This window comes from Schistocerca serialis, unplaced genomic scaffold (assembly GCF_023864345.2).
Source record: "Schistocerca serialis cubense isolate TAMUIC-IGC-003099 unplaced genomic scaffold, iqSchSeri2.2 HiC_scaffold_1406, whole genome shotgun sequence".
NCBI classification, from domain to species: Eukaryota; Metazoa; Arthropoda; class Insecta; order Orthoptera; family Acrididae; genus Schistocerca; species Schistocerca serialis.
The window spans coordinates 19,773-163,951 of NW_026047632.1; the positions used below are offsets into that span (position 1 = coordinate 19,773).

At 43.4% G+C, this 144,179-nt stretch overlaps 1 protein-coding gene across 1 annotated transcript; it reads right to left on the bottom strand.

Moving 5' to 3' along the window:
- Positions 1-9,931: 9,931 nt before the first annotated feature.
- On the bottom strand, positions 9,932-74,269 carry LOC126442774 (uncharacterized; the record flags this gene model as incomplete). The annotated part of the gene is made up of 6 exons (XM_050090804.1): positions 74,183-74,269; positions 60,159-60,338; positions 48,076-48,251; positions 44,747-44,911; positions 38,879-39,087; positions 9,932-11,127 (listed from the first exon to the last, which is right to left on the bottom strand). Coding segments are annotated over exons 1-6 (2,013 nt in total), but the record flags the coding sequence as incomplete, so codon positions are not given.
- Between the last annotated feature and the right edge of the window lie 69,910 nt (positions 74,270-144,179).

The following is a 144,179-nucleotide window of genomic DNA, read 5'->3' on the forward strand; positions in this document are numbered from 1 at the left end:
TTACATTACGACGGACATCCTCAGTTTCTACTATAACTTCACACTCACGATCTCATGGTAATCCTACATATACATGTTTTGAACCATAAGCTAACATGTATGTACTGGTAAATAGTAGCATTCTGAAATGAACTGATAATATGATAGAGCTGTACAGATGACCTCGAAATCCCAAGACTTAATGCAATAACATGAAAAAATTATATAGCACGACGACAGGGCAGTTAACACACTTTCTAAGCAGTGAAGACATAGTGAAAATGACACTGTGCCACGACTCTCGTCGGTAAGTACTATTTCAGTATCCACAGTCCAGTTCACTTCAGGATACAGAGACCAAGACCATGGGAGAAGAATAACTGATAAATCATATGTAATTACTTGATGAAATTATGACATACACCTCAGGATCCAGAAGACAGCCCCTGGGTAATTACATATCCTGATGATTAAGCATGCACATAATCGAATCAGCACGTGTGAGGATAAAGAGATCTCTGGAATTAGCATTAGATTTGATCATCATGTGACGTCACAGCAGCGGGCAGGACATGCAGCTGCCTCAAGCGTGCTGCAACATGTGACCCTGTTTCTGTTATCATAATACTGAGGCCGTTTAAACTGGAATATTTAGAAAGCGACATTGAATTGTCTGTAAATAGAACACTCACCCCATGCTTGAGATAAGCACATCAGCCTTCTCCACTGCTAATCCATTTCAAGATCCTCTACTGACGTCTGGGGAGATCGAATCCTGTCTGCATGAATGGGTCCCTGACTAGATGCTTGTTGACTATTGATGACGGACTCCACTGAATTTTCCGTAAATGGTTGACAATCAAAGAGGACACAACGAGGTTTTCTGCTGTGCATGATGAGGGTTTCCTTGATTTCAAGTGTTCATGTTCTGCCTGTGGAGCATCTCGATGACTGGCCAGCTGAGGATTCTTCAGAATGTTCTTCCAGACCTTTAGGAGAGCTGATTTCTTAGAGCTGGGGGTAGGATGATGCTGAGAACAGGAAGTCTTAGAGCGATTGTACTCTGAATACATTCCGTAACACCTGATTCAGTTGGACAGCTATCTTCTTAGTATGAGCACTATTGATCCTGGTCGAACAGTAATCTTCAGCAACAGAGCACCTATGATAGGGTTAGAGCTATGGATCTCAAAACACGAGCATTAGCTCCCCATAAGATACCACCAAATTTTTGAAGACTGTTCTTTGTCGTTTTGACTTTAGGTGCTACTTGTAAGTCAAGAGTTCTATCTAGCGCTGTTCCTATGTATTATGGTGTAATGCAGTACAACGAGACTTGGTCTCTGAATCTGTCTTCTAGTGTGCACTCTGACTGTCTTCTGCATAGATGTAATGTAGATACAATTATTTTCTGTGGATTTAGGTGGAGCCACTATTTCTTGATGTATACATCTAAGACTTCCATATCAGTGGCTAAAGAGGTTTCAGTATCAGAAACGTTGAGGCTCTGAGCCACCAAGCAAATGCCATCAGCATAAATAAATTTTTTTGAAGACTTTTGGTAAGCTGTGCATGTACAGACCAAAGTGGTAGTGGACTCAGAACAGGCATTTGAAGTAAACTATCATTTGGTTTACGTACCCTGCATCTGTCATTGTGAGAATGGATATGAAATGCTCTATTGCTTAGCATGTTGCTAAGTAACTCCTTAAATTTACGACACAATCGTGAATTTCTAAAGAAGTGCTTCTCACCAAGCAGTGTCGAGAACAGCTGACAGGGCCAAAAAGGCAGCTACACTTACTAATTTCTGCTCATACTCATTTTCGATATAAGTAACTAGAGAGAGTGTCTCTTCCTTAAATTACTTTCGCTTCTTAAGCTGGGCTAGCGCCTTTATTCTTAACGAAAGAGTGTGTTTCGATTGTTACTATATGTTGAGAGTTGCACTCTGTAACTTCGTTGGTGTAACCAATAGTCCATGGAAAATGTGGTTCATTAGTCAGCATGGTATGTTTTCATTATTTCTATTTGCTTATTTCTTTAATATCTGAAAACAGTTTACTATTCACATTCACCTGATAGGTACTTTCCAATTACTTACACAGTTCCAAGATATGCTATTAGATGATGGCGTTCAAGCCTACAGAATTCATAGCCACATTGTATTTACCATGACTGGCATATCATCACGCAATACTACGTAACTTTGTTAAATTTGGTTAAATCTAAGGCAATTCCCTGTTTATTGTTTCTTTTACAAGCTAACAATAGTTGATTGGCCACCAAAACGTGTAATGGATGGTAAAGCAATGTGTTTTTGCGATCAAGAAAATTAAAAGGTTTCGTAATTAAGTTTTAATGTTTTAGAAATACGTAAGATCACTTATCTGCAGCGCCTAATAAGTCAGGTCTTAATAAAATGTGGTTAATTTCAAGATCATTCGTCGACTACTTCAGAGTGACTTTGTTAAAAAATGTCTGTTTCTGAGTTGCTGATCCCAATTACAGTCACTGTTGACAGGGGAGAGGTGAAAATGAAAATATTTAAGTTTAGTACAAGCAGCAATGTGCCTTACCAAACGTGTTACTCTTTGAACGGAAATGCGCTTAATGATGTAGTGACGCTGTCCATCTTAAATCTGAGGCTCTTATTTGGTTTGGACACAGCGTGTAATCCTGGCGGATTGGAGGACGATGTTATTCTTACAGCTGAGTCCTGGCATTCGCCTTATGAGTGGGTTAAAACCTTCCTTTAAAAAAGCATCACCTGCGATTGTTTGACGATCGTTATGGCACTTTGTGTCCTGTTACATTGTACTAGTAGTCTTTAAGACTAATGCTTAGGAACTAATCTGTAGTATGATACGAAGGGATTTGTAACATAACTGTGTAAGTCAGAGGTAAGTGCCATGTTATATAGAAGAAACTGGAGTCCTTCTGAATGGTGTAGTGGTCTATGTCTTTGTATAGTCAATAGCATAGCTACATCATATTTAGAATTTCTGCTGTCATGACATCAGATAGGTTTGTTGTTTGCTAATGTAGTTATGTCAGATATATATCATACTGAAGGTAATATTACAGATAGGGAAGTGGTCATGGATGTAAATGAGGTGGGAGATGTAACTGTGCGAGATCAAATTTGACAGTGTTCTGAAACATCTAAGTCGAAACGAGGCCCGGGGAGTAAACAGTCTTGTGGCAGGATTACAGGCAGCCTCGGGAGAGCCGGCTATGGCGGAGCTCTCCCACCTGTTGTGCCCGGCGTATGAGACAGGCGAAGTACCCACAGACCTTAAGAAGAATTTAATGTTATCAGTTCCAAAGAAATCAGTTACTGGTAGGTGTGAAAATTACTAAACTATCGGTTTAATAACTGATCGTTGTAAAATACTAACACAGATTCTTTACAGAAGAATGAGAAAACTGGTAGACGCCGACCTCATGGAAGATAAGTTTGGATTCCCGAGAAACGTGGGAACATGCGAGGCGCAACTTGACCAAATGGAGGGGCGGTTGGTAGGACACGTTCCGAGACGTCGACAGGTAACCAATTTAATTTTGAAGTGAAGTGTGGGTGAAAATCGTAGAGGAAGACCGGGTGGTGAATACAGTAAGGAGATTGGGATGGATGTGGGCTGCAGTATGTACTTGGAGATGAAGAGGCCTGCATGTTATACAGTAGAATGGAGAGCTATTTTTAAAACAAGTCTTGACACTGAGGGGCGCAACAACATCTCTCTGTGTTATAACATCTTATTTTCCAGTTGGCGTATTTCTTCATTGTTTATAACTGACTGTCAGAGTACCTCTGAAGATAACGTGAGGAATGCATATTTATTCAAAGTAGGGGTAGTTGAAAATCACAGGTTGGCGATGAAGGATAGATTTCGTGGATCCACTGTATTTTAATCTACTCGACTTGCTTAGCGATGATTCCTGCTTGTTTGTGAAGGGGCTGACCTGCTCGTTAATTCTGCCACATGTCGGGCCCTGACAACAGTACGCAGTGTCATCTTTGTACAGGCCTCTTCTTTCGTTCCTCGATCTTTAGCGATGTCAACCGTGTTGTTGGTGTGTAGCAGTGGAGACGTGACTGTCCCACGTGACGTCACTGCGGCTGGCTTAATGCTTGTCGAATGGTGATCACCAAGCAGCGCTTGTACTCGTACTTACCTGTTTCCAGCAACGTTTTTAGTAAGCTGCACACTTTGGCATGGGAAGTTCAAAAGTAACGTTTCAAAGAGCAGCCCAGCATGCCACAACCAATGGAAGGCGCGTTCGCCGTCCACGAGAAAGCGTGCTGGCGTTGCCCCTGCCGTGTTGCGTTCAGCCTGCGTCGTTCTGCTGCTCAGTCCTGGGACCGGGTCACCTGTGCTGTGGTTGCCGCTGAACCCGGCTTGTTCTTGTGCGATTATATTGCTCTTCCTTGAATATTTTTAGTCTGTCTCGAAAGCTTTCCCTGTCACTGAGAGCACGGTAACCTATGATTTGGTGTTGTTTTTTGGTCTTTCGGGTTGGGAAATCATCTTGATTTTATCTTGCTTCTATTTTAGAGAGACTATTTTCAGTTTCATGGCCGCGATGATGAAACGTCTGATGTGTTTGAGGCAGGTGTCTTGTGAAAGGAGTGATTTATTTTGTTGTCTTCCAGTGCCTCCAGTCTCTGAGCTGCTTTCTTTCCATTTCATATTCGTCAATCTTATAAAGTAGTGGATGTTAAACGGTTGCATTCGGATTTTCGAGTATTATTTCTTCGTCGGTTTCATCGAATTTTGGATACCGTGGATGACCGTGAATGTTTTTCTAGCACTTTGAGGAACTTTTTTGAGGTCGTCAGTAATGAATGACATTCTCATCTGCTATTAAGGATGGCTGTTCGTAAATGGTGTGCTATGACCTGTTGGAAATATTTTCCAAAAACTACTGCTATTGTGGGACCTAATTCTTGTGATTACCTCGCGCATCATTTGGTGGGTTTCTCTTCTTATTAGGTAATTGAAAACGTTCAAGCCAATCGTAGCATATCCATTTGGTTAGTGCCGTATGGTCTGTAGACTTTCCCTACTGTTTAATTTTGTTTCTTATGTACGTCAGGAGTCTTTCTCTTTGTTATGTTATTTTCTTCTTAGGGTAGTTTTAGGTATAGTAGGCTGCATTGCTTCCACTTGTATTTGGTGATTACAATATGTTATAAGGAGTGGTTTGAATAGTTGATTCGTTAGGTCTTCTGTTAAAACGTATCAATCTGAATTTTTCGACTATCCGATTTCGTGAGTTTATGATCGTTTTAAGTTTTTTCCTAGTTTTTGTGGTTCACAGCATAATAAATGTGAGGTATTCGTTAGCTATGCAGTCGCCAAATTCAGTATAGCTTCAGAATCTGGGTAGCTATGTTGTACGTAGTATATGTTCTAAGATAGAAGTACCATAGTGATTGATAAAAGGCGGCGAGTCATTTCTGAGTCTTGCGTGAGTCAAAATGGCTACAACAAGTTTAATATATTTCTTGTTCAATTTTTCAGCAAATATCACAGATCTAGTACTGAGCCTCCTGTTCCTTTAGCTGGGCAAAATGAGAGTATATAACTAACGAGAACAGCTGGCAGTACCGCGGCAAGATACATCGTTGTGGTGTTTTATATGAAAGACTCTGAAGCATCTATCTCAGCTTCTACTACGGTCTGGTTTGCGTGACAGATACAGTTATCTAGATTGATTACCTGCTCATGGGGTACGTGCTGCGACTATAATACCAACTTCTTTTTCTCTTATTATGCCTTTAGGGAGTTTGTTTTTAGAGCAGAAACCCAGCGTGTTAATGCAGATAGTGGCAATATCTTTCTTAGGCTTGAATGTGAAAGTTAATTCTTGCTTCCTGGTGTCTCAGGCTAGGTTGGGCATAGGCCTCCTTGTCTATCAATATGGCGATATAGACGTGGATCCGTGTTCGCCAAAGAACGTAGTAGGAGCTTTTTAGAAACTGCTGTTATTATTTCCCTTCTTTCAAATATCATGTTGGGAGGGGCTGTAGTGAAGACTCAGAGTATGTTTTCCGTTTGATTGTTTTCGTGTCATTCTTGGACGAAGACCGTGATAGTTTCATCAATGCGCTTAATGTTTTCAGTTTTGTTTGCTGAGTTAGGCTGTTTTGGTCTTTCTTTGCGACTCTCATCACTATTAACGTTATCAGTGTTGCAGCTCCTGCATTTTGGTGTTTCTTGTTTTGGGTCTATTTTGCAATTAAAAATTGGATGTGCTCGACTCCGTTCTTCACATTTCTCTTTATATCGCAGCTTTTCGTGTCTTATTGGAAAGTGTTGCAATATGGACGTTGCTGTTATTGAGGAGGTAGTGTTTAAATAGTCCAACCTTGTGAGGTACACAGTGCATTCTGAAATGGTGAACAAGTGGCTTGTTAGTTGGTTCTTTGTAACTATAGATGACTGGAAGGAATAGCGGGGAATTTTGATTTAGTTTTCCGGTACCTTTAGGTCCCCTTCAGTTTTTTCGTTTGTTGTATCACGCTCAAAATTGGTTATCACAAAGGCGAGCGTAAGTCTGTGTTGTTTCTCTTCTGCTTAGTGTTTGGCGTGCAGTGTGATTTCTGTTACTGTTGCTTCAGATCGGTAAGTAACTCAAACTGTTCTCTTGGGTTTCGAAATCTGATGGGTGTGTTGTGATGTTGGCAGATTTTTTCGAATTTTTTTTTGTGAACGACTTGGTGGCCCAGGAAACTGTTTTAGTGCAGGTTACAACGATTTGGCGGTTTCTTTGCCACCTTCTTAGTTTATAGTTAATTGTAGGGTTTGCTAAAGTGCCATAAGTTGTGTTGGATGTGCTTTAATTCCATCTGCACCCAACCAGTTGTAAACCTTGTTCTTCGTGAGATGTATTTGGATGTGTGTAAACATTATGTAATTGGAGTATCGTGTTTGTGGCGGCTTTGCCTGTTTACGTCGGATTTATTGTCTGGGTTTTCGGCGTAGCGTTGCGTTTCTGGAGATCTGGTGGAGATAGAGTTCTCTACTTCAGTCTGGTGCGCTGAAAACTGTTGTTGCATATCGGAAACAGGACGATCCATAGTCCCCACGCCCTGCTTGAGAACGCTCGCAGTCAGCGTTGAGTTCTGTGCCTTTAGGCTCGGCAGATGCGAGTTGGTCGTCCCTGTCTCAGAGTGTGGCGGTTGTGCAGACTGCCGATCCCAAGTCTGAGTCGCTCTGACAATGCTGCATTTGGCGACAGTGGCGCGAGTTACGCATGATGCACTTTGCAGGGGACATCGTCTGAGTAACATGTGTGCTGTCGAACAACGTACATGTAACAACAGTTCAAGCAGTTTCGGCTGCGGGAATGCTTGTCTCCAGATATATCAGAGGAAAGCCCTTAATAGGTATATCGGTTGCAGAAGTTAATGCTTGATACCCCACGAGTCAAAGGGTTGTAACAGGTGATTCCCTGACCACCCATATCTGCTCGCTGGTTCGCCTTTTTGAAGACCAGAACGTGACAGCAGCGGCTGTAAGCAGCAGCAGGGAGTGACCAGTTGTGGGGCTTGCAGTCCTCTGCTGCTCCTGATTGGCTGAAAGGCCCACGTGTAGAAGGATTTCGTGGAGAGGCTCGGAGTTCGGGGAATCGAAAGCTGGCGGGTCGCGGGCTCCCTGGAGCGGAGTTCTGTGTCGCGACGCACAGTGTTCTCGAGTTTCCAAACGCTTTCTCGTTTGCGCGCATCGATTACCGGTTAAGAACTTTCCTGTCGTTATCTGCGGATGTTGAAATAGTAATTAGTGTGGGCGTTTACGGCGAATTGTAGCTCAGGGAAAACTCGGTGATGTTAGCGAAGTGGTAGTGGTCCTCCGACTCAGACTGACTTGGCTGGGGTAATTGGATAGCGATAATCTCAGTTTGTTATCCAAATTTGGGAGTAATGTTTTTTTTTAACCGTCTTCCTGTTGAGTTTGAACTGTGTATTTCGTACAGCCAGTCGAAAGTAATTTCCCGGGCTCGGCTGTGAATGTTCCCAGTACTGCGGTCGGAACTCGGGATCTTGCCTGGGGGTAAGTAGGTAGCATGAGGGCCGTTAACTACTGGCTTTCGAGCGATGAGGTTCGATACTTTCCAACGGGTCGAGGCTCGGCTGGCGACCACTGTGTCGGACCGACTTTACGCGTGTCCCGGTGGTGCAGGACGCTTGTCTGGGTGGGCCGCTAAGCACCCCCAGTGCGCCCCGTGTCGGCTCTGGCCACCACCACCTAAAGAGAAGGCCGCGGCGCGCTCTTGTGACGTCACGCAAAGCGGGCCAGGGTTGGCTTGGCGCTGCGCTGACAGAATCGAGGCGCACGGCCTGCAAATCTTCGTCAAACGGTTTTACAGAATGTGTTGAGCTGCCGGCGCCCCCCTGCGGCCAGGCGGGCTGCACCCGGCACCTGCCTCCCTCGTGGCGCTGCGGCCTCTGGTTCCACTGCGTCCAGCACGGAAATCGCGGTTAACACTGCGGGTGCCTGGTAAATGCAAAATTCACGAAAATCACTCCACGTAGTACTATTTATCACAGGATTTTCCGTTGGGCTGGGTACTAAATTCACACAGACACTCCTTTACTTTGCTCACTCAGGTTTTATTTGAACAAATGGGAGATCTTCTATTGATTACGAATCACAACAATTTCGGCGTACTGTGTGCTTCTAGTGAAGCTACTATGGCACATGTTTATCAGGACTCACAGTACTGGCACAAGTTTATCCTTCCACAGTACTGTTTCTGCAAATACGCCTTTAAGTAATGTTCTTCCTTGCTCAAGAGTGGCACATGGAACATTAACTTTTAACAAATGCCATAGTACCCTTACAAACCTCTAGCTTAACAAATCATCATCTTGTCTCACAAACCCAATAATGCTAATCTCATATAACTCTGCCATTCGACACTTTGCGTTCACTTCAAGCCACATTTCACACAACAAGTCATGTGTTACTTTATTACTATACCTGTTTGAGCCAGTCTATGTGATCGAACCACTAATAAGCTCAACAAACCCATTTACACTTTCATGCACACACCACTTCAGTCATTGGCCCCTCTCTTTTGATTTTATAAGTATCTGAATGTCTCTTGTCATGGTACTTGAATTACAAATCATGTAAAAGTACATCTTTCACACACATATGGAAAATTTCCTTGTTTCAGACATAATGTTATATACTAATATCATACATTATACATTAATAAAACCGACAAACTGCAAAGACAGATCCTCGACGGAAAACGGAGATAAAACGTCCTACGAACATGTGTCCAGAAATGCACCATCGTCATGGTAGATGACCCTGACGAACGGGAATTTCTCTGACAACATGCTGCGTTCTCCTTGTATATAACAGGCCGTGTGATTGACACAGCCTATTGTATACACGAAGCATTTCCCAACAATTTTAGTAAGTAGTCTCAGTGCATCAGAATAGGTAGACAGAGGCTACCACTCACAAATAAGCACACAGTTATAAATGAAGGAGACGTTAGGAAAGAGAAGTACTGGCTGTACGATATCAGATTTAATGACATTTAATATTGTCATACCAGGTAGAGTCCATTTTTATTTCTGGGTTTAATGCAGTGTAGTGTGGAGACAGTTATTTGCGAAAAATACTGAAGGAGGCTACAGCGAGGATTCTGAAAAGGGAGACTGTCCATTGTTTCTCCTGGCCAGATTCCTCTCGGCTGCCGAACACAGCTCTAGACCTGCAGGGATGCTGGTTGGGTCCCACCAAAGAAGTATCCTGTTCTTCAGTATGGGGAGCGTCGTTCCATTGCAAACGAAACAGACGAAGAGCACTGGTCCTTGCGCCATCGTAGCTAGATGTACATAGTACACTAACTGCGCTATTCCCTGAGCTTGGTGGAACCCAATTCTAATAATAATTCCTATTCCACTTAATATAACGGCCTTAACTGACATAAAAAGACATTCCTTCTTTGAGGCAAATTTCTTGTTATCAACAATTTCGAGTTGCCGCATGGAGCACCGATTACATAGGTACATGTATCCAATCAGTCCGAGACAAACCAAGTTGAATGCCACAGACACTGAAATCCCTGCAAGGACTACTATGCGACTGTGGATGAGGTAATATTTACTCGTCTTTTCCAAAGCAACAGCTGCCACACATACTATACTCCACGGTATAAACACACACAGCAGCTCACGACGGAATAACTGGCTTACTTCAGCAGGTAGTAGCTGGTTAGGAAGCCTGAGATGGCGAACACAAGAATACATGTGGTAGCAGAATGAGTTCAGCCAGATACAGCTGAGAAGTGTGAGGGCGCTGTCTATCAGCACTGCTGTAGGTAAGTCAGGGACGCCTGCCATACGATACACGACCTCAGAACACAGGATCTGGACTATGCACGTGATCTGAAACGACAAGAGTATCTTCCCAGGCAAGTTACGTAACTGGGGAAGATACATGTATACTCCGGCAGTCGAGAAACGGAAAATGATATTTATCAGTATAAATGAGATTTCTAAAGGCTTCAAGCTGTCAATTTTGAAATCCTTGTATCTCAAGGTAGCGTTGTTTAAACTGTTTCTGTAGTTCAGGGTTTCTTCTGTTAAGTTTTGATACAGTATGCGGATAGATTTAGTAAATCCAACTGGGAAACTTTGAAATGGGTAATAAAAGAGCGTACAATCATCAGAAGCATTAAAGGAGGAAAAATCGCGACACTTCAGCAACAGAATAGCTCTGGAAACAGAACAGATGGCGTCTGTAGCGTTCGACTGCAGACATGATTGATCATCAGGACTATCGAAATAGCAGCGAGCATCGTGTACGGACTGTATCATACTAAACGGGACGTCCTGACAAATGCCGTACGAGTTGACCGCCATCCAGGCCAGAAGACAGAGGTTGACGTTTATCCTCTGCGTGTAGGCCAGGTAGCTGGTGACAGGTATGTGGGGCGACCTCTGCACCACGTCGTCCCACAGCTGCTCGCGGCACTGCTCGCGCTGCTTCACGGCTTCCAGTGGCAGGTCTTCCAGCGGACACGTGGGGTGGTCCAGGGCGTTCACCAACAGCTGCACGCAGTCAGTGTTCATGGAGAGCGTATCGTGGCTTCTGTCCTCCAGCTGCCACTCCTCGTCTGCAAGAAAACGACAGCAAGTAGGTGGTGCCCGTACACTGCAGGCAGCTGAATCCAAAGTCTTCTCTGGATGAGGAGCCTGGGCGTTGTTTACCCACATTACCCAGGTTCAGTTACCCAGAACTATGTAAGGCGGCATGTCAACACAAAGTAAGAGTATTAACAAAGACAGATATCATGTTACTATGCGCGTCTATTTCATCTACAGGGTGTCCAAGAAGTCCCTGCATCGCTCTTGACGTAGTAAAAATAAGGAAGTAAATAGGTTTTATTGATAGTCCTGCACTGAAGATGTTAAAAAAACAATGTTGTCAGAATTATATTTTTGTTCCAGAACTGCGGTCTTTGAGTTCCGAATCCATGGACCAACAGTTATCTTGTAAAGGAGAGATTAGTGGAGGATTCGTGGGTGCATGAACATTCGCAGATAGGAAAAACTATGTAAGGTATGATGAGACCATTTGCCTCAGTCCCCCTCGTAAAGTAGCCATGCCTGATTGAGATAAATGTCCTGTATTTTTAGGCTGTCTCAAAGACAGACCACATATTGGAAGCAATAAAAAGTGACAGGAAACGTGTGTCACCCACTCTTAATCAGATGAGCAGTCACCAATGAAAATCATTTGCAGAAGAGCAGTTGGACTTCAAGCATCTTCTTCAACAATGCACGACCACTCTGAAAAAATATGAATACGAAAGGATTTAGGCCCATGTTTGTTACTGAATTATCTGACAATGGTGTGGAGCAACGATTTGTAACCTACTGTACTTCGTTGTGGCGACTTCTGCCATGTCTCGCTCAAGAATGTTATTTACCTATAAATGTCCCATATACCACTATTTGATGAGGAAAAAAATTTTTTTTTTGTCTAAGGAAAGTACCCATTATCAGCAAGAGTTGGAAAGGAACCTACCTCACATTATGTGGGCCAGAGTTGGAAAGGAACCTACCTCACCTTATGTGGGCCAGAGTTGGAAAGGAACCTACCTCACCTTATGTGGGCCATTGTGTGATCAGAATACCTGTTAGGACCACATTCTTTTGAAGCTTGCATGAATGGGAACTTCCAATTCTCTGTACAACAGAAGTTTTCAGTATCTCACCTCCATGACAAGGCAATCACGGATCTTGTGTGGTTGTAGAAGGAAGGAGCTTGAGTCTCATTTTGTTGTTCAGATGTGTGGGTTTCTTAATGAACAACTTATTCTCGGATTCTATTTGGTTCTGCAGCATTTAAAGCCACATTAAAATGGTTACCACGAAATCCCAACATTACCACCTCAACAACCTTTTGAAATCGTCATGACAAACTTTTGATCTTACCACGCAAATAACTGAATATGAAGAATAATAAAGCCTCATGTGGCTCAACGTTGAAAGATTAATGGAAAATTGACACAAGTGTTGAGGAAGTCTTTCTAAGCAGAATTACTAGGACGACCCGTAATAAAGCAAGGGGGACAGCGAGACACGTAGATATCTGAGGAAGTTGTGATCGCCCATACACTGATCCGTTGGATACGTATTTTTTTTATATCTAACTACGTCCATATAGAATCTACTCTTTTGACATAACTCCATAGGCGTCCTGTACAAAGAAATAGGATGCAGGCTGAATTCTCGTCTTTGTGATATTTCACTTTCCTCCGTGAACTTAGTGACCCCATCACGCAGCGTAAAAAAAAGTGATGGAGCATATTTGTCACCAGTTTGTGTCGTTAGCACGAGATTGTCGAGAAAAAGCACAACAAAATACAGTAACTGACGATTTTGGGAGTTCCTTTACCACAATGAACGATTTACTGTTAATACTCTGTTTGCATACATTCAAAAACACGCACAAAAATGTAATTACTTCGTCTGACTCGTACCTTGTGTAATGATAATAATGCAGCAATAAATGCAATTAGGACATATATGCCTCAGCTGCTGAGTGGATGAATGTGGGATTACAACTCCAGAGATTTGGGATTCAGGCATTGCTCCCGAGATTCCTTCTGTCACTTATCTCTTCTTTCACCTCTGACATTGATTTATGGAAATCGAAAATGTTGGAACTGTAGAATTGTTCAGATACCCAATAATTAACTGTGTCCCACAATTATTAACTGGGTGAGTTAGTTCAGAAGTAGGAAGACGGCGAGTGACCACAACCTGCAGTAGGACAATGGCTCGCGAAGCACTGTGGTGACCAAACCAGGCCTCAGCTTGATGACGGCTTTACCTACTGCATTCTGAGAAGTCCTGATGGTCGTTTTCCTCGAGCGCTATTCCTGTTCAGAGTACAAATCAAAGGAGAATGATACTGATATGCTACACATCATCCAATGTATACAGGGTGAGTCATCTAACGTTACCGATGGATATATTTCGTAAACCACATCAAATACTGACGAACCGATTCCACAGACCGAACGTGAGGAGAGGGGCTAGTGTAAGTGTTTAATACAAACCATACAAAAATGCACGGAAGTATGTTTTTTTACACAAACCTACGTTTTTTTAAATGGAGCCACGTTAGTTTTGTTAGCATATCTGAACATATAAACAAATACGTAATCAGTGCCGTTTGTTGCATAGTAAAATGTTAATTTCATCCGGAGATCATCATCAGTTATCTGCTATATTAGCAGGTCCTTTGCCTCTCCATTTTCTGCGATCCATTGCTTCCTTCTTAAGGCTGCTGTATGTTGTACCGTCCATCATGTCATCCAGTGTCAGGAATCTCTTCCTTCCTCGCTTTCTTTTCCCTTCTACGTAACCTTCTAAAACTGTTTTTATCAGTCCGTCATTCTTTCTTAATATATGCCCAATCCAATTTCTTTTTCTTCTCTTTATTACATCTAGTAGCTGTCTTTTCTCTCCCACTCTTCTCAGTACCTCTTCATTTTTTACTCTGTCCATCCAACTTATTCCTTCCATCTTCCGCCATGTCCAGATCTCAAAAGCCTCCAGCCTTTCTCTGTCTTTTTTCCTCATAGTCCATGTTTCAGCGCCATATAGAAGAACACTCCATACAAGACATTTTATGAGTCTCTTTCTGAGTTCTCTGTCCACACCGCTGCAGAAGATTCTCCTTTTCTTATAAAACGCCTCTTTTGCCATTGCTATCCTTGTTTTAATTTCTGTGGTGCACTTCCAGTCGGTGTCTATCCTGCTTCCAAGACTCTTAAAATTTTGCACCTGTTCTAGTTTTTCTCCATTCAGCACAATTTTTAGTTCCTTATTTCCTCCTATTGCCAATACTTTTGTTTTATTTGTGTTAATTTTCATTCCATATTTTTTTCCGTTAGTTGCAATGGTGTCCACCAAATCCTGTAATTCTTTTTCCCCTGTGGCTAGAAGGACCATGTCATCAGCAAATCTCAAGCACCCTACTCTTCTTCCTCCAATTTCTACTCCTTTGTCATCTAATGAGCATTGGTCAATCATATTTTCCAAGTACAGGTTGAAAAGAGTAGGTGATAAACAGCATCCTTGTCTTACTCCTTTCCCTAGTCTGATCCAGTTCGTACTTTCTCCTCTCACTTTAACTGAAACTTTTTGATTGAGGTACAATGAGTTTATAAGTCTTCTGGTTTTCCAGTCCACTCTCTTTTCCCTCATAATAGTCGCCAGCTTGTCCCAAACCACATTGTCAAATGCCTTTTCTAAATCAATGAAGCACATATATAGGTCTCTTCCTTTTTCAATAATCCTTTCTCCTAAGATTCGTAGGAGCCCTATTGCATCTCTGGTGCCCATATTCCGTCTAAAGCCAAACTGCTCCTCGCCGAGATTCTCCTCTATTACTTTTTCAAGTCTTTTATTAATTATTCTTAACATCACTTTGGCTGCATGTGAAATGAGGCTGATTGTCCTGTGCTCGCTGCATTTCTTGGTTCCTTGTTTTTTCGGCAATGGAATCATTACTGTTGTCAAAAAGTCCTCAGGCCATTCACCACTGTCATATATTTTATTACATAACCTCAATATTTCTCTTATTCCATTGTGGTTCAAGCATTTTAGTATTTCTCCCGGTATTGTATCTGTACCTACTGCTTTGCCATTTTTCATTGCAGCAATAGCAGACTTTACTTCTTCCATTATGATGGTCGGTCCTTTCTCTTCATCACTTACACTGTTGTGTGATTCAAGTTCCAGAGTTTCTGGTTTGCTATTTGTGTCATATAGCTCTTTTATATATTCTTCCCATCTCTGGAGGACATCGTCACGATCTTTATACACTACCTCTTCGTCTTTACTCAAAATTTCCATAGTAGCACTTCCTGCTCTGTTTTGTTCCCATGTCATATTCTTTACTCTGTTGTACAGTAAGTCGTATCTTCCTTTCCTGTCCAGTTCTTCAATTTCATCACATTCCTCTTTTAGCCATTTTTTCCTAGCCTGCTCTGTTTCTCTTCGCAGTTCGTTATTTAACCTTCGGTATATCTTTCTTGCATCTTCAGTGTTCTTGTTTTTCAATTTTCTTCTCTCCTCCATCTAGGAAATCATTTCTTGTGTGACCCATGGTTTTTTTGACCTTTTCCCTTTTACATATCCTATATTTTGCTGTCCTGCTTTAATGATACCTTCTTTCAGCATATTCCAGTACTCGTTGGCATTATCAGGTGCTTCTTTGTCTCGTAATGTGTTTAGAAAGTCCCGAGACAGCATTTCTGTAATTTGTTCTTTGTTGGACCTTATCTTCTCTAGATCCCATTTCTTCACCATTGTCGCCTTTTTCAGTTTTTTCATTCTTATTTCTATTGAAACGTCCCCTTTGAACAATTATGCACGGGACTGTGCTTAACCTGACACACAATGTTTTTAGCGCAACGCAATCTGACTTTCAAAATTCCCTACTAAAGAATGGCCCTGACTAACGTTAAACTATACCTTTCGCAAATCACTTACCTCACAAAAATCTCCGCTGCTCAAGCTACTGCAATACAGCGAGCGCCACTACTGCCAGCTAAATAAAAGATTCAAACTACTAAAGGCACTAACTACTGATAGGGATAGTTAGCAAATGAAAGATATTAATAGAGAACAAACAATGTATTTACCTTAATATCATCACAAGTCATAATATATATATCAGTTCATGACAAATTAGAAACCTCAGCCATCTCTCTCCCCACATCCACCACTGCTGGCGGCTCACCTCCAACTGCGCAACGCTACGCGCTGTTCACATCCAGCTGCCGCTGCCCAACACTACAATGGCAGACAACAATGCAAACTAGCCACAGACTGCACACAGCACAGCCAGTGATTTTCATATTGAGCGCTACGTAACGTTGCCAATAAGAAAACATAAACAGCCTACTTACATAGAGAAAACATAAACAGCCTACTTACATAGAGAAAACATAAACAGCCTACTTACATAGCCCCCATGCTCCCCACAAAAATTTTTACAAATTGGATTGGGCAGTGGCCAATACAGATTTGAAAAAAATTTTTCATAATTACAATAACAAAGAAATCAAATGCACACACTTATTGATACAATGTTGGTCAAAAGCTTAAATTTTCTCACCGTCCATAAAGACAGTCCACATTGTTCACCACAGTAAAACTGCCGTTTCTTTTCTCAAAGTCTGAGCAGTAAAAGACAATGCACACAGAAGTAGTGGATTTCCATGCAGTCTTGAAGAAGTAGTGTTGTCCTTCCAATGGAAAGACAGTGCTGACTCTTGATATGCATACAGGTAATGGGCCACAACAGAGCAAACCCACAGCAGAGTCATTCGAAGTTCTGACGAATATTGGTAGGTAGGTCATCACAGAGCAGACCCACTGTAGTCCTGGTAGAGATTACGGTATTGGTGGGCCACCAGAGGTGCAGACCCACTGCAGTCCTTGTAGAAATAATGGTATTGATGGATCATCAAAGATGTAGACCCACTGTAGTCCTTGCAGAGATAATGGTATTGGTGGGCCACCAGAGGTGCAGACCCACTGTAGTCCTTGTAGAAATGGCCAGCAGCCATCTGTTGCGACTGTGCAGGTGCGCAATCACCATCGAAGAGTCTTGTAGAGAATATAGCAAGTCCATAAACCACCACTTGTGCACTCACAAAGTTTTTTGGAATTGTCCTTAGAACGAGCAATGCTGTTATCCAGTCCTTTGCTGAGTTATTAACACACGTGCAAACACTAACAGTCCCTACTTCTCACATATTGTCCACATACTATGACCAACAGAAACGTGCGCAGTGAAAGGAATGCTTACAAGTTACTTAATTTGATGAATTGGTGTCAATTACAATATTATAACATGAGAATACAATTACAAAGGTACAAAATACATCATTAAAGAACATAACAATACAGATAACATTTGTAGTAAAACAGGCGTTACAAATGAATAGAAATAAACATATACATCAGTGTTACAAAAATAGTGACATAAGTACATACATAAAATAATGAGAATAGTTTTCGAAACATTAATTTCACACATGAACATTGAAACAGAACAGAATTGTAAACAACTTTACAAAGAAAATAACATATTATTAATGCAACTTATATTTGAGGATAACAGTATTCCTCCTCCTAGTGAATGTAGCTTAATATTAAAAGAAGAAAAAATTCTATGAAACTACACAGAGACAGGAAGAAAACAAATACACAAGGGTACACAAACACACAGTGGGATAACACCAATGGGAAAGGACAGGGTTCGTTTTCAGTGTAACATGTGGTACTGCAGTCCAACCCAAAACTTCATTCTATAGATCTTTCGTCTTATTTCAACCTTTGCTTCCACCAAAAAAATCTTATCCAAGCATGCTTTCTGTATTCTGTTCATATGTCTCTCAAAATAATTATTTCTGATTGTACAATACTCATTTGGGCCCAAATCCTTTTTATATAACTTCGCAATGCATTCTTTACCTGTTCTCCATAGTCAGTTTCTCATATAGTCTACCCCCTCTTAAGCTATCTTAAATCTACTGAGCTCAGATGCTAAACTAAGGGATGAGGCAATGCAGCAGCACGTAAAACAATTATTATAAACAGCAATGAAAAAAATGGAAAATTGCAAAGCAAGCTACAGTATAAATTAGCAAAAGTCAAATTCAATAACACTATGCCTGGCAAACAGCAGCAACTTATACCTAAACATGACATAGAGCAAGCAGAAAAAATATTACACTAAAAACAACAATGCAGATAAGGGAAATGTATATTCACATCTTAATGTCTATGTAAATTAAAGTGGTGCACCACAACAACTGATTGTAAAAAGAAATATTACCATGTACTTGAAAAGAAAATTATGTGTTACTGTTACTACTTCCTTCTTATTGTTCTTTCCTTTCCAAGTGCTCCTTTTTTTAAAGAATGTGGATCATAAAATAATTATTTAATAGATCTGTTGACAGAAAGTGTTCACATTAGCAAATGCATTTCATTTTATAAAAGCAGTGCTGCAACACAGCTGAAAAACAGGTATCAAATGAAATAAGCAACTATGAAAAGCAAAGCATAAAAATATCATTCAGTAGTCATGTGACATTTCATAAGTTAGTAGCTCTCAACTCTCGTAGAAAGACGCTTGTCGTAATCAGGTGTGCAGATGTACGAATATTTCCCATCAATTCATAAGCATTTCAGTAATTAGCACAAAGTGCGAGTAATCATATGTTTTCAAGTAACGAGGGTGTCGCATTAGCGATGAAAGGCACACCCTAATGGCTTGTTCTCCAGGTGTTTGACACGTCCCACGTCCCCTTTTTTTTTTCTACCTGTGCCGCTGAAAAGGGCTCGCAATAATGGCTTTTTCTCCAGGCGTCTGACACAGCTGGGTGCCCGCGACGCATTACGTGCAGGTGGTCACTTAACTGTCGTACGGAAATATTTACGACAGCAGTTTCTGCTACCGTGGCAGTCTATTTAACAATATTTCACAGGTCAAGAATTAGCGTTGCAAATCTGTAGAAACAAAATCCTATAAATATAAGTGTCCAAAAAAAGAATATTCGTCAGCATTGTGATACAGTCACACATTTCATAACTCTTAAAGTACGTTTCTTGGTTTCCAACATCCTTTTCATAAATCAGAGTCCCTAAACACTACTCATTATTCCTTACCTCATTATACATATACATATTCGTCGACACTTCTTCAATATTTCATCGTGAGAAATACATAGCATAATAAACATTCCTCAACAACATAATACACATCGTCGTCGTAATAATAACATCATAACACTTCAGTCAAATCTCAAAATCGTCGTAACTTCCTCCAATAATTTCTAAGCCTAAAATAATTCTCTGCTCATGTCAAAAGTGTCAGCTGCCTCAAACGTACTTTAAAAATCATGATCTCATACCAAATACATCATTCAAAGCTCTCATAGTATCACAATGATTCCGAAAAAATATGAACAGTTTACAAAGTACAGACAAAATACAGTTTCATAAGTTTGAAGTTATCCAACGGTGTAATTGCGTAAACATCTGTCACTGATGTAGTAAAAAACATGTTTATCTCTCAGTTAAATGATCAGATAGCTGTGTAATTTGTGTGTTAGAGAAATATGGTACCGATGTGTAAAGTTGTATAAGCAAATACCATATTAGCTAGGGCTCCTTGTGCTTGCCAAACACATGGTACACAAAGTAAGCGTGTACCCCCCTGAGGATCAATGTAATTATACCCTCAGGTGTTACAGATTACAGCAATGAAACGAAATGTATCACTGAAAACTTTCTTTGTAATTCAAAAACCTTTAAAATAAATGTTTTAAGTACAAAATTAATCACTGAAATGCGTGTCCTGTAGCGCTAAATGTGCATATTGTTGTAAGATAATCTCTGTGAAAGTGTCGTTATTTTCCTCCAAAAGCTAAGTTCTGCAGAAGCCAATGTACTTACCTCATGATAAACAAAAGTGAAATGCTTTGCGTAGAGATATCTTAGTTATTACGCTTATTGTTGTGATGATGAAAGTACTGTGCTGTAACGTATTGTTGTGCTATGGAAAAGGCTGTCTCCTTGTAGCTATACCACAAAAGTTACTAATAAAACATGTTTTGATTTCCAGAAGAATTCAGAAAACTGTGCAGATATAAAACAGATACACCGCAAAAGCAACATTGTAAATTGTCACTCATTAGTAGCGTCGTGATAAAAATCGTGTAGCTGTCACATAAACTAACCTCTGTGTCATCTGGTATCTCTCAGAAAGCACTTTAAATTCAGAATGTATTTTCAAATAAACCAAAATGTTGCATTAAAATCTCATTAGCAGTACTGGTAAATGTTCTAAGTATGTGAGCCTTATAGTCGTTACGTAATCGTGCAACAAACAAGCAAGAATGTACACACACAATAACACTGTGACGTCTGTTTACTATAACAATGCATTCGTCATTTCTGTTTAAATAAGTTCTCTTGGTTCTTGATTGGATATTTAACTTCAAACATTGTTGCATGGTAACAGTTTCTAAAGCATACTAGTAACGTGAAGTGAAACGTTTTATGGCAAAGACAAAGTTAAAAGGCAGATTATCTGTCAATAAATGGTTTTACATGAGAAATGTGGTGTAAACCTTTACTCTTCCTAGTACGCAGAGTTTCAACTTCAACGCAATTATCATGTGGTATACGTCGGATTCTGTAAGGTCCATTGTAAACTAGAAAGAATTTGTGACTCAAGTGTTTCTTCTTATGTGACAATGAATGAGCTTTAATGAGAACTTTCTGACCAATATACAATTTCTTTGCATTTGCTTTACCGTGTAGTTTTCTCCTTTTGTCTGCTGCAGATTTTATATTTTTAAGAGCCAAATCAATTATGTCTTTGTGTCGAAGTTTACGTGTATTCGGGAAAGGTACAAGCTCTCTGATTCTGTTCGGTGGTTCTTCATTCTTCAGTACAAGAGTAGGTGGTAAAGCAGTGGAGTCGTGAGGCATTTCATTCAGCACGTTTTGAAATAAGTGTAAATATCTGTCCCAATGCTGATGCTTTCTGTGACAATAAAGTCTGCAAAGCTTATTGATTTCTTTCATAATCCGTTCAGACGGGTTGCAATGTGGTGAGTACAACGAAATAAAAACAGGTTTGATTTTATGGTTGCGAAGCATGCGTGACCAAACAGCAGATCTGAATTGCGGTCCGTTATCTGAAATGACTTTACTAACGTGTCCAACTTCACGTAAGAAATTTTTAACAAAGGCGTTGGATACAGACCGTCCAGTGGCTTTACGTAACGGAGTGAAAGAAACAAATTTTGAAGTAAGTTCAACAGCGACTAAAACGTACGAAAATCCATTGGATGTTCTGACAAGCGGTCCCAAGAGATCAACAGCAGCAAATTCTTTTAATTTAGCAGGAATAATAGGAAACAACGGAGCACGATGTGAGACAGTAGATGGTTTCGCCTTTTGACAAAGTTTACAAATAGACAAGACTCTTCGAATTCGCTTTTCCATATTGTTAAAATAACAAGTCGTTCGAAGAATATGATAACATTTTCGTGGGCCAAAATGTGCGTAGCTGAAATGAATGTACCAAATGAGCTTATTAACAAAATCGTCTGGAATGCAAAGTACCCATAGCTTGTCATCAACAGTGCAGCGTTTGAAGAGTATGTTGTTTCTAACCAGGTAATAATGCCGAATCTGTGTGTGTGTCTTTTCATGCCATTTGTTCTTGATGTCTTTCCAAATCGGATCTTTATCTTGTTCATGAGCAATGTCCTTTAAAGATGTGGTGATGAAGTTTTCAAAGGCGACTTTCTGAATGTAAAGAATACTGAAATTTTTCTCGAGGTTGCCTTCTGTGGTACTTTTCTCAAGCCCAGCCGGTGCGCGTGACAGTGCGTCCGCAACAATGTTCTCCTTGCCGGGAATGTAGACTATTGTGAAGCGGAATTCTTGCAGAAACAATGCCCAACGTTTTAACCTGTCATGATTTAATTTTGAAGACATAAGAAATTGTAATGCACGATGATCACTGTATACTTTTACGTGCTTACCAGAAAGAAAGAAACGGAATTTGTTAAATGCCCAAACGATAGCTAAAGCTTCTAATTCAGTAACGGAATAATTTTTTTCAGATTTTGTTAGCACTCGGCTAGCAAAAGCAATGGTTTTCTGAACGGTAGTGTCATTTTCTATGGCTTCTTGAAATAAATGGGCACCAAGACCGACTTTAGAAGAATCCGTACTAAGGCAGAAATCTTGTGACAGATCAGGATGAGCTAGTATTGGCGCGTGAAGTAACGCTTCTTTCAAAGAATCGAATTCCAACTGTGCTTGTTCGTCCCAGTTCCAAATAGTATTTTTTCCAGTGAGAGAACAAAGTTTTGGTGTAACTAGAATTTGCATATTCAGAAAACGACGGTAAAAATTTACGAGACCTAGAAAACTGCGGACTTGTCTTTTTGTGGATGGAACTGGAATGGCTCTGATTGCTTCTAACTTTTCAGGATCCGGCTGAATGCCTTCAGAAGAAATAATATGTCCCAAAAACCTCACCTTTGACCTACCGAATTCAGACTTTTCCAAGTTAACTGTAATTCCAGATTCTGCAAAAATACGTAACAGACTGTTGAGGATGCGATTATGTTGTTCCCATGAAGCTTCCGCTATTAGAATATCGTCCACATATAAGGTGATGTGACGTTTTAAGAACTCAGGTAATATGGAATTTAGCCCGCGAATAAATGCTGCTGAAGAAATGTTCAAACCAAAGGGAAGTTTCCGAAACTGATAACAAACGCCGAAACAAAGGAAAGCTGTGTATTTTCTGCATTCTGGATGAAGTTCGATCTGATAAAAGCTGGATCTGAGATCAATGGAAGACAATACTTTTACACCATTAAAATTTTGAAGAAGTTCTTCCATCGTCTGCGGCCTGTCTGTTTCAGGAATAATGATAGTATTGATTTGTCTCGAATCTAAGACAAGTCTGATCGATCCATTTTTCTTTTCAACAACATGTAATGGATTGTTGTATGAGCTTACTGCAGGCTCAATAATGCCCTCGTCAAGCATAGATTGTATTTCTGTTCTAACACGGTCCCTATAATGTGCTGGAATTACATATGGTCTAACACAAAATTTAGTATGCTCACGAACACGAAATTGGTATTGAAATCCCTTGATTGTTCCTGTTTTATGAGTAAAAACTGTGGAATGTGCTTGTAAAATCTCAAAAAGGTCCTGCCTATCAGTGTCATTACAATTCTCAATTGTTTGAATTTTATTCTGAATTAACTTATTAATGTCAAATGCGCCATCGATATCATCCCTGTCAGTACTTGCAGAGTGATTGTTAGTGTCTAGTTCCGTAGAAAAGTCCGAACTGTTGTCTAACAGAAGGTAAAGCCGATTAATTTCCTCGTCATGGTTTGAGAGCCAGTCTTCAAATTTCAAAGCTATTGACTTACCTTCTTTCTCTAAACTTATTTCAGCATCGTGAAAGCTTAAGATTGCTTTGTATTCATTCAAAAAGTCTACTCCCAATATAATTTCCGTCGACAATAATGGAACAATAAGAAAGTTTATAGAGAAGCTGTGGCTTTGACAAAAGAATTCTAAATTGGTTTGCTGGCGTACATCTACACTTTTTCCAAAAATTGCACCTTGTAATTTGATCTTACGTAACGGAAGTGTGGGGCAATCGTTCGATTTGTTACATTTGCTAAAGGCTGTTTCACTAATTACTGAGATGGGACTGCCAGAGTCAAGTACTGCCGTAAATTTTACGTCATTTACTGTAATGTGAATCACAGGATATGCAATATTGTTATGTTTTATGTCGTGTTCCTGGAGTAAGATGTCCCTAATGTCTTCCATTTTTACGTAATTACTAGCTACGGCAGCTGCGTCGTTAGTGTCATAAGAACGTTTTGTGGCTGCCATCGGTGTGAGTCATTGCCTATTGTCTCTTTGTTGGCGCGCGTCGTTATTGGGATTTGGAGACCTAACTTCTACAAATTCACCGTGACGAGAGGGCCCTGCTCTGTTTGAATCCCGCCAGTTCTGATGCAGTTCAGGTCTATCGTTACGATCATATCGTCTGTCGTCATGTCGGTAGATGCCATAGTTTCTTTCTTGTCGGTCACGTGGTGGAGAATTTCTCCCTGAATCGAAACTGCGCGCTGGACCGTTGCGTCTAAAGTTATTCTGTCTCCCCTGATAATATTTATTTTGGTTCCCATATTGTCTGTTTCTCTGATTGTCTCTGTGATAGTCATTACCACGGAGAGGTGATCTTTCCCTGTAGTTATTACTACTCTGCCAACGGTTGTCATACGGGTGGTGTCTATTTTGGTCACGATTTGTGTTGTGAGAATAGCCTTGTCGTGTCCAGTTATTACTTCTTTCATCGCGGATTTGCGACGGATGTGACCTGTAATTGTTGTGTTCCTGGTTTCGCGTTCCGCGATTGTCAGTGTCAATTTCTAATTCTTGTAACAGTCCCTGAAAAGCGTCAATGTCGTCTTTGCAACGTCCTGCTAAAATAATATGTCGTAAATGTTCAGGTAATTTGATTAAGCAAATGCGGATGAGTTCTGAGGGGCTGTATGGGTTTGACAGGTACTGATTCTTGTGCAACATGTCTTCAAAATATTTCACAAGACTGGAGAATTCAGATTGTTCGAAATGTTTCATCATTATGATACCATGTTTTACCCGGTCTTGTGTGGCTTGAGACCAATATGCTGAGAGGAAGGCATGGTAAAATTCTCCTTCACTGTGGCAATCGTGAATGACCGATCGCATTCTTACAGCTGGTTCATTCTCTAAGTAGCCACACATAAATTCTAACCTGTGCTCCAATGCCCAGTTGGGAGGGAAACAATGAGAGAATTGATGGAGCCACGCTTGTGGATGAATGTCGTTGGCAGAATTCTTAAACGTTTTGAATTTACGTGTAGTAATGAACAGCTTATAGTCAAAATCATCATGCCGGCGAGTCGCATATCGGTCATTGTTAGGTCGTGTCGGCCGTTCCATCTCAAAATTCGGTGCACATTGCCCATTTCTTTCATAACTTCCGAAATGCCCTGTGTTATTATTTTGCGGCTTTTCCGTGTTTCTAAGTCCCTCTTCCCAAGTTGGGGCACGAGTATCCTCTGAAATACGTAATTCTTGTATTAACTGTGTCAGCTGATCTTGTACTTCCCGGATTTCTCTTTGGTGTTGCGTATTAATCTGATTCTGATTTTGTTTGAATTTCCTAATTTGTTCGCACTCTTCAGTGTCAGTGAAGGCTACAGGTCTTGTGTCATTCAGATCATCATCTACCTTTGTAGATAAGTTAGTGACCTGATCCGAAAGTTCGGCTACTTTCTCCGATAGTGAACACATTTCCTCAGTGTGTTTTTCTGAACCAAGTTTCAGAGTATCTACTGTGTCCTTTAAGTTTTCCTGAGTTTTTGCAAGTTGCGTAACTGAATCGGTAGATGCAACTGAGTCAATTTTAGCCCACAAGGTCTCATGATTTTCATGAACAATGGCTTGCAGTTCTTTTATGGCTGCTTCGTGATTCTGTAATGCATTTTCATGCCGCGAAAAAATAGGTTGAAAATGCTCACAAATTTGTGTTTTTACGTCATTACAGACTTTTTGACATTTCGATTCAATGTTATGTAACTCAGTGGTTAAATCTTCACGTGTTTGTTCAAGTGTAGTGTCTAACTTTTGAAGATTTTGTTCCATTGTGTCTAACTTTTGAAGCTTTTGCTGTGTTTGTCTCTGATTTTGTTCCATTGTGTCTAACTTTTTGAGATTTTGTTCCACTGTGTCTAACTTTTTAAGATTTTGTCCCATTTGTCTCTGATTTTGTTCCATTTGTTGCATTAATTGCAATAATAATGTATTAGTGTCTGGAATCTGTTTCTCTACGCTTTTCGGCAGTGCATTTGCACCGGCAACATTCACATTTTGACAAGCAGAAAATGCGTCTTGACTTATTTGAGAAAACGGTGATAACCCAAAACCTGAATCTACAGTATTTGCGAAATTGTGTCCTGTCATTTCGGATTCCTGAGGCGAGCTGTTGCCGACCGATCGATCGATAATGCTTCCCTCTTCACTAATTGTTTCACTGTCCGTGCCATTGTTTGCCGCCTGCTCCATTTCCCTATGAACAGTTACCAAATTACTACTTTGAATGTCTGTTAATTCATTACTCTGCGGCGCTAACACACTGCCTTCGTCTTCACTGTCATTTCTCAGTTTACTTTGGAGCCTAGTGTTACGTTTTTCACACGCCATAATTGTCACAATATTTCACACGATAACACAGAAAAACACAATTTGAAGAGCAAAAATAAGAGAACACATTAACATAACACTGAAAATAATATCTAGTTAATTACAGCTGCGAAATACTTGGTGCAAATCTACATGCATGCCACAACTGTTTTACTGTACAACAATGAAAGGCTACAACTACAAAGGAGATTCTCTCTACAATTACGCGCTAGCAATAAACAAAATCTACACTAATTACACAAACTACAAGAAAAAATCAGAAGATTCCAGTGAGGTATCCTAGGCTAAGGGTCGACATATGAAACGTCCCCTTTGAACAATTATGCACGGGACTGTGCTTAACCTGACACACAATGTTTTTAGCGCAACGCAATCTGACTTTCAAAATTCCCTACTAAAGAATGGCCCTGACTAACGTTAAACTATACCTTTCGCAAATCACTTACCTCACAAAAATCTCCGCTGCTCAAGCTACTGCAATACAGCGAGCGCCACTACTGCCAGCTAAATAAAAGATTCAAACTACTAAAGGCACTAACTACTGATAGGGATAGTTAGCAAATGAAAGATATTAATAGAGAACAAACAATGTATTTACCTTAATATCATCACAAGTCATAATATATATATCAGTTCATGACAAATTAGAAACCTCAGCCATCTCTCTCCCCACATCCACCACTGCTGGCGGCTCACCTCCAACTGCGCAACGCTACGCGCTGTTCACATCCAGCTGCCGCTGCCCAACACTACAATGGCAGACAACAATGCAAACTAGCCACAGACTGCACACAGCACAGCCAGTGATTTTCATATTGAGCGCTACGTAACGTTGCCAATAAGAAAACATAAACAGCCTACTTACATAGAGAAAACATAAACAGCCTACTTACATAGAGAAAACATAAACAGCCTACTTACACTATTTCTGCCATAAGTAAGTTGTGGTCACTATTAATATCTGCACCTGGTAATGTGTGCACCTTCTTGATTCCATTCCTGTATCTTTCTTCTACCAGTATAAAATCAATTTGGTTTCTATATTTATCCCCTGGTGATTTCCAAGTGTAGAGCCTCCTCTTATGGTTCTTGAACCATGTGTTTGCCACTATCAGCTGCCTTTCCCTGCAGAAGTCAATTAACCATTCACCTCTGTCATTTCTCTTTCCAAGACCATGACTGCCTACTATGTTTCCCTCTTTCCCTTCTCCCACAATGGCGTTCCAGTCTCCCATTACTATTTTGCAGCATTTTTTATTTTCGTCCATTATTCTCTCTATTACATTGTACGTTTCCTCTACAATTTGGTCATCATGTTCTGAAGTTGGCATATACACCTGGACAATCAGTAAATCTTTTTGTGCTCCTTTCAGCCTTACACCAATAACCCGGTCATTTGCATAGTCTACATATTCCACACATTTAGCCAATTCCTTTGTCATAATCATTCCTACACCATTAATTCCTTTTACTTCACCTCCTGAGTAGTAGAATACATATTCATCTGACTGCAACTCTCCATGTCCATTCCATCTTACTTCAGCAACTCCTACGAGGTCCATATGATTCTTTTCCATCTCTCTTTTAAGGTTTTCTAGTTTTCCTGCTTGTAGCAGAGTTCTGACATTCCAGGTACCAATTCTCGTTTTGATTTTTTGCCTCCTTTCAAGTTGTCCCCCCCGGAGATCCGAATGGGGGACTATTTTACCTCAGGACACTGATTTAACATGAGAGGAAGCCATTTTTTGTGCATAAAATGGAGACTGCACTATGCAGGGAAGATAATCTGCGGTGGTATTCCGTTGCCTTCCGCAGTTCTGGAGGCCGCCCCTAACATGGGATACAGACGCCTTTTGCAGCCGCCCGCTCCGGGTCAGACGCTGCATGAGAAGTATAGGTTGGAGAATGAAAGACCCCTAGCCCTCGAAACCTAATAGCGTCAGGGTCGGAAAAGAACAAGAGCTGGCCGAGGGTGGCCAGATAGGAAAGATAAGAGTGAGGAGCCTGGCATAAGTAAGTGGAAGCAATGCCAGGACTCAGCTCGGGGCCCCGTGGTCGCCAGCCACGTATCACTAGGTGTGACTCCCTGAGGAGATATTGTAACCTAAAGTTGACGCTTGAAACCTCCAACATTCAGTTGCGTCTTGTAACAAACACGGGCCACGGTCGGCGAGCAGCATCTGCAGGGACATGTTTCGATGACGACCGTGTTTACGAGTGTGGCTGTAGTGCACTGTTGTGGTTTGGTCTAGCTGTCGCAATGTCCGCATGTAGCGCTTGCTGCTATTGTTATTCTGCATTCGTCTCCGCACGCAGACCAACTGTAGTACACCGTGTTACCAGACGTCTGTGATAGTGTGGTGTTCTAGGAACTGTGACCATGGTGTATTCGAACTCTGAAAAGGCGGAGAGTGATACTCATCTATGGCGAGTGTCGACGAAATGCAGCTGAAGCTTGCAGGGTGTATGCAGAACGGTACCAGGACAGAGAGCATCCAACGTGCCGCACATTGCAAAACATCTACCGCCAACTGTATGCAACAGGTATGGTCGTAGCACGCAAACGGGTCCGTAACAGGCCCGTCACAGGAGAAGCGGGTGCAGTTGGTGTGTTAGCTGCTGTTGCCATAAACCCACACATGAGTACACGTGACATTGCGAGAGCCGGTGGACTGAGTCAAAGTAGTGTCATGCGCATACTGCATCGTCACCGCTTTCACCCGTTTCATTTGTCGCCACATCAGTAATTACATGGTGATGACTTTAATCATCGGGTGCAAATCTGTCAATGGGCATTAACAGAGAATGCGTTGCAGTTATACCTGTTTGCCGATGAAGCGGGTTTCACAAACCACGGGGCAGTGAATCTACGGAACATGCATTACTGGTCCGTGGACAATCCTCGCTGGCTCAGACAGGTAGAGCGACAGCGACTGTGGACTGTAAATGTATGGTGTGGAATCATTGGCGACCACCTTATTGGTCCTCACTTCATTGCAGGGGCCCAAACAGCTGCGACATACATCGCGTTTCTACAGAATGATCTGCCAACGTTGCTCGAAAATGTCCCTCTGGAAACGCGTCGACGTATGTGGTATCAGCATGATGGTGCACGTGCACATACCGCAATTAACACTAGGCTGACCCTTGACAGGATGTCCGACGGGCGTTTCATAGGACGTGGAAGACGCATAAATTGGCCAGCCCGTTCTCCTGATCTTACACCTCTGGACTTCTTTCTGTGGGGTACGTTAAAGGAGAATGTGTACCGTGATGTGCTTGCAACCCCAGAGGATATGAAACAACGTATTGTGGCAGCCTGCGGCGACATTACACCAGATGTACTGCGGCGTGTACGACATTCATTACGCCAGAGATTGCAATTGTGTGCAGCAAATGATGGCCACTACATTGAACATCTATTGGCCTGACATGTCGGGACACACTCTATTCCACTCCGTAATTGAAAACGGAAACCACGTGTGTACGTGTACCTCACCCCTCATTGTAATGTACATGTGCGTCAAAGACCAATAAAAAGGTGTTAGCATGTGGACGTAATGTGCTGTTCCAGGTCCACCACCGTTCCCTTTGGATCCCTACGTAATTCGGTGCTCTCCGATACACACGATCGAACAGCGTGGTACTCAAGCATCAACTTTAGGTTACAGTATCTCCGGATGTAATTAACATTTTACAATGCAACAAATTACGTATTTGTTTATATGTTCAGATGTGCTAACAAAATTAACGGGGTTCCATTTAAAAAAAAACGTAGGTTTGTGTTAATAAACATACTTCTGTGCATTTTTGTATGGTTTGTATTAACCAATTACACTAGCCCCTCTCCTCACGTTCGGTCTGTGGAATCGATTCGTCAGTATTTGATGTGGTTTACGAAATATATCCAGCGGTAATGTTAGGTGACTCACCCTGTATAGTTCATTGGCGTGTTGAGCGCAAATGTATACCCAGTAAGACGAATAAGTTCTGAAAGATTCTTATACACAGGCACATTCTGTGAAAGGCCGAATGCACGACTTTGTCGTAAACACTCCATTTTCTTTGTTATTCATTCCACTCCCACCACATTATCGTGTGGTGCGCAAGCTTCAGACACTTTGCTGCTCTTCAGCCTATCGAAGTTAGGCCAGTATAGCTTTTATGGGAGAATGAATAAAATGATAGGTTTCAAAAAAATAAAAGCCATAGCGTCTCTACATAAACACATGTACATTGAAGCTGATGATGGTGCTATGGTGAAGATAAGTCTCGTGCTTCTGGCAAGTCACTGGCAGTCAGTTCCCAATAACTACTACGAGGGTAATACAGTATGATGCAGGTGCCGGCCAGAAAGGGTGTATGTATTCAAGGTGTTGGAGTGGGCTGGGAAGTATGATTGACAAGTTGATGTGGGTAGAGGGAGGTGTGAGGGAGGGATGGCAGTGGTCAGAAGGCTGGAAGCGGGATCATCTACATATTGAAGAGGCGTAGACGCTAGGATTATAGCTGGTTGGAGGAGTAAGTGTCTACATACTATTCTGGAACAGGAAGAACCAGCCAGCTGAAGTTCCGCTCGAATAGGATATAGAAGGGTGGCAAGTGGAGGGCGCACCAGAAGCCTAGGTATCCAGAGGATAGGCGAGAAAAATTTCTTTTGTTCGCCACGTTTATGGAACGTTTACAATTTGTGACAAAGTCTGAGGAACTTCAGAAGAGAGGGCAATCTAATCAGCTGGTAGAGGTTGCGTCTGAGACGGCAAATATGATACAGAGTGCAAGGTGTTCTAAGACTGTAAGGAATGGTAAATTTTTGAGACTGCTGAGATCGAAGCTATATTGGCGAAAGTAACACTGGGGCCACTAAGGCTTTTGGAAAGACGAAGGAAGAAACAAGATCAGGGATTAACGTACTGTTGGTGAAACAGCTATTAGAGCATTACCCAGAATTGGGAAGAACGGGGAAGCAGGACAGCGGCGTCCATCCATAGGAACCGTCGTGTCATTCACCTTAAGCTGTGTAGGGACATCACAGAGAAACTAAATATGGTCGAAAACCAAGTTTGGAGCCAACAGCTTACCACAGCATCGCCTCGTTCAGTGGGTTTTACCCAAGTACAGAGGATGGCTGAGTGATGGAATCCCCACATTGTCGTGTTTCCTGTCTTCTTAATTTGAGTTTGTTGTAAGCTGGGGATGCGTGATTATTCCAAGATATGAGAAAGTGAGAGTCCTCTGCCCATGTCAGCACAGAGGAATGGAGCAGCAGGTCCACCGCCTTACTGCAAGCGCTTATCTTCCTCCACATAATTGGGCACTGTCCTTGCATTGTGAGAGAACTGTGACTCGGAGTTATCTGTTGAGTGTACATGACTGTAATGGATGCGTTAAGAGCTTAACATCCACATCTGACACACATGTTGTTGTGTCATGCTTTTAATAAATTTACAAGTAGATAGATGAAACAGTCAATGATCAGAACGCCTTATTGTTTGGAAAGCAATACACTTATCTTTAGCTCCTCGTGGCTGTGGCTGCGTGAGCACGTGTGGTATTAATTGGGGTCCAAATACACAGGAGCTGCTGAAAACACTGAGCGGCATTACAGTGCAAGTGTGCAGATGATGAGCACTGAACGTTTACTACAACTGTGCCAAATATGTGTCTGTTGTTGGCCCTCGACTCTCTGTACGTGCATGCTTGGCCTAGGCTTGACTGAGTGACGTTACGCCGACACTGCACTCTGAGGGCAGAAATTCGTCGCTTCTCTGCAGTCGTCATGGAACTTTGATATCCTCGTAGACAGAACAGAACTCAGGCTGGACTCTGGCAGAACTCGTACCAGGCACTGGCAGAACTGGAATTACTTGTCGTGTGTGGCGCCTCGAAGCTACAGGAGGAGTGGCTTACTACTTCTTTCTCATAGGCGGTGGCGATGCTGCTTAGGTGTACAGCATCTCTGCGGTGGTCGATTGACGATTTGCTGCAGGCGAGTATCGTCGACACCACATGTGTCACCTTCAACAGTGTCACAGGCGTCATCAGTGTATCATGATACACTGAGGAGAGGTAATGTAATGTAGAACACTGACACGAGGTCTGGTGATGAGAAACTTTATGCTTCAATTTCCCCTCCCATTACTGGGGATATACCAGCAATGCAAATTTCTTCCATCACCTGGATTCGAACCAGCTTACCTTTGAACAGAGTACCACCACACAGTCATGTTTATGTGTGTCATGGTGGAAGTTAGGGAGAGAGAAATGATTGGTGGTATTTACTGTAATAATTCCTTGGGTTTTTAACAAAAGTGTTTTTGATGTAGCAGAGGCTACACCAAGAGGTTAAGTTATCGAGGCACATGGAGATATGCTGTTGAGTAAGATTTAGAGTAACAAAAGAAGCATGGTGTGCCAGACAAGGAGCTATACAGGAAACATAATTCATTGGGACACCTGGCACTTGCCAGTTTCCTCCCAGAGATCCGAATGTGCGACTAGTGCGGAATATTTCGCCAATGAAGCAGTCATCATACCACTTTTCAATTATAGGCCACATGTCCTGTGGACAGATAGCAGTGGTTCCCATTACCTTCTGCATTCTCATGCCTTTGAGCACTGCTGACTCTTCAGGGTTTTAGGAGCAGGGGAAAAAGTGCCTTGAAGCTCTATCCGCCCATCCATCATTACTGATGATTTTTATTCTAAATTTAAGCAGCAGCGAGGTTCAAACCTGGGTTCCATGACGTTTTGATTAGTATAGGTGAGCTGTGGGATATAAACTTGCATACAGTATGATATCACACAAATTGACTATTTGTAGTGGGAAATAAGAGCATTCTTTCTTTCTTTTTTTTTTTAAGAAGGTCTAAAGTAATGGAGTCATGAGCAGCCTCTCATAAGAATTTCCTGAAATTGTAAGACGTCGTGGTCTCCTTCATTGCTTACATATTCCGCCCTCACAATCATATTCTGCACATCAAGACGCTTCATTCGAGCCCAAACTCGATAAGATAAAGTCAGTATTGTATGAATTCATGTAAACGATATGCAAATAACTAATAAATCGCAAGTGCGCACCGTGGTCGAAATACTCGAGGCTGGCGTACACACATACATTCCAGACACGCCGGTCACAGGAGCTTTTAGCTCGAGAGAGGCAACTGCACCCCAGGAGGCCGGTCCCAAGCTATCTACGTCGGCCAGTGACCGCCTGTAGAGCAGACAGCGTTAGCCCGAGTGAAAGGACGATCTCGTGTTCGGCTTAAAAGCAAATTCTGTGGTGTCACCGCCAGACACCACACTTGCTAGGTGGTAGCTTAAATCGGCCGCGGTCCATTTAGTGCATGTCGGACCCGCGTGTCGCCACTGTGTAATCGCAGACCTAGCGCCACCACCAAGGCAGGTCTCGTGATACGAGAGAGCACTCGCCCCAGTTGTACGAAAACCTAGCTACCGACCAGATGTACGAAGCCTTTTCTCTCTCATTAGCCGAGAGACAGAATAGCCATCAGCTAAGTTAATGGCTACGAACTAGCAAGGCGCCATTAGCCATACAGTGATTGTAATTAAAGTCTCCTGTGTATCGTCAAGATCGATGTACCACAATGATATTAAAGATAAGTATTAATACAGCTACGTACTTTTCTTAATAACATTAATTACGTAGCCTGTTCCAGTACTTCACGCCCGTCTGCGTTAGTCTAGCGTGCATTTTCAGCCATCTCAACTTCACGGTGTCGGCCCAGCTACCGACACAACAAATTCCGCTACATTGTGTGGGAGCGGTTAGCCTACGCATTCTTTACACATAGCACGCAGTTTCACAGGGAGACAGCAAACGCCAAACACCGATACTACAGATTTCCCGATTGGTCGCCTTAAACAAAACGTCATTCTCGCGTTTTAGAAGAGCAATTCTGATTGGCAGACGATATTTCTGACGCCTTGAGTTGAAGGAGTAATGGGAGAGATCGAAAGGTATACCGCTTCTCGTCTGGCGTGCAGAGGGGCCGTTCCATTGTCGCTCTTGGAGCGAGAACATGTAACGAGAGCGTGCGCGCTCGTACATGTACTCGAGAGAGCGAGGAACAAGTCTCTCCTCAGTACTTAACTGGGAGAGCACCTCTGTCGAGAGCGAATCGAAGTGCAACTGTATATTGAGTCCTTGCGATTAAGCATTGTTCACTGTGTTGGCCGCCACACTTATTATGTGGTGTGAATGGACAGAGTAATAGTTAAACGCCTGTGAGAGAATTTTTGAGTGGCATCGCGGTGGACTGGATATCTGACCGGTGTACCACGCCAATAGACTAGGGGCAAATAGGAGTCCTTGACTTCATCAAGGCGTAGGGAGAGTTTGATTGGCGAAGGTCAAGTTATAGAACGAGAGTTATCTTATTTGTCGGCAGCGAGCAGCGCAGACAGCAGTCATCACAGCTACAGCTCTTGCGACCCCCACATTTCTTCCACAACAGTACCCTTCACTGCATATCACACGTGACAGCCTCGACTGTACCTAGCAACATTCTAACTGATAAATATTCAAGTTGGGTAGGTGCTGCTCTCAGCCATTCTGCCAAGTCAATAACAATCTTAAACTTTGTATAGAAATTTAATTACCGAATCCTATCCTTAAGAGGTAACTTCACATTCTGAAAAGAACCTGCAAATAACGTGTTCAAATCATAACTAAAAGTGCTATGGTGATTTCTCAGAATTTTTGCAAAATAAATAATAATTTTAGTTACTTTCGTGTTTTTCTTACACTAACTAGCACTACTCCAGTACCCAAGTATCCCACTAGTTACGTAAGACATTTTGTGAATTTTTGTGTCATTTCCTTACAGTGGATGACTCCAGAAGGTATTTATTGCTGAAAGTTTTTTAGGCATTTCTCTTTGGAACGTCAAGACTGTCCGTCTGACTTCTATAGTAGTGTGGGGGTGGAAATTGCATCTTGCAGGGGCCAAAGGGTAAAGGGAACATCTCAGATTAATCTGTTGCGCAGAATGACAGAATAGCACCAACCCACACGCTCACAAAATGTGTGGCTTTATAGTCTTGTGTTGTAAATGCTATATTTAATTCGTTTTGTGGCATTATAGACAGGTATTTTAAACTGGGACCAAGAGATATGGTGGTCGTAATTGTGTGACACTGTATGTACCGAATTGTCGAACAGTCATTAGATACAGTGAGTATATCTTTAAGATATGAAGCACTGAGTCTGCCTTGTTGAGGTTGTTTGGTAACATGTGGTTGTTATGGATGAGAGGAGAATGAATCCTTTTTCAATAGATTGTTCAGTTTATGGAAAATGTGGCAGTGTTTTTGTTCATGTGTATCACCAATCCCAGGGTTTCTGATCTGCAGAATGAGGTGCTGGTATCAGGATATCTCACAAGCACCCATTGGCAGTACCATCTGATTGTATGTTGTAGCAATTATCTGTGCTTTGTAGAGTGTAGAATGACTGGGACTATGTTACGTTACTCTAACAATTTTCATTAAAGTATAGTTGTAGCATTGAGATAACATGTGAGTGATGAAGATCTCGTTGGAGCTGAGGGAATAGACATATGGATGGAACGCTATGCTGCTGCTTTGTCTTGATGTTTTATGTGGCGAAACAAGGTTAGGTATAGGTTTTAAGCTGATGTTTTGGTGTGGCTGAAGTTAAAGTTGGATTGCTTTTTGGAACAGGTGACTTGGATGTTAAAATGGAAGGTGACTGTGGCTGTTATCGTCATCTGTTGGACGATATGGGGACGTTGAAAGAGAGTGAATGTTGTGGAAAAACTGGATGTCTTTCATGTTGGGGTTGCGACACAAAAAACTGTTGAGATGATGACGGTGAGCTCGACTGATGGTGTAGAACACTGTGGATCTGAACTCAATATCTTTGATGGTGAGGATGCAATGCATGTAGTTGTTGGGATGCGGAATGTAAGTTTAGTGTCGTGAATAATGCGTTTACTTTATATTTATTAGATCATTCGAGTTGAGGCTGTGTAGATGATGCAGTTTTGCAAGGATTGTACATTTGGGCACAGTTAATATGGGAGGTTTAACGAACTTCCAGTATGCTGCAGTAGTTTGTGTCAGCAACTTCTGGTAATCAGTGAACGAAAAACCGTTCCAAGTTTTTGTTCGTTCGGTGAGTTATCTCTATGCACTGTAAATGTCCATTGCACGTTTTTGACATCTTCAGAAATGCCATTTTTGACTATGTTATGGTGATTTGAAAATTGGTCTTGCTCCGAAACAAATCATCGAATGAATAAAAAATAAAAATTTGCAACTTGGACTGGTCTTGTTTGTAACTGGGATAGGCCAGGTGGTTCTGCAATACTGGGTCAGATAGTCGTCACACTGGAAGTATTTGTGAGATCTGTAGGCTTGGATTTGCGATTTAGTTGATTTTACACAATGGCAGCGACAACAGATCAGGGCTCGGTTCTTGATACGTTGGTCTGTTGTGGGCAAGCATCTAGTTCTGCTGGACAGTGATGCGTAAAGAAGCCGGCAGAGAAGCGCCACGGTTTTAATAGTGGCGAGGGCAACTCTTTCAGACAGGGCCGTTGTAGCAGCCTGCTGGATGGTGCAAACCATTTCGAACATCGCCACGTGCTCAGAAGAGATTCGCACGACTTTATTCTTTCCCTCCCCCTCCCCCCCCCCCAATCTCGACCGAACTGCCACGACCTCTCCGATCTCTCTGGATTATCACGACCACTTTCCCCTGAAGATAAAATGGCTCTGAGCATGATGGGGCTTAACATCTGAGGTCATCAGTCCCCTAGAAGTTAGAACTACTTAAACCTAACTAACCTAAGGACATCACACACATCCATGCCCCAGGCAGGATTCGTACCTACGACCGTAGCGGTCACACGGTTGCAGACTGAAGCGCCTAGAACCGTACGGCCACACCGGTCGGCCCCTGAAGATATCTTCAATGTCGGGCTTAAAGTTAGCTTCCAGACAAACGGCTAGTGGTCCACAACTCTGTAAGGTCTTGTCGCTGCTCATTCTTTAATATCTTGTAGCGGCTCGTGATGAATTGAAACATCAACTACAGCTCACACGTTTGTTCTCGGTGTCCATAACAGTTTCAGTCATCATTATAGACATGCTGCAGAGTGCAGCTCAGTCTAGCAACAGATGGGGTAAGAGTCCGCTTGTTTAGTAACTTGCTAACAATGCGTATTTCCTTTTAGGTGCCAGTATTATTCTTGTGAGTGCCTGCAGTAAATTATCGGCGACAGCCGAAATTTTGGAAAGGCCTTTCTTCTCAGTATTACAGTTCCTGGTTCTACTATACGGATATTTTTGTGATAACTTACTTCCTTATCTGTTGTAACCCTTTTCGACCACCTTAGTTTCTTAATTAGTCAGCTTACTACCAATGAAAACCCTGCAACTCGTTTCATGTCTGGTGCACGATAGATAGATGATCGAGTAAGAGATAAAGCCCAGCAACGAGAGTAAAATAATAAATTTAAAAAAATATAGTGATTCGAACAAATAGAGTTGTTTAGCAGACAGATGCGATAGCTGTGTTTCCTCAGTCCTACTACAGTTCATAGTATTAACATTTCTAAGGATAATATAAACAGTGTATCTGATAAAATTAACTGTTCAATTACAAATCGAAATATTATTCGTCAAAGAAAATTAGTAAATACGAACAGTATCATGCCAGGATCATAGATGAGAAATGTAGAACACTACACAAGTTACAGTATTGACGAAACATTAGCTTGTCTGTAGCCGTTAAGTTGCAGAAACCATTCGCTATTTTTAAAACAAGCCTTAGACTGGGTCTCAAAAAAAACTACGTGTACACAATTTTAGAGCGTTTATAGAAGATAAGAAGGAACACTTTTTTATATGAGGCACGTGTCGCACACGTATGAAGGTCTTATCTGCACTGGCGTTCAGAGACGGTGTTCAAAGTGCTGTGGGATGGGCCCTGTTTTAGAGGTGTTGCGGGCCTCCTACGGGAGGGAGACGAGTTGTTCAGTGTACCAGACACTGGCAGACACCCCAGGTGAGGTGGTTGCCTGTTAGGCTGAGGCTGCAAACATTATTTGTGAGACACCCACTTGTTTCGAGTGTGTTGCGCAATCGTTAGCACCCAGCTGGCACTTGAGTAACGTCTCCAAAACATGACACCTGTGACATTTGTGTCACATAAAATTTGTTCTTTTTAATCTTCTCTAAACACTCCAAAATTTTGTCTACTTAGTCTTTTTTAGTCCCTGCATAATGAAGAAGTCAATAATACATCGAAATGAAGTAGTTAGCTTGTCATAGATCCAGACGGAGAGTTGCCGAGGAATCTAAACACTGACTTTGGAAAGAGCACCAGAGATTATCTTGCGTGGCATGCAAAATCACGCAAGAGCTAAAACTACAAATTCGGAAGGGTATTAGAATCTCATTCCTCGAACAACTGAACAGTTGTCAGCGCATAACCGTGAAGTGGCCGGGTCCCAGTATTAAACTTACCTACAATCTTGAAATCATCTTCGTAGACTGAATCGATGTACTCAGCTGTAGTGTACCAGGAGACACGATAAAGGGCGTACAGTTCGTCAGCGAGGCTGAACATTTGCGACGCCTCTGGCTGCCGCTCCTTGCACAGCGCACTGAAGTCGTCGTCAAAGGAGAGGCTCCACGGCTGATAGCGCAGCAGGCGTTCACTCAACAGCGGCAGCCTGTAGCACACAAGGTGCCAGGTTAAAAGTTAAAAACCAAGCATGTATAGTCTAGCAAGAACGTACAAGTATCGAAAAATGTGTGTGAAATTTTATGGGACTTAACTGCTAAGGCCATCAGTCCCTAAGCTTACACACTACTTAACCTACATTATCCTAAGGACACACACACGCACACACCCATGCCCGAGGGAGGGCTCGAATCTCCGCCGTGACCAGCCGCACAGCCCGACTGCAGCGCCCCTTGACCGCTCGGCTAATCCCGCGCGGCTAAAAGTATCCCGAGCGGATTTCCACTCAGCAGTGGATTAGAAACTTCCTGATAGATGAGTACTATGTACCAGACTGGGACAAAAACCTGGAACTTTTTCATTCTTTAAAGGATGCATAGTAACACAGCAAACAATCGCAAATCCATTGGTCTTTTTAGCATTTTAGCGCATCGAGATTTCATCTTTAGATTTCAGATCACTTGAGTGAGATACCGATTGTAACTATTTCTTGCAGATCATCCACTCCGTTCTGTGCTGCTATATCGTTTTAACTGGTTTCAGACACATCAAACAGCAGAGCTGCAGCGCTTGCCGCAGAATACCTCTTTTCTTTAAAGAAGAATTTCGTATGCATTGCAAGAGAGTGAACATGTGATATTTATGTTAAGGATATGAATGACTTGTTCAAATTTGTTATAGATGATTGTAGACGATGACATGTGGACACGTCTGTCATGAGCTGAAGCAAAATCGTCCTCATTACCGCTTGAAAATGGCTCAAAAGGCCGAAACTGCAATTGTAAAACAATTTCTAAAGTCAAATATGACGTCCTTAAAAAAATAGACATCGAGCTGGACAGGCAGGAACCGAGAGCCGCCGTCGCAGCCTTACTTCCGCCAGTGCCTCAGCCGCTGCCTTCCAGCCGTCACAGAAGCTCCCCTGCACGGCTGGCGGGACCAGCGCTCCCGGAAGGATGGGCACTGCAGTGACCAGAGGCCTCGGGAGTTGCTTCCTGGACGAATCGTCACTCTGCAGTGGAGAGTGCACGTAGCGGATCCGACACACGGCTCTGACCTGCCAGGGAGTTTCCTTTATGCTGTAGGTGATGTGACATCTGCGATAATTTTCCGTAAAGACTGTATGACACGGGAAGATGAGTTCAGTGGACAAACGTGAATGTACCGTCAAGCAGGTCCACTTATTCAGTCCCTTTCAGCTGATCCAACGGCTAAGGACAGCGCGATACGATGACTTAAACTATTTCAAATCCGTCTTTGCAAATACCAAACATTTGTTTTTATTTCACAATACGTGTTTTGTTTTACTCATTATCAGTTGTGCAATTTTTATAATGTTTCAGCTTACGTCCGGCAGTGTGCATCCCACCATCTCACACTGCTATGCTTGACGTGCGGAAGTACATGTTTGCTGACGTAATATTGCATAAAAATGTTTGCTTACTTGGCTCTGAAACATTCGCTCCGTCTCGCTTCGTGATTGGTTGGCGCGGGTCTCTAGTTTGGCAGTGAAAATTATCATACAGAAATTGTTGGCCGTAAAACTTTGTCCTAAGGTCAGTGTTCCGTACATCGATTCGATGCATATGTGTCAGGTACATGTTGTGATGAGAATGGAGCCCTCAGAATCGGGTATGAGACAATTTTTTTCCTGATTAATCTACAACTGCATTCCCTATAGCCCATCAACGATGGAAAGTTTCCATACTGCCAGATACAATGCAGGACAATCAGTACTCCCTGTACTCCTTGTAGTATGGTCCTTGGTTATCACTGTTACTTGACGACGACGTTGTCAATTAAAGCATGAAGCTGGATCATAATGAGTTCCGTGTGATGTCTGGGTCCCCAGTTTGACCGGAAAGCTGTCCCTCCCATAAGACAAGTGGTGCCATGGTGCTAAGGCTCGCAAATCATTTCCACGCTACGTACACCAGCACGCTGTTCTGCTTGGAGGTACAGTACCACACCGACTCCACTGACAAGCTGGGACTCAGAATCCGTGCTGTGATGAAACTCATCATTTCTACGCCACAGATGGAGGATGTACGTGCATACTGACAATGATCTGAATAAACATTATACGGAGATTTGGTTGGGGAAGAATTTCGGGAAAGGGCTGTTTTTAACGTAATGGAGCCTTCATTCCATAAGGCAGCGAAAGAACGGTTTTAAATGCAGCAAGGAAGTGAACAAACAATATCCACTGAAACAAGCTCTAAAGAAAATCTCGAAACTTCTGGACAGTTGCGAATGTACTACACTGCTATAATGATACAACACTGACTGCCATATTCAGTTTAGGAGCAAGTGCGTTGCAACACAAAGTGGCAAATCAACAGAGGACGCAATAAATACTCGCCACATAGAGCTGGAGTGTCGACAAGCGGGGCAGACCGATGCCACGGAAGGCAATCGTCGACAATTTGCGTGCAGAGAGAGGGTCAGTGTGCTATAGGCGGCTTTGGCCTGTAGTGCTGGAGCCATTACTGAAGGTACCATGCAAGTCCAGTAATGAAGTGGATTGGCGGAATTTAGAAATGACCGACTGTAAATGGCGATACGTGAACTACAGAAGAGACACGAAATGGTGCGCTGCCTGAACTAGGAGGGCGGTACCTAAGCTGCACCACTGCCGCTGGAGCTCTGTGACCCCCTCCCCTCTTGCATCACCGGTTTTCGACTTTGTACTGACATCCAACAGAAGGTAAACACGGTGGGTCGTATGAATAAACAAGACGAAGTTCTCTGGAGAAGATTCTCGGAGCAAAAGGACATCCTTTGAGAAAGCTCTTACGAGCAAAACATTCGAAGCCATAATCTCTGACGAGAGTGTTCCTTTTTCTCACTACCTCTGCTCCCTGCGGAGTTCTCGGTGTGTGTGGTCTGCCGTGTCCGGCACAGAAAGCACGCGCAGTGTCACGTGTCATTCAGCTCGCTCAAACGGGCGACATGTCTGGAACCGGCATCAGTGTGTTCAGGCAGAGTTGCACTACGTTTCATTTTGTTTATTTTATGTGTAGCAACAAATTATTGCCGGTCGCGGTGGTCTAGCGGTTCTAGGCGCTCAGTCTGGAACCGAGCGACCACTACGGTTGCAGGTTCGAATCCTGCCTCGGGCATGGATGTGTGTGATGTCCTTAGGTTAGTTAGGTTTAAGTAGTTTAAGTTCTAGGGGACTGATGATCATAGATGTTAAGTCCCATAGTGCTCAGAGCCATTAGCCAACAAATTATTGAGACAACTACGTACAGTTTACGAAAATGTACACTCCTGGAAATGGAAAAAAGAACACATTGACACCGGTGTGTCAGACCCACCATACTTGCTCCGGACACTGCGAGAGGGCTGTACAAGCAATGATCACACGCACGTCACAGCGGACACACCAGGAACCGCGGTGTTGGCCGTCGAATGGCGCTAGCTGCGCAGCATTTGTGCACCGCCGCCGTCAGTGTCAGCCAGTTTGCCGTGGCATACGGAGCTCCATCTCAGTCTTTAACACTGGTAGCATGCCGCGACAGCGTGGACGTGAACCGTATGTGCAGTTGACGGACTTTGAGCGAGGGCGTATAGTGGGCATGCGGGAGGCCGGGTGGACGTACCGCTGAATTGCTCAACACGTGGAGCGTGAGGTGTCCACAGTACATCGATATTGTCGCCAGTGGTCGGCGGAAGGTGCACGTGCCCGTCGACCTGGGACCGGACCGCAGCGACGCACGGATGCACGCCAAGACCGTAGGATCCTACGCAGTGCCGTAGGGGACCGCACCGCCACTTCCCAGCAAATATGGGACACTGTTGCTCCTGGGGTATCGGCGAGGACCATTCGCAACCGTCTCCATGAAGCTGGGCTACGGTCCCGCACACCGTTAGGCCGTCTTCCGCTCACGCCCCAACATCGTGCAGCCCGCCTCCAGTGGTGTCGCGACAGGCGTGAATGGAGGGACGAATGGAGACGTGTCGTCTTCAGCGATGAGAGTCGCTTCTGCCTTGGTGCTAATTATGGTCGTATGCGTGTTTGGCGCCGTGCAGGTGAGCGCCACAATCAGGACTGCATACGACCGAGGCACACAGGGCCAACACCGGGCATCATGGTGTGGGGAGCGATCTCCTACACTGGCCGTACACCACTGGTGATCGTCGAGGGGACACTGAATAGTGCACGGTACATCCAAACCGTCATCGAACCCATCGTTCTACCATTCCTAGACCGGCAAGGGAACTTGCTGTTCCAACAGGACAATGCACATCCGCATGTATCCCGTGCCCCCCAACGTGCTCTAGAAGGTGTAAGTCAACTACCCTGGCCAGCAAGATCTCCGGATCTGTCCCCCATTGAGCATGTTTGGGACTGGATGAAGCGTCGTCTCACGCGGTCTGCACGTCCAGCACGAACGCTGGTCCAACTGAGGCGCCAGGTGGAAATGGCATGGCAAGCCGTTCCACAGGACTACATCCAGCATCTCTACGATCGTCTCCATGGGAGAATAGCAGCCTGCATTGCTGCGAAAGGTGGATATACACTGTACTAGTGCCGACATTGTGCATGCTCTGTTGCCTGTGTCTATGTGCCTGTGGTTGTGTCAGTGTGATCATGTGATGTATCTGAGTCCAGGAATGTGTCAATAAAGTTTCCCCTTCCTGGGACAATGAATTCACGGTGTTCTTATTTCAATTTCCAGGAGTGTATTTACTTGCGATCTTACCGAATTTACAACATGTGGAAAACTTTTCAGTTATAGATGTTAGGTGAACACATTATGCGAACGAAATCTTAAAATTAAATGACACCAAATCGGAACTCTGTCACAGTTCTCCAACACGAGATAATTTTGGTTAAATACGGCGCACAACTGTCCGCTCGCGTGGCAAGCACGTAAGCGCCCCACCATGCGTTGCTTACGAGTAACAAGTCGCTAGGTGTGCAATAAACCAGTTATTAATTTTTCTGGTAACCCTACTTATTTCTAACATCACACTATATAAGACTTATGCTGTGAGAAGACATGAAGGTGAACGTCTCGAAACGTCAGCGACACGGTTGTTTGGTGTAGGCCTACAGCTAAATGTTCTGGTACGTCAGTCTGAAAACTTGGGTCTACTAAATAGCAATAAAAATGTTTCAATTTTCACTTCTTTTGAGAGGTAGTCCGCAGATAATGTTCTTATTGTCAAAGCGATACAAACTTCTACAGCTCCTCAATTTAGCACTTCGTTCGGCTATATATTTCTTTTTTTGCCTCCCAAGCAATATGAATTCTGCCATCATTGCCAAAAAGAAGGTAAAACTTAACTTACTCAGCCCGAAGAATGCTACAGATCTCGCATCAATATTTTCCGGTTGTGAGAAGCACCTCTAGTTTTGTTCACACGAAATCGGAGAACGTTCTTTGTTTTGAGCAACGTCCCTCACCCTTTTACTCGCGATGAGCACATTCTCAGCTGGAGTATATTCTCTGACTCGCTTTACTCATGTTAACCCCAAAATGTCCTCTCAATATTTCTAGTACGAAGGATATCCTCCGTTTTACTGACACGCCCCACTATACTTCGCCAGCACCTCAGCTCTCACCTGGACTCTCCCAGTGGTTCTTCGCCGATCATCTCCCACCCTTCGTCGTCGTCTTCACTGCTTCACCACTCACAGAGAGCCGTAGTCTGGCAGCTCCTTTGCCACTGCCTCCGTCAAATGCTCCACCACCGTCGCCGCCACCTGCGCCACCGTCGACTCCCTCTCCAGCAGCGTCGCTGCCTCTGTCGCCAACACCGTCGCCAGCCCCAAACCGCGGCCCGCCCCATCGCCCGCACCACTGCCGGAGCCAGAAGTTCCAACCACATCCACCACCACTGTAGTTTCGTCACCGCCGTCATAAACTCCTGTCAGTGACCTCATCTACACCCAACTGGGGCCACCTATTACACCACAACCATCATGCATGCACTCATAAGACCAAACAGATGAAATAGAATAGATAAAACCTCACGATTCCAAATGAAACCAAGCCAAAAATGATTTCACTAAATTTACGGACATGAAACCAATAATTCCTCTCAACTATCGTCCTTTGTGTCTACATCTACATACACAATCCGCAAGCCACCGTGCAGTGCGTGGCGGAGGGTACCCTGTTCCACAGCTAGTCGTTTCCTTTCCTGTTCCGCTCGCTGACAGAGCGAGGGACAGACGCCTGTCTATATGCCTCCTTTGGAGCCGTAATTCCTCGTATCTTGTCTTCGTGGTCCCTACCAGAAATGTATGCTGGCGTCATTAGGATCGTTCTGCAGCCAGGTTCTCTACACTGCTAACTCGCAACTACAAGCTCTCGCGACTCGCTACGTACGACAACTTTCTCGCAACTGAACTCTCGCGCGGTCAAGCGCAGACTAGCAACGATAAATAACTGTCTGGTCAGAGATTCTGTTGCCTCACAATCGCTGCTACTGAATACATACGCGCTTCAATCTCTACAAATCTTTCTGTCCTCATTTGCGCGTTCTCTTTTGAACCGAGAATGTAACAGCATTTCGTTCCTCAGCATTTTAGGAATTATGTTATTAAAGCACGATGAGTCTTTTCCGCCATTGATCCACTTAGTAGGCGCATACGTTTCCGGATCACGATTTACAGTCTCTTTAAACTTTAGCCATAATTCCTCTATGGCCATAATTCTGGAATTAAATGATTGTATTTTATTGTCTACGTGAGACGCTGACAACTGCATATCAACTCTCCTAGCGTTCTCGACTGATTTACTGACTTTCGTAACCATAGTTGTTATGATAACATCATGATCACTAATCCCCATCACTATGCTGACGCCATCGATAAGGTCCTGCCTGTTTGTGCTGGCTGACGAACTAGCTGCTCAACACAGTTTTCGGAAAATGTGTTCGAGAGTCCTTTACAAGACTGTCTGTCTGCACGACCTGCAGTGAATCCATAGACGTCCCAGTCTATACTCGGTAGGTTAAGGTCACCGCCAGCTAGTGTCGCGTGATCTGGATATTTATGCAATGCTGACTATTTATCTTCTTTGAATGGCTCCACATCTGTCCCAGCGGAGTCGGGTGGGTGGTAAAAACAGCCAACAACTAATATGGTTTCACCTAGTCCTGTTATGTGCGACCACGTAACCTCACTATTACACTCAAATTCAACCTCAGTAAAGAGTATATTTTTGGTCAACTGCAATGAACACTTCCCCTCATACGGCGTCGAATATGTCTGTCCGATAAACATTCCAAGACTCGCTAAATATCTCAGAGTTTTTTTACTTAGGGTCTTAGCCAGCTCTCAATTCAAGAATAATTTGAGGCTGAGAACGTTCATGGAGGAGAGTAAATTTGGGAACTATGTTACAAATACTTCGACAGCTGACTGATAAAAGTTTCAGAGTCGAACTGACTTTAGTCTGAAAGCTATCTGATTTCCCTAAATGTGTACCAACTGGCGAGTGTTCATGAGAGTACCTCAAACTACTGGCTAGCCTGAAACCCCCCATGTGCACTCCACAAGTACTCTGCTATCCGATCAGCTGCTTCCTTTGTGTAGTGCACCCCTGTCTTGAAATCTACCCATCTCCGATTTTCAGTTCACCTTCCCAACCACTGTTACCTTCATTCCCACTGCCTGACACAATATCGATAGTTTTATCCCGTCACACTATCTGCATGTGTCCGTACACAGTGAACCAGTAACAATCTCACAGTTCTGATGACAGATGTGGAGTAGCAAACCAAAAATCCCCACACAATAAACATTGTGGAGTAACAATACCGGTCCTCAAAAACAGCTCCAGTTGGCTACAAATCATGTTCAATCATCCTGCATAATACTTTATCCTGAGTGTGTATTTTACCACCCTGACCGTGGTCTGTGCTACTGCCTGTCTCTGTCCGAGCCATCCTATAGCACGTAATTTCGTTCCTCACACTGACCACTGCCTCTCCACAGCTGTTTACCCACATCAATTCCCATGATGAACTTACTTGTGGATGTCGGTTGATCACTTTCGTTTCAGAAGACCTAGTCCATTTCCCAGACACACTCATCTCAAAGTGACTCCTCTAGCCACCTCTTCAGATGTAACTGCAGAAGTCTTTCATCCTATTGATAGTAATCACGACTGAGTCTAATTGTCCATCCTAATCAACGTCTTCCACCTCCATATCTACCCCACAATAAGCCACATAAAAGAATCCAACAACACCGCCACAAAACCTGGGGTGTCTGCTGGGAGCTTGCCCATTCCCACACAGGAAGCCGCCTGGTCACCCTCCATAGTGCCAACATATCTCCTACAATACTCCATTCCACGGCCCCATATGCCAACCACTCGAGAGACTATTCCGCTTTCCTCCCGCTCACAACCTCCAGTATTTACGCTCTATGCTACGGACTGATTTAAACACACAAACCACAGGACAAAATATAAGAACGATGGCTATCCGCTTCCTGCCCTCATCGCTGCTTAGATTTTTCCTCCATCTATTGAGATGAACATGACTTGTGGCCTCTTTTCCTCATCGTAATTACTCCCGAAGTGGTTTTTTCCCCCGAATAAGACGAGGACACGCTCACTTATCGTGTCAGGTTCCACATCATTGTTTCCACAAATTATGAAAACTTCGGAAGTGTCTGTAACCATCAATACTTTCTCTAGTAAATGCAGTAACATCGTTTATTGTGTCAGTTTTCTCCGCTGGTCTGTTACGTAATACGTGGCACATTTTAAGACACAATACGAATCAAAAAATCGAAGGCTAAACGGAGACAAAAACCTTTGTAAATCACGAGTTTCTTTAACCATGTCCTTCACTACTCTCTATTAGTGCTAGTTCTTTACTCCATTTTGAATTAAATGATCCCTGTGTTTTCTATAACTTTAATGAATACTTCCATGGATAAAAGTGAGATAAACTCCAATAAACCATAGTGAGTACGACAGACATTTGAGTGTACAATGGTTTATACCTGAGTGTCGAGTCCCATGGCCCGTCCTTGTCTTCTTCCACCTCGTAGTGCTCCACCTGTTTGCTGGCTAATTGCAAGTCCTGTACCCATCCGGTTAATCTCGTGCGCAGCATGTCTTTCACACGTTCCATGTCCTTAATCCAACCGTGGAGTTGCTGATCACTTGCGTGGTTACCCTGAGACACACAGAAAATAGTTCAAATTACTTTCATAACATCCACAAGCAGCAGCCTGTCTTAGTATACAGTTACATGTAGCACTATTACATGACACTGAAATTACTGCCAGCGCATGAGTGTAGTACATTCAGTTTTGTACAGGCATAAAAACATTAATTCACAGCAGATGCCTAGTGGGGTTTTATTAAATAAATACATTTCTCAAACTGTGATATCAGATAGGAGAGGTGCAGACATTTCTTGGTAGTTGACATTACAGACGTCTGAATGTATGAGTGTATACTCCCGTGCCGATGTATCCAACTGAAACGTTCTGGAGCTGCCAGCAGCGTCCAGTTCCTACGTGTAAAGCCACATGGCGTGGCTGGAACTCTGAGGAGATTCTATTCAAACTTTTGAACGGTTTTCGAAAATAGAATGGCCAGACTATTGACAAATCTGTCAAAATCCTACGCTGTGAGAAACCTGAACACATGTTATGACCTTCTACAAACGCAATGATAGACAGCTGCCGCTCCATATCTGAAACATTATCTGAGTTAATTGTGCACACACGAAATGTCAGTTTGACTCAAAATGTTGTAGTGTTTGTCTGTTGCCTGGCTGATCGCTTTTGCCGAAAATTTGCGTTTGTAGCTCGTCATCTAACACGATGTCGTCTGTATCTGAAAACGCCTCGAATATTGCAGATTTGAAGGAATGTATTGACTGTCCGAGTGTTAAGATCATTTTTTCTGGACCATTTTCGGGTACGAAGTTCACATTTCTGTCACGTATTAAGGTCTATGCTCCTTTGACGTTGTACAAATTGTAGGCTTCTAAGTCACTGCAATAAAGATATGGCCATTTAAATTACATATTTTCATACTTGAAAAATCACTCACAAAAATCTACAAGGTGCTCCCTGTTGATTTAGAATCATGACATTTAGGAAGAAGCCAGATTTCACAGTGCAAATAAAGGAAAAAAATCTTAAAATCCATAATTGGTAACTATATAACTCTAGAAAATACTTTTCGTATTATTTTTTATCAGTCTGTCTATTTGTCTGTCCATCTGTTAGGAATCTTTTTCTCTGGATACGGTCTGGGTATCATGTTCAAATTATGTCACATACAAAGGTATATCGACCCTTGGCGGCGTAAAAACTGTAAACTTATAACTCACTCCAGTCGATAGATACGGCCGTTTATGTCTCGTGTTTTGATAATCGAAAACTCACTCATCGAAACCTATAGGGTGCTCTCCATTGACTTGGAATCATGAGATTTGGCAACAACTAAGTTTTCCGGTACAAGTAATGCAAAAAATCTGAAACTTGTTAACTTTTAATTATATCACATAAAAATGTCGTTTTCGATTTGGACATACATTGTATTCATCACCTGTTGAAGGTATAACATACGAACATTACTGCATCCAAACATAAAATTTATGTTGTATTTCTGATTTAGTACGTTATCGGAAATGTGTTATTAAATCTTCGCTCCCTACATACATAAACTAAAGTCCTCTGCTTGCTTGTTCTTGTTTGTTTGGGCTGGGCTGAGGAAATAACGTAGAATTTCTGAACCGATCTTGGTATTCCTGGGACCAGTATCTTGCCAGAACCGATCTTGGTATTCCTGGGACCAGTATCTTGCCAGTAAAGTTACAGAGTCTCGATAACAGGCAAAAATCATTGGGAATCTCGATTCCCGGGATGGGGAGTCTGCACAGAACCCTTAGTGCGTGAGTCCCTCTCGCATTTGCCCATTCTGTTTTCCTTTCTTCTATGTACCCTAGCATCACCCAGTATGTTGTTCTGGAAGGTGAGTGCCCACCACAGACATGGGTGCCGTCGGGAGAGTCTGAGAGAAGTGGGACAGAACTGCTCTTGTTCTCTGTACGTGGCGTTCCCAATCCTTTTGGGTCACACTGAAACTGGTGACAGTGGTTCCACAATAGATTATATTGAGATAGGGAACCAATACTCGAAAGTGCATATTTATTATGTTAAGGACATACACAGCATACACCACCTAACAACAATGTAGCTCACAGCAATTCTTCAAAGCAACGACTGTCAGTCTGAATGAACGCATGTATTGCAATGATGCCTGCAGCTCTTCACACTCTTGCAAAGATCTCGGGTGTCCGTTGTGCACTCGAACAGTAGCAGCTGATAAACAGTGTACACACCTGACCACCAAACGGACCTACTGTGCACAACTAGGCTCGTACCACTCAAGCATCGCAGTGGAGCATTAACCTGTGCCGCAAGCACACCACTGACCCTGCTGTCAGCTGTCCATTGCATCAGATAGCTTGTGTCGTGTTCATGGTGAGGTGTGTTGCTGTGTACAGTGCACAATGAGTAATCAAAGATGAAATGTGCAAGCACTGGGACGATCGGATTTTGAGCCCTATGTCTGCTTGTGTCAATCCAGTATCGTTGACAGCGCTGTACTGTCCAATTTCATACAGTTTGTATTGTTTGTGGATGAGGCCTCATTCATCCGTGATGTTGTTTTCAAAAGCCAAACAGGCAGATCTAGAATGAGGACAACACCCACGCCACCCATATCGGAGGCCAACAGCAAAGATTCTCAGTCAACGTATTTTAGGGCATTATCCAAGATCATCCCACTTTGATGTTAATGTTTGCAAGCACCAAGCACCTGAAGAATACTCACACTCATTGTAGGACTGGAAAGGGGGGGTCCTCTCTGATGGCCATTGCGATCGCTGGATCTTACAACCCTAGACCTCATTCTCTGAGGTTATGCCAAGATGTAGGTGTACGAAACACCTGTACATACAGCTGAACACCTGCTGGCCAGGGTCCAAGCTGCCTGCCTCCTGGTACAACATTGGTGCTCACGGGCGAGGCCTCCACGACGAGTGCTGCCACTTCATGTTTAAAGATGATTAAAGGTGTAGCTGTTGTCACACGCATCGACTCAGTCTGTGTTTCGACAAGTTTCTACACAGTTGTCACTTCTGCCCAGCTGCTCAGAACAATAAAGTGTGACATGTCTTGGAAGACACTAGCGTGATTGACTCGATTCCACTATCGCAGTAGCCGCCACGATACAGGAATGACCTATGAGGATATGTTGACATCACTCCGAAACTGTGATCAGAGAGAGAGCGTCATGCACGTCAAAGGTCGTGAGGTGGTGGTATGAATGTGGGATATTTTCAAGAACACTGCCATCCTGAATTTGGAATCATTCAACTGTATGTCAGTCAGACACCTTAAGCAAGTGTATGGTGCTGGAGAGAAAAATGGTTCTACTTGTGTTGTAGATATGTGCAAATATTATTTTCTTAATAAAAATTTGCTGTGTACAGTGCACAATGAGCTCATTTTTTACAGTTCTTTTGTCAGCTATGTTTATTTACCAGGTGACATCTACACTCTTTTTGGAGAACTGTCGAGATGATTTCCCAAGTTTCTGCAATGTGTCACTCAAAACGTAGCCGATCAGCAGCTACTTGCAGCCAGCATATTCCATTTCGCGCATTTCTGTCACAGCACAATCCCACTCGTTTAATATGTGGAAGTTCTTCTTCTTATGAGAAATAAACCCGTTCGTGCTGCCTTGCGTCCACGCTTGGTAAGTAGTGAGAGTAGTAGCAAGTTGAGAGAGGCATGTTCAAATGTGTACCAACACGCTGGGCACTGTCGCAATGCGCTATGTGTAAGTAATGTTAGTGGTGAGAGAAGAAGCGTGATGGATTGCGACTTGAATTGCTGATCAGCGCACGCTGCGTGGCTGAAGGGTTTTGTAAACAGCCCTGCGGAGGGCGACCCGAGTCTTGCTCTCTCTCCGACTGCCAGCCAGCCCTGATATCGGAGTCAAGCGCTCGTGCGGTATCCGTGACGACGATGGTGACTGCAGTCATGGCCACGCACGTTGGATAACAATGATGACGCCGCACTGTTGTCACTGTTTACCGACGACGGTGTGATGTCATTCATCATGGTCACCTTGGCTGAGGATGAAAGCAAGTATACATATTTTCTATAGTGTTTTGTTTATACACTACTGGCCATTAAAATTGCTACACCACGAAGATGACGTGCTACAGACGCGAAATTTAACCGACAGGAAGAAGATGCTGTGATATGCAAATGATTAGCTTTTCAGAGCATTCACAGAATGTTGGCGCCGGTGGCGACACCTACAACGTGCTGACATGAGGAAAGTTTCCAACCGATTTCTCATACACAAACAGCAGTTGACCGGCGTTGCCTGGTGAAATGTTGTTATGATGCCTCGTGTAAGGAGGAGAAATGCGCACCATCGCGTTTCCGACTTTGATAACGGTCCGATTGTAGCCTATCGCGATTGCGGTTTATCGTATCGCGACATTGCTGCTCGCGTTGGTCGAGATCCAAGGACTGTTAGCAGAATATGGAATCGGTGGGTTCAGGAAGGTAATACGGAACGACGTGCTGTATCCCAACGGCCTCGTATCACTAGCAGTCGAGATGACAGGCATCTTATCCGCATGGCTGTAATGGATCGTGCAGCCATGTCCAGATGGGGACGTTTGCAAGACAACAATCATCTGCACGAACAGTTCGATGACGTTTGCAGCAGCATGGACTATCAGCTCTGAGACCGTGGCTGCGGTTACCCTTGACGCTGCATCACAGACAGGAGCGCCTGATATGGTGTACTCAACGACGAACCTGGGTGCACGAATGACAAAACGTCATTTTTTCGGATGAATCCAGGCTCTGTTTACAGCATTGCGATGGTCGCATCCGTGTTTGGCGACATCACGGTGAACGCACATTGGAAGCGTGTATTCGTCATCGCCATACTGGCGTATCACCCGGCGTGATGGTATGGGGTGCCATTGGTTACACGTCTCGGTCACCTCTTTTTCGCAATGACGGCACTTTGAACAGTGGACGTTACATTGCAGATGTGTTACGACCCGTGGCTCTACCTTCATTCGATCCCTGCGAAATCCTACATTTCAGCAGGACAATTACTGACCGCATGTTGCAGGTCCTGTACGGGCCTTTCTGGATACAGAAAATGTTCGACTGCTGCCCTGGCCAGCACATTCTCCAGATCTCTCACCAATTGAAAACGTCTACTCAATGGTGGCCGAGCAACTGGCTCGTCACAATACGCCAGTCACTACTCTTGATGAACTGTGGTATCGTGTTGAGGCTGCATGGGCAGCTGTACCTGTACACGCCATCAAAGCTCTATTTGACTCAATGCCCAGACGTATCAAGGCCGTTATTACGGCCAGAGGTGGTTGTTCTGGGTACTGATTTCTCAGGATGTACGCACCGAAATTCCATGAAAATGTAATCACTGTCAGTTCTAGAATAATATATTTGTCCAATGAATTCCCGTTTATCATCTGCATTTCTTCTTGGTGTAGCAATTTTAATGGCTAGTAGTGTAAGTGAGTCTTATGGGTTCTACTTCTTCTTTCCTAGCTGTGAGCAGGCGTTACTCGCTGTGGGATCTGAACCCAGCAGCTGATAATGATGATGACGATGATGATGATCTCTGGGGAACGACTTCGATTGTTCAGACGCAGATATCGATTATTCTACAGTATAAAATGTTTTGTTTGTTATTTTTCAGATGCTCTAGTTTGTAGATGTTCTCAATGCGAATATCGGTGTTTTGACACGACCACCAGCTACTAGTTCTTTAGCACCTGTGTTTTCGTTTGGGTTTGTCCATATTCTTTCAGACACATTCACCTACCGACGTCATACACCTCCTCTAGTACCCATGTGGGATATGCCCTTAATGATAAACATGCCCACTGATGATGAGTTGCTGGAAGTGTATTCCAGTAATGATCATAACAACAGTTTTACTTGTAAGTACTCAGAATTTATTATAATTATTATACGAATACGGATTTTTATTTCTCCTTCCTTATATACTTATCAACTGCGTCTCTTTCTCCTTCTCGTGTGCAGAGTTATTAGGAGTTCGACGTGTTGTTGAGGGGAAGAGCATTGTCCAAGTTAGGGGGAGAGCTGTCGTGACATCATGGGGTGAGTCGATACCAGAGTGGTCATACTGAGTCACTTTTCTGAGATGCAGGAAAGGGAGTCCTGTAAGACACTCAGCTGTATGCTCTGCCTTGATTTATGTTCATAAGATTTTGATCGACTTATTGTGGGGTCCAGTCACATCTCTCTTCAAACGTATATACTGCTAACAAAAAGCATGTCCTAATGCCCAGAACCATGACGACAGGAATTTAAATTGATTTCCATGGTTGCTTCTCACGAATGATAGAAATTAACCAAAAAATACAGGGCATACAGATACACAACAAACACCAGATGTCCACTGACGTTCTAATTTCTCGTTTATGGCCGAATGTAGGAAAGCCATAAGAAGAAGACAAACATTGACACGCTGTATGGCACATCGACAAAGAAGTCGAGCGTAAATTAGGTGGTCCCCTCTTCATGTCCATATTAGCAGAGAAACATCCAAAAAGTGTAGACCTGCTGCTAATCTCTGAAGACGATAAGTAACACAACGTTGGGATAAAATGCATGTCCCACCTACGTTCTTCTGAAATGAAAACAAAAAAGATGCACGATTTTTTGCTGTAGATGTATCAAGTCGTTTACCAAGAGCATGTATTTTGAAAGACACCTGATTGACTGCTTCAGCCAGGAAACAATAGGTGTGGAAATGCTTATCAAGGATAAACGGTTCTCGAAGTTTAAGAATGGTTCAAATGGCTCTGAGCACTATGGGACGCAACTGCTGTGGTTATCAGTCCCCTAGAACTTAGAACTACTTAAACCTAACTAACCTAAGGACATCACACACATCCACGCTCGAGGCAGGATTCGAACCTGCGACCGTAGCAGTCCCACGGTTCCGGACTGCGCGCCAAGAACCGCGAGACCACCGCGGCCGGCGAAGTTTAAGAATGCCTCTCACCAACACTTCTGTCCCTTTGTCGTTTACCGAGCGAGGTGGCGCAGTGGTTAGCACACTGGACTCGCATTCGGGAGGACGACGGTTCAATCCCGTCTCCAGCCATCCTGATTTAGGTTTTCCGTGATTTCCCTAAATCGTTTCAGGCAAATGCCGGGATGGCTCCTTTGAAAGGGCCCGGCCGATTTCCTTCCCAATCCTTCCCTATCCCGAGCTTGCGCTCCGTCTCTAATGACCTCGTTGTCGACGGGACGTTAAACACTAACCACCACTACCTTTGTCGTTTACGTCGATTTAGAGTGCCTCCTAGCTCCTGTGGTACAGTGTGAACGTGGTGCCTCTGCCTCCCATATCACTGCCACAAAATGATGCATATGATATGTGGCTACCCATCAAGTTCTGTGCACTAAAATTAAAATCTTATGTCAAGGGAATAGTGCGAGATGGCTGCTCACTGAGCTTGAAAGTCTTGTACGGGATGTTTATAACATTTATAGTGAAAACGTCCTCATGACCAACGTGAAGGAGAATGATGCACTGTACAAGCAGGCAGCTGATGGTTATATCTGCGGACTGTGACTGGACAGAGGTGAGGAAGCTCCCTGTAGAGACTGTTGCCATGTAACGGTAGAGTGCAGGTGACAACCCATGTATCTTTAAGTACTAACTGCCACAGTACACAGCCATCTTTTCCACAATTTCAGTGAGCATGATGCCCACTTTCTAGTTCAACACTTTGACGAGTCTGAGTTGAAGGATGATAAGATCAGTGTCATTGCTGACACCGTTGACAAATACATGCCGCTTCAAAGAGGATCACACAACTTCCTGGATTCACAACGCTTCATGCTCAAGTCTCTTTAGAAATTTGCTGAACCAACGCGTCCTGAAGATATTCTTAGCAAAGGGAGCCACTTATCTCGATGATGTAGAGTTTCAAGAGTTTCAACTTGTGACGGAGAAGGGGTCTTTCCATACGAATATCTGGATTCTCTAGTAAACTAAGAGGCATTTCCATAATGAATGGAAAGAACGGGCACTTGGTGAATGAACAGCAGGACTTCGGCATCTCTGATTTATCAGAACATATAAAATGGTGAACACCAATGTACATCTGACCGCCAACATCTTCGAGAAGTTTTGTAGTCTATGGCTGAGATTTCGTGGGATGCCATGTTAAGAAAGACACAAGCCAGCAGCGAATTCTTGACCAACGTTGAGATGCATGTCTTCCTGGAACATGCGGTCCACGAGTGACTTTGCCAATGTGTGCGTAGGTATGCCAAGGCAAATAACTTGCAAATAATCGAGGGGGAGTATAGGTTTTCTGACGCTTTCAGTTTCATCCTGTACCTGGATGTAAACTGTCTCTAAAGGCAAACCGTGCAACAAAGTCTCCCTTTTCAAGGGCTCTCATCGATGTCCAAAGGGGAAATGACCAGACTGAGGAAAGCGATCAAATATGTGGCTGCTGATGCTGTTGAGGGATATGTCCTAGAGGTAGAGCTGGACTATCCCACAAGTCTGCATGACAAACACGGTGAATTGCACAGCCTGAAAGACTTTCACGTTCAGGGACTTCAACAGGTGTCTCCTCTAGGGCATTGGCGCTGCACCACAAATGCTTATCAGGAGACCTTTCGATTGAGGTTATACTGAGGTATATACTGCAATTCCAGCTGGAAGCAGGGGTGTCCTATGACGATCACAAGTGGTTCATCGGGGGGCATAGGTGTGGAAATCTGCTGCACCCAGACTATTTACTGATGTGTCTGGGTGGGTTTATTTGTTGGTAAAAAGGTGTTCCACTTTACTGGGTGTGTGTGGAATAGTTTGATGAACTGTTTGTCACAGTTTTGACTGCATGTTTGAGATCATGAATGTTTCATTGCACACTGCGTGCATCCATGTGTGTGTGCGCGTGTGTGTGTGTGTGTGTGTGTGTGTGTGTTTGTGTGTGTGAATTGTTTTTGAGCTGCCATTGCTGTTGCTGTTCTATGTATGTACACACTGAAAACTTCTCTCTTTCTCTCTGAGTTACTAATAAGTGTTTAATAGACATTGGAAATTAAAAAATTACCTTATTCACAAAAGAATGTGTATATTGTAATGAATCAATTACGAAATAACAAAACTGTTACGTATATCACAAATGCGAGAAAAAATGGAAATTAAAAAGCTTTCAGTTGTTTTCACAATACAGTTGTTCTTCTTTTTCATATTTTTTGCATGAAATACCTCCTTTATCAGTTTTATATTGATGGCAGGTGCCAGAGAAAAAAGAAATCCTTTTCGAAAAAATATTTTTTAAATTTACATACATACATACATGGCCGACCGGTTCTAGACGGGATCGCGATTTATCGCCTCCAATTCTTATTTGCGTAAGTAGAGCTTTGCGGATGTGCGTCAGGAATACTGCACGCGTTTACGTGTGTGTGTGTGTGTGGGACGTGCGTCACGTCCTCGCTGTGACAGCGTGCGGTTCGCGGTCAGCGGACAGCTAACATCCCGTTAGCGGTCTGAGCCGCTTCCCACTTCCGACAGCCCGGCTGTGGGCGTCACAACAACACAGGGCGAGGGAGGCCAGCGGGGGACACGGGCCGAGTCCACACAGTAGGGGGCCCGGCGTACGGACCGACCCAAAATCACTGTAGTGGTGACACGTGGCTGCAGTCGACTCTTACCGATACGTCGATAAGCAGTACAGAAAACGAAAAATAAAATTCAGAATTTCCCTCGTTGTGCAGGAGCAGTGAATTGGAAGGTGGTGCACACTTTTGAATCGGCACCTTCCAATACGTTGAATCGGTCGTCCTTGCGATGGGGCCACTGCGCTTTCTGCCATCTAGACCTAATCTATGCCGGCTGGTGTGGCCGAGCGGTACTAAACACTTCAGTCTGGAACCGCGCGACTGCTACGGTCGCAGGTTCGAATCCTGCCTCTGGCATCGATGTGTGTGATGTACTTAGGTTAGTTAGGTTTAAGTAGTTCTAAGTTCTAGGGGACTGATGACCTCAGAAGTTAGGTCCCATAGTGCTCAGAGACATTTGAACTATTCTGACTATACATACATACATACATATTTGTACACAGTATTATGTGAGAGCCCAGTTACCAGGGTTGGAATTATCTCGAATACGAATACCTCAAGACTGCTGCAACTGTCTGAAGACTTAAGTTTCATTCAGAAAGCAAAGTGTGTCTTTAAATCGAAACTATCTGTACCACATTGGTTTCACGGAATAACTTTTCGCAATTACAGTTTTCCTAAGCAGGTGCAGTGTATGATCAACGAAGCGTAGCTGCACCGCGAAAGTAATAAAGAAGTCGTCCTTTAAACATTCTCGGAAGCTGTGAGGTACTAACTCTACAAAATATTGGATACGTATCAGGTAAATTGCCTTTGCTGCAGTGAAATGCATGGATGATGGTATCGAAAACAAGATGCAATGACAGGACGGCAGAAACCATTCTTAAATATGGAACCCGCAACTATCAATCTTTGAAATTATCATCCAGAAAACATCCGTAATATTTATAGGAAAAAGATTTAATGTACCCAGAGCCTTTTCAGTTCACTAAAGCAGGTATCGCCTAATTCTCTTCTCAAAGGATCCAAAATCAGGCTCACACGATTCTTTCGGGACTGGCACGTTGCTACATACGCCACAAAAAGCTACACAAAGACACAGATCATAGTGCGTCCTTTTGCTTTCCATGTATACTACTGTCACAATCCAAACAGTCATAATGCACAGTGGCCATTCTATGTGTTAAGGTTGGGTGGTTTGGGGAAGGAGACCAGACAGCGAGGTCATCGGTCTCATCGGATTAGGGAAGGATGGGGAAGGAAGTCGGCCGTGCCCTAAATCAGAATGGCCAGACACGGGATTGAACCGTCGTCCTCCCGAATGCGAGTCCAGTGTATGTGTTAAGACCACATAGCTTTTATTCTCGGTAGTGCGAAAATCACTGGTGGTAGTGTTCATAAATCATAGACAGAGAATTCAGACTCGATAATGGTTCGAGTTAGGCCACGAGACACGTGCAGAAAGGCTAACGACTGAGATGAATGCTCTCAGAAAGCAGCATCCGGTTTCAGGTTAGTCCGACAGAGATTTTCATTGGCCTTGACATAGTCATAAAATGTTCTGGTTGTGACTGTAGTATCGCAGTGCCTTTAACAAAGCCACTCGCAGACGCAACACACGCTAACTGGTGGACCTCAACTGCAGGTTTTCGTTATTGACGCGCGTCCTCTGTGGCTGCGGCGGCTGGGGCATTGCCGTGCTGGCTGGCAGTGGTGAGCACAGGGGGCCACCAATGGCGTAGAGCCACAAGTGTCAGCTGCGCTATCGTCTTGTCATGGAGTCCTGGGAAATGGTCACGTGAATGTTAAGGTGGGAAGACGTTGAACAGTTGTGTCGAAATGTATGAATTATGTGGTATGTATACAGGTTCATTACGAGATTTGAAGTTGACGAACCTCCATGTTGAGCAGAAGTAATTTTATAGGCCTTCCATATGGAGTAGAGATTCTTAGGAAGAGAAGATGCTGATGGGGACTTGAAATGCCACACTGAGACTCTAGACCACTCTCCACTAAATATGAAGCTAACATGCTTCAGCTTGTAAAGCAGGATTGGATGCAAAGTTATCTGAATCTGTTAAAGAAGTAGCTAGCAAATACGAAAAAAGAAAGATACAGACGATTTTCTTCGATCTCTAACCATTCCGAGCTTAGCCTCCCTGTATCATAGCCCCAAAAGGCTCACAGAAGTAGAGGTTGGTTCAGAATTTTTCCAGATGGTTAGTATTAGAACTGGAGAGCCAAAGATAGCTACAGTGTGAAGAAGGTATACTGGGAAACACTCTCCAAGAACTGACCAGGTGGTGTGTGTCATTTTCTCACCCCCTGTACGTATAATACAGTTTATAAGAGGAGGAAAAAACTCCACTTACCATTCGTTCGAATGCGAGGGGAACCAACAGCTGCGAGGCGTGCGTCGCACCGAATGAGAGCAGCTGCGCCAAGTCCCGCCAGTAGCTGGAGAGGCGTTCCCGGTAAACAGCCGCCTGGGCCTGCAGTTCTGCACAAGACGGGAGACGATGGACTGGTGAACAAGCCAGTGGATCAGATTTCTGTAGAAGCACAGCTTTCACTTTCTGCCCCCACACAGTGTATGCAGGTAGCATTTACCTTTTGAAACTAGATCAATATACAATGTCAGTAATCATATGAGTTACAGCACGGACATCTTGACCGGACGTTACAAAGCTCATATTCCAGTGACAAATTTAAAAAGCACATCTGGCAAAGAGAGAGGAGTACCATCACCTAACGTAAATCCAGTCATAAAAATTCTTGATACATTGCCTAAGGGTAGAAGTTTCAAAATATCTGAAGAAGTGGAAATATACAACTATTTTAAAAATGACCTACACGACTTGCCCAGCAATAAGACAGATTTAAGAAATAAGGGATCTCGAGATAAATTCCAGTAAGTTTTATGTGCTAATAAAAGAAAGTAACACAAATGAGGATGTATAGTTTGGCTATTTCACCTTGACTTACTGACAAGCATAGGACATAACGATTTGCACAGAATCGTGTCTATGCTAGTTTTATAATATGAGTAGTCTTTACAACGTTTCCCGTAAGTTGTATGATATGTTTGGAAATGAGGAAGAATTATGTCCACTCATCAACGTTTTTATATTTAGGATGTATTTATTTTAACATAAGTAATATATTTTAGTAATTCAGTAAAAAATTGAATAAGGTGTTTTGCAAATGTAGCTGAAAAAGCCATTCTCTGCCTAAACTTTCTAAGGACCGTCGAAATGTATGACTACATTTGTACTGGTACAGTACCTTACATATTAACAGTACATTTTACAATTACATGATGATACACATAATGTTCTGTAATTGGTGACAAGTATCCCATCACATGTTTCTATCTCACTTTTTGTACTCCTTTTTCTTTTTATTTGTCCATCAGATCAATTCATGTACGAAAGTTGTGAATGCGATTTATACTTTTGTGATATTAATGTGGTACAAAGAATACACATGTAAAATTATATATATATATATATATATATATATATATATATATATATATATGATTATTACCGCCATGTTTTTATGAGCAGCCAAGCTACTGTAAGCCTCTGACGAAGGATACCATACGTACAATTATGCACTATCACAATAAAGAAATGTCTTATCTTATTTCTTTACATCAAATGCTTGTATCGTAAACAGAATGCCAAATTTTGTTAACAAATGTAAACACGATATTAAGATACTCTGGTATAAAACGTTTGCTGTGGCATGTACAATCACTGCTAAGAGCAAAGAAGAAACGACTTGTGAATATGTTCCACACCAACCACCTCAGTTGTCGTACGAGGTGCATTCAAGTTCTAAGGCCTCCGATTTTTTTTCTAATTAACTACTCACCCGAAATCGATGAAACTGGCCTTACTTCTCGACGTAATCGCCCTGCAGACGTACACATTTTTCACAACGCTGACGCCATGATTCCATGGCAGCGGCGAAGGCTTCTTTAGGAGTCTGTTTCGAGCACTGGAAAATCGCTGAGGCAATAGCAGCACAGCTGGTGAATGTGCGGCCATGGAGAGTGTCTTTCATTGTTGGAAAAAACCAAAAGTCACTAGGAGCCAGGTCAGGTGAGTAGGGAGCATGAGGAATCACTTCAAAGTTGTTATCACGAAGAAACTGTTGCGTAGCGTTAGCTCGATGTGCGGGTGCGTTGTCTCGGTGAAACAGCAAACGCGCAGCCCTTCCCGGACGTTTTTCTTGCAGTGCAGGAAGGAAATTGTTCTTCGAAACATTTTCGTAGGATGCACCTGTTACCGTAGTGCCCTTTGAAACGCAATGGGTAAGGATTACGCCCTCGCTGTCCCAGAACATGGACACCATCATTTTTTCAGCACTGGCGGTTACCCGAAATTTTTTTGGTGGCGGTGAATCTGTGTGCTTCCTTTGAGCTGACTGGCGCTTTGTTTCTGGATTGAAAAATGGCATCCACGTCTCATCCATTGTCACAATCGACGAAAAGAAAGTCCCATTCATGCTGTCGTTGCGCGACAACATCACTTGGCAACATGCCACACGGGCAGCCATGTGGTGGTCTGTCAGCATTCGTGGCACCCACCTGGATGACACATTTCGCATTTTCAGGTCGTCACGCAGGATTGTGTGCACAGAGCCCCCAGAAATGTCAACTCTGGAGGCGATCTGTTCAACAGTCATTCGGCGATCCCCCAAAACAATTCTCTCCACTTTCTCGATAATGTCGTCAGACCGGCTTGTGCGAGCCCAAGGTTGTTTTGGCTTGTTTTCACACGATGTTCTGCCTTCATTAAACTGTCGCACCCACGAACGCACTTTCGACACATCCATAACTCCATCACCACATGTCTCCTTCAACTGTCGATGAATTTCAATTGGTTTCACACCACACAACTTCAGAAAACAAATGATTGCATGCTGTTCAGTTAAGGAAAACGTCGCCATTTTAAGTATTTAAAACAGTTCTCATTCTCGCCGCTGGCGGTAAAATTCCATCTGCCGTATGGTGCTGCCATCTCTGGGACGTATTGACAATGAACGCGGCCTCATTTTAAAACAATGCGCATGTTTCTATCTCTTTCCAGTCTGGAGAAAAAAAATCGGAGGCCTTAGAACTTGAATGCACCTCATATAAACAACATGAACAGTGATTTGAGGAAATTCATGTTAGTGAAGTTAACATCAGTAACAATAAATTTACCTGATGCCATAACTATGATCCTCACGCTCCTCTAAAGTAGATGTACACTCGGAGTTAGGAGACTCAACATGCAGAGACAACAGTGAGATATACACACGTCAGAAGATTCGTAAATTTTGACACCTCCAGTGGCCCAATGCAAGTGACGTACAGTTTCTAGCATTTGTTGTAATATAACTGCCTCATGCATGGGAGGATAGTGGCGTTCTATACATGCCATCTGCACTTCACTTTTCGGTTATTGCTGTATACCTGTGTAAAGGGCATAGGATCGAAAATGTAGTCGTGAAAACAAATAATGTTACAGTTATTGGCAGACACAACGTCTTTAAGAAAAATACTGCATTATTTTTATGCCTGTGCCAGATTTTTGGCATTTCATTCTTATGCGAGCCTATTTTCAGTACAAAAAAGACATTGCTACAGTTGGAGAATGATGTGTGTACACGATGTTCCTAATGCTATTGGAATTACTCATCGCAAATCGCAAAAGAGAAAGTCCAAAGAACGTGCATCTTAATGACTTTGTAAAAAAAACGAATCATCAGCATGAGGGACTTGAGAGCATCGTACCGACACATTACAGTGGCATGTGGCTGTAGGGCAACAACTGCAGAATGTATAGCCACGGCTTGGGGTGGAGACAACAGAGTTCTGAGAAATTCACCAGCCATCACAGACAGACCGATGTAACCTGGGTTGAGATCTGTGGCTGCCACTGACACCACACCACAAGCAGCATAGTGTAGGGCGTTCTTTGGAGTTCAGTGGCGGGAGTCGCTTTTGCCTGTGGCGGTAAGGTCGACGCTGCTCCGTCCTCAGGTGGCCTCGTGAGACGTCACGGGAAGCAGCGGTCGTCGAGATGCCTACCTCTCCAGCCCACAGAAACAAACAGGGGTTAGGAAGACTCGCGATCAAATCATGTGGAAGGCATATGGAACAGTTCTTCGGAATTTCGAAAATTGTTCAGAAATTTGGAAGCCAAATTGTTATTCAAACTGGTTCTACAGATAAACAATCAGTATCTCTTGAAAATATCATTCACATAGTTCTGTATGTTCAAGGACACATAAGTGCGATGACATCCACACAATTACCTAAAGAGCTCTCATACTCAAGTTGCTGACAAGAATATGTATATAAGAGAAAAAAGGAGATTGAGGAAGTACTAGATGACGATCAATTTGGTTTTAGGAAAGATAAAGCCATCAGCGAAGGACTTTTCAGTTGGCGATTGATGATTAAAGCGAGACTTAAGGAAAATCTAGGCATGTCCATAGGATTTGTAGTTAGATAAAAATCGTACGATAATTTAAAATGTTGCAGGATTTCCAAAACTCTAAGGAAAATGGGTGTAACCTCTAGGGAAAGAAGGGTTACGTGCAATTTGTACATCAAACAAGAGGATAAAGTAGGAAGACCAATAGGAAAGGTAAAAGACATACATCTTATCGCATCTACCATTCAATCTGTACATCGAAGAAGCAGTGACGGAATTAAAAATGGGGTTCAGAAATGGAATTAAAATTCATGTTGAAAGGTTATCAGTGACAGGAATAGCTGATGTCATTGCTGTTCTCAATGGAAGTCAGAGGTAACAGTAGGAGATGTTGAGTAGAATGAACAATCTAATGGATAGACTCTATGAATTAAGACTAAACCAAAGAAAGATTAAATTAATGAGGTCTAGCAGAAATCAGATCAGTGTTCAACTTAATGTCAGAATTGTAGACGAGGATCAAGACGAACTGAAAGAATTCTGCTACCTTGAGGACAAAGTAGCCGGCTGAAGTGGCCGTGCGGTTCTAGGCGCTGCAGTCTGGAACCGCGAGACTGCTACAGTCGCAGGTTCGAATCCTGCCTCGGGCATGGATGTGTGTGATGTCCTTAGGTTAGTTAGGTTTAACTAGTTCTAAGTTCTAGGGGACTAATGACCTTAGAAGTTGAGTCCCATAGTGCTCAGAGCCATTTTAACCAAGGACAAACTAACTCATAATGGAAAAATGAAAGAGAACATAAAGAGTAGAGAAGAACATTCAAAGAGGATGTTCATGGCCAAACGAAGTCAACTAGCATCAACTGTCAGTTTTGTATCAACGAAATCAAACAATCATTGATAAAATTATTTAATAGGATAGATAAAAGAATCGACTCACGAAGCAGCGGCGGAACACACATAGAAACTGTTGTGATTGTCAAGCTTTCGGGCCAGTGGCTCCATCTGCAGGTAAAAGGGTTGAAACGGAAGGAAAAAGGGTTAAGGAAAAGGACTGGACAGGTCTAGGAAAAGGGGTAAAAGGGGTAGATTTTGGGAAAGTCACCCAGAACCGTGGGTCAGAGGAGACTTACCGTACAAGATGAGAAGGAATGTTGGGAACCGCATCCAGGGAGCTTAAAGGTGGACGATAGGGTAATATACAAGACAGAGATTATTGCTAAAACATTGATCTCGAGTTAACAAGCGTGTGTACTCCTATAACAGCCCTGTAACTGGCAAATATAGTTCCCGTGGTCTTGGGGTAGCGTCTTTGATTCATAATCAAAACGTCTTCGGTCCCAGGTTCGATCCCCACCACTGCCTAAATTTTGATAAATAATCAGCATTGGCGGCCGAAGACTTCCGGCATAAGAAGTCAGCCTCATTCTGCCAACGGCCTTGTCAAAGAGGGCGGAGGAGCGGATAGAGGTTCAGGGCACTATCTTGTACTAGGGGTGGGAAATTGCCCCTAAAGGCGGAAGAATCAGCAGTGATCAACGAGATGAGGATGCAGAAGGCAATGGAAACCACTACATTAAAGACACGTAACGTGTATCCACAGGACATGTGGCCTGTAATTGAAGAAGTGTCATGATGATCTCTCCATTGGCAAAAGATTCCGTAATAGTCCCCCATTCGGGTCTCCGCGAGGGGACTGCCAAGGGGGAGGCTAACATGAGAAAAAGATTGAATAATCAACGAAAGGATGACGTTCTGCGAGTCTGGGCGTGGAATGTCAGAAGCTTGAACGTGGTAGGGAAACTAGAAAATCTAAAAAGGGAAATGCAAAGGCTCAATCTAGATATAGTAGGGGTCAGTGAAGTGAAGTGGAAGGAAGACAAGGATTTCTGGTCAGATGAGTATCGGGTAATATCAACAGCAGCAGAAAATGGTATAACAGGTGTAGGATTCGTTATGAATAGGATGGTAGGGCAGAGGGTGTGTTACTGTGAACAGTTCAGTGACTGGGTTGTTCTAACCAGAATCGACAGCAGACCAACACCGACAACGATAGTTCAGGTATACATGCCGACGTCGCAAGTTGAAGATGAACAGATAGAGAAAGTGTATGAGGATATTGAAAGGGTAATGCAGTATGTAAAGGGGGACGAAAATCTAATAGTCATGGGCGGCTGGAATGCAGTTGTAGGGGAAGGAGTAGAAGAAAAGGTTACAGGAGAATATGGGATTGGGACAAGGAATGAAAGAGGAGCAAGACTAATTGAGTTCTGTAACAAGTTTCAGCTAGTAATAGCGAATACCCTGTACAAGAATCAGAAGAGGAGGAGGTATACTTGGAAAAGGCTGGGAGATACGGGAAGATTTCAATTAGATTACATCATGGTCAGACAGAGATTCCGAAATCAGATACTGGATTGTAAGGCGTACCCAGGAGCAGATATAGACTCAGATCGCAATATAGTAGTGATGAAGAGTAGGCTGAAGTTCAAGACATTAGTCAGGAAGAATCAATACGCAAAGAAGTGGGATACGGAAGTACTAAGGAATGACGAGATACGTTTGAAGTTCTCTAAGGCTATAAATACAGCAATAAGGAATAGCGCAATAGGCAGTACAGTTGAAGAGAAATGGACATCTCTAAAAAGGGCCATCACGGAAGTTGGGAAGGAAAACATAGGTACAAAGAAGGTAGCTGCGAAGAATCCATGGGTAACAGAAGAAATACTTCAGTTGATTGATGAAAGGAGGAATTAAAAAACATATTCCGGGAAAATCAGGAATACAGAAGTACCAGTCGCTGAGGAATGAAATAAATAAGAAGTGCAGGGAAGCTAAGAAGAAATGGCTGCAGGAAAAATGTGAAGACATCGAAAAAGATATGATTGTCGGAAGGACAGACTCAGCGTACAGGAAAGTCAAAACAACCTTTGGTGACATTAAAAGCAACGGTGGTAACATTAAGAGTGCATCGGGAATTCCACTGTTAAATGCAGAGGAGAGAGCAGATAGGTGGAAAGAGTACATTGAAAGCCTCTATGAGGGTGAAGATTTGTCTGATGTGATAGAAGAAGAAACAGGAGTCGATTTAGAAGAGATAGGGGACCCAGTATTAGAATCGGAATTGAAAAGAGCTTTGGAGGACTTACGGTCAAATAAGGCAGAAGGGATAGATAACATTCCATCAGAATTTCTAAAATCATTGGGGGAAGTGGCAACAAAACGACTATTCACGTTGGTGTCTAGAATATAAGAGTCTGGCGACATGCCATCTGACTTTCGGAAAAGCATCATCCACACAATTCCGAAGACGGCAAGAGCTGACAAGTGCGAGAATTATCGCACAATCAGCTTAACAGCTCATGCATCGAAGCTGCTTACAAGAATAATATACAGAAGAATGGAAAAGAAAATTGACAATGCGCTAGGTGACGATCAGATGGGCTTTATGAAAAGTAAAGGGACGAGAGAGGCAATTCTGACGTTACGGTTAATAATGGAAGCAAGGCTAAAGAAAAATCAAGACACTTTCATAGGATTTGTCGACCTGGAAAAAGCGTTCGGCAATATAAAATGGTGCAAGCTGTTCGAGATTCTGAAAAAAGTAGGGGTAAGCTATAGGGAGAGACGGGTCATATACAATATGTACAACAACCAAGAGGGAATAATAAGAGTGGACGATCAGGAACGAAGTGCTCGTATTAAGAAGTGTGTAAGACAAGGCTGTAGCCTTTCGCCCCTACTCTTCAATCAGTACATCGAGGAAGCAATGATGGAAATAAAAGAAAGGTTCAGGAGTGGAATTAAAGTACAAGGTGAAAGGATATCAATGATACGATTCGCTGATGACATTGCTATCCTGAGTGAAAGTGAAGAAGAATTAAATGATCTGCTGAACGGAATGAACAGTCTAATGAGTACACAGTATGGTTTGAGAGTAAATCGGAGAAAGACGAAGGTAATGAGAAGTAGTAGAAATGAGAACAGCGAGAAACTTAACATCAGGATTGAAGGTCACGAAGTCAATGAAGTTAAGGAATTCTGCTACCTAGGCAGTAAAATAACCAATGACGGACGGAGCAAGGATATCAAAAGCAGACTCGCTATGGCAAAAAAGGCATTTCTGGCCAAGAGAAGTCTACTAATATCAAATACCGGCCTTAGTTTGAGGAAGAAATTTCTGAGGATGTACGTTTGGAGTACAGCATTGTATGGTAGTGAAACATGGACTGTGGGAAAACCGGAACAGAAGTGAATCGAAGCATTTGAGATGTGGTGCTATAGACGAATGTTGAAAATTAGGTGGACTGATAAGGTAAGGAATGAGGAGGCTCTACGCAGAACCGGAGAGGAAAGGAGTATGTGGAAAACACTGATAAGGAGAAGGGACAGGATGATAGGACATTTGCTAAGACATGAGGAAATGACTTCCATGGTACTAGAGGGAGCTGTAGAGGGCAAAAACTGTAGAGGAAGACAGAGATTGGAATACGTCAAGCAAATAATGGAGGACGTAGGTTGGAAGTGCTACTTTGAGATGAAGAGGTTAGCACAGGAAAGGAATTCGTGGCGGGCCGCATCAAACCAGTCAGTAGACTGATGACCAAAAAAAAAAAAAAAAAAAAAACTGGCAAAACATATTCTATCAAAGGGAGAGCCAGCTGCGAAAAGATACAAGTCATATACCAGCTACTACGTAAACACTGTTTAGCCTTCTACATAGGCATGACTACCATCACATTATCAATTAGGATGAATGGCCATAGGCTGAGGGTATATACTGGTAACTCACAATATCCTGTTGCAGAGCATGCTCTACAACGTGACATTCGTGACACCAGCGCCTGTTTCACCACCTGGATTCCTCCCCCAGACACCAGTTTCTCAGGACTCTGTAGGTGAGAACTAACTCTACAACGTGTCCTTGGTTCTCGCCACCCAGCTTTTTATCACTGTAACTACTCTTTGCTTCACTCCATTACAGTTTCCTGCATCTTTCATTGTCATTCCCATCTATTTTTCACCGCCCCATCCCACCTCTGTTATGTACAATGCGCTTACCTTTTCACTCTTAATAACTTGTGATCAATGTTTTAGCAGTAATCTCTGTTATGCATATCACCTTGTCTTCCACCTTTAAGCTCTTAGGTTTTCAAATCTCGTCCGATGCAGTCCTCAACAATTAGTCTTCCCTTCTCATCTCGTACAGTAAGTCTCCCCTGACCTACAGTTCTGGGTGACTTTCCCAAAATCTACCCCTTTTCCTAGACCTCTCCAGTCCTTTTCCTTTACCCTTCTTCCTTCCGTTTCAACCCTTCTACCTGAAGAAGGAGCCACTGGCCCGAAAGCCTACCAATCACAGCAGTCTTTTATGTGTGTGCCTTGCTGCAGCTGGGTGAGTAGATTTTTTTTATCTATCCAATCAAATGTAGGTTTTAGTTTGAGGACGAGTAACTGAGAGTGTAAGTTTTGAGCACAGTATTCTATGAAAGTGAAACATGGACAGTGGGAAAACCGGGACGGAAGAGAATCGAAGCGTTTGAGATGTGGTGCTAGAGAAGAATGTCGAAAATTAGATGGACTGATAAAAGAAAAAATGATGAGGTTCTCAGCAGAACTGGTGAAGAATGGAACATACCAAACGCTTTGGTAGGAAGATGGGACAGTATTTTGTTCTTCGTCATGCAACCTTATTGTTTCCTCTTGGTTCTTGTACGTATCACCCGTCTTTCTTTGCAACTTACTCCCATTTTTGTCAATATTTCGAACATCTTGCAGAAGTTTACATTTCCGGATGCTTTTTCCAGGTCTATAGGGCCTATGAATGTGGCCATTTTATTTTCCAAGTTTTGTTTCTCTCATCAGTCACAATATCAGACGTACCGCCCTCTCATGCTATTAGCCTTCTGACAGTCAAAATGATCGTCATGTATCATATTCTCTATTATCTTTTCCATTCCTCTGTATATATTAGTCTTGTCGACAAATTCCGTACATGAGGTGTTATGCTAGTTGTGCGATAGGCCTGCTAGCTTCTGCTCTTATCTTCATGGTTGTGTCTAATGGTATACCACCATTCTCGTATATTCTAGACGCCAACTTCAATAATACTTGGTTGACACTTTCGCCAATGATTTGCTGATCAATTGCTGTGTTTTTTTCTGTTTCCCAAGGATTCGTTTCCGTTAGCTCCTTATATCTATCTTTGTTTGTCCAATTTCTATGATGCCCTTTTCATAGGTGTCCATTTCTGTTCAAATGAACTGCCTGTGTGGTATTCATCAACGTAATATCTACAGCCCAAGAGAAATTCAAATGAAGTTCGTGTTTGCTTTGCACTTTAGTGTCCCACTCCTTTCCGCATTTTGTTCTTCAAGACCATTCTCTTAAATTTCAATCCACTCTTCATCGCAATTCAACTGACATCTGAGCTTATGTCTGGCCCTAGGTGTGCCACACAATCGAAGAGCAGGATTTAGAAAAGATAGATTTCGACTTCTAGACATAGATAATCGGACAATTGTTCCCATAAATACAGAAGTACGAGTATTAACAAGAGCCTCACCAGAACGTAACCTCACATGGAACTTTCCTGTGCCTCGATCCTTTTCGAAGCATACCTCCCGTGGGGAAGCGAGAGTTTTCTATAGCTACCGACGGTTGCGAGTTAAAACAAAGAGCGACAGAGGGAGAGAGAAAGGGACTCCCCTCTCTTCCACTCCGCTCCAAGGCCAAACGTCGTGTGCAATCATGACTGTTTGTACTGAAGCAATAACGTTACGTAATTGCAGTACGTAAAGTTTTGATATTTTTATCGCTATGTAATTTGTTAAAAGAAAGGCGAACAAACATGTAAAAGTAATGCATCCACAGTTTGAAATAGTTACACTGATTTACATCTAAGTCAACTTAAAGATGCAGAGCTACAATTTTTGTAGTATGTGTATTCTGATATAAAGCATAACACGTGGAATTTATTAAACCCCATACATTAATTTCTGTCATCAGTGATAATACCTGCTACAGTTGCAAAATTGTACATCAGCAGTTGGTTTTATCACTGGGATGTGTATCAACAGTTGTGCATGTCCCATCAAGAGAAACGTGTGTTCTTATGTGTCTCCATTGTTGTTGTTGTTGTTATTAGCAGAAGTAGTATAATTATCACTACCGTGTGCTGCCCGTGTACTTCGCATGTCGTAATGTTGACACATTGAGATGTCAGGTTATATATAAGAGAGCGCACGAATGCCTTAATTTTATCGGGTGGAATAAACGCATAAAGAAGTAAATAAATGTACACAATGTGCCAAATTCCGCTACTTTTTATAACGCACTTTACACTATTTCTAAGGATACGGACTCTGTCGTTTCTTGCGACTCTTAGTGTTTGTTCTGCTGGGGTTGGCATCGTGTAGTGGATCCCCGTACGCTCTGTAGCGTATGGCATTAAAGGTCTAAAAATTTCGGAAAAGTTACAGTACCTTCGTGCATTGTCACTTTTATCGCAACGACAATGAACGGGAGTGTTAAAACGTCACGTGTCAGAGATCTATGCTGAAGTTCAGTGAGTGAGCAGTCTAGATCGCATCACATCGCATAGTGATTTTTTAATCGGGATCTGTGCGCTACCTTCATGCTGAGTACCCTGGGGACGCTCCCAAGACAGCAGCCGTCTTCACAGACCGCGTGGACACGCTCCTGGCTGGATGACCACTCAGCCGTCCTGCCGCATCCCGACATGCCCGCTAAGCCATCCGGTCTCAGCCTCACAGGAGATGTCTGGCACCAGCGTGTCGACAGCGGCGGTCTCAACGTCGCTGCGATCTGGCGGCTCTACGGGACCTGTTGAGTGACGTCAGCTGAACACGACACAACTGGAGAGACTCGGGGACTCTCCTTGTCGGCCAACTCAGGCCCTTGTCGAGGCTAGAGGTGGTGTGCTCTACTCCTGTGTCAGCATGATCTCTCCTTATCTGACATCGAATGAAATCTGTCCTCAACCTTCATGTTTATTACTTGTAACCTTCCACGTAAACATAACTAACTCGACCTTGTTTTGTAAGGAGAAAAACGTACACTTGCAAGATCTCAACCCTAGATACCAAACACCCGCCCTCTCTTAAAATAAATGGCCACACTTATGATAATACTCATTTCAGACGTCTTGAATGCAGAGTTTTTAAAGTTCTGTAGGTGCAGGTTGCCTGCCACTGGCTCCGCCCCACTGCAGCTGCCTGACGCACGAGTGCAGAGTACTGTGCAGCGGGGTGACGTCCTGAGCCCTCAGACCCGCTTCATGCCGCAAGTGTGGGAAGACGTGTGTGGAGCCGGTCACGTCTCGAAACTTTGTTCTTCAAGTAGAACACATGTGATTTAACATGAAAAACGGGTAAGCAATACGGGCAGATAGTATTTCAATGCCATGTGCATATATGGTCAACACCGTTTAGCAATATTTTAGGACATATTCTGCAGCAGTTTTTTATAAAACACACACACACACACACACACACACACACACACACACACACAGATCTCTGTTACGGACAGATGCAAGGTAAAATCTGACAATATTACCTCTTCAAAGCAAGCTTCCTAAACAGTCAGTTCGTGATTTTACGTCTCCGTCGCATTGTGCCAATGAAGTTGTTTGACGAAAATGATCGTGGTGAAAGGGCATCGTCATCATTGTCACCACCATCCTCTCATAAAGAATAGTCTAACGTCAATCAACTATTCTTCTCTCCATTTAACGGATCTTCTGTATGACTGCCGCAACTAAATCACAAGGTACAAATTGTAGCACAAAGAAACGCTCGTAGAGTTTCTTTTGCCTCGTGTAAGAGTTAGTCGAATAGCCACATATAACGACGCTTACCGGTCACAACTGTCGCGAGCTTTGACGTTTAAACGTGGCAATTTGACCGTCACTGTATACTGCTACTGGAGGTGCCACACTGTCGCTTGTCGGTTCACCGGCACTATAAACGCGAACCTCTTACTCACCGTACCGTACAGTAGTTCGAGCTCCGACAATGGGCGAACGCAGCGGAGCGTGCCAGAAACAAGTGGTACACGGGCGTTGAAAAGCTATGTGGTCAGAAGGTCTTAACTGCGTTCAGTCATAATCGTGGCGCAAATCTCCGCGCGACATAGACAGCTGGGGCTCACACCTTGCAAGTGTGCGTCTCGTATATGAGACCTGGTTGGTGATCTTCTCTTGTTAGATGAAATCGGTTGTGATTAGATAACTGTTTCTTTTCTCCAGTGTGATTATTATTTAGTTCTTATGTTTTTATTTCTGTGCACTTTAATTAGGACAGAATTTTCAAATGTGGTGCAACTCCATCACCATGTGTTGATTAACTTCGACGAGAGTTTTTATAGAAAACCTAAATGAGCACATTGCGCTTTATTTAACAATAACGAACTTCCAAATAATATACTCACCAGGTTTATCCCTCCACTCAAACTGAACATGACGCCACCTCTCACAATTCACCCTGCCGATCGTCGCTCTTGTGATGAACCGAACAGCATCCACTGACTGGGACAGGATATGATGCCTCAGATCATCCGTTTGCAGCGTTGTCATGTTCCATACCATGTTGTTCAACCTTTCAAAATAAAATGGAGTCAGTTTATGTCACAGATGATATTATGAAACTTGACTGTATTTTGTAGAATAGAATAGTGAAAACTAAACTCAACTTGCACTTCTCCAGCTTTCACGTTTCCCATTGATAGAGGTCGCCAGCCCATTAGAGACGAATCGAGGTGTCAGGAATTATGGCGTACATTACGGCTGGTATGCGAGTCTGCTTACATATTCTGGCGAACTAATCGTTTCTGATGAAATGCAAGAATTCACATACAAACATGCAGCCAGAACTATGATTGGACAAGCACAGCAGACCGCGTTCAAAGGCATGGAGTGGGCGCTCCCCCACAACATGGCTCACCGTCTGCTCCTTGGCGCCATAATCACGAGCAGCACTTCCACTATAATACCACGTTTTCAAGACGTTGCCATGTCTCTCCTGTGCCATTTGGATGAGGCTGAATCTTGATCTTACTTGACAAGAAAGACCATACTACGCTACCTTACTCAGTTGGACTGAATTCTTATAGCACTCTGTCTTAAGAATTAGCACATTGGCATCCTTGATTGTGAGATTAGCAGGGACAAAATTTAACAGAACATGCAACCCCTAAGTGGGAGCTGTTGTAGCAATGTCATTAATAGTCAACATGGCTCCTTACGTCTTAACTGTGTGAGTGCCACTCTCCCATGCTATAGCACAATATGCGACAGCTCAATAACCAAGAGAAATTGCAGCGTTGTTTTGTTTGTCTACATTTGCTCCCCAGTTTTTTGCAGGAATGTAGTGCAGTTGATTTAGAATAGAAGCAAACGACTTTCACAGGTCCGTGCAGTGCTGCATAAATGACAGTGACAGGAAGAGGGAGACACCAAAGTAATTAAGGAAGTAGCTGCAGGAAATTTTGGTCCTATCCAGGGGCACATATGTGTGCCTCTGTATCATGGAGGTAGAACTCTGTGGGCTCAGTTCCGCTTGTGTTTGGCTGGAGTCTCTATCTGTAAAAGTACTCCCTCTGTTTGGTGTCAACATGGAGGCTCTTTGACACAGTCAGTAAGTAGCCAGTTCCACTAGATCAATGTGGTCACTAGGCCACCACTACGAACAACAATAAACAACTACCTGGAACCTTGGAGTGCGAAGAAATTGGCTAAGGGGACACGTGAAACAGAACTTGGATCAGTGGAGTGGGCTTGTGTTCACCGGCGAGTACAGGTTTCGAATGTCGACTGGGGATCGTCGTACAAGGCTGTGTAGGTGACCAGGCACCGGTGCAGGTCTCTATCCATGGGTGCTGCTGCGGGGCGGGACGGTCGTATTTTGGGCTTGTATTATGGTAATATCAACAGTAGTACGAAACAGTATAATGGGAGTAGGATTCTTTAGGAAGGTAGAGCAGAGAGTGTGTTACAGTGAACAGTTCAGTGATACAGTTACGCTTATCACAATCGACAGCAAACCAATACCGACAACGATAGTTCAGAAAGTACATGCCGACGTCGGAAGCTTAAGATGAAGAGACAGAAAAAGCATATGAAGGTATTGAAAGGGTAATACAGGACGTAAACGGAGATGAAACTCCATTACTCGTGGGAAACTGGAATGCAGTTGTAGAGGAAAACGTGGAAGAAATAGATACTGGAGAATATGGGGTTGGGATAGGGAATGAGAGAGAAGAAAGACTAACTCAGTCCTGATATAAATTTCGGCTAGTAATAGCGAATACTCTTAATCGCAAGAGGAGGATGTATAATTGGAAAAGGCTGGGTGATATGGGGAACTTCAGTTAGATTACATCATGGTCCGACAGAGCTTCCGAAAGGATATAGTGGATTTAAGGCATACGCAGGAGCAGATATAGACTCATATCACAATGTAGTAATGATAAACAGTACGTTGCAGTTTAAGAGAGAAGTCAGAAAGAATCTATACGCAAATGTGTCAGTTACAGAAGTACTAAGGAATGACGAGATACTCTTGAAGATCTGCAAGGCTATGGATACAGCAACAAGGAATATCCCAGTAGGCAGTCCACTTGAAGAGGAATGGATGTATCTGAAAATGACAATAACAAAAGTTGGAAAGAAAAACATAGGTACAAAGAAAGTAACTGCGAAGAAACCATTTCAATTAAAATATTATTACCCATGATGAAAGAGGGAAGTTCAAAAATGTTCAGGGAAATTCAGGAATACAGCAACTTTAACGGAAAGAAGAATGAGTGAAATTAGACTAGTTGCTGGCCTCAGTGCTGAATACAGAAACCAGCGCCAAGTGTTCCCCAGCAGAAGCTCGACAACACACGCACTCGTGACTCTGCGCTCTTAAGCAGCCGTCTGATGACATCACAGCCCGACTGTGGCAGGGATCCGAACAAACAGTTCAACTTGTAGAGTTTATAGAAGTTTCAAACTGCTGCCTGAGCCTTTATAGCCTCTGAAGATGTGGTGTCACCGCCAGACACCACACTTGCTAGGTGGTAGCTTTAAATCGGCCGCGGTCCATTAGTACATGTCGGACCCGTGTGTCGCCACTGTTAGTGATCGCAGACCGAGCGCCACCACACGGCAGGTCTCGAGAGACGGACTAGCACTCGGCCCAGTTGTACAGACGACTTCGCTAGCGATGCACACTGACGAAGCCTCGCTCATTTACAGAGCAGATAGTTAGAATAGCCTTCAGCTAAGTCAATGGCTACGACCTAGCAAGGCGCCATTAGCATTACATTGCATGTATCTACAGAGTCTCACTTGTATCGTCAAGAGCGATGTACAACAATGATGGATTAAAGTTAAGTATTCCAGCAGCTACGTACTTTTCTTTATAGCATTCATTACGTATCCTGTTTCAGACCTATCTCTGGCCTGCGTGGGTTAACGCGTGCATATCGGCTCTCTCACTCAGGTACTGTTCGTAGTGTTGGCTAACTGCTAACACTACAGAAGATATCTCCAGCATTTGTAGACGAAACGTTAGAGACCTTTTTTTTTTTTTTTTTTTTTTGAGTCATCAGTCTTCTGATTCTTTTGATGTGGTCCACCACGAATTCCTCTCCTATGCCAACCTCTTCATCTCAGTGCAGCACTTGCGACCTACGTCCTCAATTATTTGCTGGATGTATTCTCCAATTTCGTTAAGCAGGCTGTTCGATAATTGTCGCACTTGTCAGCTCTTGCAGTCTTAGGAATTGTGTGGATGATTTTTTTCCGAAATCGAGATGATATGTCGGCGGACTCATACGTTTTACACACCAACGTGAATAGTCGCTTTGTCGCCAGTTCCCCCCAATGATTTTAGACATCCTGATGGAAAATTATCTATCCCTTCTGCCTTATTTGATCTTAAGTCCTCCAAAGCTCTTTTAAATTCTGATTCTATTACTGGACTCCTATGTCTTCTAAATCGACTCTTCTTTCTTCTTCTATCACATCAGACAAATCTTCCCTCCTCATGGAGGCCTTCCATGTACGTTTGCCATATATCCACTTCCTCCTCCTTTTTGACGGTGAAATTCCCACTGCACTCTTCATGTTACCACCCTTTGCTAAAAATATCACTCAAGGTTGCTTTGACATTCTTATGCGCTGACTCAGTCCTTCCAACAATAATTTCTTTTTCGATTTCTTCACATTTTTCAGGCAGCCATTTCGTCTTAGCTTTCCTACCCATCCTGTCTATTTCATCCGTAAGGACTTGCATTTCTGCCCGGATGGTCGTGGTATACCAACCTTACTGTCGTCCGCCATATGGTCTGACAACCTTGAGTGATGGTGTGGGGTGTCATTTCTTTTCACAGCAGGACTTCTTTGGATTTAATCTGTGGTACCTTACAGCACAGCAGTTCTTCTATGCTGTTCTACACCCCGTTTTGCTGCCTTCAAGGTAAGCCATTCTTGGCTAACTTTTTTTGCAAAATAATGCCCTCTCGCATATGGGGAGAGTTTTTATTATTTGTTTTTAGACTTGCCAAACGCTACCTTGGCCAGCAAGGTGGCCAGACTTCTTCGCAATTGAGAATAATTGGAGCGATATAGGCAGGGACGTCCTACCAGGTCGGGATTTTGACCATCTACCGCAGCATTTGGACAAAATATGGCATGATGTTCCTCAGGGAGACATCCAACAACTCTGTCAATCAATGTCAAGATGAAAAATTGCTTACATAAGGACGCATTATTGACTTACTTAACTTGTTAAGCTTCCCTCTTGAATAAGTCATCCACTTGTTTGTCTGCTCATGTAAAGTACAACTACTACTTTCTGTACCTTTCGGATATTTCCTTCACGGAGTGTTCCTTTTTTTGTCTAAGAGTGTAAATTCCATATGTGACATCGTTTTACTAAGAGCAACTATAGTAAGCAGTAATAGAATGTCTAAATGGGCTAATATCTGATGGACATGAAGGATTCTATTTTTTGTATAATGAACTGAACCTTTTATACGTCTTTTTTTGCTAAAGAGGTCTGTAGAAGACTGTCCAGGTATTTGGCAGTCACGCTTGTCGAACAGTCCATAGCGCTAACAACTGGTCTTAATGGAGTGAGGGGTTTGTGAATTTTTGGTATACCACACAATCTTGATGGGACCAGTTCTGATTTAGTAAGACACTTCTAGTTGGTGAGAAAAATCAAAGAGGCTTTTACTAGCTGATCCGTTACCCTAAGTACTGATCTTGGGAGATTGCTTTTAATCTCACTGTACCTTCTTGGTTGCAATACAACGCAAGTTTTTCTGCAGTAGGTTCATTATTTCATGAGCATTGAAGCGTTGGCCTTATCTGCTGGAAGCTCTAGAATACATCAAAATTGAAATCTCGGATAGGTCTGTTTCCACAAGTTAGTGTTGTGTCATTGTTTATTGCCTCTGGTGGTGTCTCTGGTGCTGCCTCCACATTTAGGAGACTAAGTCTTAGGCACACAAATATGCCATGGACAGTGGCCTAATACCCATTAAGCAAAATTCACCAGTAGGTTTTATTTAAATTAGTTATCAGTACGAATACAGGTGTTATTGTTTGTAGGAATTACAAAAGAAACGAGGAGTGTAGAAATGGGGTGGCCAAGACACTGGCTCACGGGCCATGCCCAGGCACAAGTGCATTTGGCTCATTACATACATTTATTAGATTTTCTCTGAAGTGCTCAATAAACACTGGGTTGAGCAACCTTACAGTTTTATTTCATGATTTCTGAGCTGTACACATTGCTGTGTTTTCTAATTCAATCAATTGTACATCATGGGCTGACAATCCATTTATCATTGGAAAAGCATGTGTTAGTTTTACACCCTCTTGCTGTACAAATACATTATCTATTAGAGCGCTACTGCCTTGAGCTATATGTACAGGGAAATTGATAGCTGATTCTATTTTATATACAATTAATAACACTTACACTTTTCCCATCTGAACTGGTTAGAAAGTTTACTTAGAAATCATCACAGATTAACAACTTCCTGTTTTTGGCTGACAGACAGTGTAATAGGTCATCTACATATGCTAACAGATCATCTACTTTATTTTTTATTCTCCTGATATTCTGATGAAGTAAGTTGATACTACCCTCAGCTTCATCCCTATTTACTGTACATGAAGCTTCTGTTATTCTATTTTTCTTGAGTGTTGCCTGTTTGGACTTTGACCTCAACATAAGAAACCTGTCTACCTGGTGCCATTAACCACAGGGGTCACCCTCGTGTGACTGAGGTTCCCCCTTACGGTGTCTGCTTATGGAGAAGCTGACTTATCTTTCCCCTTCCTATTTAGGTGCAGGCCATGCGTAGTGTATCCTCACCTACCAGTAGTGTCAAAAGGAACATCGCGTATGTGAGGTTTTGGGGGTATCTGGAACATCCCTTTCCTCCACTACTTCAGATAGCAAGCCAGAGTGTTAACACGCCTTACACCAGTGTTTATGCAGGACCGAACATGGCGCTGAAAGACCTCCACAGACACCACATTTGTGTGGCCAGTTCATGTTCCTATTTCATCCAAGTCACTCGCAATAGTACACCTTGGATTCATACCGCAGGCTGTTTCCTGCTGCTCCAACTGTGATTACCTCATCTCCCTAGCGTTTGTTTTCACAAAACTTGTGAGCTGGTACGCTGCACCTAATTCCTCCTGACGCTCCTGGCCTTGACTGTTAACTAGAAGCAATATTCTTCTTTTCCTATTCTGATTTGATCCCTACGTGTCCTTTTTTCTTGAAGCTAATATTCTGCTTCAAAATACATTCAACTACATCTGGATGAGGCCTTTCCTCCACTACTTCAGATAGCAAGCCAAACTGATTTACTAACTGAATTTCGAAGTTTTTTCAACAGTTTCTCTTTTTGCTTCTACCTCTCCCGTCCCTGTTTCTTCCCTTAGCCTACATAATTCCAAGTCCTCATTTTCTAATTCAGCCTCAAGGGCACAAATTTTTGCCTCCTTTTCAGCGACTTTTCTGTCCTTTCTACATAACGTACGTTGCCATGGAGAGCGTCTTATCTACCCAGTTTCCTCGCCGCTACATTCGCCCCAATAAACCACAACCTACACAGTCTTCACATCCCCGCCTGCAGATTTCTACAGCAAACATCGCCTTTGCTAGACGTGTTTTGACAGAAAAATTTACACAAAGGAAGAGGATAACTTGGCACAACAGCACTGATGTTACGTAACCTGTATTAATACGCAATGAAGCGCTAATGTAAACAAACTTTTAAAAATCTCAAAAACTTTATAAAACTACCCTTGTAATTCTTTCTAGGCCACAACGTATTCTTCAAACTCCGTATTTCCTTTAACACCAGTGATCTTAGGGAACTTCACTGTCTTTGTCAGAATGTGTCCGTTCCAGAAACGCGATTTTCTTTTTAAATCCATCCCCATCAAATGAGGAAAAAGTTACCTTGCAGTGCATTACTTTGGGCAGTGTGCAGTCAAGTCCAGTTAAAATGTGAAATATGCACTAGATTGCCCATGTTTTAATTTTCGTTCCTGCATTCCTTTATTAAACGCTAGCAAGTTTTAAGTTGTTCCAGGTATGTCTCTCGATATAACCTACGTACTTTGCAGTACGATATGAAGTCTCCATAGGAATCGTTCAGTTTCACTGAAAACCGTTGCAGCTGAAAACGGAAGATACGTGTGACTTCAGCAATTATAATATGCTTTCTTCCACTTTCGCCATGTGCCAAAGGCCTGCAAATTTAGCACAAAGTGCTTTTTGAGGTACAAAACAAGGAATCTTGTGTGTCGACATTCGTGATTTAATCCTGTTTCATTGTCAATCAAATCTTTAAACTCTTTCTGCATATTCCAGAATCCGAATCAAGAACAGTTCTCCACATGAGTAACCTAGAGGCAGATATCCTACGATTTGTGAGGCAGCTTAAATCACTTAATAACAGCAAGTCTTCCGGTCCGTACTGTATACCAATTACGTTTCCTTCAGAGTATGCTGATGCAACAGGTCCATACATAACAACCTTATACAACCGTCAGCTGGACGAAAGATCCGTGTGAAAAGATTGGAAAGCTGCACAGGTTACACCAATATTCAAGAACGGTGGAAGGAGTAATGGAGTAAATTACAGGTCCATATTATTAACTTCGATATCCAGTAGGATTTTGGAACATATATTGCGTGTGAGGACTATTAATTACCTCGATGAAAGCGGTCTGTTGACACACAGTAAAGACGGATTCAGAAAACATTATTCTTGTGAAGCGCGAAGTCTTGAGTGCTATCGACAAGGATTTCGAAAAGGCCTTTGACACTGTACCACACAAGCGGCTTCTACTGAAATTGGGTGCTTATGAGATATCATCTAAGTTAGCTAACTGGGTTCGTGATATCCTATCAGAGAGGTCACAGTTCCTTATAACTGACAGTCATCGAGTGAAACAGAAGTGATTTCTGGCGTTCCCCAACGTAGTGTTATAGGCCCACTGCTGTTCCTTATCTATATAAATGATTTCGTAACAATCTGAGGAACAATCTGAGATCAAAAAATGCAAAACGATTTAGAAAATATATCTGTATATTTTGGAAAGTGGCAATTGATCCTAGATAATGAAGTCCTCCATATGAGTGCTAAAAGGAATCTGTTAAACTTCGGTTACACGATAAGTCACTAAATCTAAAGCCCACAGATTCAACTAAAACCCTAGGAATTATAATTACGAGCCACATAGATTGGGGGTTGGGGTCGGGTTGGGTTGGGTTGTTTGGGGGAAAGAGACCAAACAGCGAGGTCATCAGTATCATTGGATTAGGGAAGGATGGGGCAGGAAGTCGGCCGTGCCCTTTCAAAGGAACCATCCCAGCATTTGCCTGGAGCGATTTAGGGAAATCACGGAAAACCAAAATCAGAATGGGCAGACGCGACTTAAATTGGGAAGAACACATAATGTTGAGGGGGAGGCAACCCAACGACTGCGATTCATTAGCAGAATATTTAGAAAATGTAACAGATCTACTAAAGAGACTGCCTACGCTACGCTTGTATGCCCTCATTTGGAGTACCGCTGCACAGTGTGGGATCCTCACCAGATAGGGTTAACAGAGTACATTGAGAAAGTTCAAAGAAGAGCTGCACGTTCTGTATTACCCCGAAATAGGGGAAACAGTGTTACTGACATGATGCATTATTTGGGGTGGACATCAAAAAGGCGTTTTTCATTGTGGCACAATCATCTCACGAAATTTCAATCACCAACTTTCTCCTTCGAGTGCGAAAATATTTTGCTAACGCAGACATACTTAGGGAGAAACTATCGTCGTAGTGAAATAAAGGAAACGGGAGCTATCAGGGAAAAGTATAGGCATTCGTTTTCTCCTAGCACTGTTCGATATCGGGATAATCGAGAATTGTTGTGAAGGTCATTCAATGAACCCTCCGCCAGGCACTTAAGTGTGATCTGCAGAGCATCCATGTATATGTACGTCTAATGTCGTTTCACAGTAGATATGCACTACCTGTAACGTATATGAATTGAGAAACCTCTTCGCTCTCTTCTGTCACTGCCACTCATTTTAAAGAATCGCGACGGTAGATCGCTCGACTGCCCCCTTCGTGCAAACAGCCACTGGCCCGGTGAACCTCCATCGTACCGAGATCACACAGCGAAGGGTAAACAGCGCTGACAGCGCGAGTCTGCCGAACTCGAGAGACTTGTGCCGGCCGGAAGACGCCGCACCGCGACGCCGGATGAAGCGCCGCGCTCTTCCGGGCGCCTCCGAGAAGGACCGAGCGGAGCCGAGCGGCAGGCAGGCCGGGCCCGCGCCGCCCGTGGCCCAGACACGCTGCACGCGTGACTTGTGGCACGGCGCGGCCGGCCGTGATTATGAGCCCCTACCCAGCTGCGGCGAAGTCATTCAGTCAACTCCTGAGGCTTCACCGGTGGCCATAGGTTGGATGTAAGATGTAATACTTCACATATGTTCGTTTGATATTTTCCAGGAAAAAGATGTCCATTTTTACAAGTGACAAACAGCAAGCGTGTAAAACACAACGCATTTGAATAACACATATTAAAAGCATAATATTGCCAAGGAATACAGCAGTATCAAGAGCCATCAACTAGAGACAATAACAGAGAACACAGCAATATTTTGAGAAATGTCATTAGACCAGCTGATAGGATCAGCTGTGTGAGTAGTATGTACGTATCTGAGAATAACATCAAATTACGCTGGTATACAACGAGGACAATGCCAGGCGAGCAGCGGAAATCTTCGGTTATCTGTTTACTGAATGTCGTAGAGTGAAGACGTTACTAACGTTAACGGGATTTGCAAACGTTTAAACAATAAAGTCTTGTACGTCGAAGAAAGTTCAAACTCCTGCGCCTCACTCACTCAAATTGCTTGTAACACCATTTTTAATGTGGGCAACTAAAGGTAAAGCTGAAGGATGCAAACTGTAAGGAAATGCCTCGTGATGGCTGGGTGTTGTGTGATGTCCTTAGGTTAGTTAGGTTTAAGTAGTTCTAAGTTCTAGGGGACTGATGACCATAGATGCTAAGTCCCATAGTGCTCAGAGCCATTTTTTTGTAAGGAAATGGAAGCAGTAATTACAGAATAAATAAGAGTGCATGTGGTTGAGATCATATATTATTTGGGACAGTATATTTTTCCATATCATGCACTACCGCTTTTGCGTCAGTCACCCAGCTCGTGAAATTTATTTTTTCCTGTGCGAAAGTAAATATTCAGTCATAAGGCTGTAAAAATAACATGCTGGTAATATCTGAATTAACTTCCACTTCCATACTCTACAAACCCCTGCGAAGTGCGTGGTAGAGGGTTTTTCCTGCAGTAGCACATACTGGACCGTCTCCCCGGCCACTTCGCTCCTGTGCGCCCTGTAATTAGTGTGACCTCGTCTTTGCCGGCCCTACGAGAGCGACATCCAGGCGTCCGTCTTGTATTCTCAGATTCTTCGCTTCATACAGCTTCTTGGAATGTTGTGAGTAGGTATTTATCTTAGGTGATTTCTCTACATGAAATCTCAGGTTTTTTTTATCTCGTCTTTGATTTAAGAACAAAAATTTGAAAAGATTCAACCTTGAACAAACACGGTTTCTTCTCTTTTTACCGATACGTATTTCAGCCATATTTCATTATCACCAGCGAGTTTCCTTTATTCATCTGCAGAGTAAAGAGTAAAATATCGCATTGGGATACGCATATTTTTGGGAATGTGTTATTTTTGCTCAGAACGTTATAACAGACATGTAAACCATAGTATCACATGTCGTTGTTCATGTCGCTGCACGTCATCTGCAATACCGAGATACCAGCCAAACTGGAAATAGCAGACACGGACATCAGCAACAGCATGTGCCATTAACGCATACATACTTCTTAGAACGTTTCGAATGCAAATGTACAATTCTAAAATTATACGTTTCCCCATATAACAATATATTCTTTCTAGAATCAAATTTTCACTCTACAACGGAGTGTGCGCTGATATGAAACTTCCTGGCACATTAAAACTCGAACTCGCGACCTTTGACTTTCGCAGGCAAGTGCTCTACCAACTGAGCTACCAAAGGACGACTCGCGCCCCGTCCTCACAGCTTTAATTCCGCCAGTACCTCGTCTCCTACCTTCCGAACTTCACAGAAGCTCTCCTGCGAACCTTGCAGAACTAGCACTCCTGGAAGAAAGAATATTGCTGAGACATGGCTTACCCACAGCCTGGGGGATGTTTCTAGAATGAAATTTTCACTCTACAGCCGAGTGTGCGCTGACATGAAACTTCCTGGCAGAGTAAAACTGTGTGCCGGACCGAGACTCGAACTCGGGACTTTTGCCTTTCACGAGCAAGTGCTCTATCAACTTTTTTTTCCTTTTTTTTTTATGAAGAGGAAAAGAAAATTTTCCGCATCCACCCACGCGCGAACCCATGACCTTCCGTATCCTATTCCCGCGCGCTAAAAACATTTTTTTTTAATTTTTTTTTTTAGGAAGGTCACAGGGCGTGGTACACGCCGCACTAGCAGTGGGGTCTCTTCACGGCACTGCCGGCGCGTCGAGGCCCAAACCCCTCCCACCCCTTTTTGCATGTCCCCAGTTGGGTCATAGCACTAAGCACTAAGTGTGCAGAAATCTTAACACAAAATTCCCATTCTCCGATGTAAGAAAGACAAAGAAACCTCTTCTCTGAGTAGAAACTGATCACTGACAAAAACTTAACAATTCTTCTTGAATCACACAAATACTTTGGAAGTCGAACACGAATAATTCTGAAAATTTTGAAAAACCTCTTCGTGTAACATAGAAGTAAATAACAATAAGAACACAAGTGACTTTTAATTTTCTTCTGTTCGTTCTCGTTCAAGGTGTTGTAGTGGTGCCACATATTTAACCGACACCCATTCTTTCAAAAATGATCTTCAGCATGTTGCCGTAGTTCTTCTTGTGGTTGCGATACGTGCTGATTTTTGCGTATTCACACTTCATGTAAACGCGGAATTCTATCTCGTTGTCCGACCCAAGTTTGTTGATGACATAACTAACATATTTTCCCAGTAACCAGCTTATGGCGTTCGTTTTTAATTTCGGAAAGTATGTCATGTCTGGTCTCAGAAGGAACGATGGCGTTATATATTCGGTCGAGGATCGGTGAGAAAGGCGCTTTGTTGCCTGATCCAATTCCAGTTATTCACACTGCCGCCACAGGTGAATCTGTGGATGAGTGTATCCACCAGACGGCATTTTCCACAAAGGTGTGTCTGGTTTAAACCGATCCCATACAGTCTCTCGTTGGTGCTGATGACACTGTTAACTGTTTTGTACCATGCGGAAATAGCGTCTGCAGATAGCCCGGCATAGTTGATGTTCCGCCATACAGCTTTCCAGTCACAATTAGGGAATTTCTTTTCAATTTTGTTTCTGCCCTCATTTAACTTCCTTTCAAGTATGATGTCACGCACTGTGGTACATGTGTTGCTTCTGATTTCGTCACTAAGGTAACTTGCTTCGAGGAAAAAGTTCCTCACATACTGCAGACGGGCATTAATCCTTCGCACATCAATCGGTGCTTGCAGGCTATGGGGCGTCACAGTTCTCTGAGTACATGGAAAGTCCGTTTGAGGAACAGAGCAGACGCTTTATTTCGAATGTCCACCAAACCGAGGCCCCCGTTTCTGACATCCAGTATAACGGTAGTCGCACCAACACTGAATATGTCTCCTCGCCATAAATAATTGGTAAAAGTGGACACGATCCCTTTCGCTACTAGCTTGGGGATTGGAAATACCTGTGCAGTCAAATACGCTTTAGACAAAATGCAGGAGTTCATGAATCTGACCTTTTGCACCTGGTCCACAGTTCGATGGATGTTCTCCATTACAGCACCATGAACTTTCCTCCTAGCTTCCGTCCAGTTAAAAGCAGCCATCCTCATCGGACATGCCATTAAGGTTATTCCCAAAGTTTTATGTTTGTTGTCTTGTTTTGCCCATGCCAGTCGGAGGTGATCTAGGCCCCGCAGATTCAATATTTTACTTTTGTTTTCATTGGTTGTCGCTCCCGACGCTAGACAATACTTTTGGATTTCTCTTTCCAGTGTAACTGTCTCCTTATTCCTTATTACAACACCCACGTCATCAGCATAAGCTCGTATGACGGTTTTCCCAACACTCAATGTTATGCCTGTTAATCTTGCGTGGACACTGCGGAGAAAGGGCTCTACAGATACGGTAAATAAAAACATAGATAAGGGATTGCCCTGTGGAACCCCTCGCCTTATCTGTATGGGTTTACAGGTTTGGCCATTGTTTGCTATTTTCGCATTTATACCTGTTGCAATATTTCTTAGCATGTTGACAATCTGAGGGTGGAAAGTCATTCTTGACAGCGTCGCAAAGAGGTATCTATGACTAACGCGGTCAAAGGTTTTGTTGAAATCTATAAAGATTTTATACTTGCCACTGACGTAATTGCAATGACGTCTCTGTATACAGATAGACTTTCGAATACCCTTCTGGTAGGAGAACAAGACTCATGATGACTCAATATTTTGTTGGAAAAGGCAGGGAGTCTTTTGTTGATAATACGCGAAATTTTTTTGTAATCAGAATTTACTAGCGAAAGAGGCCGAAATTTGTTAAAGTTGGTTTTGGCTTTACTCTTAGGAATCAGTACTATTTTACTTTCCTTAAACTCTGCAGGGACCGCTTTTCCGGTCAAGACCACATTCGCCATGGAAGTGATCTTGTCCCCAATTATACACCAGTAGCGGGCATAAAAATCCACAGGGAGGCCACCAAGTCCCGGAGATTTTTTGAGAGGTGAGTTACGCACTGCCTCATGCACTTCATCTTTAGTAATAGGTGACAGGATGTCAGCGTTTTCTGTTCCCGACAACTGTGGACCTAAAACAATGAGAAAGTCCTCGAGAGCTGCATCGTCCACTGTGGTAGGGGCATATAAGTTGTCGTAGTACCTGTGGACTTGGTCCAGTATTTCTTTCTGGCACGTGAGCCTTGTACCAGTATGCGTCTGGACTTCATCAATAAAAGCTTGACGTCTGTTTTTAGCATGCTGCACCAAGTGATACAGAGAAGCAGTTTCATCAGCTACTACTGATGTGGCTTTCGATTTAATTTTTAGTCCCTCCATCTGTTGCTGTTTAATGCTTAATAACTTGTCTTTTATTTTTTGATATCATTCAGACGAATTACGTCATCATGTGCCTCTTGATATAAGTCTCTTACAACTTTATAATAAAACTCCATTGTATTCCTCAACTCCCTGCGCCTCGCTACACTATACTGCATGACAACTTTCAGCAGCCTTGGTTTAGCCCTCCTAGTCCACCAGTCAATGACTGTTGGGTGTTTGTCTGCTGTGCGGAGGCACATAGTCCACGCTACTCTTATTTCCTGTTCCAGTTCTTCGTCAGTTAAGACAGATATATTCAAATTCCATTGCCCTCAGAATCGACGGGTTGGCTGTACACTTAAATTAAAGCAAGTTAAAAGTGTACTGTGATCGCTAAAATACACGGGAACTGTTTCAACGTTTAATAAAAAAATTTCCAAATGTGGTGGCACGTAAATTCTATCTAGTCTGCTGCGGGAGTGGCTGGTTATATACGTGAACTCGACTGATGTCGGGTCCTGAAGTTCCTTACTAACTTTTTTAACTGTGGCGAGTAGTTGAAATTGGGTTGTTGATCTTTCTCGTTTAAAACACAGTTAATACAGGGTGTTTCAAAAATTACCGGTATATTTGAAACGGCAATAAAAACTAAACGAGCAGCGATAGAAATACACCGTTTGTTGCAATATGCTTGGGACAACAGTACATTTTCAGGCGGACAAACATTCGAAATTACAGTAGTTACAATTTTCAACAACAGATGGCGCTGCAAGTGATGTGAAAGATATAGAAGACAACGCAGTCTGTGGGTGCGCCATTCTGTACGTCGTCTTTCTGCTGTAAGCCTGTGCTGTTCACAACGTGCAAGTGTGCTGTAGACAACATGGTTTATTCCTTAGAACAGAGGATTTTTCTGGTGTTGGAATTCCACCGCCTAGAACACAGTGTTGTTGCAACAAGACGAAGTTTTCAACGGAGGTTTAATGTAACCAAAGGACCGAAAAGCGATACAATAAAGGATCTGTTTGAAAAATATCAATGGACTGGGAACGTGACGGATGAACGTGCTGGAAAGGTAGGGCGACCGCGTACGGCAACCACAGAGGGCAACGCGCAGCTAGTGCAGCAGGTGATCCGACAGCGGCCTCGGGTTTCCATTTGCCGTGTTGCAGCTGCGGTCCAAATGACGCCAACGTCCACGTATCGTCTCATGCGCCAGAGTTTACACCTCTATCCATACAAAATTCAAACGCGGCAACCCCTCAGCGCCGCTACCATTGCTGCACGAGAGACATTCGCTAACGATATAGTGCACAGGATTGATGACAGCGATATGCATGTGGGCAGCATTTGGTTTACTGACGAAGCTTATTTTTACCTGGACGGCTTCGTCAATAAACAAAACTGGCGCATATGGGGAACCGAAAAGCCCCATGTTGCAGTCCCATCGTCCCTGCATCCTCAAAAAGTACTGGTCTGGGCTGCCATTTCTTCCAAAGGAATCATTGGCCCATTTTTCAGATCCGAAACGATTACTGCATCACGCTATGTGGACATTCTTCGTGAATTTGTGGCGGTACAAACTGCCTTAGACGACACTGCGAACACCTCGTGGTTTATGCAAGATGGTGCCCGGCCACATCGCACGGCCGACGTCTTCAATTTCCTGAATGAATATTTCGATGATCGTGTGATTGCTTTGGGCTATCCGAAACATACATGAGGCGGCGTGGATTGGCCTCCCTATTCGCCAGACATGAACCCCTGTGACTTCTTTCTGTGGGGACACTTGAAAGACCAGGTGTACCGCCAGAATCCAGAAACAATTGAACAGCTGAAGCAGTACATCTCATCTGCATGTGAAGCCATTCCGCCAGACACGTTGTAAAAGGTTTCGGGTAATTTAATTCAGAGACTACGCCATATTATTGCTACGCATGGTGGATATGTGGAAAATATCGTACTATAGAGTTTCCCAGACCGCAGCGCCATCTGTAGTTGAAAATTGTAACTACTGTAATTTCGAAAGTTTGTCTCCCTGAAAATGTACTGTTGTCCCAAGCATATTGCAACAAACGGTGTATTTCTATCGCTGCTCGTTTAGTTTTTATTGCCGTTTCAAATATACCTGTCATTTTTGAAACACACTGTATGTCCACCTAATATAAGAGAACACGGATTTTTCCTCAATAAATAAATTAGTTCATCTTAAAAAGCATCGCACCATCCAATTTATGGGAATTTCCTGATGGGGTGTTAAGGTTAAGCACGGTCATATCCAAAATTTTTATGCCTACGGCTCTTCCTGATTCTAGTCGTTCGATTTCAGTCACTGGAATGCCTTCCCTTATAAGAATGGCTGTACCGATATGGCTTGCGTAGAAACACTGACAATTCCAAAAAAGCCTGGGATCCGAAATGCCGTCATCGCAACTTCTTGTAGCAACGCGATATCTGTCCCAGACTGGAACAAGAAATCTTCTGATTCTGCCAATTTGAAGGGTGACTGTATTTTATTAATGTTAATAGTAGTAATGATATAAACTTGCATCACAGACATACCTGAAGAAGCTATGAGAATCGGTATGATTATAGCAGCAACATGCTTCTCTACAAGTCACGATCTTTACAAGCTGTGTGCCCATTACATGCACTAACTTCATAGAAAAATTTTTACTGCTTTGAAACAAAGTGCTTGAAAAGAAAATTATCCTGAAATCCTGACAATGCATCGCTATAAGTCACTGTGGTCTTTCTCCTCGTCAGTGTTGGCCCTGATGACTTCATATTTAATATTCTTTTTCTTGACGTCTTTCTTCTCTGGTGTGACTTTCGCTTGATGACGCGTGACAGCAAGACCTGGTTTCGGTTGCAGCCTCAGACGGTGGCCGTCTTGCGCAACGGCTGTGCCTTGCGAGTCGTCAATATTTGGCTCCGGGGTGTTGTCGGTTGCGTTGTCTTGCTGACGAGGCGGTGATGCTGGTTTATTTCCTCCTTCGGCGCGGTGTTGCGCTTCGGAGCCAGCAGGTTGTTTACTTGGTACTTCCTCGTACTGTTCGCACTGTATGGGCTGTGCACTCGATGCGGTTATTGCAGCTGTGACCTGAGGCTCAGGGTCACATTTCTGTGAAAGGTCACTACGAGCTGCGTCACTATCTGTTCGTGGCGGTATAATTCCTTGTGCGGGAGCCACATCGACCTGCATTTCATCTCCTTTTACCACTTCCAACAGGACTTGGCTTCGACTTTCTGGCAACGGGTGTTTCACTGGAAGATTCCTCATCAACATTTTTTTCAGTGTCCTCTAGAGGACGCTTTTTAGTGGGAGTCTCGCTGTCACGGGACGGAATTTCAGCAGTTAATGCAGGTTTTAAAGATGGAAAGTCGTTAACATTAAGTGCAACATTTTCAGAGGTAGTAACAGGATCCACGACAGCCGCCGCATCTGTTGTATTACTGGCTGGCAACAAATCGTTGAATGTTAATTTCCGGCGTTGCGTAAGGTTATTTTTTAGCACAAAAACACGGCGAGGGCAGTCCTGACGGAGGTGCCCAGAATCGTTACATACATGACATGTAGGGGTTTGCCCTGAGTAAATAACATGCGCCTTGTGCCCGTTAACAACGATGTGGGAGGGAATGTTTGCCTTCGCTTCCATCTCCACGGAGCGAATGCCGTTAAAGCACTGCAGCTTGAAATGCGAAGCCCACCTTTCGTTGACTATTTGCCTGACAACCCCACACTTTGAAAGGACATCTTTAATTTTGGAGTTGTCTACTTCTATGGGAATATTCAAAACCCTAACATTTCTAATTACAGACTCGGAATTCCTGAGTTTTACAGTAGTACCATCACGGTGTATAAATTCCGTTTCATAACCAAATTTTTCCAGAAAGCGGTCTACACTCACGGAATCATTAAACTTAACAAAAATGCAGTATTCATGAGTCTAGCTGCATGGTATGAACAGATTCAAGATGAATTCCAAATAACTCGGTAATCCAGTCGTGTATTTCAAGTGCAGAGGGCTGTACTGGACGGGTGTACTTGTCGAAGGTGAAAATCACGGTGTTTTTTCTCACGGAGTTTGCCATGGTGTTCTGCAGCGAAGAAATTTCGGACAACGCCGAAATCCCAACAGCACTACGTAGAAAGACGACATGAACGAAGACCAGTAGCTTAATTTGTAACACTTAATTCACGTGCAAAAAGCCGATAAACAGTCACGAAACACGAAAACACTGGCGTAAACACTGAACCTTCACGGAGCAAACTTGGGGAGCGTGCGACCGCGGCGACAGCTAAAGCCAGACTGCTGGCCACGCGAACTGAGCTACCCAAGCACGACTCACCCCCCGTCCTCACAGCTTTAATTTCTCCAGTACCTCGTCTCCTACCTTCCAAACTTCACAGAAGCTCTCCTGCGAACCTTGCAGAAACTAGCACTCCTGAAAGAAAGGATATTGCGGAGACTTGGGTTAGCCACAGCCTGGGGGGTGTTTCTACAGCGAAATTTTCACTTTACAGCGGAGTGTGTGCTGATATGAAACTTCCTGGCAGATTAAAACTGTGTGACGGACCGAGACTAGAACTCGGGACCTTCGCATTTCGCGAGCAAGCACTCTACCAACTGAGCTCTTCAGTTTAAGACGTGTTCTATTTATCCTGTGGAGCATGGGTGCAAAGCTGACATGTATGGTGGTTGGATGAGATATGGGTAGCAGTGGTTGTGGATGTGGATTTTCTGAAGATGGAAAAATAATGTTGGTGCTTGTTTCTTGTAACTGTAAGATTCAAGAAATTTAGGTTCTTGTTTTTTTTTTTCTCTTTCCTTTGTGAAGTGGGACTGAGGTAGTACTGTGTTGATGCTACTGTGTACCTCTTCAACTGTTTTGTGTTTCATCTATAAGACAATTATGTCATCCTCGTATCGATACCAGTCAATTATTTTGTACTCATCTTGTTTTAGAAAGTTGTTGAATATTGTGTTATCTATACGATCCAAGAATATGCCTACTAATTTCCCAATGAGGGGATATCCCATGGCTAGCCCCTCTTTTTGCAAACAGAAGTTGTTGCTGAAAGTGAAGTAGTTTTGTTCAGTGATTAGACTAAGAATGGATGAGATTTCATTTATATGTCTTTCTGGGAATTTCTTGTACTTTAGCTGTTGTTCTATAGTGTTTATAGTTTCTTCTGTGAGTATGTGTGTGTACATGGATGTAATGTCAGAAGATACAAGTTTTGCTGTTGGGGGGATGTTGTTAATTTTCTCTATTATGTCTTCTGGCGTTTTGAAACTTCTGTTGTTTGTGTGTGTGTATGTTTTCTCTAGGAATGTGTACATGTGTCTCTCTGAAGTCCACCGCTGGCCTGACTAGAATGAGAAGTTTGTGGACCTTTGGGAGGCCTGTTAAGAGTGGAGCTTTAGGACTCCTTTGTATCATTCTTTTTGTCTGGTTCTGTGTGAGGATGCGTGTGATGCTTTCTATTAATGTTTCTGGGTTCCTTTGATATCTTTGTGTTGGGTAATCACTTAGGTTGGTCATTTTATTCTATCCCAGAAGTTTATCTGTTTATACCAACAACAACAGAAGAAAATTATTATATACAAAAAGCAATAGTGGAAGGGAAAAACGTAATAAACGAAGAAACAACACTTTTCAACGACACAATCTTCACTGCTCTGAGAGAACTGACGCACGACACACGACAGAAAGCACACACTTGCAAAAGGACCACTCGCCCATCAGACAGAGACACATAAATGAGGAACGGAAGTCGTCAGAACTTGCGCTTAAATTTTCATAACCTTCTTGCAACGTGTGATACATTTCTCACGAGACACGCCAGCGGCAAGTTGGCGTAACGTTATGCATTATGAAAGAAGTGCGACGGTTATGTTTTTCTGTGTATAGAACTAGCTGCAAGCCGTCCAGCGAACATGAGTACACGAGAAACTATGTAACAACCTAGTACACACCAAAACTGTATCCACAACAGTACCGTAATCCCAACTGCATAACGCTGACATACGTAAGTTCACGTTTTCGTATTTGTTTACTAATAGTCGCTCACACAGTTGCAAATGACATGATTTATGTTGAGAAAAACGGCAACAGAAAAACACAGAAAATATGCCCCAAACACCAGCAAGAATCTTAAAACCACGCTGTAATGTATAATAAATAAGGTATTATTAAAGTACCCACAGAACACAATATTTAAAAAACAAACAGTAAACATGTAATAACGATTTACACCGTATTATAACTGTGCTATTTTCTGCATGTTTTACATTGATGGCGATGTTTGTCTCTGAAACTAACATGGGCAATGAATAAATAAATAAATGAACAACAAAAATATTTTGCATCAAGGCAGACCGACAATGCCCACGTTGTTGTTCATATCTCGATACTACAGTTGGTGTGAGAAGTGTCCGCAGAAGGAGGAGGACTGGGTTTGAGTGCCGGCCTGACACACAGTTTCCATCTGTCAGCAAGATTCAGGTTTCAGATTAGTGACAAATAACGTTATTTCTGTTATCATTACAATTGTCGCAGTTATTTGTCGCTGTCATTGTTAGTTCGAAGACCGGTTTGATGCCGCTCTCCATGCTACAGTATCCTGTGCGAGCCCCTCCACTACTGCGGCCTGCATTCATCTGAACCTGTTTACTGTACTCATCACTCGGTGTCCCTCTACAAGTTTTTCTCCCCACACTACTTCTCCATTACCAAACGGACGATTCGCTGACGTCCCAGGAGGTGTTCTGTCAACTGATCCCTTCTTTCAGTCAAATTGTGGCATATTTTTTACTGTCTCTAATTCGATTCAGTATCTTCTCATCAATTAAACCATCTAAACACCTATTCTTCAGCAGTTTGCTCTAGCACTACATCTCAGTACCTCATATTCTCTTCTTGTGTCAGCTGCTTACTATCCATGTTTCACTTGCATGCAAGACTACACTCGTGACAAGTACCTTAAGAAATGACAGCGTAAAGGTCTAATTTATGTTAAACAGCAAAACAATTACTCTTTTCCAGAGATGTTTTCCAAGCCCTAGCCAGTCTGTATTTTATGTCCTGTCTACTTCGGCTGCAAACAATTATGTTGCTGCCTGAATAGGACAACTCATCTACTGCTTTAGAGTCTTCCTTCCTAATCTAACTACCCATTTGAATGTGACAGGTCAACGTTTCAGCAATCTTATTAGCTCGCTTAGTAAGGTATGGATATGTTGAGATGTATTTCACTACTTAATACACACATCAAAGAATACATTGCATCACCTCGGTTCCGAGAGTTCCGGAACCTGTACAGAAATTGGAATAGATATCAATATAAACATCATTTCCGCCCTTTTTATTGGTCAAGAAAACCACACGTTGCACGTTGTTCCACCATACAGCGAGACCTTCAGAGGTGATGGTCCACATGCTGTACACACTGGTACCTCTAATACCCAGCGGCACGTCCTCTGGCATTAATACATGCCTGTATTCGTCGTGGCGTGCTGTCCACAAGTTCTTCAAGGCACTGTTGGTCCAGATTGTCTCACTCCTCAACGGCGAATCGGCGTAGATCCCTCAGATTGGTTGGTGGGTCACGTACCGCGCTGCACGGTGTCGTGGTTGCAAAGATGGACTCCGCCACGGACGTCGGGAGTGAAGTTGCGCATAATGCAGCCGATTGCGCACAGTTTCAGTTGTAACAGGACGTCCTGTGGCTGCACGAAAAGCGTTATTCAACATAGTGGCGTTACTGTAAGGGTTTCTCCGAGCCATAATCCGTAGGTAGCGGTTACCCACTGAAGTAGTAGTAGCCCTTGGGCGGCCTGAGAGAGGCATGTGATTTGCAGTTCCTGTCTCTGTTTATCTCCTCCATGTCCGAACAACATCGCTTTGGTTCACTCCAAGAAGCCTGGACACTTCTCCTGTTCAGAACCCTTCCTGGCACAAAGTAACAATGCGGACGCGAACGAACCGCGGTATTGACCGTATAGGCACGGTTGAATTACAGACAACACCAGCCGTGTACCTCCTTCCTGGTGGAACGACTGGAACTGTCGGATCCCTTCCGTCTAATAAGCGCTGTTCATGCACGGTTGTTTACGTCTTTGGGCGGATTTAGTGACATCTCTGAACAGTCGAAGGGACTGTAACTGTGATACAATATCCACAATCAACGTCTATCTTCAGCAGTTCTGGGAACTGGGGTGATGCAAAACTTTTTTTGATGTGTGTATGACGGAGACATTACCATGTTTGACAGAAAATGAAACTAAGTAAATGGATTATCGTTCGATGATCGACAGAGCACGAAAATAATATCACAACGGAAACATTTTCCCAATGTTGTGCAGATGTTACGAATTTAATCACAACCCATCATATCTCAGCATAAGAACATACATCCTAGTCCGTGATTATCTAAATAGTAGTTGCAGAACATCAGGAACGTTTTCCTTTATGATATTAAAATGGCATTATATGCAAATGAGGAACTAAGACTGGAAATTTATGTATGTTCAGTGAACAGTACACATATGCCTCTAACAGCAATAACAACACTTGGGTGGTGATCGTAAAACGATATGTCTTTTGTAGAAAGAAAGTAATCCGCCGATTATGGTACACCATTTATGAGTGAAATTAAAAACGAACAAAGTGTCCTTGAAGTCGCCAACTACAAAGTTATTTCCCACCTGATGCTTATCATAGACGAATTAAGTGTTGGTTAAAAGTGTACAAAACGCATAGCTTCTGGAAAGCATGAACTAATCTCATCAGACGAAATGCTATGCCTCCACTTAATTGAGCACAGAGGTTGCTTCGGAGGGCTGGATGCCGTGCTGCAGGGGAGGAACCAGGCGGTCACGTGAAGCTCCACCGTTGACGTCAGCGGTGACGGTGAGGTGACAATCGGGGTGTGTACGTGCCAGTCGCTCGCGTGGGATCAGGGCGGTCACCTGCGTCGACGTGGAGATGTCGAGAATTGGCAGAAAGGAATTTTGCGTTTCGTCATGTCCACGACCACACCACTAGTAAAGTTACACGATCTGTTGGTCTATCAATGTGGACTGTCCAAGTATCTGAACGAATGGTGAACCACTCGTAGTGATGTGAGGCAGTGGCGTAAAAAGATCCTAGCCGACAGGGCTGTTGACGAGTGTCACTCCAAGTCACTGGCGATCGGTTTCAAACGAGACGCAAATTGCCAATGCCTGGCAAAGCAGCTCCATCTGAACCAGCTGCCTAGCAATCGTTCCGAAGGCGGCTGCACAGACTCGACATTTGGAGTCAGCGGCCGTCGCTCACACAGACACTCAGAGCTGCGCGTCTTGAGTGGCCCAAACCACACAGAGACGGACAGTGGCTGGGCGGAGGTGCGTCACACGAGTCGCGCGATTTCGCCTCTTCTGAAATTATGGAGGTGGCGATGGGACCGACGGCCTATAGAGGATGGAGTTCAAGCCACTGGTGGTTCCATGGTGTCATAGAGGTGTTTCTGTCGCCGTGACTTGGATTCAGTCACTAAGGTTAATGTGAACCTGAACCAGCACGTTTATTTCAACATTCTCGGTGACGAAGTGTTGCCCTATTCTCTGGTCACTTGCGTTGTAGAAGATGACACACACAGTCGTGTTCCCAGGGCTGCGTGCATACACTCCCCGTTTCACGAACACTCAGGCGCCCTACAGTACCTCGAGGCGACCACTAGACAACCCGGTCTCAGAGCTGCAGGTGTTGTACGGTACTGTCTGGAACAGCAGCTGAGACGTGGCAGCCGACATCCCCACACACTGGTAGCTCTGCGGGATCTGATGCAGCAGTGGGAGGCCTCGGGCAGATGCTGCGTATCTGAAGAAACTTTCGGAACTCTCTTCCCCGCCGAGTTGACGAAGTCTTCGAGGCTAGAGGCGGTAATACCGTGATGCCATTTCATGATGCTTGGAGCAAAAGTTGGCTTGCATATGACTGTCTTACTATAAGTTAATGATGTATGGAACGAATGGGAATCATGCACCAGCTAGTTGTACTTCACATGTTTATTCGAATCCTTACCTAGGTTTAAACAGATATAAACCTTTCTTCCTTGGAAGAAGTAGTTACGTGTGTAAAGTTATTGTGTGAAAAGAGAAAACAGGTCATAAAGCTCAGTCAACACTAAAATGACCCATATAAATGCTAAGGTATAGCCACGTGGTTTAATGAACAGTAAAGCAAGGTAAAAGTGTGAATAAACATCTGACGTGCCACTGGTTGGCTGTTCGATTCCTATGGCTTCCATAATTTTACTGTTGCTGACTGCTGCCTTGTTAGATATTTTAATTACGTATATACAGCAAATATTGTGGAGTATTACTGTAATCCGGTGGTGCAGGGTGTTGACTCTATAATTGCTTGTTTCGAAAAGTAATTAATTTAGCCACTTGCAGTGTTTATTGTTCACTTTTGAACTAATTTACAACTAACAACGATATCGAGCTACAGCTGTTGTCATCTCAAACGACGATATACTTTTATTGATTTTTGATAATACGGTTGGGAAATAGGAATATAAATTCAATTTTAGTAAGGCAAGCAGTCTCGATGAAAAGCTTTTATTGTTAGTTACCGCTTTCAGTCTTTGACTGTCATCATCAGATTACTTACTGTCTGCTGTAGCGATATGCGGAGACAGCGAGCGGAGAGAGACGTTTGCCACGAGGCAAATTCCATTGACTGCTCGGTGGAAAGTGTCAACAGAAGATGCGGCGGCAGAAGGTATTAGCGCGTTTCCTCTTTGGGTCTCACAAATGTGCCCTTATTGACAGATAATTAGTATCGCAAAATAGGAAAAGTAGGTGACAGTATTGAGAATAAATTTAAGGAGAGGAGAAAGAATTTGTTGTACAGTTAGTAGTAATGGCGTCGAGTGGTCTGCATACCTCGGTACACAGCGGGAGTCGATACAGTCGCCAGCGATCCGGCAGTCGAGCTCCTCGAGGAGTTCGAAGGATTCGCCCCACGTGAGGCGGCGGAGCTGCGCCAGGGCGCCGGCGCACCCCCCTCCCTCCAACGCTCCACCTGTTGGCGGCGGCGGCAGTCCGGAGTCCCTGAGCCGGTCTGCCAGGCGCTGCGCAGCTGACCACGCGGGGGACGGCTGCTCCAGGCTGTCGCACTTTGCGATCCCCGGTGACCAAGCTGCAAAACGTTCGTCAGTCACCTCGAGGTCTGCACTCTGACTCACGAGCTTCCATGGGCTACTCATATGCACATCAGTACTAGCAGCTACTGAAACACTAAGAGAGCTGCAGCCAACGATAATGGACACGGCGTGAGGTGTGCTGCACACTTTTACAAGCAAAAGGTCAACAAGTCAGCTGACTGTCAGCACGGCGGCCACTGCTGCGGCTCCCCTTGACGAGGGAGCGGGAAGAGCTGCGCCGACAGTACAACACTGGACACTGTGCCGTCATTCCGTATGAGCCGAGGTTCTGACTGCCGCATCAGTGTGGAGTATCCGTGCATCGAGGCCCTGAGCAGAGCGGAGAATGCAACGTTGCACTCTCGCCCATCTCACGGGGAGCCACTCGGTATACAATACGTAATTGGTTACACTGATCGCAGCTGTTACATTTCTGAGTCCTTGAGACAGCTCGCTTGCGATATTTTCGACACCCTTTCAACAAAATAATTTAATGTCGCATGTCAGCCATGCTGTTCTGCCCCAGCTTGACAGAGTTAGCACCGCTACCACAGGAACGTGCGATGTACCTGGCTAGGCGCAAACAGTAATATTTAAGTGAAAATCACACTTATCGTTAACTGGTTTGATTGGCGAGATTGGGAATAAGACTTATGGACCCATGCTCATAGATCTTTGCAGAACGCCAGAGCAGATACAGTCTCACGATGGTGTCAGAGCTGGCAGTGCGGGGCTGGAGAGGAGACTCCGGGCTGGCCGAGAGGCAGCTGGGCTGCAGGCGGCAGGGCGCTCCGGACTGGAGCGGCAGCCGGTGGGAGCCTTTCCTGGTGACTTCAGATCTCCAGTCCAGGCTGGGCCGTGAATGACGACCCCAGGCATTCTGTACTCTCATCTCCTGGAGCGCCGCACACTTAGCCTGTCTCATCACAGTTTACCCGCCAAGTATTGCGTCACAGTCAAATAACTGCAGCCTGAAAATCTGGAACTCCCAATGATGTAATCGGCATGCCACTCCCCTCTCGCTTTAATCTGTGGGATCCGCCTCTGAGCTGTATTTTCCTCTTAGCTGTAGCAGTGTTTACCCAGGGTATCTCGTTAGGTAAGCAGCAGAGGCGCTGCCATTCGTTGTTCTGTACACTTCCGAGGCAGTAGTTGCACTTCTGTCCCTTTGTACTTGTGTGCGAACGTTCAGCGCTTACGGAGCAGGGAGAAAACAAATGTAATAGCTAAGTACTCATCAAATGTTGAGATCATTTTAGAAATAATCGAACTTAAATTGTCGACCGATATGCAACTGCGGTTGACATACGGTTCCTCGCCGCAAATAAAGCAGCAATGAAGGCACTGAGTGGCAGAGAGTGGCTTTGCACTAAAAAGCGCTGATCTCATCTGCCAGAAAGGTTACGGCAGAATCTCTGGACACACAAAAGATGTTCTGCCTGCTCATTCCCTCACGAGGGACTCAAGTCATTTTGAGCAAATGTGTGACAAAACCCGCAGTGAGTTAGACTGCAAAATGAAGCAAAAGGAAAGAAGAAAGCGTAATGTCTCTGTGAAGGAACAGACGGTTAGGCCGCGGAGCTACACTCGTCGGATCCGCTTCGCTTAGGGAGTCCAGCTGAGGATACCTCGGCGGTGAGCTGACCTCGCCGGTAAACATTCGTACCTGCCCTGATGACGTCTCTCGCCGTCGGTGTGGCTACCGGGCTGTAAACATACAAAGAGTCGCTTCTGATGTGACTGTGGGCAGCTGCTACTGTTAACCGAAAAATCGGGATGCCATTGCGGTACGGCTATTGTAATTAACCACTGCGAACGTTCGAGTAATACACACCTGATATCAATGAACGTAATTGACTCGTACAGAGGGAAGCCCACGCTGCTGGCACAACACGGAGACCTCCGCCTCGTCGTGTCTGAGGGCCGACTGACTCACTTGGCGCTCTCCGTAACCTGCGATGTATTCTGGCGAGAGCCTGTCCCCGTCAACTGTGCAGCGATACTTGAAGCTTCCCGTACTGGAATAATGCCTCACTTACGGCCAATGACTGAAGGACTTTCCCTGACAATCACTGTAACGAAAGGAAACTACTCCTATTGTGATTAAGCGAAAGTGTGTTTACGGCCGACTGGCGCGCCTCCTCCACGTACTCCCCGACGTGTGTGTCTGGCTGCAGGCAGGCCGGCCTCCCACGCAGCGGGCCACGGCCCCCACCCCCGCACTGGACGACTCGCGCCGCGGGCCGCTCGCGTTCTCCGGCCGTGGGAACACACTCCGCCACAGCCTGGAACCTCTAAAGTCTGGAAACTCTACAAGCCCCAGAAAAGAGCTGGTTGTGCAAATTACAAATGTGTGCAACTAAACAATCGCCCTTCGATTCTGCCTCGTATGAGGTCGTTTTTTCTGCATTTTCAGTTTTTATCGTATGATAAATTTTAAGTTGTTCAGATAGCATGCGTATGTCTGAATGCATTACGCGGGGACTACTAAGGTTCATTTTGTCCTCTGAACCTCCGCGAGTAAGTTTATGGGCGTTCCTTGAGCAGAGAGGGCCACTGGGAAAGCTCGCCAGCAATACACCAGCGGAAAATAATTGCAGCACAAAAAATATAATTACTGTAGAGTAATGAAATTGCGAGAGTACATCTCCCTAGGTGACACAGCTTAAAGCTTAGAAGAGAACTGTGAAGTACAAAAGCCGCTACCTCAGCTCGAAGTAAAGCAAAGGTGAAAAAGCTGAAGTAAGGCATCCTGCAGCTCTTTTAATGTAAATGTTTGTAAAAGTAACATTTGGATTTCCTGGTCAACTCCTACGAATAACCCATTTTATTTTCCGTGTATGCTGTAAGCTACGGGTAAAGACACAAGCCGGACATGCACTTGCATGTCAGATGTGACAGCATTCGGCGCCCCACATGTTGCCCACGATGCTAACACAACACTGGCTGATGATGCCAACAGGGGGCGGGACTGGAGCTGTCAAACGATGTCGACAGCACGAGGCTACGGAGCGTGGCTGAACTGCTTAGTCGACGAGTAACTCACGACAGTGCTACAGTGCTAATGGTGTTGATGCAAAGCAGAGCAATGGCAACGATAAACAAAGCAAGCATTGCGTTATATCTTCAGAAACAGTAGCCAAAGTGGAGAGTTGATCAGAAAGGAACTCAAGAAATTTCGCTGATTGTGAAAGAAGTGGCGCATGAGTCAGCGGAATGCGTGGTGTCGTGCGAACAATGTACAAGAGGAGTGCAGTGGTGGCGATACGTGCACGGCACTAGAAAGTTGTACTGAAACAGGTGTGCTGTAGTTCATCGTCGTTGTCGGACAGAGGGCCGCAGCTCCCGTTTCCAGTCAAACGTAGTGAAGGACAGTCGCTGTCCAAGGAGCAGATACTAAACGTAATCACGTACTTGGAAAATCGCAGACAGCATAGCAAAAGAACAATTTCGAACATATTTTCAGCAAGTCTGCAGAAATATGACCGTTAGTGTGTAAGGAAAACTACAGACATTCAACGGAGGACAAGGCGCACTTATCACAAAAACTGGTGTTTGCGCAGTTCAAGGATGCTCGACATACATTATAGAGATTTCAAGAGAATCAGTAGATGCTTGCATGGCGTCAAACAGTGCTACAGAAGTGTGAGACGTGAGATAATGAAATTTCGAAGAAAGCGTCAACTTTACGATGCACAGCAAACTACAGGATCGACCGAAATATTTGTAGATGAGATAAGGAAATTTGCCCCGTCGTTGTGTAAGGAATTTGTTTTCAACTGCAGCCAATCGGCATTTGAAGAGGAAACGTACATCAAAGGGACCCTGGAAATTAGAGGTACCAAGAGAGATCAGTCAATATCATCTATTATCAATTCGCATTCGTATACAGTTATGCCGACTGATTAACCAGATGGTAAATCGGCTGGAACGCTATTTATTGCTCTGCGTCCTTTGATTCTTTCTCGTGTGTGTAATTTTGGCAGGGGCCGTAGGGAATATTTACGTCACAGAAGACAAGAGTGGGAGAACAGACGTAAGAGAACTACAGCTATTGTATGATCACTGCTTTTGGCCAATAGCTCGTCAGAAAATAAGTGTTTTTTCTTCATTACTATGCTGCGCATAGAAATCATACTCCTAAAGAACAAGCTACCGCTCCTGGAAAGTGTGTGACATAGCAGTTCGTACCACCTGGAACCACCAGATGAATAGTACCTCCAGATATCTGTCTTTTCAGTGTGTATGAAACATATTATAACACTACCTGCAGCAACGATAAGCTCCACGACAGGCTGTTTCGCATTCGGTTGCATGCCATCACTTTCCTTCAGTTCTCGTCACCCTGTTACACCAATGTCATTTGTATACGTATTCCTTAAGAGTGGATACCTAGCTGAGCGTCCTCATAATAAACGTAGTCCTTCACTGTCAGGCAGAAAACGTATAATTTTTAATAACAGCATATGTAAGCCAAGCCGCCTGTGAGTGTTGGATAAGTGGACTGTGCATAACGTCTTATCAATACGTACAGCACGAAAGAGCACTTACTGGAATGGAGAGAGTAGTGCCACCGTAGCACAAATTCACCGGCACTGAGCTCGGAGCGTTTGTCCATGTGCCTGCAGACGCACTCCAGCACCGAGTAGGTCCCGTTTGCTGCAAGCAGAGCTGCCACTGTGGCAATTACGCCCGCCGGCTGCATTGTCCGCTGTCGACACTGGGGAGCAAACAGAAGCAGTGCGCGTCGCAGGGAGCGCGCGCTCAATATGACGGCGGGCGCAGCGGAAGTCTGCCGCAGGACGGCCAAACCACGGGAAGCGTGGCGCCTCTCATCCGGATGACCGCCGTAATCCTGTTTCCTGGTGAGAGTTCGCGAAAGTCGTCGAGTAAAACAAACGTGGTATCTGCCCTTCCCCAAGGAAGTGTTGTAGTAATTGTGCTGTTCCTAATCTATAAAAACTATTTAGGAGGCAATCTGAGCAGCCATTGTTTGCAGATGATGCTGTCTTCTACCATCTAGTAAAGTCATGAGAAGATCAAAGCAATAGCAAAATGATTTAGAGAGTGTACCGTTGCGGTGCATAAAGTGGCACTTGATTCTAAATAATGAAAAGTGTTACGTCATCCACAGGAGAACTAAAAGGAACCCGTTAAATTTCTTTTACTCGATGAGTCACACAAATCGAAAGGGTGCCGTTTAAGCTAAATGCCAAGGTATTACAATTAGGGCCAACTTAAATAGGAACGATCAAATAGAAAATCTTGTAGGGAAGACTGTGTTTTGTTTGCAGAACACCTAGACAAAGCGACAAGCGCACTAAAGAGACTTTCACTTAGTGATGCTACAAGAACCCTCCGCCACACACCGCCGGGTGTCACGCGGAGTACTGGTGTAGATGCAGATGTACATCTACAACTCCACATGAGTCGCAATATGGTGCATGGTGGAAGTTGCCTTGCACCATCACTAGTCATTTTCTTTCCTGTTACGCTCGTAAATACAGAGAGGGAAAAGCGACTCTCTTTATGCCTCCATCATCATCAGTTTTTTGCTATATTAGCAGGTCCTTTGCCTCTCCATTTTCTGCGATCCATTGCCTCCTTCTTACGGCTGCTGTATGTTGTACCGTCCATTACGTCATCCAGTATCTGAAATCTCCTCCTTCTTCGCTTCCTTTTCCCTTCTACATGACCTTCTACACATGTCCGTCATTCTTTATTAATATATGTCCAATCCAATTTCATTTTCTTCTCTTTATTACATCTAGCAACTGTCTTTTCTCTCCCACTCATCTCAATACCTTTTCATTTATTACTCTGTCCATCCAACTTATTCTTTCCATACTCCGCCATGTCCACATCTCAGAAGCCTCCAGCCTTTCTCGATCTTTATTCCTGAAAACCCATGTTTCAGGCCATACAGAAGAACACTCCATACAAAACATTTTATCTTTTCCTCAGTTCTCTGTCCACACTGCTGCAGAAAACTCTCCTTTTCTTATAAAATGCCTCTATTACCACTGCTATCCTTGTTTTCATTTCTGTGGTGCACTTCCAGTCGGTGTCTATCCTCCTTCCAAGATACTTAAAATTTAGCACCTGTTCTAATACTTCTCCATCCAGCGTAATTTTTATTTCTTTATTTTCTCCTAGTGCCAATACTTTTGTTTTCTTTGTGTTAATTTTCATTCCATAATGGCGTCAATGGTGTCCGCTAAATCCTGTAATTGTTTTTCTCCTGTGGCTAGAAGGACCATGTCATCAGCAAACCTCAAACACCCTACTCTTCTTCAATTTCTACTCCTTTGTCATCTAATGTGCATTGGGCAATCATATTTTCCAAGTAGAGATTGAAAACGTTAGGTGATAGACAGCATCCTTGTCTTACTCCTCTTCCTAGTCCGATCCAGTTTGTACTTTCTCCTCTCACTTTAACTGAGGCTTTTTGATTAAAATATAATGAGTCTTTTCTCTCATTACAGTCGCCAGCTTGCCCCAAGCCACATTGTCAAATGCCTTTTCTAGATCGGTGAAGCACATTTAGAGGTCTCTTCCTTTTTCAATAAACCTTTCTCCCAAGAGTCGTAGGAGCCCCACTGCATCTCTGGTGTCCGTATTCCGTCTAAAGCCAAACTGCTCCTCGCCAAGATTCTCCTCCATTAATTTTTAAAGTCGGTTATTAATTATTCTTAACATCATTTTGGCTGCATGTGAAATGAGGCTGATTGTCCCGTGCTCACTGCATTTCTTGATTCCTTGTTTTTTTTTCGGTAATGGAATCATTAGTTTTGTCAGAAAGTCTTCAGGCTATTCACCACTGTCACATATTTTATTCATAACCTCAATATTTCCCTTATTTCATCTTGTTTCAAGCATTTTAATATTTCTCCCGGCATCTGTACCTACTGCTTTACCGTTTTTCATTGCAGTCATGCCAGACGTGACTTCTTCCATTATAATGGTTGGGCCTTCCTTTCTGGTCATCATTTACACTGTTGAGTAATTCAAGTTCCACAGTTTCTGGTTTGCGATCTGTGTCATATAGCTCTTTTAGATATTCTTCCCATCGCTGGAGGACATCGTCACGATCTTTGTACACTACCTCTTCGTCTTTACTCAAAATTTCCATAGTAGCACTTCCTGCTCTGTTTTAATCCCATGTCATAGTCTTTACTCTGTTGTACAGTAAGTCGTATCTTCCCTTCCTGTCCAGTTCTTCGATTGCATTACATTCCTCTTAACCATTTTTTCCTAGCCCGTTCTGTTTCTCTTTGCAGTTCATTATTTAACCTTCGGTACATCTTTCTTGCACCTTCAGTGTTCTTGTTTTTAAATTTTCTTCTCTCCTCCACATTCTAAATCATTTCTTGTGTGACCTATCGTTTCTTTTCCCTTTTCCCTTTTACATATCCTATATTTTGCTGTCCTGCTTTGATGATTTCTTCTTTCAGCATATTCCAGTACTCGTTGACATTATCAAGTGGTTCTTTGTCTCTTAATGTGTTTAGAAACTCAAGTGATAGCATTTCTGTAATTTGTTCTTTGTTGGATCTTATCTTCTCTAGATCCCACTTCTTCGCCATGACTCCACAGACACCCAAATTTCTCTGTTAGTGCTCCTTAAGCGAAATGGACGTTGACGCCAGTGAAATCGTTCTGCAGTCAGCGTCTAATGTCGGTTCTCTAAATTTCCTCTATAATTTTCCTAGAAATAATATCGTGTTCGCTACAGGGGTTCCTATTTTCGTTCACAAACCACCTCCATAACACTAGCATGTTGTTCGATCCTGGAGGTAACAACTCTGGCTGCACAGTTAAATTGCTTCGACGTCTTGCCTTAATAAGACCTTGTGCGGATCCAAAACACTCAAACAGTGCTCAAGAACGGATTGTACTAGTGTCCTATATTCTGTCTTCTACAAATGAACCGTTCTTTCCTAAAATTCTCCAACCCGAAGTCGAGCATTTACCTTCTCCGCTGCACCCTTACATGCTCATTTCATTTCACATTGCTTTGCAACGTCACAACTAGGTATTTCATGGACGTGAATGTCAAGCAGCGCGCTGCTAATTCTGTATTCGAATATTTCTACATTTGGATCTAACTATAATTCATCTTACCAACCAGAAATTTTGCATAAGTCATCTTGTACCATCCTACAGTCACTCAACACTTAGACGTCCCTGTACACTACAGCATCATCAGCTCATCCTGTCTGTGAGATTACGTTCTGCCGCACTCCTGGCGATACCTTTGTCTCTCATGAACACTCGCTGTCGTGTGCAAAGTAAGGGGTTCTGCTATTATGAAATTTGCGTTCCACTCCCATATCTAGAAACCTTTTCTGCGTTCATCCGTTAAGAGACTGCACGAGCGAAATCGATGTCTCAGGATCTGTCAGTACTTTTCTTCCGGTGTCATATTACAGCAGACACATATCCGTATGTCGCCTTCCCATCCACTCACCGTTCCCTCCCCACTCCAATCCCCCTACATTCCCCTCCCGGACACTGTTGTCGCCCAATAAAGATCATTTCAGGTCTGTATAAAGTAGTGAAAAGAACGTCACAAAGTGCAGTCAGCAGGGATGGGCCGAAAAACCAAACGTACTCGACAATACGTATGTATTTTTACACCAGGCCAATGAACTCCAGCTGGAATGCAGCAACAAGCCACAGAGTATCTTCCAGATTTATCAGACCTGCAGTCTTTCAACTATTTCACACAGAGATCAAAAGTTCCTCAAGTCGGCAAGTCTCAGTTAAGTTGCAGAAGTGTACTGCTTTTCACCAACACATATACTGTGACTGTTAGTCTATCTAAAAGCGTCAGTGTAGGTCTAGAAATAGAAAACTTTCGACGTGTTTTTGGCATCACAGGACTATCTGTGCAGCATGAGGGAGTATACAAAGAAGTAGATGACAACAAAGTGTGGTGCATTACAATCACCAACTGACTTTAAAATGTATGGGAGGAGGGTTTCAACATTGCATATCTACAGGGAAGCTATGACTGAATCAACTTCAGGGGATATGCGCATTTAAATAAAACATTCGAGTGTGGGGAATGTGGATGATTTATACTGCATTTTAGCGACTGCTACAGACAGACTGAGGTACTGGTAGTTGAATGTAAGAGGAGCAGTGTATAAATGCATTTATTCTCGCTGTACCAGGAGAGCCTATTACTATCGAGTTCAGTGAAGTAGAATTCAGGGGTGGTATGTCTACTAATACATATGTTGAGGCACTTGCTGGACAGAATACTGTACAAGCTGAATTTTTTAGACTCATATGAAGCAATGTGTGGGAAAACATTGCTCTACACAATGAGTATAAAACGTACATATGTAAATAGAGAAAATACAGAATAAATTGTTCTTCCTGCCTCACTGCGTACCAATCCTCACCATTCAAGTTCATATAAATGTACCATGAGCCAGTGTTTACTCGGAAGTCTCCAGCACTGTGCGCGAGACGGCTCTGTGGCGCTCGTGTCGGCCGGGCAGTGCTTTGGCGAGCTGCCGCCGCGGGCCCCACGTGGCCACTGGCTGGGAGGGGAGCCACCAGCCCGCCTCCAGAGGAGACCTGCAGAGGCGGGGCCGCAGCCAGCAGCCAGCAGCCAGCCCCACACCCAGCCAGCCAGCCACGGCCTCCACAGCAGTGCTGGCGCCGCAGCTGGAGGGCAGCCAGAGGGGTGGCGCGCCACAGCGTGTGGCCGGCAGCAGTCAGCACTTTGATGTTAATGCTGAATTATATACAGTTACTCTAACTCAGGGGTAATGTTTTGCGAAGCTGCTGTGACTGTACATAATTTTTTTAGTTCCTATTGTTTTACCTTGAAGTTTACTTTGTGCTTTGAAGAAAAGACATGTGTAATGCAGCACACTGTAAATAACTAGCCACATCTTACAATATTGATTTAAGGAAATACTCCTTTTTCATCATTTACATCTGGCTAGTCATTTGTAGTAATTAGGTTCTTTTCAATGAAATAACAATGATATAACTAAACAATAATAAATGGTTTTTTAGTTACGAATCTTTTTTGTAAAAAAATGATCGATGTGTATTTTTTAATATATTCATTTTCTATACCATTTAAACCAGCCAGTGTGGCCGAGCGGTTCTGGCGCTTCAGTCTGAAACCGCGCGACCGCTATGGTCGCAGTTTCGAATCCAGCCTCTTGCATGGATGTGTGTGATGTCCTTAGGTTAGTTAGGTTTAGGTAGTTCTAAGTTCTAGGGGACTGACGTCCTCAGATGTTAAGTCCCATAGTGCTCAGAGCGATTTGAACCATTTATACCATTTAATCACATATATAATTTCACATTTAATTCCATATACATTTTTAAATTAATAAACTATCTGCTTTTTCCGTTTAATTATGTGCCATATTTGCATTTAATTCCATGTACAAATTAAAAACTAATAATAAGCACTCTGTTTTCCCAGTCAACCACTTTTTCTTTTCTAATTGGTTTTTGCCTTTACATAATGTGCGTAGGTGAAAAAAGATCCACACATATACACATGCACACATGTAGGCACTGAAGAGTAAAAGAAATTGGTTCATGTGGCACAGACTTGACTAATGTCTGAATTAGTGCTGGAGGGAGCTGACACCATCAATCCTGCAGGACTGTCCGTAAATCCGTAAGAGAACCAGAGGGTGGACATCTCTTCTGAACAGCACGTTACAAGGCGTCCAAGATATGCTCAATAATGCTCACGTCTGGGGAGTTTGGTGGCTAGCGGAAGTTTTTAAATTCAAAAGAAAGTTCGTAGAGTCACTCTGTAATAATTCTGGACATGTGGGTTGCCGCATTGCCCCGCTGGAATTGCCCAAATCAGTCGGACATCACAATGGACATGATTGGATGCAGATGATGAAACAGGATACTTATGTACGTGTCACCTATCAGAATTGTATATAGACATATCAGGAGTCCCATGTCACTGCAACTGAAGACGCTCCACACCATTCCTGAGCCTCCAGCCCCTCGAACGGTCGGTCCCCTGCTGATATGTATTCATGAGGTTGTCTCCATACCCTTAAATAGTCTTGTTTGAGGCACAGGTCAATGTCCTAATGGATTATCAGAGGTAAATTATATAACTTTTGGCGCCAAAGGTAGCTCCATGTTTATGTCTCGTTTATAATCGATCTCTAGAAATTGGCCATGGAAAATCGCGGAGGTAGTTGTAATCAAGGAAGTCCGATAAATCTACTTGCTTCCTGGATGTTCTGTAAAAAGCCTTTGAAAAGCTGGGTGGCGCCAGAAGTCGTCTCACCGGCTTGTGAGCGGTACAAACTACTGGCAGCTCGCTTTCCGTGCAGGGAAGGCCACTAAGAATGCCGCAAATGCAGTACAACAACTTGTCTGTGCAGCGGCGTGAAAACGCGTAGTTGGCGGCCGAGTGGGTGCCTCAGAGGCTGACGGCAGCTGACGGTGGCGGCCGGCGCTGTCCTCTCAGGCAGTGGGGGCTGAGCGCTCACTGCGGAGGTAGCCGCCACGGCTGCGGCATCGTGCTAAGCGTCCTGGAAAACCGGCACGAGTGACTCCAGCAAAGGCTGCACTTTCTTTCTTTTCCGAGCCTGCATTTGCACAGCCTGGGTCCGCCGTCTGATAATTTTCTGCGGACCTCAGTGCTCTACTCAGTGCACTCGGCCCCCGCCTCACCGCGGTGTCTGGCTGCGCAGCTGAGGTCACGGGCAGCGCTGCCCGTGCACTGCCGCGTGGAGGTCTTTTGTCATTTTTTGTGTAACATACAGCTGTAATCACTTCTCGAAATTATAATACAAGAAATTTACAAATCGAAAATTATAAAATTTTTCTCTTTTGAGAAGAGAAAAAAAGCGAAGTAGGAATGATTGGTAGTTGTGGCCTCAACAACGCTGCTGAGGAACGCGGTCTCAGATCGTGTCCTGGAGCCCGACTTCCCTGGGCGGCGCCTCCCATTATTAGTTTACCACATGAGATATTTCACGCCTCGAATGTCACGAAGCCAGTCATCTCTCGCATATCTGTTCTAATGTCTAAATGTAGTCCAAGGAAGGACAGAAAGACGATAGAAAGAAGCGCAGAATGTGGCAAGGTATCCAGAATTACTTACTGTGCAAGGTCAGCTTGATGGTATTACTTACAGTAATTACCATCCACCAATTTACCCATTGCTCACAAGCCACACTGGAGAACGTGGTTCATGTTCTCCAGTTGGACTGATCACACAGCAATACACAAACTTTGCCACAGCCAACAACTCCCACTTGTTCTACAGGGTGTAAATAAACCAAAGAGTGTGGCTGACGCTAAGGTTCAAAGATGTTGCATTTGGACGGAGTTTATTTTTGGTCAACAGTAGCATTCTAGAAAACTGCGCACTGATGACGCTGAAAATAAAGAGCGTGTCAAAAAGGACATTGTAGCTTTGGAAATACATAAATATATTGAGATAACTTACAGAGTCGATTGACGTGTTATTTTGTAGTAAAGAACCTCAAATTTCTTATAAAAGTGTCATTTCGTTTCGATGCGAATACCAGTTATGATGTGGGACACATCCCACTGGTAGTCAACTTCCCCTTCCCACATTCCTTGCGGAAAATCGGGTGAAAGTTGAGCAACAGCAGCGTAGATTAAATTTTTCAGGTCGGCCGAATTCGTTGCTACGGGAGGAACATACGCACGGTCTTTAATAAAACCACCGAACAGTTATTGCAGAGTTCGTTTCATGGAACCAGAACACACAGCGGGCACGCTCCACACCAGTGAAAGCAGCCATCTTAACTGTGCACAACGCTGGCGTTCCTGGTGGTGGAATGGGGCACTGATGGACTGAAGTACATGGAGGTTGTTTGCTGCATAATCATACACCTACCGATTCTATAAGTTATCTCAATACATTTCTACATCATTCTAAAGTGGCAAATTCCTTTTTGACTCGCCCTGCACATCTCTATTTGGATTACATTCATTATAGTTTAAGTCACATCTATTGGATTACCTGGCACAGAGACAGTCTTGTAGAAGACTCTCTATAGCTTTAAATGGTGAAGTGTTCTGATTCGAAAACTTTATTTACCGAAATCGCAATTGATCGTACAGTGATGACTAGTTTCGGCAAATTTGAACTGCCATTTTCTAAATATTCTTCCTTAATACATATTAATTATAAACTAGGCGTCTGAGCTTGTAACCCCACACCCTGTATGAGCTGCAAGCCATTGTCGCCACATCAGTAGTAGAGCTGGAACAAGCCTGCAAGGCTTCCTAGGACATTTCTGTGTGAAGTTATCTATTTTAATTACACGTTACTCGTGATTTAATGTCTATGGCGAGCGTGGACTAGAGGTGGAAGGTGGACGCTGATGATCTCATAGTATAGGATTATTGTCTGCAAATGTTGCGACTCATGGTTGCTAATACACTGCCAGAGAAAAAAATTGGTGCTTTTGGAGGTTAATAGGTCACTCAAGATTTATTGTTGTAACACTGCATATGGAGTACATGAAGTGGTAACACATACAGACGAATAGAACACATGGTTGGACGAACCAGGCATCGACCCAACCTGAGACATCCATATTAGCAAGTGGCGTAGCCACCACGGGCGGCAACACAGGCGCTGACTCTGTGATCCAGTGGGTCGTACAGGTGGCGAATACAGCCCTGGGATACGTGATGTCACGTCGTTGTGTAAGAGTCCGCGCTTGACACGTCGCACCTGTCACTTGTCGTCCCATCATACGCCACACCTGCTGAACTGGAGAGGAGTCCAGAGACCGTGCCAGCCAGGGAAGTTGCCACACGTCTTACAGGGCACATTGAGCTCGATGAGCAGTATGTGGGCGAGCATTATCCTCGTGGAACAACACACCATCTTCCTGTTACAAGAAAAGCAAAAGAGCAGGTTTAACAACATTCTGCATGTCCTCTCCAGGAACAGCACAGTAAGACCAGTGTGTACACTCTTTGAGGTAGCACTCACCAGCTCTTCTTCGTACGCACAAACGACCGTCACTTGAATGCAGGCGGTATCTGCTGCCGTCGCTGAAGACCAGGGCGCGCCATTCCTTCTTCCAGGTGAAGGAAGCCCTGGCGGCACCAGTCGAGCTCTCCACGTCGATGCTGTGATGTGTGTGTGTGAGTGTGTGTGTGTGTTTTTGTGTGTGTGTGTGTGTGGGAGGGGGGGAGGGGAGAGGAGCTAGAAGTGTGGGTGCCCACAGTCTCACTGCTAATAGGTCGTTCGCGCGACTGTTTGTGTTGATGCGTCTGATCTCACGAGCTCTGTTACCTATGCTGCGGTAGCTGTACGCCCTGTCGCCGCTGCCCCTCGAATAAAGGCCGGTTCCCACCAGAGCGCGGCAGCGTGTCGTGCGGCAACGGCAGTGGCAAGCGTTTTCCGCTTTGACGCGGCGGCTCGCGGAATTGGCGTTCCCATCTGGAAGCGGCAGACGCTAGCGGTAGCCAATGACGGACGGACAGCCACTGAGGTACGGGGCGGGACCCACTGAAATGCCCAGTGCGTTTGATTAACTATATCTTACACCTACACGAAGGAATGACGAAGTCGGGTGAAGACATACTAATTTTTCATTTTCTATACAATGTACTCTTTCACACATTTCATTATTCATGTTTTCTCATTTCACCATAAACAGATTTCGTGACTACCCTTCATGATTGTTCACTATCTCTTAACACATTGAAACAGTGTAGACAAAAGAGATTATTCAGATAGTTAAGCGAGACAAAAATTTAAAATGTGATACGGTAGCAGGTACAGGAAAACATTAGGAACACAAAGGCTTGGGGGAAGGGATGAAAGTAGAAGCCACCTGATAGAATTTCGCACAGAGCATAATGTAATCATCGCCAGCACCTTGCTTAAGAATCATGAAAGAATAATACATATTTGGAACAAAGTTTTCGAAACCAGATCTTAAATTATAAGACATTTCCCGGTGCAGACGCAAACCTACAATAGTTTACTGGTTATGAGCTGTAGTTTACAACTAAAGAGACAGTAAACAGTAGGAAATTAAGGAAATGGAACTTGAATAAGTCAAGACCCACAGTTTTTCGATAATCTTAAAGTTACCGCAATGCAACGACTGACTGAAACAGAGGAAGGAATCCGCTAGAATACGAATGGATATCTTTGAGAGAAGAGGTGGTGAATGCAGCAGAGTATGTGAATGGGAAGAGGGTACAGTAGAAATCGTTAGATAAAACATGATATATTAAATTTGACAAGAGGGAAAATATAAAAATGCAGCAAATAAAGTAGGCCGTGGGAAATAGAAATGCCTAAACATGACGTTGACAGAAAGTCCAAAATTGCAACTTGGAAAACATAGGGGAATGAAAATGAGAAAGAACAAAGAAAACTTTGCTCAAAGGAGAAGCAACTGTCAAGAACTCATTTGGCAAGCCAAAACTAAGCAAGTAAGAGAAGACTAGAAAGCGGAAGGAATACTGATCCTACCACTTAGCTAAGTAGACAGACTGAAGAACTGCGAAACTTTGTTTACAGCATTTGCATGTTTAGAGAAAGGTTTTGACAATCTTAATTAAAACATTCTTTGAAGCTCTGGAGATGTCATCGATAAAACACAGGGACACAAGATTATCTACAACTTGTACAGAGACCAAACTGCACTTCTAAGACTTCAATGACTTGAAAGGGAAGCAGTAATTGAGAAGGCAGAAGTAGAGAAGACTGTGAATAGCAAGAAAAGTGTTCTGAAAAAGAAAATTTGTTCACATCGAATATAAATTCTAATGACTGGGTACTATTTTACAAAGGTATTTGTGTGGAGTGCGGTATTTGTGTCGAAAAGTGGGTGATGAACGGCTCTGTGAAGAAGACAATGGATGCTTCAAAACGTGGTGATCAATAACAATGCTGAAGATTAGATATGAGGATCGTGTAACTAAAGAAGAGGTATGGAATTCAATAGAGGAGGAAGAGGAAATTACGGCACAACTTTGACTACAAGAGTGGTAAGTTGACAGGACATGTTATGAGGTGTCAAAGAGTGAGGACAAAGGATTCAGCATGTGACCAGGTGATGGGAAACGCAGGTGTCCGCCAAAAACTCGATTCACTGTAAGTAATCACTTATTCACGTAAAAAAAGATGTGAACTGTTTTATAATCTGCAAGTATCACATATCAAAACAAGATTGAATCGTTCTAGATTCCACCGAAGATGCCTTAAAGTAAAAGGCGAAACACGTCTTGAACCAATAAAGTACACTGGATAAAGAAAAAAAAAACGTTTGTTACTCACCAAAGGAAATAATCAATAGCTTTAGAAACTTAGCAAATTGCATCTTATGACATACCAGCAAATTAGTCTCGGTTTAACTTCTCATTCCACATGCTACTAAATGCCATTTAAAACAATTCATCTATCCCTTCTGAGAAACTGTAGTTACTTTCATATCTCAGTAGATAAACAGATTTTGGATATTTATCATGTGACGAAATACATGACTTTTTACAAGTTATTGTTTGCAAAAAAACACGTTTCGATTTCTTGAAACGTTTACGAAATTTGCGGTTGATAAAACCACATGGTTTACGACGAGCTGGAGCAACCCGCGCGCGGTCACCGCACAGCCCGTCCGCCGACATATCATTCAATATCTCGAGAATGGTGATAGCTATCGTTCTGTTCTCAGCTTTAAAAACAATTTCGATATGTTGACTGCATTTCATACGCAATAAGGTATTACCTAAAATGAACTGTACGCAAAGTCCACGCAATGCGTATTTACCTCTACACACTCATTAAAATTTCGTGTAAAGTGTTATGTAAATGCGATACAGCAAGTAACCACGACGAATAACGAAACGAAATTCGGTCCTTTATCAAGAGAAGATATCAGGCTGTAACATGCCTAATAATCAAATTTTTCTACCGAATAGTTTCCTTGGAATCGGATGATAAGTATTTCATGGCTTCCGCCGCGTCCGCGCCAGCGGTCCGGCGAAAGTTCGTGTGGCCCGGGGTTCCGTACCTGACGTCACGCTCAGCGTGTTCTGTGACTGGCGGCGCGCACCTGGAACACGGCACGCTGCCGCGGAAGCGGTTCGACACGGTCAGACCGTGACGCAGAGCACGCCGCGACGTGCCGCTGACGCCGTTTCCATGGCCACCACGCCGCTGACGCGCTGTTTTGACGCGCGGCAGTCCTAGTGGGAACCGGCCTTAAGGCCTTAAGGCCGGTTTCCACTAGAGCGCGACAGCGCGGCGTGCAGCAACGGCAGTGGCAAGCGTTTTCCGCGTTGACGCGCCGGCTCGCGGAATTGGCGTTCCCATCTGGAAGCGGCAGACGTTAGCGGTAGCCAATGACGGACAGCCACTGAGGTACGGGGCAGGACCCACTGAAACGCGCAGTGCGTTTGATTAACTGTATCTTACACCTACATGAAGGAAAGACGAAGTTGAGTGAAGACATACCAATTTTCTATTTTCTGTACAATGTACTCTTTCACATATTTCATTATTCATGTTTTCTCATTTCACCATAAACTGATTTCATGACTACCGTTCACGATTGTTCACTATCTCCTAACACATTGAAACAATGTACGACAAAAGAGATTATTCAGATAGTTAAGCGAGACAAAAATTTAAAATGTGATACGGTAGCAGGTACACGAAAACAGTAAGAACACAAAGGCTAGGTGGAAGGGATGAAAGTGGAAGCCACCTGATAGAATTTCCCACAGAGCATAATGTAATCATCGCCATCACCTTGCTTAAGAATCACGAAAGAATAATATATATTTGGAACAGTTTTCGAAACCAGATTTTAAATTGTAAGGCATTTCGTGGTGCAGACACAAACCTGACTGAAGACTGTCAATAGCAACCAAAGCATTCTGAAAAAGAAAATTTGTTCACGCTGAATATAAATTCTAATGGTTGGATACTATTTTACAAAGGTATTTGTGTGGAGTGCAGCCTTGTATGTAAGTGAAACGTGGACGATGAACAGTTCTGTCAAGAAGACAATGGACGCTTTCAAAACGTGGTGATTCATAAGAATGCTGAACATCAGATACGAGGATCATGTGACTAAAGAAGAGGTACGGAATTAAAGAGAGGAGGAAGAGCAAATTACGGCACAACTTTGACAATAAAAGGGGTTAGTTGACAGGACGTATTATGGAGCGTCAAAGAGTGAGGACTAAGGGGTTGGGTGATACCATTCTGATAATAATCATGTGTTGAAATACTATTCTACTATTTTATCTATTAATGTAAGCAGTGAATTTACTCTTCCATGCACTTCTCCACAAAACATTTAAACCAAAACTGAAATCTGATGAACACCAAATCTTTCAACCACTGTCTGACAACTACTGGATTCACTTTCAACTTTCTATAACTATCACTGGCTAGCCACACACACACACACAGATATAAGGAGAACAAAAATAAACAAACATTAGTTTTCAGCATATAATTCTACAGTTTGGCAACATGTATATAAACAAACCAGACAGGAAGGGACATGAGGTGAACACACTGTAGTTACGACTTCAAATCAGAGTTTTCGGTAAAACGTCTACTGCTAGTGACAGACGAAAAAAGAGCGAACATGAAAATGTGCTTATGTTCCATAATCTAAGTTTTAGTTCAACCTCCAGCATGTGACCAGGTGAGGGAAAACGTATATGTCCACCAAAAACTCGATTTACTGTAATTAATCAGTCATTCACGTAAAAAAAGACGTGAACTGTTTTATAATCTGCAAGTATCACATATCATAACAAAACAATCATTCTAGATTCCACCAAAGATGCCTTATAGTAAAAGGTGAAACGTGTCTTGAATCAGTAAAGTACACTGGATAAAGAAAAAAAAAAGAAATAATCAATAGCTCTACATATTTAGTAAATTACATCTTATGACGTACCAGCAAATTAGTTTTGGTTTAACTTCTCATTCGACATGCTATTAAATGCCGGTTAAAAAAATTCATCTATCCCTTCTGAAAAACTGTAGTTACTTTCATATCTCAGTAGATAAACAGATTTAGGATATTTGTCATGCGACGAAATACATGACTTTTTACAAGTTATCGTTTCCAAAAAAACACGTTTCGATTTCTTGAAACGTTTACGAAATTTGCGGTTGATACAACCACATGGTATACGACGAGCTGGACGAAGTACCGGTCACGTCGCGAGCGACCCGCGCGCGGTCACGGCACAGCCGGTCCGCCGACATATCGTTCAATATCTCGAGAACGGTGATAGCTATCGATCTGCTATCAGCTTTAAAAACCATTTCGATATGTTGACTAAATTTCATACGCAATAAGGTATTACCTAAAATGAACTGTACGCAAAGTCCACGCAATGTGTATTTACCTCTGCACACTCATTAAAATTTCGTGTAAAGGTTTACGTAAATGCGATACAGCAAGTAACGACCACGAATAACGAAAAGAAATTCGGTTCTTTATCGAGAGAAGATATCAGGCTGTAACAAGCCCAAGAAACAAATTTTTCTACCGAATAGTTTCCTTGGAATCGGATGATTAGTATTTCATAGCTGCCGCCGCGTCCGCGCCAGCGGTTCGGCGAAAGTTCGCGTGGCCCGGGGTTCTGTACCTGACGTCACGCTCAGCGCGTTCTGTGATTGGCGGCGCGCACCTGGAGCGCGGCACGCGGCAGCGGAAGCGGTTCGACATGGTCGAACCGCGACGCAGAGCCCGCGGCGCCGTGCCGCTGACGCCGTTTCCATGGCAACCACGCCGCTGACGCGCAGTTTTGACGTGCGGCAGCCCTAGTGGGAACCGGCCTTTAAGACGATTCTGGCGGGCGTCAGGGTTGCGTGGACGTGCAGGAGCTCGTCTGTGAGTGCGAGAGTGATCACGTGACCACTGAGAGCATCACAGAGTGGCGCAGCACGTGCAGCTTATGCGGCAGTTCTGTAAAAGGACGACAATTTGACCCCTTCCAGATGTACGAATATATGAAATAGTTATGAATATGATCAGGGATAAAGTGAGTTTTGTCAGGCAGAAATTATCTAGCTGACTAGTTAGATTCATGGCTGACTCTAGAGGAAACATTTGGACTCCGTAACGAAAATATCTGACCCTGATTTGTCGTATGAACATTGTAATGAAAATATTGGTTTTGATTACTGGAACAGCATTAGTTTGACTTTTCCGTCTTTCATAGTTACTGAATTCGGTGTTCAGTAAGTTTCATGAAGTGAACAGCGTCGATAGAGTCCTGCAAAGTTTAAAAGTACGCGGCGGAACGGCATTTAAGTCTGACTGATACTACGTTCCAGAAGGAAAGAAACGATAGCTGTTCAGATATTTAGTTTCGATTTGGGGTTTATAGGTGAATGCAGTGTTACTTTCACCTCATATCCCTACTGTATTAGTGAAGGAGCTGAGCTGTTCCACTGCCAGCTGCTGCGGTCTCCCAGTGGCAGAGCGGTCGGCGCCGGGCCGTCGCTCCGCCCCCGCACGGCGGCAGCAGAGGCCGGTGCTGCAGCTGGTGAGGCGCTGCGGCCGCCCCCGCCTGCCTCAGTCTGCACAGCACTGCAGCCGGAGCAGTGCCACGTCGAACGGCGGCCTCTAGAGCTCTGTACACTGGCGTCAGTGTTGGGTTATTCGCGTGTGCAAACCACAGTGACGCGAATAACACAGGCGGTGTACGCCGAAATGCTACATCTGCGTTCATGATTTGTTCACTTGATTGTTCCGTAAACTTGTGTCTCTGATCCTATTAGTGAACGTAATATAGTACTACGGTCGCTAGAAGTGTTCTTTGATGAGAACTAATACCTATCATAGCGTGGTACACATAATGTGCTGGAGTATAGTGAACACGGCTGCTTGTTAAATCACTGACCCTGTATCAGCTGAAACAAAGAATAGCAGGAGCCCACTGTGATTTCTTGACAAGGCCAGTGTTTGTAAGCTGTTCAGTTACAGACACGTTTGCTGGACCTACGAGTACGGTGTGGATTACTGATCTGCTCATTTGTGACACAATACAGCTTTCACTGCTCCAAGTTATTCATTCTTTTGAGAATAAAAGTTGTTCTAGAATGTGTTGAGCATTTTTGTCTTATAACACAGCTTCAATATGTTTACTGTTAAATTGTGGACGTCTATTAGTACGTTTTTGACCCTGCCGGTTGCAAGCCTCATCAATGCGATCGCGCGACATATGTGGGCGACATGTTTACACTGGCGGGTCTAATGCCAGATGTGAAGACACACTTCCGTTGTGGAAACTATTAAAAGCATACCGCATTGAAGCCCGGCAAAATTTTGACTTTCAGTAAAACATCGCCATTCTTGGTGATACTGTCCTTTTTTTAAGTCATTTCTCTCTTTTCTTCTTCAACAGTGGCTGTTTTGTGTGCCAAGGGAGAATAGAGCCGTGTCTCACTAACATGTTTGGTGTAAATCTCTCCATTAGTGGGAAGCCACTATCGCAGGATCGCCTCCAAGTCGTATTTGCGTAAGTGGAGCTTTGCGGATGTGCGCCAGGAATACTCCACGCGTTTATCTGTGTGTGGGTGTGGGAAGCGCGTCATGTCCTCGCTGTGACAGCATGCAATTAGCGGTCAGCGGGCAGCTAACATAACGTTTGCGGTCTGAGCCACTTCGTGCTTCCGACAGCCCGGTTGTGGGCGTCACAACAACACAGGGCGAGGGAGGCCAGCGAGCGACACGGGCCGAGTCCACACAGTAGGGGGTGCAGCGCACAGACAAACCCAAACTCACTGCAGTGGTGACACATTGCTGCAGGTAGGTCTATAAGCAGTACAGAAAACGAAAAATAATATTCAGAATTTCCATCGTGTGCAGGAACAGTGACTTTGAAGGTGCTGCACACTTTTGAATCGGCACCTTGCAAAACGTTGAATCCGTCGTTCTTGCCATGCCGCCACTGCACTCTCTGCCATCTAGACCTAAACTATGGCCAGCTGGTGTGGCCGACTGGTTCTAGGCGCTTCAGTCTGGAACCGTGCGACTGCTACGGTTGCAGGTTCGAATCCTGCCTTGGGCTTGGATGTGCGTGATGTCTTTAGGTTGGTTAGCTTTAAGTAGTTCTAAGTTCTAAGGGACTGATGACCTCAGATGTTAAGTCCCATAGTGCTCAGAGCCATTTTGAACCTAAATGTATGGCCTGACACCCTTTGTCTCTTACATGATGCGAGTCTCACCATGGCTTCATGTCAAATACCTAGAAAAAGAATTTAGAATAAATTTCGTCCGTTTCGAAAAGCTACACCCATTGGTAACCGCTTCATTAAGTTTTAAAGATATAAATAACTAATTTATAAATTTTATATAAGAATATAAGGAGAAGATTAAATCGATTAAGTAGACATATAGATATCAGAGTAGCAAATTTTACCTGTTGATTATCAGTGCAACAGAGAATACAGAGAATCTGTGGTACCCTCATGTCGTTTATGTACGAAGTAAAATATTCGACAATGTACACTAAATTACTCAAATCCCTCCTCCGCCTACACTGTTTGGCGGAATGACCCTCGCCGCCGTGGGGTGGCGTACGTGCCTCAGTGATGCATACGGCCGTACTGCAGATCCAACAACGTGGAAGGGGCGTCTATGCAGGAGCCAGACCAACATATGGTTCCCGTAGAGGGGCAGCAGCCTATACAGAATAATGCTGAAGGTATGATGGGTAAATTCAGTTCTTAACGAAAAGTTACATAATCGAATGGATGAAACATATAGAAGAAATCGACTGACAGCAAACGTCTTCAAGTATCGAGGAATCGTTAGTCAGGTAATGGAACAAAGTGTGTGGTAGTACAGAAAAAGCAAAGAAGCTAAGCAGTGAATGGTTGGAAGTATCAGGAATTCTTTACATCATTAGCTACAATTGAAAACATTACTTACAGATACTAGCATCCATAGGTTTAATACTGATTCGCAGGGCAATTTGAGACACATTGCTCATGATATCCACTCCTGTACATTACGAACGACTGTGCAAAGAGTATTACTAAAATTATGATCAAAGTTTTGCTTCTGGACAGAGATTTTCTTCGGTCAGTCCCCTACTATTCTACCTGTGTTCTTCAGAAGTATAGTGCAATGTTCTTTCGGACATGCATGGTTATATGCACGCTTGCATGTCCGAAGAAACATTGCATCGTATTTCTGAGCAACACAGGCACTTCAGCATCGCATTTATCCGCCGACACCAGGCTAGCGACTGTCAGTTAACATGTCTCCAAATCAAATGGCTCTGAGCACTATGGGACGTAACTTCTAAGGTCATTAGTCCCCTAGAACGTAGAACTACTTAAACCTAACTAACCTAAGGACATCACACACATCCATGCCCGAGGCAGGATTCGAACCTGCGACCGTAGCGATCGCGCGGTTCCAGACTGTAGCGCCTAGAACCGCTCGGCCACCTCGGCCGGCAACATGTCTCCCCTGTACGGGAATATACATAACGTATGTACGAGTGCAGGGGTAGCAGACACGTGGTTGACGACATATGGAAATAAGGGTCTGGTCTTGAAGAAATGCAAGTAAATTTACGCTAACGCGTATGAATTTATGCACCATCTCGCCACATAAGTATTCTAAGGTCAATTAAGTAGGTGGTAGAACACTGGCATTTTTCCTGGGTTTGTTGGTGAGTTAATGTTTTCATTTTTTCCATTTCTTTCCCTGAGCGACCAGCTCGTACTTCCTGTTCCTATTTCTGCTGAACGTGAATGTGGCGTTCCACGTTCGTTCGAAAAACTAAAGGCAGGTACACACTCTCAGATGAGAAGAGCAGACAGTAGAGCGCTGTATCATCCGCAGTTCGATAGAAACAAAACACAGCGACAAAGAAAGAAATAAAGAATTTTTTACCAATTGCGGGATAATGTAATGACTACTGGAGCGATGAAAATTTATACATTGCCCTGGGTGAGAGCAGTAACAGGCGGTAGTGTTCTGTCTGTGCCAGTGGTACAGACGCTAGTCCCTGCCCCTGTACATACACACACTCACACACACACACACACACACATAGTCAGAAGGTTAAGAGCTGCAAAGATGACAAATTTGTTCTTATTGAGGTGTGGATAAGTTGCAGAACATAGTCGATGAAGGAGAAGTTCCAAGTGAACCCCATTCTTATTGACAAGAAGATGGACTGGTTATGGAAACATTAGGAGCTGTCGGGTTCAGACATCCTGTCCATTCCCTCCAATGTGTTGACCATCCCACCTCAATCATGTGCAAACACACACACTTTGACTCTAGCCATTCCAAGACCCACGCCATTGCATAAAACAAACAACCGCTTTTCAAACTCGAAACTACAGCCTTAAGAAACCATCCTATCCAATTTACCAACTTGTTAAAATACACAAGACTAACCCTAGACTGTACACTAACGTGAAAGCTGCACATACAGACCATACAATGAAAGTGTACAACCGAAGAATACTTCTGTATCTATACTGATCAAACATGAGAATTGCATCCTTCTACTGTACTCCACGACTTCAAACCTGGGAATTGACTTGTCTCATTTTCCAGAGCCTGCAGTGTCGCTGGCATGTTCTATGACGCCCCCTGTGGACAACAAATGAATGACTACTGTCGCTGTAAGACGAGGCTCCACCCCACTGCAACTACATTTTCGTGATTTTGACAGAGAACAGGCGAGTAGCGAATTACTGTAGAATGCATCAGACGTAAATTAACGGTTAAGACGGAGGTGAACGTTGTTGAACACGAATGCATTTTAACGAAAATGAGATCGTCGTTAGCATCAGATAACATGTCTGCACACACACATACATAACCTAGGGTTTCGTGAATTTAGTCTCTGCACGTGCCCTAACTGAAATACGGATCACTGTCTGTTGCATTTTCAGCGAAACCGTACTCAACATTCAAGTTTTCGAAGGAGGCGGCGAGTTTTGCTCCCGAAAAATAGGAGGAATGTTTAAAGTTTCAAGTCCTCTTGACGTCGAGACCATTCGAGTAGGGACATGGCCTCTCACTACAGAAGAATGAGGGCAGAAATCAACAGTACCCGTATTTAAGGGTCGCACTGTTTTCTGCAGTGGTTTTGGCGAAACCACAAAAAACCTAAATCTGGGAAGATGGCCCGTGATTTGATCGTTACCTCTCGTAAATACGGCGCCCACCGTACCACGGCTTTTCCTGTACATTTTTGGTTTCTGTTGGCGTTCCCTGTACGGCCATAGCGTGGGGATGTCAGGCACTCCAGCTGTACACATCACTAGGAACACGCACACAAATGCGCACAAAGTAAGTATCTGTCGAATAATGTTCACAGAAATTTGTTGCCAAAGCATTCGTCTGCCGCATTCTATAGACAAGAATTTCTCAGGAAATCGTGAACAGTTCCAATGCAACACAGTGACCAAAGAATTCTGATTTGCAAATACGACGTCATGAGTTATAGATTCTTCTATGATATTTCTGCATCCGTGGTCCAGGGGTAGTTCTGCATCGATCGCCAGGTGGAAATGTCGCCAGTTTACTGCTTCACCACAGTACGCCCATACCTGGACAGCTTTCCCTCGGTGTTTTCGTGGCTTCGTGTGTAACACATCGTCTTGGCCAGAAGCTAACAAGAGTTTACTTTGATCGCTTAGAGTGATGTGACGGGTATACTATGTGAACGCTAGTCCACTCAATACCCTTCACAGAGTTACAGTAGGATTCGTCCAGTGGAGATAGTAGTAAAACACAACACTCCTCCCCATCTACAGTTTTGTGTGAACCGCATTCATACAACATATGTCAAATACTCGCCTGAAGATGACTGTAAGGTTGTCAGCCGAAATTTCGTGGAAAGAAGTCGATGAGATCTGGCTGCAATCCCGAAATCTTGTGGGTGTTTTATGTTTACACATTCACGTCCAATCGTATCCATTTGTCCTTGCTATTTTAATTTGCTCCTGCCTGTATATTACTGCGCCTGCTAGCATTTCACGTATGATGCCCAGACTGGAATGCAAATGACGTTAACTCGCGGCTTGAGGATGAAGTGAGATGGAACAGCTGGATATTCACGGCCAGTGATTGAGACAAGGACATATGGAGACCGCAATTTTATGTCGATTTCATCCCCTAGGTTCCAGTTCTGGAAGTCACACCGTATTACTCTGTCTCCTCCCATCCCAGCCACAGATATGTTACTTGCCGTACTTTTCCTATTGTGTGCGAGATTATTGACAATATTCGTTGCAAGAGTCTGATATAACTTTAAAGGTGAGAGTGAATATTATTAGTTTTTTTAATTTTACTATCAGATCAAGGGCAGTACTGCTATAGGATAAAGTAAATGAAACAAATTTTACTTCTGTTAACTTATTGAATGGAAAGAACTTGCGTTCTCATGCGTTACCTTTTGTGTGACAGTATCGTGGTGCTGTTTTCCAACAGGACAATGCTCGCCCACATGTTGCACGTGTCCCTCTGAACGGGCAGTGTCGTGTTGAAGTATTCCCTGACCCTGACGGAATGTGTGTGGGACATCCCGGACGCCGGCTTCGTCCCAGTGTCAGCATCAACAGCTGTGCACCTGCTGGCCCCAGGGGGGTACAGAACGGCTCCATGACACCCATCCCAGCAGAGGCGGCGGAACGTCACACTGATAACTGGGCTCATATGCCCACATCTCTGTGAATTTGACTCGATTTTGCAGTTACGGAAGTTACACCGATTATCTCCCTCTACCGCTGAAGTTTCAATTCGTTTTCTCCTCCCCTTCTCGACATTTAATGTTTTTTTGTCAGGTAGCGTATTTTATTATAATTGTCATTATTTAAATTGCAGGCTTCTGTGGCACATTAAAAGTGAGCACAGATACAGCGTGATGCTAATGGCAAGTAATATATCCAGCGCTGTGGAGGGGGCTAGAGACAGTAGTAAAGTACGACCTTTAGAACTGCAACCTGGGGGATGTAATCGATATAAATTTTCTGTGGGAGAGATAAGGAATAGTTCAGGTAATAGCGCCAGTTATCGCCTTATTTCTTTAAGTATCATGAAACTGGGCATGGTGTATTTTAAACTACTAATTAGACCTTAAGTCTTAGATATAATTGATTTGCATATTCAGGAAAAATTAGTAAGGTTAGCGACATGTGGTGACATCTACAACTACATCTACATCTATACTGCAGAAGCCGGCTTGCGCTGTGTGGCGGAGGGTACTTTGCGCAACGCTGTCACCTCCCCCTTTTCTGTTCCAGCCGTGTATGGTTCGCAGGAAGAGCGACCACTAGTTACCCTCCTTCTGAAGATCTCTCTACTTTTGTCTTCGTAGTCTTTTCGCGAGATGTATGTAGGAGGAAACACCACGTTGGCTTCCAGCGAGTCACACTCTGGAGTCTCCCTCACCCGAAAACTATTTTGTGTGCTGTTCCACTTCAAATCACTCCATAAACATAACTCCTAGATATATTACGGAAATAACTGCTTCCGGTGATTGTTTCGCGGTCATGTCGTCATACAATAAAGAGTCTTTCTGTTTACGTATTGCCAGTGCACTACATTCGTTTATGTTGAGCGTCAGCTGCCACTCCCTGCACCAGACGTCGATCCTCTCCAGGTCTTCCAGCATTTCGCAGTAATTGTTTGAATTCGCGACTTCTCTGTATACAACAGCATCATCCTTGGAAATCTCATGGAAATTCTGACGTTATCTACTAGGTCATTTATGTGATAAAAATTAAGTTATTTAGCACTCTTTTGGACCATACTCGAAATTACTTTAATGTCAGACGATTTCTCTGGGTTTAGAGTGTCATGTTGTGTTCTGTTTGCTAGGAGCTCTTCAGTCCAGACACACAGTTGGTCTGATAGTCTGTACGAACGTAAAGCGTGGTTATAATTACAGTGCAATTACTCGTACAGGTCCAGTGTGGGCTGTAATTACCGTATGGTCACGAAAGTTGGTAGACATTTTAATGCCTTAACACAGAAATGATTTACGCTGACAAAAGTTTTGGCCATCAGGTGCAGATCTGGTGCTGTGAATGCTAGAAAGAAGTAGAGAAGTTTATCTTTCATTTTCTTTAGGGCCAGCAGCATAATGAATGTCTGGTAACGACATGATTATTAGAGCAGATGCACCGAATAGCTGCCAAAAATCAGTAATCTTTATTTACGATAGACTGTTTCGGCTCTGTCGCATTTTCAAGTACGTCTAGATTGACGTGACGTCCACGTTAGTGAACTGTTTTAACTGCAACTGTTTTATTAAGGTATTAAATGATGTCAACATGTTGAAAATAAAATGTTAATAGAGATGACAGTGGTTTGACATTTCCACTCTTACGCTGATATATTAGCCTCATACAAACAATGTAAAGCTGATTTGCACCGGGTGGGCAAAATCGGAATTCCGGAGCCAGCGTTAAGCAGATCTTTCATGGGTTCAACGACTTGAGTTGTTGCCCCATCTTGCATGAAAAGAGTGGTTTCCGCATTAATGCATTAGCATATCTACCAAATTTCGCTGCCATTGAATAATTACAGCCAGTACTCGCCTCCATGAGCAGATGCACGTCAATTACAATCCCCTGGGATATTAATTTCTATTGACACCCACTGTGCAGAACTGTGGTGCTGGAGCCAAGTGTGAAGTTTACAGGTTGTAATAAAACTCACGAAATTATTTATTTTCGGCAATTTCGGCACAAATCGTCAAACCAAAACTTCAAGAAAAGCTGTTACGATGTTTGTTATTGTAATATATACTCTGAAACCATAAAAATTAAGTGATATGCATTACAAATTCATTCTATTATATCAAAAAATAGTCGACCTACTATATCCGTGCAGTACCCAAATGGCGAAAAATGCAAACATTTATAGAACACGCACGTGTATGTAACTTCATATGGTACTGATTATATATAACATAGAAATAAAAAATCATATTGGCAAGAAAGAACAAAATTAAGTATTTCACTTGTAATGCTGTATTATTGTGTTACATGCTGCGGTGCTGCGTCACAAGTGGCACGTGTTCTTCCAGCAGCACAACGCTCGATCACTCACTGAACATGTCACACAGCTCCAACCTTCCGCTGGTTATTCAGTATCCTGAACAATGTACAAAACATAGAGGGGACACCACAAGCAAACGTAAACCAAAACAAGCCTTATCGTCTGTTGAGGTATCCTTATGTTGCAGGATGAAACAAAGCCCATTCTGTTTGCTCCTCCACTACGTCGCTGGATCGTGTGCTTCCAGCAAGACACCGCGACTGTACTCACTGCTTTCCACGCTCTGCTCTCACAAGTGTTCATTACTTCGGCTGGCGGTGACATACCCGACCAAGACTGAGTACCGTGCTGTGCGAAATCACAACCTAAAATTGCACCAGGCTAATGCTGAATTGACACAGTAGTGTGCTGTATACAGCTGTCGGTTTTGCTGAAGATTCTGCAACACGTTTACTTTCAGCAAGACGACGCGCTATTACTAACATACTGCGTGAAACTGATTCTCCCTCCCACAATTTTCTAAGATTTTACGGCACAGAGATAAAAGATCAGTCTTTGGAATCAAATAGTCAGCACCTTTTAACATAATATGTTTACGTACTGATTGTGGATGAGACGGCAGGAACCTTACTGAGTGTATCTGTAACCGACAGTCACATATCGTGGTTGTTGAGGTAAAACGGAAGTTAGTGGGAGCATCCAGCCGGCTCTGCTGCCGTTGGTACATTGCCATGAAGGGCTTTCCACAACAACTTACTATCTATCCGAACACCTAGGAACTTGAACTGTTCCGTCTCGCTTGTATTATGCCCATTCTGTCTAATCAAAATATCGGTTCCTGTTGAATTGTGAGTTAGAAACTGTAAAAACTGAGTCTTACTGTGATTTAGCATCAAATTATTTTCCACAAGCCACAAGCTTATATCATGAACTACATTATTTGATACTGTTTCAATATTACACACAAGATTCTTCGCTATCAAGCTGGTGTCATCAGCAAACAGAAATATTTTTGAATCACCTGTAATACTAGAAGGCATATCATTTATATAAATAAGAAACAGCTGTGGCCCCAGCACCGACCCTTGGGGAACGCCCCACTTAACAGTGCCCTATTGGGACTGAACATCACTACCGCCCCCAATATTGCGGAGAATTACCCTCTGCTTTCTGTTCTTAAAGTAAGAGGCGAACAAATTGTAAGCTACTCCCCTTACTCCATAATGGTCCAACTTCTGCAGTAATATTTTGTGGTCAACACAGTCAAAAGCCTTCGTTAAATCAAAGAAAACACCTAGCGTTCGCAACCTTTTATTTAATCCGTCCAAAACCTCACAGAGAAAAGAGAATCTAGCATTTTCAGTTGTTACACCATTTCTAAAACCAAACTGTACATTTGACAGCAAATTATGTGTATTTAAATGCTCCAGTAACCTTGTATACACAACCCTCTCGATAACTTTAGCAAACACCGATGGCATAGAAATAGGTCTAAAATTGTCAGCATAATCCCTGTCTCCCTTTTTATAAAGTGGCTTCGCTACCGAGTACTTTAATCAATCAGGAAACCGACCACTCCTAAAGAAAAAGTTACAGATATGGCTAAGTACTGGGCTAACATACACAGAACAATACTTCAGTATTCTGCTAGATACCCCGTCATATCCATGAGAGTTCTTGGTCTTTAGTCATTTAATTATTAGCTCAATCTCCCTCTTGTCAGTATCATGGAGGAGCATTTCAGGTAACAGTCTAGGAACACTTTTTTCTAAGAGCGCTATATGATTCGCTGTTGGGACTAGGTTTCTATTTAGTTCACCTCCTATATTCAGAAAGTGATTATTAAATACTGTACATATATGCGACTTATCAGTAACACGGACATTCCCACTATGCACTGATTCTATATCCGCGACCTGTCTCTGCAGACCAGTGATAAGTGACTGTGATAAGTGGCACAAGTTGTTCTGAGGTTCATCAGTTCCCCTGGAAGTGACATACAACCTCACTTTTCACTCTCATGTTTTAGGGGAAACATTAAGGAAACAATCAATGAATAATAAAGCATGGTCAATGACACTTGACAACAACGATATTTCTTTGCCATATTTACCGGCTGTATGTGACTGATTAGATACCATTGTACGCACATTAATCGCTCTTACTTCGTCGTCGATGGTCCTGCTTGAGACGTGCAATAGTTTCGAGATAAATGTAGCACACTGTGCCTCGAATTCCGTTTCTGTAAATTTATCGAATCGAATTTCACAGAAACAACTTCGTCCCTCTGAACACTCCCGTTTGAATTCCACAACCACCGCTGTTACTTCCGCGTGTGCTCAGTCCTTCTGATTTTGCTGCATACCCGCAGTCAAGTCGTCTTGACCAGGTCTCCAGCTTCTGCAGCAGAAGTCTAGATCTGCATCTGCGTGGATAGACTGCACATAACATTTAAGTGCCTGTCAGAGGGTTCATCGAACCCCATTCACAATTGTCTGTTATTCCAATCTTGGAAGAAACAAACACCTTTATATTTCCGTGCGAGCTCTGGTTTCCCTTATTTTATTATGGTGATCGTTTCTTCATATTATGTCGGCGTATACTGCTTGAACATCCCCCTTCAAGTTCAGGTCCTTCCTGTCGTTCAAAATCAGCATATCGATACATTGAAACCTCATGTATTTCTTTATCATCCCTATTACATTTCTGAAATGTTACATTATAAACTGAAGAGCCAAAGAAACTGCTACACCGGCCTAATATCATGTAGGCCTCTGGCGAGCTCGCAGAAGTGCCGCAACGCGACTAATGTCTGAATTAGTTCTGGGGGGAAATGACACCATGAATCCTGCAGTGCTGTCCATAAATCCGTAAGAGTACGAGGGGCTGGAGATCTCTTCTGAACAGCACGTTGCAAGGCACACCACAAATGCTCAATAATGTTCATGTCTGAGAGTTTGGGGCCAGTGGAGGCGTTTAAACCCAGATGCGTGTTCCTGGAGCCACTCTGTAGCAACTGTGGACGTATAGGGTGTCGCATTGTCCTGCTGGAGTTGCCCAAATCCGTCGGAATGCACAATGGACATGAATGGATGCAGGTGATCAGACAGGATTCTTACATACGTGTCACCTGTCAGAGTCGAATCTAGACGTATCAGGGGTCCCATATCAGCCAAAAACGGCACACACCCAACACCATTAAAGAGCCACCACCAGCATGAACAGTCCCCTGTTGACATGCAGAGTCCTCGGATTCATGAGGTTTCCTCTATACTCGTACACGTCCATCCACTCGATACAACTCTTACCTTTCATTTTCTTTGGTTGATAATACTAAGTTTATGACACTAGTTAAGTCATTAGATGCGAGGTATTCTTCGAACTCCCAAAGGACCCTGACAAAAAGACTTAAATTAAGGACGTTTTTAGCAACATACTGACTGAAACCAAATATCCGTACAACAAAAAACGACCCAGTGTGTGAAATTTCACTTTTTTATTCAGCTGATAACTAGTTTCGTGCCAGGACCCATTCTCTTCCTTTTACAAGTCGCCACCCGCTCAAGGTAGATGAGTTGCTCACAGCGAGTAGAAGGCAATATAGCGACTGCTGTCAGGGACGTAGGTTGTTCTAGAACGTTAACCAGAGTATCTGGAATACAATTAGAATAAGAGGCTCTGTCTTTCAATTCTGATTAACACACATGAGGGGGCGCAGGCAACACATCTAGATAAAGAGGTAGGACATCCTGGCCACCAATCAGCTTAATGGCAATAACAGGAGACGGTCCTTAAGAGGTCGTTGGAAAGGGTGACTTAAACGTAACAGACAAATTTAGAGGCGTCGCAGTTTTTCTGTTGTTTAATCACTGCAACACCAGAAACCCGAGCGAGTTCCCCACACCTGTATGTTTATGGAAGATGCTAGGAACACACACCAGCTATCTCAACGTCCTTTTTCGCACCATCGATCCCACCAGTAGAGCAGGAGTCAGCACTACAGTATATAACAACCAACAGACTCACTTCAGGGAGCGCTGTGTGAGGAGTAGATGTACCCAACTCCTCTCTGTCCTGTATACGACATCTCTTGTGTTGCACTGCGGACACAGCCAGTCAGCTAACAACAGTTTCACAACTCTGCAACGAAGTTCAAACTGAAAAGTCAGGAGCAGGTACATGTGCATTCATCAGTTGCTCCATTGCACCTGGCCAAGACGTGGCAACAATCTCGTGGGCAGTAGAAACGAGATCAGCTAACACCAATTTCGACGCTGTCCCAAGGAGGACTTCAACACAAATATCCCCCACTAGCACATTAAATCAGAGGCGGCCACTTTAGGTGATGAGAAAGAACGTCGCTACTTCCTCATTACATGTTGTATGAATGCGGTACTCACAAAACTGTAGGTGGGAAGGAGTGTTGTTCTTTACTACCATCTCCACTGAATGGATCCTACTGTAACTCTGTGAAGGATATTGAGTGGACTAGCGTTCACCTCGTATACCCGTCACATCACTCTAAGAGACCAAAGTAAACCGTTGTTACACTCGTGGACACGTAAACGGTGAGGGAAAGCTGTCCAGGTATGCACATTCTGTGGTGAGGCAGTAAATTGGCGACCCTCCCAGCTGGTGCTCGATGCGGAACTACCCTTGGCCCACGGCTGCAGAAATATCATAGAAGAATCTATACCTTATGACGTCGTATTTGCAAATCAGATTTCTCTGGTCAGTGTGTTGCACTTTAACTGTTCACGAATTTCTGAGTGACTATTTACGCAACTTGTCTATAGAATGCTTTGGCAACAAATTTCTCTGAACATTATTCGACAGTAGTCATTCATTTGATGTTCACAGGGGGCGTTCATAGAAAATACCAACTCTGGAAAATGAGACAAGTCAATTCCCAGGTTTGGAGGTGTGGAGTGCAGTAGAGGGATACAGTTCCCATGTTTGGTCAGTAAATAGCTACAGGAGTATCCTTCTGTTGTACACTTTTCTTGTATGATTTGTACTTGCAGTTTTCACCTTTCTTTACAGTCGAGGCGTAGTTCTGTGTATTTTAGCGAGTTAGTAATTTGGATAGCATATATCCATGAGGCAGTAGTTATGAGGATGAAAAGTGGTTGTTTGTCTTATACAATTGCCTGGGTTTTGGAATGGCTAGATTCAAGGTGTGTCTGGTTAGCATGGTTGAGGTGTGATGGTCAACACATTGGAGGAAATGGACAGGATGTCTGAACCCGACCGCTCCTAATGTTTCCATAAACAGTACATCTTCTTGTCAATAAGAGTAGGGTTCACTTGGAACTTCTCCTTCATTGACTGTGTTCTGCAACTTATCCACTACCTCAATAAGAACAAATTTATCGTCTTTGCAGCTCTTAACCTTCTGACTATGTGAGTGTGTGTATGTACAGGGACAGGGACTGGTGCCTGTACCACTAGTATAGACACAACACTAGCGCCTGTTACTGCTCTCACCCAGCGCAATGTATTAATTTTCATCGCTACGGTAGTAATTGCATTATCACACAATGCGTAAATAGTTCTTTATATCTTTCTTTGTCACTGTGTTGTGTTTCTATCGAAATGCTGATGGTACACCGCTTTACTGTCTGCTGTTCTCATCTGAGAGTGTGTACTTGCGTTTAGTTTTCTGAGCGAACGTGGAACGCCACATTCACGTTCGGGAGAAAGTAGAACAGGAAGTACGAGCTAGTCGCACAGAGAAAGAAATGAAAAAAATGTGAAGCTTCAGTCACAAACAAACACAGGAATAAATGCCAGTGTTCTACCAACTATTTAATTGACATTCAAATACGCGCATAAAATCTTGTCCATTAGCGTAAATTCACTTGCTTTTCTTCAAGACTAGACCATGTTTCCATATGTCGTCAACCATATGTCTGCAACCCCTTGCACTCGTACTTAGACTAAATATATTCCCCAACAGGTGAGACATGTTAATTGACAATCGATTGTCCGGTATTGGCGGATAAATGCAATACTGCAGTTCCTGTGTTGTTCATAAATACGATGGAATCTTTCCTCGGACATGCATGCGTCCGTATTTGCATGCATGCCCGAAAGGACATTACAGTGTACTTCTGAAGAACACAGGTAGAGCAGTATAGCACTGGCCAACGAAAAGCTCTCGTGCGAAACCAAAAATATTGACCAATATTTTAGTCACACTCTTTAGTTTGTTTACGTCCGTAGGACATGTTTGAGTTGTGGTCTGAGGGAAAGTCTGTATAGTTCCTTGTCATTAGCAGGACTGGAAATTATGAACAATGTGTCGCAAATTGACTTGCGCACCATGATGTAACGTATGGATGCTAATATCTGTATGTAATGCTTTCAGGTGTACCTAGTGACGTAAGGAATTTCCGATACCTCCAACCATTCATTGCTTGCTTTTCCGATTTTTTTTGCACTACCTCACACTTCCTTCGGTTACCTACTTAACGATTCCTTGATATCTGAGGATGTGTCCTGTCAATCGATTCCTTCTATTAGTCGGACAGTGGCTCTATCGATTCCTATCAGTTCGATCCTGTGCCTCTTCATTATATATTCTATTTCGCCATCTTATCTTCAGAATTATTCTGTATCACATTTCAGATTCTGCTACGATGGGAGCATGACAGTTGTATTTTCTGCTTGCCATCATCCGCCCATAACACCAACGTATGGAGGGCGTGTGGGCTAATGTTGCAGGGCCAGACCTCCTGATACTCATCTGCACTGGTCCCCTCTAACTAAAGAACAGGCAGCCCCCTTCTTCGGGAACCATATTTTGGTCTGGCTGCTGTATAGACGCCCCTTCCACGTTGTTGCACCTGCAGTATGGCTGTCTGCATCACTGAGGCACCCAGGCCACCCCACTCCTGCATAGCCTTGCTGCTAAACAGTGGAGGTGGAGGTGGGACTAGACTATTGTAGCCTACGCTGTCCAATATTTTCCTTGCTTCATAAATGACATGAGGGTATCACAGGCTCTCTGTATTGTCCCTTGCACTGATAATCGCCGGGTAAGATTGTCTATACGTCTACTGAATAATTTTAGTCTTCTGAGTCTTTCTTCATATTCTTATGTAAAATTTATAAATTACGTATTTGTATCTCAAGGTATACAGATAAAACAGAATGAAGCAATTACCAGTGGCTGTAGATATTCCGTAAGGAGCAAATTTATTTTAGATTCTTTATAGGTATTTTGTATGATGGCCTTGTCGACACAGACAGTATGTAAGCGAGAAAATTTCGTATCATACATTTAGATGCGTCTGTCGATGAATTGTCGCATCAGAAATGAGCGATTTGTGTTGCGTAATGGTTTTAGACATAGGTATTTCACATAACCCCTGGAAAAGAAATGAGTTGGTGTCAGGGCCAGAACTCTAGCGGGCAGGGAACGCAGTACCGTCATGGCAAGGACGACGGATTCTACTTTTTGGGAGGTGCTGATTCTAAAGTGTGCAGCGGCTTCCGATTCGCCACTCTTGCATAACGATGGAAATTCTGAAGTTAATTTTACATTCTCTGTAATGCTTATCAATGTACTGGTACGTGTTAGCTGCAGTCATGTGTCACCGCTGTAGTGATTTTGGGTTGGCCCGTACGGTGGGCCCCAAACTGTACGGTCTCGGTCCGTGTCGCTGGCCTCCCACGCCCTGCATTATAACGCCCACAGCCGCGCTGTCGCAACCGGGACTCAGTTTGGAGCACAAACAGGATTTCAGCTGACCGCAAACCGCTAGCCGCCTGCGGTCACAGCTGGGATATGACGCCAGCACTCTTGCCTGCTCTTCCCACACACACGCACGTAAGAAGCTGGAGTATTCCTGGCGCACATCCGCAGTGATCTCGTTACGCAAATATGCGTTCCTGCGTCAGTGGCTTCCCGCTAAAGGATAAACATGTCTTTAAAAGGCAAGTGCGTCTATACTGTATGGAGGCCTGTGTGTAGTACATCCTGACACTTAACACTAGCTTTAAAATGGTTATGAATATTCCTAGCTAGGTTTGGAAAGTCATTTACCAGCTTCACTGACACATATGTGAAAATATGAAATATGCATTTGAGTATAATTAGTCCAGGACATTGTTCAGTTAAGCAAGTAGCAACAGTGTTTCTTGATCGCATCATATAATCGCAATCAGCACAAGTAAACCTTATAAGATTGTTTTGAGAAACATTGTACTCAGAAAATGGAAGCATTATACAGGGTGATTCAAAAAGAATACCACAACTTTAAAAATGTGTATTTAATGAAAGAAAAATAATATAACCTTCTTTTATACATCATTACAAAGAGTATTTAAAAAGGTTTTTCTTCACTCGAAAACAAGTTCAGAGATGTTCAATACGGCCCCCTCCAGACACTCGAGCAATATCAACCCGATATTCCAATTTGTTCCACACTCTCTGTAGCATATCAGGTGTAACAGTTTGGATAGCTGCTGTTATTTCTAGTTTCAAATCATCAATGGTGGCTGGGAGAGGTGGCCGAAACACCATATCCTTAACATACCCCCATAAGAAAAAAATCGCAGGGGGTAAGATCAGGGCTTCTTGGATGCCAGTGATGAAGTGCTCTGTCACGGGCTGCCTGGCGGCCGATCCATCGCCTCGGGTAGTTGACGCTCAGGTTTCATAACTAACCTTTTTCGTAGGACTCTCCATACAGTTGATTGTGGAATTTGCAGCTCTCTGCTAGCTCTGCGAGTCGTTTTTCCTGGGCTGCGAACAAATGCTTGCTGGATGCGTGCTACATTTTCATCACTCGTTCTCGGCCGTCCAGAACTTTTCCCTTTGCACAAACACCCATTCTCTGTAAACTGTTTATACCAACGTTTAATACACCACCTATCAGGAGGTTTAACACCATACTTCGTTCGAAATGCACGCTGAACAACTGTCGTCGATTCACTTCTGCCGTACTCAATAACACAAAACGCTTTCTGTTGAGCGGTCGCCATCTTAGCATCAACTGACGCTGACGCCTAGTCAACAGCGCCTCAAGCGAACAAATGTACAACTAAATGAAACTTTATAGCTCCCTTAATTCGCCGACCGATAGTGCTTAGCTCTGCCTTTTGTCGTTGCAGAGTTTTAAATTCCTAAAGTTGTGGTATTCTTTTTGAATCACCCGGTATTATTATAAAGATTTTTACTTGTTGCACCTTATCATATTCGCCATGTTTTGAAATTTCACAAAGGTTCCGAAAATTTCGTCAGTTTTATTTGTGTCCTTATCAAAATATCAAACCAGAACACACGAGGTTTTAACATATTCTACATCTGTTGACTCATCAATGAGAACACTGAATTCATTGTGTCTCAGTTTTCTTGGAAATTCGTTCTGCGTTGTTATAGCTCTCTCCTATCCCACTGCTTACGATCTGGAAACATTCAGTTCAACGCAGTTGAGTAGCATCTGAAATTTTAGAATCAGGGAAACAATTCTCGACTACGTCCTCCAGCTGATTTACTACAATCAAAAGAAGACTGTTCTGCCACGAATCCTGTCAAGTAAACATTGGATGATTGAACAGTGGAAACACGCTGTATGGAGTGACAAATCACGGTAAAGAATGTGGCGATCCGATGGCAGGGTGTGGGCATGGCGTATGCCCGGTGAACGTCATAGGCCGGCGTGTGTAGAGCCAACAGTAAAATTAGGAGGCAGTAGTGTTATGGTGCGGTCGTGTTCTTCATGAATGGGGCTTGCACGTCTTCTTCTTCTGCCTGGTACTATCATAGCACAGGCCTACATTAATCTTTTAAGCACCTTCTTGCTTCCCACTGTTGAAGAGCAATTCGGGGATGGTGATCGCATCTTTCAACACGGTCGAGCACCTGTTCATAATGCACGGCCTTTGGTGGAGTGGTTGGACTAAAAAATCATCTCTATAACGGACAGGCCTGCACAGATTCCTGACCTAACGAGTGGCTCCTCCGTATCAATCCCTCCATGTCCCAGGCGATGATAATAGGCCGCACCACGTGTTACAATATGTTTAAATGTCGTTCAAGGCTTTATGTGACGAGTTGGCGCATAAAATCATGCCCACTAGCGTACATTCAATTGCTTTTCTTCATGATCAGACCCAGCCTTCGATATGTCGTCAAGCATGTGTTTGCAACCCCTGGACTCGCACATCCACAGTGTATATTGTAATACTGGGAGACATTTTAACTGAAAGTCGCTTGTCCGGTGTCTGCCGACAAATACGTTGCTGCAGTGTGTATGTTGTTCAGAAATACGATGCTGTGTTTCTTCGAACATGCATGCATGCATGTATGCATGTATGTCCAGAACAACATTGCATTGTACTTCTGAAGAACACAGCAAGTGCAATTTTATACTCTCGTCCAAGGAAAAAACTTTGACCAAAATTTTAGTCACACTCTTTACTTTGTGTAGATCCTGTGTGACACGTCCGGGTTGTCTGAGGGAAAGTTTGTATAGTCCTTTGTAATCAACAGGCCTAGAAATCATTAACAAATTAACTTGCGCATGAGAATGTAACCTATAGATGCTAATAACTGTAAGTAATGCTTTTAGGTGTACTTGATGACATAAAGAATTTTTGATACCTCCAATCATTCAGTGCTTAGCTTTTCCGATGTTTATGTAATACCACACAATTCCTTCCGTTACGATTCCTTGATACTTGAGGATATATCCTACAAATCGATTCCTGCTATTAGTCAGATTGTACCAGTACTGATTTCTATCAGTTCGACCCAATACTTCTTCATTATGTACTCGATTTAGCCATCTTATCTTCAGCTTTGTTCTGTATATCACTTCAGATGCTGAATCGATGAGAGCATGACAGCTTTTTCTCCGCTTGCCAACGTATGGAGGGCATGTGGGCTAATGTTGCAGGGCCAGACCTTCTGCCAGTCACCTGGACTGGTCCCCTCTAACTAAGGAATAGGCTGCTGCCCCTCATGGGGAACCATATGTTGGTCTGGCTCCTGCATAGACGCCCCTTGCACGTTGTAGCATCTACAGTATGGCTGTTTGCATCACTGAGGCACATACACCACCCCACCTCTGTAAGGCCTTGTTGCTAAACAGTGGAGGTGGAGGTGGGATTGAAGTATTGTAGTCTACAGTGTGGAATATTTTTCTTGGTTCATAAAAGACATGAGGGTATCACAGGTTCTCTGTATTCTCCCTTGCACTGATAATGGCCAGGTAAGACTGACTGCTCTGACGTCTATATTTCTACTGAATCTTATATTTTTCAGATTATTATATAAAATTTTTTAATTTGGTGTTTGTATCTGAGGATATACAGTTAAAACTGAATGAAGCGATTACCAGTGACTGTACATATAAAACAGAGAGGAAGTTGATTTTTGATTCTTTATAGGTGTTTTGTATGAAGCCCTTGGTGACACGTACAACATTTAAGCCTCCAACCATTTCACGCCACACATTTAGAAGCGTATGTGGAGTTTGTGGCGTAGCATAAATGTGTGCTTTGTGTTCTGCAATGGTTTCCGGCAAGGCTGGCGTACACGCAAGGTATTTCGCAATAACCCCACGAAAAGAAAACCTTGTGTGTCAGGCCCAAAGATGTAGGAAGCAGAGAACGCAACGCCGCCATGGCAAGGTCGACGGATTCGTCGTTTTGGGAGGTGCAGCTTCAAAAATGTGGAGCGGCTTTGGATTCTCTGCTCTTGCACAGCGATGGAAATTCTAAAGTTTATTTTACATTGCCTATAATGCTTATGACACTCACATCCCCGCTGTCAAAATTAGAAACAGTTTGAGCACAAACAGGATTTCAGCTCACGCAAATCGCTAACCACCTGCGGTCACAGCTAGGATATGACGCCAGCACTTGTGGCCGCACTTCCCACACACACACGTAAGCATGTGGAGTATTCTTGGCGCACATCCGCAGTGATCTCGTTACGCAAATAAGACATAACATGTCCTTAAACGGCAAGTGCATCGATACTGTGTGGAGACTTGTCTGTGGTGGACTAGTGTGCTGTTCTCGCCCACGGGATTTACGCAAACTGAAATGTAATGTGTAATGGTTACTCACAACTGTCGATAGCCACCAAGGCCATGTGTCACAAGCTCCTAATACTATTTAATAGTTTATGCCTAAAATACATTTTCACATTGACCTCCCAATAGAGAATCTATAGTTTTTAAAAGGTTCAAGGAAATTTTGATCCTCATGTCAGACAGGTACCCCACTAACACAATCACGTAAAGCCCTATTTGGGAAGTAAGATCCGATCAGGTGTAAAATGGGAAGCACAGATAAAATCTGATGATGCTTTGCACGGATGTGATTGGCAGTGAGTCTAGTATGGTAATCGATCGCGTCATGTCAATCTTTCCAGTTCTGACCGCACAGTGAGCATGTAAAGATGACTCGAAAATAGTGTCTGCCGTCAAGTACGTGTGCGTGCCCTGTATTTCGCCTGATTTCATGCAACCCTGCCTAACGTACCTGTCGTGCGTTTCCTTCTGCTGGGGCAACGAAGACACTCCAGCAGCGTTTTGGATGGCCAGTTTTGATTGATCCGGGACTTGATTCCCTCTGAGTTTTTATCTCTGCTCATATGACCTGCTCGCTTTCAGGACACCCTCTTGCAGAGAGAGAGCTGCAGACCAGCTCAGAGAATTGGCGGGCAGCACAGGTGGCTGCTTTCTGTGACAAGGATGTCCGAAAGTTGGTACAACGCAACGACAAATATCTAAGTCGGGGTGCCGAGTGTGTAGAGAAGTATCGCGATCGCGTAGCTAACTGTTACAAACAAAACACTTTATATTATCACTGTGGTTTCCATTTCGCGGCCGATCGCACCCTACTCTCCGAATAGCCGTTGTAAATGGTGGTGACTCCAGTCTACCCTCGATATGTTTGCGACAGTGCATATTAAAGTCGGTGATAGGCATAAAATACTGCCCGAAAATCCACTAAATGCTTTTTCCGAAATTTATTTCAAGGAATTGGTTCCGGAGATAACGTCTGCGAAAACATTCAGTGACCATTCAGTAACAAATAATTCTGAGCACATTGGGAGCATCATGACACACGGATTGTTGCAGCTAGACTGAACAACTTAACATCCAAATTCACTGAGAATCAAAGAAAAATATATCTATTAAAAGAAAGGAGACAAACGTTAGCTTCATGACTTCATAAGCTTTCAAAGCTGTGCAGGCTTAGACCGGTTTTCATTTCAATTTAAAAGAAAAGTAGTATCGACAGCATTCGAGAGATTTATAACAACAGATGAGTATGACACAAAACTGCTCTCCCATGGCGCACAAAACAGGTCACTTTCGAAGAAGAAACAACAGGAAACGTTGTGAAATTTAAAACAATGCAGTATCTCCAAGACTGGCGATGTTTTATAGAAAGTCAAAATTTAGAGTAGGCTTCAGTGTGAGAAGCTTTTAATATCTCCCACAATAGAATCATTGTCTCTACATCTGGCATCAAACCATGAGAGATTCTGGTCGTATGTAAAGTACGCCAGTGGCAAGACACAGTCAGTACCACTCTGCACGATGACAGTGGTAATGTTACTAATCAAAGTGCCGCTAATGCGGAGTCACTAAACACGGTTTTCCGAAAGTCCTTCACCAATTAAGACGGAGTAAATATTACAGAATTCGAGTCAGCAACAGCCGCCAACATGAGTAAATTAGCAGTAGATACTGTCGATGTAGAGAAGCAACTGAAACTACCTAACAAGGGCATTTTTTCCGATTCAAGTTGTATACCTGGCTCGACAAAATGTCTGCACCCAAGGATTGAAAAGTTCCACATGTGACACCTAGAGTGAAGAAAGGAAAAAGAAGAAATTCACCGAATTACGAACCACTACGAGTAACATCGATTTCAGTATGACCTATAACATCCACTGTGTTCGAACATTACGATCTCGAAGAAAACGATATATCGACACTTACTCTGGACCGATTCAGAACATATCGTTCCTATGAAACACAACCAGCTTTTCACTCAGTCAAAGTAATGAGAGCTATCTACAAGCAATCTTAAACGGATTAATTTCCAGATTTCTGGGAGGCTTTTGATATCGTTCTTCACAAACAGCTTGCAGTCACATAACGTGTCTATGGAGTATCGTCAATAGACCAACATCGACAGACGGATCAGGACTCCTCAGCCGCAGGCAGCACAATATCAGAGACATGAACTGTGGATTGAGTGAACACAGAATACCGAACAAATGGGTTAATTCGTATTTCTTAACAACAAAGACAAATCTAACATTATTGATCATAATTACTTCTTAGAGCGGTAATAAACAATTGAGAAGACACACAAGGTCAAGAATACTATGAATCTTTCATTGACTTCTGTAGGCGCATGGAGTGTAAATGTAAGGGAGGAGGGTATAGAAGGATGGATCGGGGGCAGGTTATAAAATGCCTAATAAAATGAAGAAGCTATTATAGTGGAGGGAGGACAAAATGGTTACAAATAAAGGAATAAGAATAAAAATGTGAAGTGACTGACTTTTTTTAAAATTATGATACACCTATGGTAAATGGGCACTTTTAAATGTTAAAGCTAGGACCAAATATAGCATATGTTAGGTCATTGTGTGGGAATGATGTGTCCAAAGTGAAGGTATGCCTTGAGTGTGTATCGGTATATTCTGTGTGGATTCATGTATCATAGTATTTTATGTGTTAAATAGTTTTGATACTAAAATTTATTGCATAAATTTAATGAAATAAAAGATTTTATTGAGACTTAGTTTGTCCTTTGGTTATTGACAGAAGGTCGGGGTGAGGTATATTGATTCCTCATGAAAGTAGTATATCTCAGAGGGAGGAAAGGGTACTTCAAACAACATCATTGACTATCTGGACCGCTATATTTAAGGATGCAGCGGATGTTATCGACAGGTTTGTTATAGTATATGTTTATGAGCGGGCAACTTCATGGTATACTGAGATAAACAGGTACTGCAAAGATGTAACAACTACCAAAGAAAATAAATTGCTCCTAACCTTTCATATCCTACAGGACACTGAGTCCAAAGATTTAAAAAAAGTCACCTGCTTGTAAGAGGAATTTCTTTGACCAAGACAATTTGACACTTAGCCAACTGTCATTCAGTCAAGATGGTGTACTCAGTAATGAAGCAAAGCAGTAGACTCTGCCAGAACCATCGACTCTGTGTCTAATAGCGCATTATAATTCGACAGTATGCCATCTTAGGAAATTTACAACACTTGTAAGTAAGCATTACAAATATAGATTCTTATATGGTCATGTCATTTGTTACGTATTTCACTGTTATTGTCTAACCTACTTTCAGAAGACACTTGATAATGGCAGTTTGAAGCCGATATCATGATTGAGTAAGTGTAAATGTAACACTATAAATAAACAACAGTCTAATGGCGGTACTGATTTTAAAGAAAAAAAGATTAATGGGTACATCATTTAGCCTAACGTAGAAATGGTGCAGAGCATGCAGCATGTCCTTTTGTGCCGTCACAACATTGCGCTCGTCGGTCTTGAGCGATGTGATACACGCATGAGGAAGTCGAGTCTGATGCCGAATCAGATGATACAGAGGAGTCAGTTGGTCCACAACCCAGCGGACGTGGTTTGGAACGCCACCTCAACCCTCCCACTTGACGCCACTTCACTCCTAATAATCGCGCCTTTACACGCCTGACGTCTGCAATACGTAGCAGAGCCTGATGCGCACTTTCTTAAAGGCCACATAAGAGAGAGTTGTAAAATTCTTGCCTGCTCCAAAATTTCCGCGCTCTATCAGCGCACAGTCTTATCAACGTTTGTGAGAACCTCGGGTTTGCCCTCCGAACTCAGCATTCCAAAATGGAGGCTTATCACGCAGCTGACCAGAGACTATGGTACAACACTTCTGGGTTCACCTTAATATGGTAAGGATCTCCATTTGCGCCGTATTCAACACCCAACTGAATCAAAAAATTTACAC